The 134,560-nt window shown below is 37.0% G+C and overlaps 13 protein-coding genes and 2 long non-coding RNA genes across 25 annotated transcripts; 5 read left to right on the plus strand and 10 right to left on the minus strand.

Annotated features, from left to right (window-relative positions):
* The first annotated feature begins 1,383 nt into the window (after nt 1-1,383).
* LOC125478380 (disease resistance protein RPV1-like) lies at nt 1,384-5,900 on the plus strand. The gene is made up of 5 exons (XM_048586543.1): nt 1,384-2,003; nt 2,257-3,355; nt 3,446-3,464; nt 5,352-5,632; nt 5,758-5,900. Exons 1-4 carry the CDS (start codon nt 1,492-1,494, stop codon nt 5,507-5,509), a joined length of 1,788 nt encoding a protein of 595 aa, XP_048442500.1. The 5' UTR covers nt 1,384-1,491; the 3' UTR covers nt 5,510-5,632; nt 5,758-5,900.
* LOC125478395 lies at nt 3,753-4,582 on the minus strand. The gene is made up of 2 exons (XR_007259222.1): nt 4,286-4,582; nt 3,753-4,129 (listed from the first exon to the last, which is right to left on the minus strand). It is a non-coding gene; the product is annotated as an uncharacterized LOC125478395 (long non-coding RNA).
* On the plus strand, nt 5,591-7,812 carry LOC125478335 (disease resistance protein RPP2B-like). The gene is made up of 4 exons (XM_048586479.1): nt 5,591-5,632; nt 5,758-6,600; nt 6,693-7,374; nt 7,483-7,812. The coding sequence occupies exons 1-4, from the start codon at nt 5,591-5,593 to the stop codon at nt 7,653-7,655; spliced, it is 1,740 nt and encodes a 579-aa protein (XP_048442436.1). The 3' UTR covers nt 7,656-7,812.
* Nucleotides 7,813-7,920: 108 nt separating this feature from the next.
* Nucleotides 7,921-13,588, minus strand: LOC108867553. Of its 9 annotated transcripts, none has more exons than XR_007259207.1 (12): nt 13,240-13,588; nt 12,870-12,994; nt 12,224-12,316; nt 12,076-12,142; nt 11,826-11,925; nt 11,074-11,176; nt 10,872-10,967; nt 10,678-10,710; nt 10,065-10,182; nt 8,965-9,067; nt 8,763-8,858; nt 7,921-8,624 (listed from the first exon to the last, which is right to left on the minus strand). It is a non-coding gene; the product is annotated as an uncharacterized LOC108867553 (long non-coding RNA). The 9 variants fall into 9 exon arrangements; XR_007259206.1 differs by having other exon boundaries at nt 7,921-8,090; nt 8,592-8,624; nt 12,076-12,316; nt 13,240-13,587; XR_007259205.1 differs by having other exon boundaries at nt 7,921-8,336; nt 8,592-8,624; nt 12,076-12,316; nt 13,240-13,587.
* Nucleotides 13,589-16,687: 3,099 nt separating this feature from the next.
* Nucleotides 16,688-21,640, plus strand: LOC103951716 (malate dehydrogenase [NADP], chloroplastic). Its single transcript, XM_009363163.3, has 14 exons — nt 16,688-16,982; nt 17,098-17,194; nt 17,738-17,824; nt 18,337-18,421; nt 19,325-19,506; nt 19,589-19,659; nt 19,762-19,852; nt 19,955-20,029; nt 20,113-20,214; nt 20,307-20,429; nt 20,802-20,870; nt 20,954-21,022; nt 21,157-21,210; nt 21,290-21,640. Exons 1-14 carry the CDS (start codon nt 16,819-16,821, stop codon nt 21,341-21,343), a joined length of 1,323 nt encoding a protein of 440 aa, XP_009361438.2. The 5' UTR covers nt 16,688-16,818; the 3' UTR covers nt 21,344-21,640.
* A 190-nt stretch (nt 21,641-21,830) lies between these two features.
* LOC103951717 (NAC domain-containing protein 78) lies at nt 21,831-26,576 on the minus strand. Of its 2 annotated transcripts, XM_048586551.1 has the most exons (7): nt 26,329-26,576; nt 25,924-26,201; nt 25,599-25,826; nt 22,905-23,474; nt 22,787-22,823; nt 22,670-22,747; nt 21,831-22,467 (listed from the first exon to the last, which is right to left on the minus strand). In XM_048586551.1, exons 1-7 carry the CDS (start codon nt 26,492-26,494, stop codon nt 22,055-22,057), a joined length of 1,770 nt encoding a protein of 589 aa, XP_048442508.1. In that variant the 5' UTR covers nt 26,495-26,576; the 3' UTR covers nt 21,831-22,054. The 2 variants fall into 2 exon arrangements, with proteins under 2 accessions (XP_048442508.1, XP_009361439.2); XM_009363164.3 differs by having other exon boundaries at nt 22,670-22,823.
* Nucleotides 26,577-30,227: 3,651 nt separating this feature from the next.
* On the minus strand, nt 30,228-36,267 carry LOC103951718 (NAC domain containing protein 50). The gene is made up of 4 exons (XM_009363165.3): nt 35,996-36,267; nt 35,472-35,755; nt 34,405-35,175; nt 30,228-31,145 (listed from the first exon to the last, which is right to left on the minus strand). Exons 1-4 carry the CDS (start codon nt 36,237-36,239, stop codon nt 30,501-30,503), a joined length of 1,944 nt encoding a protein of 647 aa, XP_009361440.2. The 5' UTR covers nt 36,240-36,267; the 3' UTR covers nt 30,228-30,500.
* Nucleotides 36,268-42,387: 6,120 nt separating this feature from the next.
* On the minus strand, nt 42,388-49,369 carry LOC125478336 (cell division cycle protein 48-like). Its single transcript, XM_048586480.1, has 5 exons — nt 49,037-49,369; nt 43,541-43,726; nt 43,230-43,451; nt 42,921-43,096; nt 42,388-42,764 (listed from the first exon to the last, which is right to left on the minus strand). The coding sequence occupies exons 1-4, from the start codon at nt 49,367-49,369 to the stop codon at nt 43,001-43,003; spliced, it is 837 nt and encodes a 278-aa protein (XP_048442437.1). The 3' UTR covers nt 42,388-42,764; nt 42,921-43,000.
* Nucleotides 49,370-56,635: 7,266 nt separating this feature from the next.
* Nucleotides 56,636-58,502, minus strand: LOC125478337 (cell division cycle protein 48 homolog). Its single transcript, XM_048586481.1, has 5 exons — nt 58,488-58,502; nt 57,788-57,973; nt 57,477-57,698; nt 57,168-57,343; nt 56,636-57,012 (listed from the first exon to the last, which is right to left on the minus strand). The coding sequence occupies exons 1-4, from the start codon at nt 58,500-58,502 to the stop codon at nt 57,248-57,250; spliced, it is 519 nt and encodes a 172-aa protein (XP_048442438.1). The 3' UTR covers nt 56,636-57,012; nt 57,168-57,247.
* Nucleotides 58,339-67,897, minus strand: LOC103951719 (pyruvate kinase 1, cytosolic). Its single transcript, XM_009363166.3, has 16 exons — nt 67,700-67,897; nt 67,093-67,189; nt 66,680-66,777; nt 66,359-66,514; nt 65,497-65,574; nt 64,659-64,790; nt 63,914-63,994; nt 63,594-63,665; nt 63,252-63,341; nt 62,640-62,784; nt 62,304-62,392; nt 60,837-60,932; nt 60,605-60,672; nt 59,881-59,980; nt 59,100-59,159; nt 58,339-58,751 (listed from the first exon to the last, which is right to left on the minus strand). The coding sequence occupies exons 1-16, from the start codon at nt 67,766-67,768 to the stop codon at nt 58,599-58,601; spliced, it is 1,584 nt and encodes a 527-aa protein (XP_009361441.2). The 5' UTR covers nt 67,769-67,897; the 3' UTR covers nt 58,339-58,598.
* Nucleotides 67,898-77,802: 9,905 nt separating this feature from the next.
* On the minus strand, nt 77,803-87,480 carry LOC103951722 (pyruvate kinase 1, cytosolic). Its single transcript, XM_048586067.1, has 16 exons — nt 87,272-87,480; nt 86,662-86,758; nt 86,248-86,345; nt 85,850-86,005; nt 84,967-85,044; nt 84,177-84,308; nt 83,444-83,524; nt 83,124-83,195; nt 82,780-82,869; nt 82,160-82,304; nt 81,820-81,908; nt 80,145-80,240; nt 79,925-79,992; nt 79,210-79,309; nt 78,504-78,563; nt 77,803-78,155 (listed from the first exon to the last, which is right to left on the minus strand). Exons 1-16 carry the CDS (start codon nt 87,338-87,340, stop codon nt 78,003-78,005), a joined length of 1,584 nt encoding a protein of 527 aa, XP_048442024.1. The 5' UTR covers nt 87,341-87,480; the 3' UTR covers nt 77,803-78,002.
* Nucleotides 87,481-88,921: 1,441 nt separating this feature from the next.
* Nucleotides 88,922-91,616, plus strand: LOC103951720. Its single transcript, XM_009363167.3, has 2 exons — nt 88,922-89,339; nt 91,400-91,616. The coding sequence occupies exons 1-2, from the start codon at nt 89,046-89,048 to the stop codon at nt 91,511-91,513; spliced, it is 408 nt and encodes a 135-aa protein (XP_009361442.2). The 5' UTR covers nt 88,922-89,045; the 3' UTR covers nt 91,514-91,616.
* A 1,142-nt stretch (nt 91,617-92,758) lies between these two features.
* LOC103951725 (replication factor C subunit 1) lies at nt 92,759-105,042 on the plus strand. Of its 2 annotated transcripts, none has more exons than XM_048585997.1 (22): nt 92,759-93,194; nt 93,377-93,472; nt 93,755-94,222; nt 94,312-94,379; nt 94,563-94,638; nt 94,723-94,784; nt 94,867-95,015; nt 96,460-96,626; nt 96,745-96,933; nt 97,079-97,194; nt 97,652-97,859; nt 98,558-98,611; nt 99,088-99,257; nt 100,584-100,674; nt 101,479-101,660; nt 101,749-101,788; nt 102,262-102,386; nt 103,206-103,278; nt 103,390-103,482; nt 103,569-103,815; nt 104,454-104,507; nt 104,629-105,042. In XM_048585997.1, exons 1-22 carry the CDS (start codon nt 93,192-93,194, stop codon nt 104,775-104,777), a joined length of 2,880 nt encoding a protein of 959 aa, XP_048441954.1. In that variant the 5' UTR covers nt 92,759-93,191; the 3' UTR covers nt 104,778-105,042. The 2 variants fall into 2 exon arrangements, with proteins under 2 accessions (XP_048441954.1, XP_009361449.2); XM_009363174.3 differs by having other exon boundaries at nt 92,763-93,194; nt 104,451-104,507.
* An 849-nt stretch (nt 105,043-105,891) lies between these two features.
* On the minus strand, nt 105,892-118,009 carry LOC103951724 (phosphatidylinositol-3-phosphatase myotubularin-1). Its single transcript, XM_048586210.1, has 20 exons — nt 117,706-118,009; nt 117,497-117,577; nt 117,203-117,277; nt 115,998-116,069; nt 114,975-115,044; nt 114,564-114,613; nt 113,482-113,765; nt 113,288-113,361; nt 113,094-113,157; nt 112,793-112,858; nt 111,928-112,027; nt 111,721-111,831; nt 110,754-110,923; nt 110,571-110,655; nt 109,846-110,061; nt 108,721-108,780; nt 108,496-108,560; nt 108,066-108,345; nt 106,484-107,301; nt 105,892-106,353 (listed from the first exon to the last, which is right to left on the minus strand). Exons 1-19 carry the CDS (start codon nt 117,748-117,750, stop codon nt 106,783-106,785), a joined length of 2,487 nt encoding a protein of 828 aa, XP_048442167.1. The 5' UTR covers nt 117,751-118,009; the 3' UTR covers nt 105,892-106,353; nt 106,484-106,782.
* A 5,680-nt stretch (nt 118,010-123,689) lies between these two features.
* On the minus strand, nt 123,690-126,927 carry LOC103951723. Its single transcript, XM_009363169.3, has 2 exons — nt 126,740-126,927; nt 123,690-125,575 (listed from the first exon to the last, which is right to left on the minus strand). Exon 2 carries the CDS (start codon nt 125,505-125,507, stop codon nt 123,690-123,692), a length of 1,818 nt encoding a protein of 605 aa, XP_009361444.2. The 5' UTR covers nt 125,508-125,575; nt 126,740-126,927.
* Nucleotides 126,928-134,560: the final 7,633 nt, after the last annotated feature.

Genomic DNA, 134,560 nt, shown 5'->3' on the forward strand with positions numbered 1-134,560 from the left:
TAGCAATAATATGGTTCAAATTCGCATTTGGCAAGAATCAAACTTAAGACCTCTCACTTACAAGTGAAGATGAATACTATTAGATTGTAGTATAAAATATCATTATTCATCCACTTTTAAATAATGAATAATCAAGAAAAACATTGCACGGGGTCCCCCTCTCGTCATTGGAATTGGATCCTCTCCTGAGCTTGGGCTCAGGAGCCTCCTGACCAACACACAAAGGCCGTTGGATTTTGATCCAACAACTATAATTATTACAACTTTTAGAGGATTTCCTATTTGTAGTCGTTAGATTAGAATCCAACAACCCTTGTGTGTTGGTCAGAAGGCTTCTAAGCCCAAGCTTAGGAGATGATCCAATTCCCTCGTCACTTACCACTAGTGACCATCACTTCCCTGAGCAAAAGACATCTTTCCAATTGCTTGACCAAAACAAGCATTGACTTGGTTGTCTATCCATCAATAACAGGTCCACATCTCAACCCAAATTTAATGACGTCAAAGGAGAGGGGAAAATGAGAAGGAAACTCCAGAGGGTAGAGAAAAGGAAAGGAAGAAAAGGAGAAAAGGAGAAGGGAAAAGTAGGAAAGAAGGAAAAAGGAGAAGGAAGCTTAGGAGAGTAAAGGAAGAGAGGGAAAAGCATAAAAACAAAAAATAAAAAAGGAAAGTCGTCTTCATCATTATGTCTACTAACGGAAAATAGCAAAATGCTCCCAACTTCCCTTGTTTCTTACATTGTAAATTGTATTTCGTACAATGAGAAATTAGTATTCTTATCCTGAGAACGTAGACATGACTTGCCAAATCTCGTAACTATACCACAAATGTATAACTACATAACAATTCAATTAACCATCTTAAGTTTGACCATACATGTACCTAAATTCAGGTTTTTCTAAATTTTCCTTAAGAAACTACCTGAATATTAAAAGTGCCACATTATTATGCGGTTCTATCAAGTTTTAATTTTTGTCTAATTACCTCATCATCTTTAGGACAATCAATCTTGTAATTGAATATATAAACCTTCGAGATGGTGATATTGGAAACAATAGTTGGTGGGTTGATTGGTAGAAATGGTTCCAACAATTCAAGGACGATAAATGAATATGGAGCAACAAACAAGAAATGAGTATACAACAACGATCAAAATGTGTTGTATTTTATCACAAAAAATCTTTGTGCAACTAGAAGTGCATTTTATCACAAAAAAGGTGAGCAACGATCAATATAATTGTAATTTAGAAAATCACATATAAAACAAGATGTAATCTTTTCTTATTCTTTTCATCTCTATCACTAGTGGCCGACCATGACTTAAACAAATACTTTTTGGGTCAATGCATGGGAATGACCCATTTTATAATTGTTTGTTAATTTTCCTGGAAGGAGATAAGAATGACCTAATTAAATATCTCCCCTGCTCACAGACATTTGCATTGCACCTAACAAAGACCAGGTTTTTTGTGTCTCCACCGATCCACATCAATGGCTCTTGTGAGAACAACTCAAGGAACATCCTCCAATTCCAACACTCGTCGGGGTTATCATTACGACGTGTTCTTGAGCTTTAGAGGTGAAGACACTCGCAAGACGTTTACCGACCACCTCTACACAGTTTTGATCAGCGCAGGATATCGCACATTTCGAGACGACGATGAACTCGAGACGGGAGAAGATATCAAGTCAGGACTGAAGCAAGCAATCCAAATGTCCCGAACTTCTGTCATTGTGTTTTCGAAAGATTACGCGTCATCCAGATGGTGCCTTAACGAGCTTGTCGAGATCGTTGACCACAAGAGGACTAGCTCGGACCATGTGGTTGCACCGGTCTTCTACGATGTTGATCCATCCCATGTGAGGAAGCAGACAGGAAGCATTGCCGAGGCATTTGCTAGACACCGGAAAACTGAACCCCCCGACATGATGGAGAGATGGAGGAAGGCACTTGCAGAGGTTGCAGATCTAGCTGGGAAGGTTTTACAAAATCAAGCTTATGGGTAACTTTCATTTTCTTCTTTTGTCTTCTCTTTGTTGTTGTTGTTGACCTGCCCAATAAAATAACAAAATATTGATTTACTCAACACAAATATTCATATGACTCCAGGCAAATTGCTCCAGTAAGAATCCCATTTAAGGTCAATTAATATAATTTTCTCTTGTGAATTCCATGATGATCAGACTTCGTATAATTGATTGATATCGAGTGCACGACATTTTGATTCATCTTTAATTTTATTTGCAAATTCTTAGGTACGAGTCAAAGTTTATCAAGGATATTGTTAAAGTGATTCGTGATAAGCTAAGTCGCACACACTTGAGCATTGAATCAAAACTGGTTGGAATCCATTCTCGAGTCGAACACATCAATTTATGGTTACAAGATCCATCACATGATGTTGGTGTACTTGTTGTTTATGGGCTGCCTGGAATAGGGAAGACAACCATTGCAAAATGTGTTTACAATTCAAACTTTGAAAGTTTTGAAGGAAGCAGCTATGTTGAAAGTATCAGAGAAACTGCAAGTCATCCAGACGGCTTAGTTCGAATACAAAAGCAAATTCTTTGTGATATTTTAGACGGGAAAAAAGAGAAAATACACAATGTTAGTGAGGGAATAATTAAGATTGGAAGAGCCATAAGCTCGAGAAGAGTTCTTCTTGTTCTTGATGATGTGGACCATATGGACCAATTTGATGCAGTACTCGGAATGAAAGATCAGTTTTATCCTGGAAGTAAAATAATCATAACAACCAGGCGTAAAAGCTTGCTAAAGGCACATGACGGTATTACGGTGCATGAAGTTGGACCTTTGGGTTTCGATGAATCATTGGAGCTCTTAAGCCAGCATGCTTTTGGCCAGGATCATCCCCTTGAAGGTTATGAGAAATATTCTGAGGAAGTCGTACAACACAGTGGAAGACTTCCATTAGCTCTCAAAGTTTTGGGTTCTTCTCTTTTCAGGGAACCTAAACGTGTATGGAAAAGTACAGTGGAGAAGTTAAAAGTTATTCCAAATGGTGAAATCATGAATAAATTGAGAATAAGCTACGACTCTTTACAAGATGACCATAACCAGAAATTATTCCTCCATATTGCTTGTTTCTTTATTGGAAAGGATGAAGATTACATTGTCAGAATACTAGATGGATGTGATTTCAAGACAATCTGTGGCATTCAAAATCTCATTGATCGGTGCTTGGTGACAATTGATAGGGACAACAAGTTGTCTATGCATGACATGATTCGTGACATGGGACGAGAAATTGTTCGCCAAGAATCATATGAGCCTGAGAATCGTAGTAGATTGTGGCGCTCTGAGGATTCTTTCGAAGTATTGAGAGAAAAGAATGTAAGAAATGTTCATTGTATGTGTGTGTGTGTGTGTGTTTCTTTTTCTCTTGTGCTAATTAACCAATTGTTTTTCCGATTTCTTTTATAGGGTACGCAAGCAATTGAAGGTAGGGCTGGGCACGGGCCGGGCCGGGCCCAAATTTGGAAGAACCGGACCTACCCGTTTTAAAATGTAACGGGCCGGGCCGGGCCGGGTGTAGGGATTTTAAGTTTGGGAACCGGACCTAACCCGGCCCGTATCAAACGGGCCGGTTCGGGACGGGTCCACGGGTCCAATAACTTTTATTTATTTATTTTTTTTAAATCTGGTTATGGGCATACTAAGATTGAAGCAGAATGAGGTGTGGTTCCAGTGCTGACGAAAAGGAAGAAGCTTGTAGAACCAAATAGCAGAATGAGGTTATGTGCTAAAGTAGAATTGCTTATACGGTTCATAAAAACTGAAATAGAACGAGCAAATATTCGACAGACCCTGATGAGTACTGCATTGTTGCGCCGGATACTGATGAGTACTGCATTCATTGGCAATTGCCTTGGCGAGAAGGGTTTTCCCACAGCCAGGTGGTCCATAAAAGAGAACGCCTTTAGAAGGTGACATCCCAAATTTCTCAAACATCTCAACCATATAAACTTTTTGTGTTCAGTAAAAGTCCACCTGTATAACAAACTGTTGTCCGGAGACGCTCTTTCCATACTCATTGAGTAATGCCTCTGTTGCAAAAAGTACTCCTCTTCCCGTTGCTGCATCTCTTCCTAGTGATCCACCAATATCCTGATTAACAAAAAAAAAAAAATTACAGAATGTTACGCAATAAAAACAAACAAAATTTGTAGCACAGGTATGAACTATTGCAAGACAAGACTGCCATGAATCGAATAAAGGAGGACAATTTAACTGAAGTAACTTTTTTTATTATGATTTACTTACAATAGGCTTTCCAGTCACTACTGCAGGTGAGTAGCCATGAAACTTTTGAGTACTCATCTAGTATCCATGCCATGGTCTGTTTAAACCAAAAAAAAAAAAAGGAAAAAGATTGAGAGAAAAAAATGCTAAAATTCAGTCCAATGGCATCCCACGAAACATTAGGTACGTCCACAACCTGTAAACCAAGAAAACAAGTTATCATTCTCAAGTCCAAAGATATTCTAACTCTCTGAATAGCAACTTCTAAAAAACAAGTAAAGCTTGCTACCCCAAAACTTCAAAAAAAAAAAAAAAAAGTTAAAACTTACAGTTTCGCGCAAGGCAGAAGGATTTGTAGAGGACAGTGCGGTCTGGAAGTGTTCATTCGTCACAGCCATCGAATTCAACACCTCAGCATCAATCGTATCGTCTTCCAAGTCAATAACGTCCATTTTTTCACGGATGCACTGGAGCGCAGCCTCTGTGGAGAGAGCGGCAAGATCTGCACCAACAAAACCATGGGTATCTTTTGCAACTCGTTCGAGATCAACCTGTAATAGTAGCAAAACACCAAGTAATTAACATAATTTATCGCAATGCAGGATAAACGATATGAAAATTTGAGGATAGAAGATCTTACATCATCTGAGAGAATGAGTAGCAGGGTGCGTGTGCTTGTCTGTGTGTGTGGCTTGCTTGTGGCTGGCCGGAGTCGTGTCGGAGAAGGTGGACGGAGGAGCGGCGCCGCGAATTTGAGAAAGGGTTGGAGTGTTGGAGAGATTGAGATTTGAGACTGAACACTGAAGTCTGAAACTGATTTGGAAACCTAGGTTACAAATTAACGGTTCAGATTGAATGATAGGTTATCATTCAATCTCAACCGTTGATTATAATATGAAACGGGCCGGTCCGGGGCCCCGTTTTTCTAAGGTGTAGGAACCGGCCCGCCCCGTAAATAACCATGCCCCGGCCCTCCCCGCCCCGTTTGTTCCCAAAAAAAAAGGGACCCGGCCCGTACCCGCCCCGAACCTACACTACCCGCCCCTACCCGCGGTTCCTTTACCCGTTTGCCCACCCCTAATTGAAGGTCTTATGTTGGACATGCATGAACTGCTTACAAACAGCCCTATAAACTCAAACGAGAATGTCTTGGAAACCAATTCATTTGCAAGGATGCACAAACTGAAACTACTCTGTCTTAGACATGTACGACTGGATGGATGTTATGTAGAACTTCCGACATGATTAAGATGGTTGTGCTGGCTCGAATTTCCTTTGGATTCAATTCTTGTTGATTTTTCTTTGGAGAAATTGGTAGTTCTTGAAATGCCATATAGCAACTTGAGACAACTCTGCAAAAGAGCAAACGTATGTTACCCTACGCTTTTCAACCTATTTTCCTTCTTTCTTTAGGTTTTAATTCTTTAATTAATTTCATATGTTGGAATCAACTCCTAGTTATTTTTTTGTTTTTTATTTTTCTTTGTTTCTAGTTTCTTCCTTCGTTGAAGATCCTTGACGTCAGCCATTCCCATGGCCTTACTGAAATCATTGACTTCTCACTTTGCCCCAAACTAGAGGAATTGATTCTTGTGGATTGCACCAGCCTGATTGATGTTCATGAATCCATTGGAAACCTGGAGAGACTCGTGTACTTGAATATGAGGGATTGCAAGAATCTTAGGATGCTTCCGAAGAACATGTGCATGCTTAAATCACTTGAAACACTCATTTTATCTGGTTGCTCAAATCTTGATGAGTTTCCAGTGGAGATGATGAAGGAGATGGAGTCTCTAGAGGTTCTTGCAACAGATGGAATTCCATTAAGGCTAGAAAGAAGTTCAACTATCTTGAGTTCTTTTCCATGCTCTTTGGTAAAGTTAAGTCTGAAGGGGTGCAATCTTTCTGACGATGTCTTTCCTACGGATTTAAGTAATCTATCCTACTTGCGAAGCCTACATTTAGATGGGAATCCAATTTGCAGTATGCCAGTTTTCATCAAAGGTTTGAGAAGGCTCGATCATCTATCTTTCTGGGATTGTAATAGGCTTGAATCGCTTGTGGGGTTGCCAAAAGTACACCAATATACAAGTATAGAAGGATGCATATCATTAAGAAAAATAAAATATCTTCACCATGAGCAACGGTCTGAAAGGTACTATGTGGGTGGCAACCACAATCTAGTTGAGTGGGAGCATAGATACAAGATAGAGCCTATTGATAGAGTTGATGTGGAAATAATCAAACTTTTGGGCTTGTGCAACTTGGAATCCATGCCAGCTGTTCGAATGCATAATCCACACACAATCGTTGATCAAAAAGTGGTCCCCGTCCAGGTGCGCCTCTCTTTCTCTCTCTCATAAGTCTTAAATATATAATGGGAAAGAAACGACTGAGTAATGTTGTGATGATTATGGCAAATACATAGGGACTGTATCAATATGGTATATTCAGCACATTTTTTGCTGGGAATGAGGTTCCAGGCCGGTTCAGTTATCAAAGTACCAAGTCCTCCATATCTTTTATAGTCCCTTCACTACTTGCTAGTCACAGAATTCGAGGCTTGAACATCTTTGCTACCTATGCAAACGAGGGGAATTATAATGATCTATCGCCCATATATCAACCAATACTGACTAAAGTGAGTAACAAGAGCAAGGGTCTGAAGTGGATCTATCGCCCAGATTTCTATGGAATTCCAGGAGAGGGAGAAGATATGATATGGTTGAGCCATTGGAAGATGGAGAACGAAACAATATTACAATGTGGAGATCAAGTGGTGGTTTCTGTAGTGGCCGATGAGTTGTTTATAAAGGAGTTTGGTGTCGAGCTTGTGCAAGAACACCAGAATAATATAATGACAAGTACCCAACACAACACCAAATCAGATCCTAATTATCCATATGTCATCGGTGGAGATTTGTCCAAGTGGGAGCATATACCAGGAATATACTTCCTTGGTTACCGTAAAGACTATGTTGAACAGACTATGAAATCTCCGCGGAGTATTTTATATCGCCTCATCATGGACACTGATAAAGAAGACATTGGTATGTTTCCGCGGACATTTTTAAATCGCCTCATCATGGAAAGTGATGAAGAAGACACAGGTATGCTATGTCGTTGTATTGCAATGAATTATACTCCATCCAAACACTTCCAAGTTCGTCTGTATTCAATTCAAAATCATAAATTTTATGTTATTTGTATGTTTTCAGACAAAGAAGAAGGGCAGGAGGATGAACCTGATTACACAATTGGAAGGACGAGGGATGCCAATAACAATTGCGGCCTCAAAGGCTGGAAGGTGCTCCTTACAGCTGCCGGCTTATTTTTCACGCTTGCCCTAGTAGTTCGGTCCTCCATCTCCCAGAAAAAGAAGCAACAGTAGTCCACAAACGATCCATGAGTTTGTAATTTTACTTGACACAGACATCTTTGGATTCCCTCCTTGTTTTCAAGATGTTTTCTGCCTTTAAAAACTTCGGGTTCAAAGCTAAGCGCTTAACCACTTGAGATATAAAGGCCCCCAGCAATTAGATATCGAAGTTCAAATTTGTTCAACATCACCAAATATTGCACAGCTCAAATGTGTTCAACATCATCACATACTGAAATATATCTAGCATTAGAGATGCTATTTTGGCACCATGGAAAGCAAAAAAATCCTATTTGCTTATAAATGTCAAAGTTACAGAGTTTAATTGTCATTTACAACAAAATCATGCCTCTTAAAGACAGATAATCAAATAGTGCAAAATTGAGGCTTCCACTCCACAGTTGCAGCGTTATTAGGGTCAGGAAGCATTAGGAGGAACAGCTGTCACTGAGGCAGATAATCAAATAGTGCAAAATTAGAATAAAAAAACAATAGAAGTTCAGGATTGATGAGGTTCCAAGCCCACTACAAGCTGCTGAGACAATGCAGTGTCATTGACTTCAATAGACGCAGATACGGATTGTTTGAATGAAACTTCCCTCATGACGTAGATACAGAAGAGTCCAAATTGTTTGAAAATCATTAAAGTTAATGGCGCATGAAGAGTACTGAAACACTCACAGCCCTCGCACACTGGTTGCACATCGGGGCCATCCAAAAAGAAAATTGAGGCAAACACCACAAACAACCCAAAATTTGCTCAAACGCCGTATCAAATTAATTATAAACAGCATCCATCCCAACAATGAACTTGTACCTCATTTGGGAGTTAAAATAGCACATGGGAAAATTGTAAATTCCATGGGACATTTAATTCCAATGAATTTATAAATGGGTCCTCAGATTAGTATAGAATTATAGTTAACCACAATTATATGCAATCAGTACCTTTCCCTTTGCAGTGTTCTCTCCCACAGGAACCTGCACATCAATAACTCGTGTTTAAATTACTAAATGTTAAAAATATGAAGCACAAATGTATCTGAGCATGCGCGTGAGACCTTGGGAACTCTGAAATTTTCATTTTTTTCAATTTAGATATAAGAGTTAATGTCTTACAGTGCCAAATACAGCAACTGCTAATTTCCACATCTGCATCTGCCCAACCATTCTGGTTGGGTCTTTTATATAATAAGCAACTTGTTCACTAATATTCTGCAATTGGAAAAAGAAAAATGAATTCCTAGTGATATCTGGCAAAGCATGGCACAAGTTAGTCATAGGGAAAGGCATGTTTACAAGTTCAATTATAGAACCAGACCTGATTAAAAGCATGCGGCTCGCTTTTAATATCAGCAGTGCCTGTGGTCACCTCCGTCTTCCTCTGCCATTTGTCTATCAATTTGTTTCTGAAAGTAGCTATTCTACAAGATACAACATGACAGGCCTTAGTTAGACCAAGTAACCCGCATGGAAATGCACATACTAATGAAAAGTTGAACATAGTAGAATAAATTCCTAAAATTCATGCAAGAAAAGTTATCGGAGCATGAAAGAATTTATACAGAACTACCCAAGAGTATACTTCAAGATGTTTTCAAGATGTTTTCTGCCTTTAAAAACTTCGGGTTCAAAGCTAAGCGCTTAACCGCTTGAGATATAAAAACCCCTAGCAATTAGATATCGAAGTTCAAATATGTTCAACATCATCAAATATTGCATAGCTCAAACGTGTTCAACATCATCAAATACTGAAATACATCCAGCATTAGCGATGCTATTTCGGCACTGTGGAAAGCAAAAACATTTTATTTGCTTATAAATGTCAAAGTTACAGATCTTAATTGTCATTTACAACAAAATCATGCTTCTCAAGGACTCGACTCCCATTGAAAAATTGTGTAAATAAGTATAACAGATACAAGATTGAATACTATATCAAATAAATAAACAGCAGACAATTGCATCGCTACTACACTACGGAGCTGGTTTCTGCTTCTTCAACCTGAATTATTAGGGTCAGGAAGCATTAGGAGGAACATCTGTCTCTGAGGCAGATAATCAAATAGTGCAAAATTAGAATAAAAAAACAATAGAAGTTCAGGATTGATGAGGTTCCGAGCCCACTATAAGCTGCCGAGACAATGCAGTGTCATTGACTTCAATAGAAGCAGATACAGATTGTTTGAATGAAACTTCCCTCATGAGTCCAAATTGTTTGAAAATCATTAACGAGGATACCGGGCATCACATGGGAGGATAAAATCATTAAGAATTTCAAAAGCCACAACTTTTAAATGCAATCTGATTGCATGTGTTTTGAACTACATGAAATATTATACATTGGGTAAACAGTATTAGTATATCACATTCAAATGCAATCATTCATGTATGAAGTATGAGATGCCCTGATAGTTTTACCAGAAGATGATGGGTCAATTGTCTCAAAAAATTATTTCAGTAATGTCTGGTATAACTCAGAGTCATCCAAAACTTCGGGGTCACCATCAGCTTGTGCACCAGCATCAGATTGTGTCACCTATCGAAGTGAAAGAATAAAATTACTCAATTTGTGCAGATGGAAATATAACTTTTTATAACACATCAACAAGGTAATTAAAGCGGACCCCACAGGCTGCACATCGAAGTGGCAAACAAATCAAAATTTTAAATAAAAGATAGTATTAAAGTTAATGGCGAATAAAGAGTACTGAAACAATCACAGCCCTCGCACACTGGTTGCATGATTTATTCTTATAGCAATAAAAGGCACAAATTCGTCAAGTCACATCGGGGCCATCCAAGAAGAAAATTGAAGCAAACATCACAAACAACCCAAAATTTGCTCAAACGTCGTATCAAATTAATTATAAACAGCATCCATCCAAAACAATGAATTTGTACGTCATTTGGGAGTTAAAATAGCACATGGGAAAATTGTAAATTCCATGGGACATTTAATTCCAATGAATTTATAAATGGGTCCTCAGATTAGCATAGAATATAGTTAACCACAATTATATGCAATCAGTACCTTTCCTTTTGCAGTGTTCTCCCCCACAGGAGCCTGCACATCAATAACTCATGTTTAAATTACTAAATGTTAAAAACCAATCTTGTTATGATGTTAAAAATATGAAGCACAAATGTATCTGAGCATGCGCGTGAGACCTTGGGAACTCTGAAATTTTCATTTTTTCAATTTAGATATAAGAGTTAATGTCTTACAGTGCCAAATACAGCAACTGCTAATTTCCACATCTGCATCTGCCCAACCATTCTGCTTGGGTCTTTTATACAAGAAGCAACGTGCTCACTAATATTCTGCAATTGGAAAAAGAAAAATGAATTCTTAGTGATATCTGGCAAAGCATGGCACAAGTCAGTCATAGGGAAAGGCATGTTTACAAGTTCAATTATTGAACCAGACCTGATTAAAAGCATGCGGCTCGCTTTTAATATCAGCAGCGCCTGTGGTCACCTCCGTCTTCCTCTGCCATTTGTCTATCAATTTGCTTCTGAAAGTAGCTATTCTATAAGATACAACATGACAGGCCTTAGTTAGACCAAGTAACCCTCATGGAAATGCACACACTAATGAAAAGTTCAACCTAGTAGAATAAATTCCTAAAATTTATGCAAGAGAAGTTATCGGAGCATGAAAGAATTTATACAGAACTACCCGAGAGTATACTTAAAGTTAACATACGGCAACATAGATTTTTACAAGTATAATGTACAAATGAATTTCTTGGTTCTCTGCCGGCCCCTTTAGATAACAAACTAATTTAATTTAGTACCTAATGGAATTTAAAGGTCAGAAAACTATCGTCTGGTACATTTCATATTGAACAGTTGAGACAAACTTAATAACATAATAGCCTGATGTATTAACTGATAAGAACTATGTATTGAAATATAACAAAAGTTAGACACTAAGGTATTGAAATACGGCAATAATAGTAAGGTACCTGAATCCACCATTTACAAGAATTTTAGACAGTAAAACAACAAAATTCCAAAGTTCTTTTTGCTGCTCCAAATGGATCAGCGTAGTATGGCATGAACAATAATGTTAAACAATATTTCAGTTTTATAGATAGGCTTCAATATAACAAGAGCATATCTAAATAGTAGAATATGATTCTTCTTTTCAGAATATCCAAATTATGATCTGAGTACCTCGACAGCAACTAAGAAATTGGTGACCAATCCTCATCACCATTACCATCACGATCAATGTTCTTAGATGACTGTGACTTCTTAGATTGTCCAGATTTACCTACAGAACAGGATATGTATTAGGAGAAGCAATACATGAACATATGCAGTACGTAGTTAATGAGAATGCAAACAGTACACACTAGGACAGCCAATTAGACCATGGTAGCCCAAAAGCCAATTTTTTTTGCTTAATCAGGCTAAGGCTTACATGAGATCAAGCAGGAAAGATTTGTGCTGACATCCTTGGGCAGATTTGAAATCCGGCTTCATCTTGGCTATCCTCAGATAAGAAAACAAGACTCAACTGATTTACCTTCTATGCCAACATTATGCTTTTGACAACAACAATTACCTACCTCTAGAGCGGTTATTTAATTGATGTTTCCTTGAAAGCTGTAATCAAAATCACAAAGTGTGTAATTTTTGTTGATCTACTCTGAACTTCCCACCTAATACGCGTAAACCATCACATATTTGGACTGGCTTGTTTTCAGTAACTAATCATTAAAATTCTAAATAAGAAAAACTTCCAACTATTTCTAAAAAAGAACATTTCAGACTCCAGTTAATTTAGGCAGGACAGAGGAGATAAAGATGAGTATTTTCTTCCTTGACCAACCAAATAATGAATGAGAAGGAATTTCTCCCCTTCTTTTTCCCCTCCTTGCAGACTACACACGCCATTCAGAAAGGAAGAAATCTCATTCGTGCATTGTCAACTCGATAGCAATCCACATATTTAATTCCTCTTGTAGCCAAATCTTCTAACCCAACCCAACCCAAATTATATGCAGTTTATTTAATAATGCAATCATCTTCCAAGAATAAGGTCCAAATATGTACCCTTCCATCCTGGATGTCTATATTTCTATCGAATGGAACAATTTGCAATAACACTATGTTTACTAGTACTTAACAATTAACATAAATACTTACACCAACAACAACAACAATAAAAGATTGGCACAGAAAGCATAGGTCCGTAAAACGCGTAGTACTTACCACATGCAATGAATGACACCCTCAGAAGCTGATGCTTCTAGGTTATCATATACGTAACCGCAAACTTGGTTTCTTCAAGGAGAATGAAGCGAAGTTCCTCCTCGAAAGAGGAAGGAGCGGAAGGGCTTCGGTATCGGTAAAGAAAGAAAGAAAAGGTGGATAAAAGTAAAGGTGGATAAAAACTTAGAATTCAACAAAGATTGTGTAAAGCAATAAAGCTCAGTTCATGTGGATTTTGGGGGAAAAAAAGGTCCGAAACTTAACAATCAAGATTAGGGGAAACAATTAAAATGTAAAATTAACAACAATTAAACAAATTAACAAACTGTAAACCCACCAAAAAAAGACCCGAAAAAAAAAAGCAACTGACCTTAAAACAAAGAACAAACAGACAGAACAGAAAGATGAATCCCCAAAATGAGAGAAAATGAAACAAATAAGGTAGTAAACAGAGAGATGAATCCCCCAAAACCTGACCTAACGTACTAAAAAATTCAAAAATCTAAGCTAACAGTAAAGAATCCCATTAAAAAAAGGAACTTATCAGTTGCCTCTGTTGATGACCCCTACCCCTCTCCTGAAATCCTGACGACCCATATGGTTTTCTCTGACCATCCTCACTCTCCCACTTGTGAAATCCATCTGCAGCAACAGCGCTGAGACCCCTACCCCTCCCCCTCGCTCTTTCTCCCTCTCCCTCTCCCTCTCTCAGCCTCCAACCCCGAAACCCTCATTGAATGACAACAAATGCAAACCTACCAGCTACCCCCTAATTCTCTCAAAACCGAGAGGACAAAATTGCCCTTCCAAATACACCATCCCCACCATCGGATTGTAATCTTTGATGGGCAGAACTGTAATTAAATCATTGAGAGCCTGACTGAGGGCCGGGCTTCTTACCGAAAACCAACAGAAGGCTCATGAAGAGTAAGAGAGAGCCCAAACCCCAGCCCAACACAGATTCGGTGGCAGCATTGTGTAAATAAAGCAAAATCAAGGGGCAACAATTTGACTGTAGCTTAGCTACAGTCAAATTACTTCTTGAACTTAAGATGCAGCTGGGAAAGTAGGCCGCTCTAGCCATTTTCGAACTTGGTTGCTGCGAAAAGAGTACACTGCTCTAATCAACTTAGCTAAGACTTAATCCGCTAAACAAGATATTGATCATTTAGTTTTCCAGATTGTCATGGCATTCGTCTGCAATTTGTATCCATAACCACCATAACCAAGTAGTTTTCAGGTTTCAACTAGCATTATAAATTTAAGGGAGATGTTAAAAAGTCGTTGCAATCTTCTATATAGAAATTGTTTAATCTTGCGTAATGAATCGATAACAATACCTTTGTAACCAACTTAAACTATGAATATTTTGTATTCCTTGTTTTCTTTTTGGGAACAAACAATATGATAGTTTACTCTAAATTATAGCAAGTGTAAAAAGTTTGAGCTCTAGAAGCAGTGAGTTAAGGAAGAGAAGGACATCATCCAATAAGGCAATCCACTGCTCGTTTGTATATATAAGAGCTTAAGCACTAAACAGTTAGTACTAATATATTAATTCAATTGACATTTAACATAACAAGAATATTTCGTCACAGGGGAGGACTTTCCCTCAAAAAGAGACCCTTTTTGGATCTCTCCCTCCAAAGCCCAAGGATCAAGTGATCTAGGCTTTTGAAATTTGATCCAACGGCTAATAATTATTATAGCTTTTAAATTTTTTTACTAACTTCTCTGTTTTTAACCGTTGAATCAAATTTTAAGGCCCCGGATCACTTCATCATTGAGCTTTGGAGGAAGAGATCTGGAGAAGATCTTTTTCCCTTCCCCTCTAATCCTATGATCTTCGGTCCTAGTACTTCTTTCCTTTATAGCCAAGACTTGGGACCCTTTTTTTAAGGGACCAGTTGATGGCTTTTCCACAACAATTCACTTTTTTCAGTGATTGAAAAGACTCATAGAGGCATTTTAGCCTCTCACTGACCACCATGGTGCAATTCACCAACCCCAAATAAGGATGGACAAAATACCTGCGGGTATGAGTAACCGCGGTTACGGGCCCATTTAAAATTCATGATTATTGTTATGAGTAACCATTTAAATAACGGGTAATGTTAGGGAGATCAAAATTTAAACAAAATTTGCAAACTAAATGATGTGTCACCAATAGGAAATAACCACGTTAATCAACAGTTAAGTAATAATTCAATCAGTAGCAACCACATCATTTGATAACCAGACAACTTTAAATATAGTTGCTAATCCGGATTTTTATGAAGAAAAAAAAAAAACAAGACATATAGAGATTGATTGTTAGTTTATTACAAATAGTGAAAAATTGTTGGATCGTTACAAAGTACGTTGCTCAACCGAACCAAATAGCAGATTTGTTCACAAAAGCATAGGGAAAGGATTCTTTCTCAGTTATATTATACAAATTGGGAGTTTTTGATATTCACTCTCACTAGAAAGAAAGTATTGAGACGTCAATTACATTCTATGCAATTAAGAGTCAGATTGTCATCCAAATTCTGACTAATTAATTTTTTTTAAATTTTTTTTACACACCAACCATGTGTGGATTTTTCCTATTACTATTATTATTAGCCATTAATTGTGAAATGCATGGCTGTAGAATCTCATGGATTTTATCTCTTTACTTGTAAGTGAAGGTTTTAAGTTCGAATTTCATAGATGATAAATTCGATACCAAATTAAATTGCGTATTGTGTGACTAATGTAAAATATATCGTTGTACTCAAAACAAAACAAAAAGAAAAAACAAAATTATGGAACCTATGGTGTGGTGTTGTCTTGTCTTGGTGCGGTGTGGGATGTCGAAAACACAAGCAACAAAAGTAGTGGTGGTACCGAAACAGAGAGAGACCCCTTTGGGTTTCTGCGCCCTTTTTCCATTCTTTTGGGTCCAATTGTGCACTTTACGTTCATGAAATTCCGACCACAAACTAAATTAACGAAATATCAAGCCCAATAAAATAAAGCCTTAAGAGGAAATAAGTCTATCACTCATTGCCCGAGCTAGTTAGCTATTGCAATGCTATCGTAGGAGCCATATTACTAGTTGATGCCAAAATCTTGGACATTGGATGTTGGATACGACTCATGTCCAAATACTTGTATTCAATCTCTAATGTCTCAACGAAGCTGAGTTGTCACAAAAGTTTGATGATGGAGGTTTCGCTTGTTCATACTCACTATGTTTTGTGTGAAACCAATATGGCGAGTACAAACAAGCCGAACATTCATCATCAAACTTTTGATATCTTCAACCAGTGAAAGAATACGCTAAAGTCATGGTTTATCTCTATTGAAGTAGGTTTATTAAAACTTGAAAATATTTGTAAGACCTAAGCGTTTAGCTCAAACTAATCCAGATTTCAATCCTAAATTAAATTTTTGCTTCAATCACATAAGTAATAGCAAAAAGGATTCTTGTTATTCCATTTGTGTCGAATAATAAAACTAACTGCAGCTTGTCCTAAATTATAGACGCAACCATCAAAATTTAATGAAAGCAACTACAAGTAATTCTTTAAGGACTTGCTACAGTACTTACAAATACTTAGTGCCATTACAATTATGATCATGAATGCTTATCGAATATCATTGCAGCAAATCCAAAATCTAATTTTCAAATGAAGATAGTACCAAGTACGTGTTGGTATCACTTATAAAATTTAAGAAAGAAAACAGATAATTTCTTATGGATGAGGGAATATTGACAAGTGTCATTTACATGGCCTTAGACTAATATTTCAAAATCCGTCTTTTCCTACACGCTCTCTCTCTTCCTACCTTCATCTCCCTCCCTCTCTTCCCCTCCCTCCAAGCCAATCTCTGTCTCTGTCTTCAAACAGACCTTCTCTTCAAAACCCCTTTTCCCATCTCTCTCCCTCTCGTCTTTTGTCTCTGCTACCACGCCTACACCATGGCAGTAGCTGAGCTATCAACACCTTCATACACCAAGACCCACCTTTTTCAATTATCCCAGCTCTCACCCTTATCGACCCATCTCCACTTTCACCGTCGTGTCGCCTTTCGGCCGCTCCCTCACACTCGAAATGCCAGAATCTGTTGCTCTGTTGCACCCAAGTAAGCTTTAATATCTTTACATATCTCCACCATTTCTTTTTCTCTTTTCTTTTTTTTTGGGTTTTTGTTTTGTTTTGTTTTGTGGTAGTAGTAATTTTCTTGTTCCTGATGTCAGTCAAGTTCAAGCTCCAGCAGCTCCAGCGCAAACCGAAGACCCGAAGAACAAGCCTGAGTGCTTCGGCGTGTTCTGCCTCACCTATGATCTCCAAGCTGTAACCTTTCTTCGTTTTGTTATCTGGGTTTATGTTGATTCTGTGAACTTTGGTATAGATTTGTGGGGTTTTCACCTTGTCTTAGTAGGGAAACTCTGGAGCTTCAGTTTATCATATAAGTGTACATATGGTGTCTGTCAATTTGTCTGGTCGAGCTGTTCTAGTATATTTAGACTTTCATTACCAAAAGTAGAATGTTCTCTGTTCTGTTGAGTAGTTACTGCATAAGACTCATTTGTTATGTACTGTAATCTATGTTTTACAATTTTGTTGCATAAATAGTGAATCAGACAAAAACCGTCGATTTTGGGGTTTTTTTTTTTTTTTTTCTGTTTGTTGCTGGTGAAAGACTTTCTGCTGAAGATACATGCAGTTTTAAAGTATCCAAACTGGGCTTGTAATGTTTGTTTGTGTGTGTGTGTCTGAGAGAGTGAGAGTGAGAGAGAGAGAGAGAGAGAGAGAGCATATCTGATTATTGACCTGCAGTTGCTTTTCCTTTGCAATGAATTAAGTAATGTATCTAATAAGGTCCAAAATTCACAGGAAGAAGAGACAAAATCATGGAAGAAATTAATTAATATTGCAGTCTCAGGTGCAGCTGGGATGATATCTAATCATCTACTATTTAAAGTAAGTCTTTCTTGCATCCTAAACCTCTTGCACTTTGTCCTTTTCATTAATGGTGGCTTTGCTTTTTGGAACTTATTGACTAGCAATTACCTATTTTGTTAAATTGTTAATACTTTCAAAACATTATATTTCTATACCTGTAATTAGGAGTTCTATTCCCATTGGGTCCTGCAACCATCCAGTCCCTGCCTACATGTTATCTTAGTCTTAGACTACGGTCTTTCCGATAACCTGCAACAATCTAAACCATATCAGGTTAAACTGGAAAATAGAGCTTGTAGAGACATGTAGTACTCTCAACTGACAAGAAACTGGATTATGCTTTAATTTGCTGAGCATGTAGAAATTCATGCAATTGTGGGATGGCGCCTTTACTTGATATGCTACAGTGTGTGAGCATAAAAGAGAGAAAAAACATATTCTAACCCTCTCTAGTTTTTAGAATATAATCGCATTTTTGTTATTAGAATTTAACAAGTTCAACATTTTCAACATGCTTTCTTACTGTCCAGCTTGCGTCAGGCGAGGTTTTTGGGCCAGACCAACCTATTGCGTTGAAACTATTGGGATCTGAAAGGTCCTTCCAAGCTCTTGAAGGTATGGTTCTGACATAGACATAATTTAGTGTAGATTTACATACAGTTGCAGTCCAAAGCAGCATTTTCATATCGCCTACACAAATAATATAATTAGTAAACAAATCTTTGTGACCCTTAATATTGATTTCTACTGGTAATAGTTATTTATTCATACAAATCAAGTAATCGCATTGTTGACTTCCTAATTATCTGATAACTAGAAGGATTAAGTTAAGTTGGTCGGCAAAATCTGAGATTCCCCAGTTTCTTAATAGTTGTTGAGAATGAATCCAACATTGATGAGAGGAGGGACCTTGCATGTGCTTGTATGTGGTTGGGCGACTCCCCATATTGCCAATTGGTTTTATTATGGAACCTCAACGGCCACACATGCTCCACTTCACCCAAGTTGTGTTGCCCACGTGTTAGGCTTGAAAATTTGTCACATGTGAGGGGGCGTGTTGAGAATGAATCCCACATTGATGAGAGGATGGACCTTGCATGTGCTTATAAGTGGTTGGGCTACTCCCCATATTGCTAGTTGGTTTTATGGTGGAACCTCAACTTTCTTCAATACTACTGTTCCCTATGTTTAAAAGAGGAACTGAACAATGTCAATTGTCGTCTGTCTCACTTGAGGAAGAAGGTTCAGCATCCAGATATCGTGGACAGGATACATTGCAGATTATATTTTATCACCGTCAGATACAATGTTACCTCTAGTTGTGGGTGTGCCTGTGTTTCTGCAGTGTTATTAGGGCAGTTAGCTAGAATTACAGTGGAAGAAAAGTTAATTAGTGAATGATGTATCTATTGGAGTTGCACAAGTTTTGAATTCAATAACTTAATGTGTTCACCAAAAGTGAAGCCTTCTAAGTTATGTATATGTGCGGCTCATTAAGAGAACAGTTTCTGTGTTCAGGAGTTGCTATGGAATTGGAGGATTCTCTTTTTCCGTTGTTGCGGGAGGTGAGCATTGGCATTGATCCATATGAGGTTTTCCAAGATGCAGAATGGGCTCTTTTAATAGGAGCAAAGCCTCGAGGTCCTGGAATGGAAAGAGCAGACTTGTTGGATCTGAATGGGCAGATTTTTGTCGAGCAGGTTCTGTTAGATTTTATATGATATCACTATCACACATTGGCTCAATAGTTTCTGATCATATATGTTTTGTTTCAAAAATCAGGGAAAAGCTCTTAATGCTGTTGCATCACATAACGTCAAAGTGATTGTAGTTGGAAACCCTTGTAACACAAAGTTAGTAATTGTCTTCCTTGTCTTTTCAATTTTTTGGGATGGAAGGATGCACAGGTTGCGGAGATATGCCCATCACTTTTACTTATATTCTTCCTGATGCAGTGCACTCATCTGTTTGAAAAATGCTCCAAACATACCTGCAAAGAATTTTCATGCTTTAACACGGCTGGATGAAAATAGAGCAAAATGTCAGGTACATATACCTCGCAAACATTAGTAGAATAGACAATAATCAATATTAGGTCATGACCAAAAGGAATAATCATTTAACATAGTTGGCTTATGATCTATTCAGCTAGCCCTCAAAGCAGGTGTCTTCTATGATAAAGTGTCAAACGTGACCATCTGGGGAAACCACTCAACCACCCAGGTCATTTAATCATTCTCTTTTACAAGCGTGGATTATTTTCAGTAGCTTCTCGTTTTGAAGAAGATTTGCATAATTCTTATCAGGTGCCAGACTTCTTAAATGCTAGAATTAATGGCTTGCCGGTCAAAGAGGTCATCAAGGATCACAAATGGTTAGAGGAAGAATTTACCGAACTTATCCAGAAGGTAAGACCGAACGTATATTTCCATAATCCAACATTGTCTAAAACCATATCTGCTCCTCATTTTTAATTACTGAAGACGTATCCAATTCACAGAGAGGAGGTGTGCTCATCAAGAAATGGGGAAGATCGTCAGCTGCATCAACTGCCATGTCAATTGCAGATGCCATAAAGTCTTTGGTTACTCCTACCCCAGAGGGCGATTGGTTTTCATCTGCAGTAAGTTTGTGTTTGTTTGATATGATGCACGTTATGTAAGCCTATATATACTGTCTGTCTTCTGTAACAACCAGACCATCTTGAGAATCCATATGATCAGAACTCCATTAGTTTCGATGGAGAAACATTTGACTTTGATGCCCAACTCTCTGAGAAACAAAAGGAATTAAGTAGAATTTTCTCTGTGTTTCCTTCTCTAGTTTTTGGTTGCCACTGAAAGTCTCTGCATATTATTGCATGCATATAAAACGCCCCAGATCAATATTAAACTGAACATCATAAATGCGAATGTTAAGTTATTCTGCATTGATTCAACGCCACAAAAGTTCATGATGAGTTGCTCTTCGTCCCTTGTGTACCATCCCATTGCAGGTTTACACAAATGGAAATCCCTATGGTATAGCAGAGGATTTAGTATTCAGTATGCCATGCAGATCTAAAGTAAGTCTATACAAGAGATTTTCCTATCCTTGTGTTTATGTTTGTGATATAGGCACTTCTAATAAGTTATTCACAACCTCCAGGGAGACGGCGACTATGAACTTGTAAAGGACATACAATTTGATGACTATCTTCGCAAGCGAATAAAAAGGGTATACATTGTTGACTGGATTGAAGTACTATACTGGCACGAAAATTAGTAGTGTATTGTAGGCATTGACTGAACTAGTGTGGACTTTGTAGTAGTTTTGGACTACTTGTCTCATTTGACGTGATAATCTTTCAGAGCGAAGCTGAGTTACTAGCTGAGAAAAGATGCGTCGCTCACCTTACTGGGCAGGTACGTTTTTCATTCTTACACTATTGCTACCTGTTGACACCGCTCGCGCATCTTAATCTCCATGTTCATTCTTTTCCAGGGTATCGCTGTGTGTGATTTACCCGAGGATACTATGCTTCCTGGAGAGATGTAAACCTCAGCAGACAAGTTCCACGTCTCGAGAACTTTTACGAAGGATACGATACCACATAGAGCACATGAGGCAAATAATGGAGCATCATTTATGTAGTAAGAGCATGAAAATAAACCAGAGGGAGTAATGTAAAAGTCATTAAATTTTGAGGTTTCTGCTGTGCAGCCTAGATCCTGAACATTTACGTCTAAATTTATATTTGTGTTTGAGTTGCAAATAACCGTAATCCTGAACATTTACCTCAATTGCTCTCTGATTCTTATCTCCTTGATTAAAAAAAATGTGCATTATCTGTCACATACGAAGTTACACAAGTTTCAAACAGGTCTTCGCGGTTCCAGCAGATCAAACTCGACCCTACACAAGTTAGTAAACCCATGCAAGCATTTCTGCTGAATTTTCAGGTTGACAGCAAGGCAAGCAAGAACTGTCTGAAAATCGACCCTTTCAATTACAACGAAATTGTATATAGAACGAAATAAGGTAGTGAAACAAAAATTCAGTTTTACATTCATTCAGTATGTAGCTATTCAAAATATAACACGCTTTACGGTATCTTAAAACGGTTTGCGTAAATAATTAGTTCTGCAGTCAGTGTAACAATTAACTAAAATATCGAGTCTGCAAGAACATGCATCTTCTCCTATTCACTAGGGGAAGTTTACTACAACATCCTGAGATAGGCTCGACACCACCATTACTGTCGAAGCATCACCTGGTACAGATGTAGCTCCCGATTTTGAAACTCATAGAAAGAAACAGAACCCAGAGAAACATAAACAAAAACCATCCCCGCATCACCACACATCCCGTCTTTCCAGAGAGTGAGCCACCGACCGGCACCAGATTGCCAGAGTTTCCGTCATTCTGCGACAGCTGAACAGAAAACACAAGGTTGACCACCCCATCCTTTCCAAAGGACCAGTCCATCCTGTTGTCACTTGAAGTTATGTCTCTAATTCTAATCATGGCTGCAGTAACATGAACCGAACTGGAAGACGATGCACCAGAATTTAACCGAAGCATTGCTTCTTTAGCAGGGAACTCTGAAGCAAATGCAGGTGGAGCAGGTATGCTGCCCAACATCATGTGACTCGCCTTTTTGATGAAGGGATAGTTACCATCTGCACCACCATAATCGCACACAACCCAGAAGGTGAGGAAAACATGACCAGTGATGGAAAACAAAAATTATTAAATATCATGTAAAAAACCTAAACCTCCGGTACTCCTTATAATGATAGGTACACATTAAGAGAATCTAAAGGATAAGTTACCAAAAAGGGTATGATAGTGCATTTAATAGCTGAAATTAAGATACTATACCTGATTCAAACTTGCACTCAGGCATTTTCTTTGACAAAGATGCATCATCAGTATCCTCTGGTTGTACAAGATGTTCGCCTCCCATTGGTTGTGGCTCTGGTTGTACAAGATGATCGCCTCCCATTGGTTGTAGCTCAGTTTCACCATTCAGAAGCTGATATACAACAGTTTATTAATTGAAAGATGCTACTTAAAATCCTGAAATACAAAAGGAAAATGAAACTTGAGAATGTACCTTCTGGTCAGATGGACCTTGGTCAGGAACATAGCCACAAGAATCAAAATCAATATACTGAGAGATGTCATCATTGGCATCAAAGTATGTAAGGTACTCATCAAGCATGTCAAAGCCTGCAGTTGACTCGACTGGATTTGAAAGATCATTAGTTTCAAGGAACAGCCCATCACCAAATGGCTTATTCTCAGTAGCATCCAAATATGGTTCATTAAGTGAATAATTGACGACAGATGGATTTGCACCATCGCTTGGTTCAAGAAAGCATTCATCTTTGACTGGTTTTGCATCAGCCTCATAGTGCTCTGTCAAGTCAACAAACTTCAAGTCCTCGGGATTTTGTGAGGTTATATATTCATTTTTGACTGGGTTCCCAACCGTCTCATAATGCTCTGGGTATCCAAAGAACATCTGGTGTTCGCAGTATTTCAAAGTTTCCCCAGTGCCCATCACAGCCTTTGTATCATCTTCAACAAAGTCCCCATAATGCTCAATGTAGTTGCTCGTCTCCCCATGATAGAAGTTCAAAGGAGTTGGTGCACTTTCAGACAGAATTCCTGTGTCAAGATTCTGGGAAAAGAAAGTATTTATAAATGTACAGTATCCAAGCATGGCTTAGCTGAATCATGTGAAAAACTTTAGAAGAAACTGACGGAAAATGAAGGCCCCTGGCATCTCATATATGTGTTTTATATACCCAAGCAATCTACATACTATTATTTATGAAAACCCTCTTGTCAACCAAAGAGGATAAATGTCAATTATGCCCTCTTTAAACTAAATAGTTGAATAATACGTATGAATATAGTAATTTAGTCACACCAATATCTTATCTCTAACACACCTTAACTCTCTCTGTCCCAACCTTAATTTTCTATCTACACTAGTTTTTCCAAATTAAAATGATTAAGATGCCCTAGACCAGATGGAAAAAGGATGCAGATGTTTTCCATTTCTAATTTCCAGTCACATAAAGGTTCAGATGTGAAGATTAATCATCAAAATATCATGCGTAATGCATTATTCTAGAACACAATGATCTTTTCAATCTCACTACTACGGCATCATATCAGTTCCTTCAATTTGAAGATGCTTCTTGTGGCACCGGCCAGGACCAAGAATGTTTCGAAATCCATCAAATAATACCTATTGTCTTATTCTACAATCTGGTCCTAATTTGAATTTGTCCCCGTTAGCAGATCAGATCTAAGAACTAGTTAACGGTATCACGTGACAAGAACAAACAAAAATTACAGCGTAGTTTGAACTTACAATACAAGGGACATCTAAATGGTTAGAAGACGTAGCATCAAAGATCAACAAATCCCAAGGTCAGATTGCAACAATTCGGGGTTGAGGTAAAGGGTGACAGAGCATGAGAGAGAGAGGACACAAAGAAATATCATCCAGATCCATTTTAAAAGGACACCAAGATTCTGCCAACTTTCAGAAAATTGTACACTGTAAAAAATTACCAACACATTAAGGTATGGCAATTATGAATGATATCAATGCAACATTAACTTGTAATACTGCATTTATAGTTCATTTGATGGAAAGTTCTGCTGAGTGAACATTATTTGTTTCAGTATTCTAGGTTAGACAGTTACACACCTTAATGATGCTCTTTGAATAATAATTGAAACGTAAAAGAATTCCTGATATACATACTTAAAATGCAATAAATGGTTTCACAAATACATAAGCCCAGTTCAACAGAGAAAAAACTGTTTGTAACAGAAAAGGCAGAAAACTGCACTCCAGAGATATTTAGGGAACTATTATTAACACTCCAAAAATCTCATTCTAAACTCCCCACAAGTGTATTTTTCTTTCTAATTATAGAAAGTTCGGAGTGCAAAATGAGATTTTTGGAGTGCCAATAACAATTCCCTAAATTTAAGAATGCAAATAAAATTTTAAGAAACAATGCAAAGCTGGCAAAACTTACATAAAGTCTCGCCAAGTTTCAACCTTAAGGGGGAGACCATTTTCATAAGTTAAAAGAAAAGATAACCAAAATTCTGATAAGAAAAAGAAGATTGGAAAGCTAATGAGGTAGTTGTTCTGAACACACTGCTATCCAGAACAAAAGAAGAGCAGCAATATAAGCAAAAATAAGAACAAAAATCTTATTAGAGTAACTATAGAGGCTGTATTAGTTATTCTTCTGAATAAGTGGTGAAATTTAAATAAGTGATCCCGGAGTACAAAGCTTCAAATATTTTTAACAGGAACCGATGTATAAATTCAAATAAGATACTCCCATATTAGTAACATACACAAATACTCTTTGTTGTTTCCTTTCATCTCATTATAATCATTTCTTTATGAAAAAAATAAAAAAAACCACTAAGCTCCTAAAGCAAGGGCATAACAAGTCCATTTGCTGACATTGGGTTACTTATATATGTACAGCTACAACAGAGACCTTTCAGCATAGTCATGTACAGGATAGCCAGATCAAGTTAAAATCATTTGCCCGACCAACTAGGAGCCCTCAGCCATACTTAAGCTCCAATAGCTGGACACAGTCAAAATATCTACTTTTGATTTATCATAGCACATCCAGGGGTTTCCCACAACTGGGGAAGTTATCTTTAAATTCAATAAATTCCGGCCAAATCTACCCATTTCAGACAATTTGAATTCGCCTACAAAACACGAAATGAAAAGGGTGAATGAATAAAGAACCTGATCAAGGTCAAATGCTTCAACATATGCCCCATTGTTGACATCCATTGCTTCATTATCTGGCTCTTCGCTGACTGCCACTACATTAGCAGCCGCCTCTTCCCCAGGTACACAAGTCACGTCATCATCGTCCCATTCCTCCTCCATAACCGGGGCGCCGTACTTCTCCCCATTCTTCGGTCCCGTGCCACTCTTCTGGAATATCCTACAAAGCACATACGGATCCTTCTGTACCCATCCGCCACGACAAACCCAACAATCAATTCCAATTCCATAACATCACAAAATGCCAACAGAACAATAGCAACGTCAACAAAAATCCAACCTGTTGAATTCCAGCTTTTTCCAATTCCTCGTTGGAAAGGCGATACTCATGCATAACCCAATTGGTTCTTGCACCGGTGGGGGCTCGCCCGCTATGGAAAACCAGCGTCTTCTTCATCCCAACATCCCGGGAATTATGTTTAATGGGGCGATCCTTACCCGTAGTCTTCCAGTACCCTTTTTCAGTAGCCCGATTCGTCCTCGACGAATTTCCATACTTCTTATCCAGAAAACTGAAAAAGTACCACTCCAAGTCCCTAGTCTTCAGCTTCGACTTGCCTAATAAACCAGAAAACGAAAACCCAACAAAAATAAAACACAAATATAACCGCAATCAACGATATGATTCACGTATGTATACATATGTATGTATTGAAAAGCATAAGAAAAGGTAAGGATTTTTTACCAGGGAGGTCCCAAGGCTCGGTCTTGTAGATATCGATGACCGATATGGGGTCAAATCGGAAGTTCTTGCCGGAGACCTTACGCTTCAGATAGTACCAAACTAGTTCTTCATCGGTTGGGTGGAATCGGAACCCAGGAGCGAGTGAATTCTCTTTGCCGCGGGCCATGAATTAATCAAATCCAGCACACAAAAAAAAAAATGAGAATCTTTCTTTAGGGCTTCGAAACAGAAAGGAATCGAAAGAACTGAGAATTTGGAATCGGGAATTGGAAATTAGGTTAGATTAGGGTTTGGATTGTAACGAAATCGGAGAGCTGAATAGTCATTGGGTAGGTGTGCCAAGTACGATCCAGTTCGTCGTTTCGGTAAATATATAGCGTCGTTAGCCTCACCGAAAACTTCTCCGCGAAGAAATGGAGGTGATTTTTTTGGGTCACAGGTGGGTAGTTTTATGCCGCTTTACAGACATCGCAAGGGTAACTCATGTGGGATGCTGCACAGGTGCCACGTGGCGTGGGTGATGATATGGGCTGATGTAATTGCGTCCGTCAAGTTACTTGGAACGACACCAGATTAACGTACGAAGAAATATAAATCTGTACGAAAAAATTAATTGAAATTTCTTTTTCTCTCCGTTCACCTCTTAAAGAATTTCCATGTCTTTGGTTCTTCTTAAAAATAAATTTGAACTGCATTATTGTTAATTCACTGAGAGATTTAATCCACTCCTTCCCTCTTGAAAAAATTTAAATAGGAGGTGGAAAAGAAATACCAACTTTTTAGGAGGTATTGGGATAAAGAAATATTCTGGTTCATACCAAAACATATATATATATATATATATATATATATATATTAATACATTTTAATCTACTCCAGTTAGCCAACAAAAAATAATATTACATCTCTTTAAAATAATTTTTTGAGCAAGTGATCTTTTACCACAATGGTGGAAAAAAAGTTGAGTTCTTGCATGATGACTTGGTTTGAGTTCATCTGTGGCTAATTTAACATCTAATCTAACAAAATCTATTGTTTGACAAAAAAAAAATATTTGAAAGAAAGATGATTTAAACTTAGATACAAGAGCGTGAGTACACTACTTTAGTCAACTGAATTAATTCACATATGCCATATATACTAATTATTTAAAAGAAATTTATTTCTGATAAGTGGTGGATTGCCTTAGCGAATATGATCTACCTCTGCGACCTCCCCTCTTCCTTTTCTCTTGTTTAGAGTAATAATGTCGCATGTAACAAAAATTATTACTAATAATATATTAATTAAAAATAGTAAATATACCTAGATAAATTATAAAACAATCTTGAGGACAAACTCACATTTGGTATAACCAATTTTAAAATACACGTTGAATTACTTTCGTAGAATCTTACACATAATAATTTCTGAAATTCATTCAATTAACTCATTCTTCATGTGTGCTTCGTGTGATCAAATATTAAAATGCTTAACACATTATTTCTGATGCTCCACGCACATCGTGTGTTGTCGAATTTCTAACATTTTACCAAATTAAATGTATGACGCATTGTTTGTGATGCTCCACACATATCGTGTGCTATCGAGTTTCTAACATTATATGCACCAACCTCAACCTCTAACTTCCATTTTTTAATAAATTTGATGAAATAATTTATTGGGTTGTTTTCCTTTCAAATTAACATCATTTACAACTGTGCGGTATAAACTATTAAAGTGTCTAATATTTAGTTATGACGAGTTGCGTACAAGGAGATACATGTTTCATGAGATATATACTTAATTTATTAGAAGAGCATTGTAGTGTGTCGTTGTATGTAGATATATTTTTGTGTTTATGCAAAGATAATGAAACGTGTAATGTAATTATAAACAATTAGATACCTTTAGTTTTCAAAAAAAAAAAAAAAACAACAACAATTAGATACCTTTATTTTCTTTGATATTTTGCTACTCAACCTTGCTTATTTACCTTATCTTTGTAGATCACAGTGTTAGGGCTCGTTGGTGCTTTTAAAATGACTAAAAGCATTTCTAGTAAAATTGACTTTGGTCTGCAAAATGACTTTAAGTGCTTTTTGGAGGAAGCACCATATATGTGCTTCTTGCAGTAAGCACTTCGAGTGCTTTTCCATGACTTATTTGAATTTTTACTAAGGATTGATTTTTAAAACATTTTTATCAAAAGCGTTTTTCAATTATCTTAAAAGTATTTTCAAACGAGCCCTTAGACAACAGGGCAATATGCCTTGTAGAAGAGAGCTTAGGTGCTCCTTATCGTTTAGTTTAATTTGATGCTTAATTTGTGTATGAACTAGTGTTTAATTATTAGGAAAACTAATGAAAATGGCTTGAAAATTTTGAGTTTTAACGATAATGACAAAATAAAGGGTAAAGTGAATAGTACTAGGTTTGACTTTTTAATGTAAAAATACGATTTTTTGTTAAAGTGAACAGTACCGTAAGCTTTTCGTAACTCCTATTATTATTTCAAAGTGTTACTTTACTAATTCTTTGATGTATTTAAAAAATCAATGTTCAATTGTTTACTGGGGTGTGTTGCTCTTGATCCGCGCGTTATATTTATAAAAAGTTTCTACAAAAATGTACAGACAGTAACATAACCTAAAAACAAGAAGAAAAAGAAAACTCTTAAGGGGTGTTGTACGTGGAGTTTGACGAACTTGACTCGACTTTAAAATCCAAATGTATTCTATATAAATTTTTAAGGAGTCAATAAAAGTTAATGTATTAAATACAAACTTTTCATGACTTCTGAAAAATCTATGAAAATTTGGTAGTATTCAATTATAATTTTTTTGTGAGTCTACAAAAATCAGATGTATTCAAAATTTCATTTATTTTAAAAGATTTTAAAAAGTCATGGATTTTGATGGACTTTGAGTGCTTTTATAGTTATTTTTGTCATAGCAAATCAAGCCTCTCCCCATCAGATTCTAATGGATTTTATTTTTCTTTCTCTATTCTTTGGTGAGATATTTCACCACTACTATAATGCAACGACTACATTTATCACCACTTTCACCATCGTTATCACCACTTTCACCATCATGTCGCCACCACCACCTACACCATCATGACCATCACCTATGCCACCATCATCACCACCCCATCACCACCTCCCCCATCCTTACTCCTCTACCACCCCAACACCACCCTGCCACCACAATCATCTCGTGACACTTCCACCACCTTTGTTGCTACCACCACTTCATAAGATCATGATTGCCATTTCAATAATGAAGACATATAAATAATAATGCTTATTAATAAATTGGTGATTAAAAAGTTCATGAATATCGATAAAATTTTAAAAAAAATCTAGCATCAAACTGTCTAGAATCCTGCGAAAGTATCATTTAACTCCTTTCTTTTCTGCCAAAGTACATAAATTAAAATCTATAGAATTATATGAAGTTTATAATAATCCGTAAAAGTCCACCATATATGTGAAAGTCTGTAAATTTAAAAACTCAACAAAAGTCCATATAAATCTTGATACACAACACCACCCCCTTTAAACTAAGGAACATCGAACATTGGTATGATTCTTACTAAAAATGGTTCCGATGCGTAATTTTTTGTCATCGAAATTGAGTTTTTCATTGCTGCATAAAACAGAGTACAAGGAGCTTGTGGGAGCTAGATGGGGGTCTGTAAAATAACCTCCAAGAATGAAGGAGAAAGAGCGCCTATACCATCCTGCTCAACAGTTACAATCAATTATCATTCTCCAAATCACTTTCAATGAAGGGAGATAACCAAAGTGGTTCCCTGAAACTGATGCATTTCCTTACTAGTCCTCTGGGAATTGCAGTCCCAGCATTCAAGTAACCACTGTCTAAGCAATTACTTTGGTTAACTAACAAAGGCAATAAGCTCGAAAATTATAATAATTAGGGTCTAAAACTGCCGATTTCGATGACAGGTACAACACAGTTCAGCTTGCTACACGTACAGCAAGCTTCCTACACGGTTACAACATCGTTCGATTAACAACAGAGACAGCTCTTACCCTAACAGAGAAAACATAGACAGCTCTTACTCTAATAGAGAAAACATACTCACTATAGATAGTTCGACGAGGCCCCTAAGGGGCCGATAACTCATACAATGAACACCAAGGAGTACATACCACTACGAATCCACTAGGCGACTCGGACCTTCTTCAAATCCTCGTTCTCCTTGTTTAGGAGATCAATTCGGGCTTGAAGAATGTTGATCATGGCTTGGGCACTCATCATTTCAAACTTCAATGTCTCCCTCTCAATTGAGATTTTGTGGATCTCAGTTTGCAAAGTCTCTATGTATTTCAAGCAGCTGGTAGGCACAGAAGATTCCATCAAAGCAGCATTGAGTTCAGGAGGAGGTGCTGGGGTAGTATCTTTGGGTTCAAGGGATTCTAACAGCTGATACTCCACCAGTGCAGACAGAAAATTTCTGGTAGTCGTCATCGATGCCTCAGTTGACGCTGTTGTTGTTGTAGACGAGCAAGGGTCATGTGTCATCCCACTTGAAATCTCAGAAGCATTTGAATGGTTAGAATTTGAGTCGTTATGCCGCCTTCTTTTATACTGGCGTAGTTGCCCAGGTTGTCGATTAAACAAAGTTAGCAAGGGTTGTGCATCATCTGGACCTGGTGACGGAAAGTCATCTAATCTCTCTTCTCTATTAACCACACATGTCATAGGATAATCGTCAGTTTTCTCCGTCTTGCATGGTGGTAAAACAGTTTGATTCTCTGCTGGAAGTTCAGGAACAACAACAATAGCCTTGCTGATTGCCTGAGTATCCTGAAATGCGCAACCAGGATAAAGCAAATTGTGGATATAAGGAGAATGGAAAATACAAAGAAAAAATGAAAGAAGCTACGACAGGCAATCTAAAGTATTGAATATGATGAACTAAGACAATATAAATGGGAATGTCTCAAACAGGCCAGGTTGGTTGTTCACAATATACCATGATATCAACTTTGAATTTTTACAGTAGCACGTCACTGTCTACGTCTTTAAGTGTATATTCACTTACATAAGTTCCATGACATGTGGTTGATATTATGCATACAAAACATAGCAACAATGATAATAGACATGCAGTTGATAGTATGCATACAAAACGTAGCAACAATCATAATAACATGTAAATCAAAATCTAAATTGCACCACCATGGATAGTTTCAGCATATATTTAGAATTAAAACCTCGAGTATGAAAATAAGAAATTGAGATATTTATAATGATTCACGAGTCAAGAAATACAGTTACAATCCCCAACACAAAGACCGATGCTGAAGCCTACGCTAATAAAAGAACAACTTTTTTGGCAATGATAAAAAGAAGGCCTTAGATGTATGGTCAGGTAGTTTGGTTCTATGAAAGGCGTGTGCGTCTTTCATTTCAGATTTTTTGAATCCATGGTTTCAATATACAAAATGGTCAAAAAGAGTCATCTGTAGCACCAGTGCCAGAAAGTAGCACTACGAACAAGTAGCTTTTTAATTTCAAATTTATGTATCTTGGTTTCATTTTAGCTAGAATTTAAAGAGTGATTGTGATTTATATTATCCCGAGATTTCTAGGTGTTACAAACATATGTATGGCAGATCACAAATATACAGCAGGTCAACAGACTATGCAATAAAACAAAACTCAAGGCACATTTAACTACCATGTGGTAAAATCTACCTTTTAATAATTTACTTTCTTTTTAAGCAGTTCTATCTGTTATTTTTATCCACAAGATAACTCTTGCATGTAACAACTATCAATTAATACTAGCAAAACAGCCATACTAAAACCCAAACGTAAAGCATTGGTGGGGGGATAATGGCGAACTTCATTAGAAGACTGAGAACCATGTCACTCATTCAAATTAATATCAGGATTCTGGAGTATAATGAAATCCTGATGTTTCTACTCATTACAAGGGGCTAATGACAACCATTAAAATATTCTTTTAAACTCCAGAAGGATCTATAAATTAACCTGAACAACGCCTATAGCTCTGCAAATCTCCGTAATAAAAAGAAAAGGAGAGCACAAATAATGGAAACACTGTCGTCATGATTTGCCTAATTCAGTTTCATAATTTTTCTATAGGGTTTTGTTATTATCCAGATCCTAGGCTTTTCTTCAGGTCTAGCTCTCCCCTAGTTTAACCATTTTTCTTATGCAAAACACAACTCTTTTTTTTTTTTTTTTGGAAGAACAGAAAAACATAGACTGGCAAGTCGAGTATATATAAAGGGGGTGAGAAGGGAGAGAGAGCCAGTTAAACTAGTAGAACAGTGACCTAAATAATCACCTGGTTAAGTTCCTTTCTGTACCATTCATAAGTTGACCTCGGTGTTAACAATAACAATTGTTTGACATAACAAGAAAATCTTAGGAACTGCAAAACTTGAATGTTTACTATTTAACCTACTTAGGAATCAAGAAGGTAAATTGTTTTGCAAAAGCCTCGTATATCCCCCACTTATGGTAAAAGATCATTAACAAACATATCATGACAACCAACAAAATCCACTTTCATCACATTTGAACCTAAATCATTGTTACCATTTGGATGCTTCAAGACTTCTCCTTTACCACCTGGTCTTTCAAACAGTTCAAACATACTTCAATCCATGTCACTATAATCGTTTTTATCACCTTAAGCAAGAAAAATTGTCAACTTTCTTGTAAAACCTTATCTCACATTTCAACAATTGAATACCTTATCTCAAACTTCAATAAATGAACCTTCCAATTGTGCAGATGCTCTCTACAGACCAAGCAACATCACTGCTCTTTATCCTAACTCTCATAAAATACAACAAAACAAACAGGTGCTTAGCTTCTTTCTCAAGGTACTTCATCAGGGCTTATCAAAACTTTGAGAAACAGGTACTTTATGTGGCGCCTTATCACATGAGCCACTGATCTACGACAAAACCTTGATAACAAAGAAAGGTTCTTTATCATATAATATCAACTATTCCACCGTCTGATATCTTTTTCTCAAGGTAATTTATCCCTAATCTCAAAAATCATCCTATGCAACCCCAAGAGTGTCCACCATGTTTTCTATGAATCCTCAGAGACGCCAGTTTTAGGCCACATGTTAATAGAACAGAATGATTCTCCGAGCCACATGTTCACTGAAGCACAATTCATTTATAGCCTAGAGGAAAAATGTCAAGGTCAAACAGTTTAAAACAGTACTGGATTATTAGACTGTACAATATAATAGAAAACCTCTATTGCATAATTGTAAGACGTTCTCAGAGACAACATGTCCTAATCTAAAATCAAGGACAAAGAAGACACACCATCCTTTCAAAAGTACCTTTTCATTATAATGTCATCCACCAGTCAATGCAGACCTCCTTTCACACAGGGAAGGCTCCTTAAATTGTCTTTCAAAGGTTGATTTCAAAAATTATGTATACTTTTAGTTTATAAGCATATCATGATGACACCTATAAAATAGTAATGCACATATGATAGAGATACAGAGGGTCATATGCTATCATCCAAAATATATAGTCACTAATTTGTGCAGACCTCTTCAAAGAACGAAAGAGTATATGGAAGAAAAAGAAAATGGTTTGAATTAGAAAATTCCAACCCACCAGAATATTGAAAGTTAAGTTGGTGTCAGTGAGTTCAGTCCACAAAACAAAAACAATGAAAACTCACATGTCCAAGAATACGGTATACAAACTTGCCGTTGGTGCATATTGGATGTTATGTGAGGAATCCTTACTTTATTATTTCTCGTGATTCATCAGATATTTGTTAATACCTAGAGATGATGAATTACCCCGAATGCCTCAATAATGGACCTTAAGGTGCATGCTTCACTAGTTTGCTTGGATCCTTTGATTAGGTTATTCTAAAAAAATGTTGTCGTATAATGGGACACAGTCATCACGATATTAACTAATAAGAAAGTGGGGAAACCATTATTTGCATTATGGATGAGCAAATCCAGCCTACATGATAATAAAGAACAAAACTTTATATGAATAGATTTAAGAATATAGATAAATAAACTGAAAGCACAAACCTGCTCAATATTATTTTCTGCACTGGGCACACTGTGACCATTTCCTGCAGTACAAGTTTCATGACAGTCACCTTCATTAGTGGTTCCATTGTCATCTACTACAATTATAGCACCATGACCAATTCCTTCAACAATATTTCCTTCGACAGAAACGCCATGACCATTTTCTTCGACAGAAGTGTGATGACCACTTCCTTCGACAGAAGTGCCATGACCATTACGTTCGACGGAAGTGCCACGACCACATCCTTCGATAGAAGTGCTGCGACCACTCCCTTTGACAGAAGTTCCATGACCAGTTCCTTCAACGGAAGTTCCATGAGCAATTCCTTCCATGGAAGTTCCATGACCATTTCCTTCAACAGAAGTTCCACGACCATTTTCTCCATTATATGCAGCTTGACCATTTCCTCCAATACATACAGCATGCCCATTTCCTCCAATATGTGCGGTATGTCCATTTCCTCCAGTATATGCAGCATGTCCATTTCCTCTAATGTATGCAGCAAGTCCATTTTGTTCACTACGAGCAGCATGTACCTTTTGTTCACTACAATCAGCATAATCATTTTGTTCACTACATGCAGCATGACCATTTCCTACCACAAATGCATCACGACTAACTACAGCTACAGTCCGGGTCTCTTGTCCAGGAACCAAAGTTAACTTATCATCATCGTCCCACTCCTCCTCAACAAAAGGCGCATACCGATGCCCATTTGGTGGTCCTATATTGCTTTTGTGAAATACTCGACATAGCACAAACGCATCCTCCAGCAGCCAAAGCAAATGGGAAACAACAAAAATAATAAATCAGTCTCCAGATGATTGCAAAACCCAACACTTAAAAATGTTAGTCCGATGCTTTCGTAAATGTAGATAATGATCTCAGTATTTCACATTATTGTAACACACTAAACCAAGTTAGGTAGTTCACCAAAATCAACTATTCGGCTCATATGCGAAAACTTTCCGCAATGATCAAACAAAAAATAGCATAAGTGCAAAACCAGCATTTCTCTCATTTCCTAGTGATTAGCTCATCAAACATAAGTGCAAAACCTCACCTGAATGGCGCCGAGCCCAGCCTTCTCAAAAACTTCATCAACAAGTCTGTACTCATGCATAACCCAATTGGTCCTTTTCCCATCTGGAGCTCGGCCGCTATGGAACACCAAGGTTTTCTTCATCCCCACGACAAAATCGTTGTGCTTGACGGCCCGGTCATTTCCGGTGGCCTTCCAGTACCCTTGGTTGGTAGCCCTATTCATCCTTGCCCCATTTCCGTACTTCCTATCCAATGCACTGAAAAAGTAGTACTCCTGGTCCCTGCTCTTCAAGCTCGACTTGTCTAAAAAGACCCATTTAAAATTAGACAAAATCACAACCCCTAATCTTAAAAAGCCCAAAATTATCCAGCGTTATCTCAGCCGAAAAATCAGGCACATACATCATACGGCGAGTTACCTTATAAAATACATTAAGGAAAGAAAAAAAAAAAACCACAAAAATACAAAATTTTCACAAAAATTAAGAAACCCAACCACAAAAAATGAAGGAAAATTGAGAAATCGGAGGTGTGGGTATTTACCAGCGAGGTCCCAGGGCTCACTCTTGTAGATGTCGACCTCGGAGATCGCGTTAAATTTGAAGGGTTTGCGACAGACCTTGCGCTTGAGGTAGTAAATGACGAGTTCCTCGTCTGTTGGGTGGAACCTGAAGCCGGGAGCGAGGGCAGTCGGGGCCGGTGGCAGTGTCGGCGGCACTAAGGGGGCGGCTACGGCGACGTCGGCGGCGGCTGATGCTATTATCTGAAGGTCCGCTTCTCGACCCATGAGTCCGAAAAGCTGAGAGAAGGGGAGAGATTGTGTGATTGATAGGAAGGAGTCTTCTGGAGATTTGGTGGAGGGAAAAAGCAAAGGTAGGGGCTTGATTGGTGGTGAAGAAATGATGGGAATGCCTTAGATTACAAGAAACTGTTTTCTTTTTTCGATTTAATTTTTATTGTGATCTGCTGCTGCTGTTGCTGTTGCTGTTGCCTGTTGGTGCTGTTCCTTTTATTTGTGTCATGCTTTTGCCTTCGGGGTTTGGGTGGAGTGAGAAATGGGAGAAAATGAAGCCTACTTATACCGCAAGCACCGCAGGTTGGAAATATCAGCATAATAATAAAAGTCATATAAATATTATTCCACTCTTTTTAATTATTTTTCATTTTCATTTATTTTGTTTTGTTTTGGAGCGTGAAAGGGAAAAGTTTTAAGAATTTGGGATATTTTTCCAAGTTTGAGCCTACTTTTTTTTTAAAATATTAAATTAAATCGGATTCATACGAAGCTCTTAGGGTTAGCCAAAGTGGTCAGAGTGAGAGTGAGGGAAATGGGTTATGACTAGAATTTCGAAAACAAACACATTCTTATAAGTGAGAACTAGTGAGATTCGAAAGAATATTATTATTTGTTTTAATTTATTTAGAAATTAATATAATAGTGAAAATCGGTATTGTGCAATTTACGTTATTTTACGCTAATAATAATAGACGTTTAAACCATTAAAATCAGATAATGATTTTTTATTATCGAAAATCAAATAATAGTGGGAGGAATGCATGGTTGTGGAAAGGACGTTTGCAGTCCCCTCCCTCCAATCTAACCCAACTTCGCCTCGCTCGCCGACGTCTGCCGGCTCAATAAGAGAATGAGGGAGCTAATCTGCTTGCTTGTGCAGGCGATGACTGCTTTGGCCAAGGCGCGCCAAAAGAGCCTCGTTTATGCTTAGTTTTAATTTATATATACTGACCTCAATCATATGAAATATACAACATATATTTTTGAACAATATTTGTCTACTCAAAGATGAGTAGAAATTCCTACTCAAAATTTTTCAAAATTGTTCGTTGTCAATTTTATAGAAATTCGTATTTATAATCAAAATCGTTCATATTATAAATTACCCTATAAATATCACCTAAGCAAAAAATCATTTAAAACTAAGGTCGTTTAGTCATCAAACTATTTAAAAACAAATGAATGGTATTGGAAAAAGCATTACGAATCGTCTATGTATTTGCTACAATAGGTTAACTAAACGACCTTAATTTTACTTTATTTTTTTTTGTAGAGATGATCTTTACAATGTGATTTATAGTATGAACTGTTTTGATCATAAACACAAAACTATGTAATTAAAACACTAAGAATTTTAAGTAAGAATTCATATTCATCCTTCAGTTGCCAAATACTATTCTATATTTTTCTTCTTATGTCTTAGAAGAAAACTACAACACAAACTCTTAAAAGTCAGCATAACTAGACAAGTCAATAATGTCATGTGAATTAAGTGTCACAACAAATTTAGTAACAATTCATAAATATCTATATGGATGCCAAATAAATATTTCTATATATGAAAATTTAATGCTATAATTGATTTTAAATTTTAATTGTAAAAGCTAAAAAATTGTGTGCTTTATTTTTATTTTTTAAAACAAACGATAATATCTACATTAAGCCATATAATGAGTCTGCTATAATAATGTGGTTCAACTTTACCTTTGGCGAGAATTAAACCTAAGATGTCTCACTTACAAATGAAGATGAATACTATTAGACCGTATTACTAAGTAGCAGTCACTGTATTTTAAATTGACAAATTCTACCTTAATTTTTTCTAACTTTGTTTTTCAAATGAATAACTCAAATTTTTTTGACATTTTTCTTTGCAATGTAATTAGGGTAGAAAAAGCTGAGACTTAAAAGCGACGCAACTAGATAGTCACCGTTTTTAAGGAAAAAAAAAAAAAAAAAAGCCATCCACGATACTCGTCCATTTGGCACCAGATACCTTCATAGAAATCTGTGTCAGTTACACAAGACCTTGTGCACATATTCAAAGTTGAAAAAAAAAAAAAAAAGAAACCATTTCAGATTTTCAAAGAATTAGTTCTTAATCATCCTCGTAAATTAAAAGAATTAATTCTTACTCAAATTATGGTAAGGAATCTAACACTTTAATCCTTATATGGAAACTAATCCAAAATATAAAATGGTCAAAAGTTGCTGGATATGCTCTGAAAGATGCATGTATGCTAATTAATTGTCAAATTAATTTACATGTTTTACCAAAAAAAAAAATAAATAAATATCCTCTAAACAATGAATTTATTAAATAGCAGAATCCAAAGCTAGAAGGAACACCTGGATTGTCCAATTTATCATATTACGCATAAAAATGGATAGTGTTATTTACACACTTCATTTTACATTTTACACATTTTTGTTAATTTATTATCATTGATCTTCGTCAATTCATTATATCTGATTGGTAGAAATTGAACAAAATGTGTGAAAAGTAAGAATTAGTGCCTAGATAACATGACCATATTTTTTACGTAAAAGTAAAAAAAAAAGTATTTTTACTAATTAAATTTTCCAAGGGAGCAGAAAATTAAAAAATGGTACAAAAAAAATTAATTTATTGAAAAAGATAGAGTGAAGCAGACGTTATCATGATTTACTTCGCCTACAAGGCAAGTAAAAGCTTGACCAACTTTAGTCAATGCAGCTGCAGAATAATAATAACCCTAATTGGGTGTTGGAATTTCCATGTTTCCAACTACAAATTAAAGCCATCATTTTTTAAATATAATTACAACCCTAATTGGGTCTAGGCAATGAAGTGAATATTTGTTTTCATTTTCTTTTTCTTTTTTATTTTCTTTTTTTTTTTTGAACTTTTTGTTTTTGGGGTTTTTTTGGGCCATGAGACTAATTGGGCCTTGGCCTTGCACAACCACTGTGATGTTTTTGGTTTTTTTACTGTTTATTTAAAAAAAAAAAACAAAGAGTTTTACATTGAATTGTTTTGAAAGTTATTTTGGATTCTCGCGATATCATTATCAAGAGCATCTGTTAGGTTGTAGGAGATGACAACGATATTAGTTTTTGAGCTTTTAACTGGGCCATGGATAAGCCCTTTAGCTTCTTGTCCTAGTTATCACGATTTTCATCATTTTAATTGGTATCTATATGCAAGTGGTGAATTGTTCTGAATATAATCTTTCTCTTCAACATGCTACATCCTAATTTCAAAAGGAATGACTTGAAAACTTTGAGTTTTAATTAAAATGACAAAAAGGTGTTATAAGTAAATAGTACCAGGAGTAACTTTTTATAGTAAAAATGTCATTTTTCGTTAAAGTGAACAGTACCGAAAGTGTTTCGTTAAAACTCTCGATTTCAAATCGTCCTTCCTCCCCTTAGTGTAAATTGTGTAAAATATCGTTTGTATTGGGAAAAAAAGGTCCCTTGGTCCCTTCTAGTTCACAATGAGATCAGTTAGTAACTGGAATATTGCCAAGATTCATAGTTTAGTTTCTCCAATGCTTATTGGTGTTATTGAAAATGTCTCTTTGCCCATAAATTCCAGAAAATACTTCTTTATTTAGGGTCTGAATCTGACTGGTAAGTTTACAATTAAGTCTGCAACTCCAACCATCTATAAGAATTCAAATTCTTTTGAGAGTTCCCCTTGTAGGAATTGATCTTAGAGAAGTAGATAAAGCTTGGAAGCTCTGTTTTCCAACTAAGGTTAAAATCTTTGTGTGGCTTCTTCAGCGGAAGTAGACATCATTTTATGCGCTGGTTGATAGGTTACCGCTTTGTCGAAGGGGGGTTCTAAATTAGGATCTATGATCCTTCTTAAAGTTATTAACAATGCTATTTCCATTCCTTAGCATTGTCACACCTTGGTGGACTATATCAAGAAGATTGCTTGCCTATGATATTTTCTTTCGTCATATTTATCGGGAAGCCAACTGCGTAGTGGACGAGTTGGTGGATGTGAGATACTCTTCTTTTAGTAAGCTTATTTGAATGCACACCCTTCCTAATGAGGTGGGATCATCATGACTGTGATACGATTTTAGTGTAGGTTGCCTAAGAGGCTTCTCCTTGTAATTTATACTTTTGTGTAAAAAAAGTACAAAAGAAAATTGAAAATCCAGCTGAAATAATAAATTCAAGGTGCATTTAGATATGAGTCTAAAAAATCAACATGGTTATTAGGTTAAGTGTAGTATTATCTTTTCTCCAGTTTTATTTATTAAAATATTTGAATTTCATGCATCTTCTAGGCTTCTAGCCCATTAAATTTAAATTTATTTAATATCTTATAATAAAAACCTAATATACTACCACCAATCTATTTGCAGAATATACGATCCTAACTCAAGTAACAAATATATGAATGTATATTATACCTATAAGCGTCGTATGAAACCCAACTAAAAAGGACAAAAAATAATATACCTATAATTAAGATACATTAATTTGTGATACATATCGATTATAAAAAAGAATTTGTATGTAGGTAGTTAAATACAATTGACCTATAATATAGGTTAATTATAATAACTAAAAATAAAATCTATAAATGGAGTTTAGGGTAGGAAGAAGAACAAATAAATTTTTTTTTTAAAGACATAACTAGAAATAAATTCAATTTTTATAATAAATCTTATCTTAAAAAGAAATACTTATTGATAATAAAATAGTACTAACGTAGACTTCTTTTAATAAAATGGACTATTTCTAATATTGACTAAAAAAATGAACTTATATCAACTTTTTCCTAAATTCAATTTGTGAATCCATCTGGACGCAATATTGAGTAAAAATAAGTCAAATATTAACGACGTACCCATAAACTTATTGGCGTATCGATCACATGCTGGAAATTAATCATTTTAATAATTATGATGGTGTATATTGTTTTAGAGCATGCCCAAGAAAAAAATTGTTCTGCAGTTTGTAATTTTGTTTTTTACATAAAATATTACTAGCCCCTTGCACACACTATAGGCTAGTTTGGAGTTGCTATTTTCTCTTTTTTTTTTTTTTTTACAGCAGCTTCTTAGAAAAGTTGAAGCTAAAATTTTGTTTGATCAAAGAAGAACAAGTGTTTTTTTTTTTTTTTTTGGGGAAGATTATGAGTCTAAAACAGCAGAAACAGAAGTAGATATAATCATGCTTCTTAAAAAAAGGTCATTTTCATAGGAGGCGGGTGAACAGTAACATTTAATGAAACTTTCATATTGATAAATACTATCCCGTCTTTTTTTTTTTTTTTTTTTTTGCTAAAAGCAATTTTAGCACTATAGTTTACCAAATACTTATCTGTTTTTTTTTCACTTATGTTTATTCTCACAAAGCAATGAACAAGTTTTGAAAAAAAGTACAATTCCAAACTAACTCTACGTAATGTGCGATTGACATTTTGCAGTTTTGTTATTTATAATTTTTTTTTTTTTTAAAGCTGCAAGAAACTAATAAAAATAATCACCCCAAATTCAATGTTCACCACGAAAGTTCAGTTACTATTTTGTTATTTTCAAATTAAATATTTTTTCTTTGAAAATCTTAATTAGAAAAAAATTATTTTAAATATTTTAAAATCTGTGTCTGCTGATTTTATATATATATATATATATATATATATATGAGATAAGTGCACAAATTAGTGCCAATTTTTAAACTCTTATTTTTCTTAGTTTTTGGGTATAAAAATTGGAGGTGGTTTTCATTTTCCAATGCGTAGTCTTTGCCCCAAACGCAAGTCACATCTTTCACCATAAAGTAAACTTAATTTAAAGGAATTATTGTTGACTTTGTCGTCGGGGCGCTTCTTCTTTAGCTACTTCTAGGGCTGGGCACGGGCCGGGCCGGGCCCAAATTTGGAAGAACCGGACCTACCCGTTTTAAAATGTAACGGGCCGGGCCGGGCCGGGTGTAGGGATTTTAAGTTTGGGAACCGGACCTAACCCGGCCCGTATCAAACGGGCCGGTTCGGGACGGGTCCACGGGTCCAATAACTTTTATTTATTTATTTTTTTTAAATCTGGTTATGGGCATACTAAGATTGAAGCAGAATGAGGTGTGGTTCCAGTGCTGACGAAAAGGAAGAAGCTTGTAGAACCAAATAGCAGAATGAGGTTATGTGCTAAAGTAGAATTGCTTATACGGTTCATAAAAACTGAAATAGAACGAGCAAATATTCGACAGACCCTGATGAGTACTGCATTGTTGCGCCGGATACTGATGAGTACTGCATTCATTGGCAATTGCCTTGGCGAGAAGGGTTTTCCCACAGCCAGGTGGTCCATAAAAGAGAACGCCTTTAGAAGGTGACATCCCAAATTTCTCAAACATCTCAACCATATAAACTTTTTGTGTTCAGTAAAAGTCCACCTGTATAACAAACTGTTGTCCGGAGACGCTCTTTCCATACTCATTGAGTAATGCCTCTGTTGCAAAAAGTACTCCTCTTCCCGTTGCTGCATCTCTTCCTAGTGATCCACCAATATCCTGATTAACAAAAAAAAAAAAATTACAGAATGTTACGCAATAAAAACAAACAAAATTTGTAGCACAGGTATGAACTATTGCAAGACAAGACTGCCATGAATCGAATAAAGGAGGACAATTTAACTGAAGTAACTTTTTTTATTATGATTTACTTACAATAGGCTTTCCAGTCACTACTGCAGGTGAGTAGCCATGAAACTTTTGAGTACTCATCTAGTATCCATGCCATGGTCTGTTTAAACCAAAAAAAAAAAAAAGGAAAAAGATTGAGAGAAAAAAATGCTAAAATTCAGTCCAATGGCATCCCACGAAACATTAGGTACGTCCACAACCTGTAAACCAAGAAAACAAGTTATCATTCTCAAGTCCAAAGATATTCTAACTCTCTGAATAGCAACTTCTAAAAAACAAGTAAAGCTTGCTACCCCAAAACTTCAAAAAAAAAAAAAAAAAGTTAAAACTTACAGTTTCGCGCAAGGCAGAAGGATTTGTAGAGGACAGTGCGGTCTGGAAGTGTTCATTCGTCACAGCCATCGAATTCAACACCTCAGCATCAATCGTATCGTCTTCCAAGTCAATAACGTCCATTTTTTCACGGATGCACTGGAGCGCAGCCTCTGTGGAGAGAGCGGCAAGATCTGCACCAACAAAACCATGGGTATCTTTTGCAACTCGTTCGAGATCAACCTGTAATAGTAGCAAAACACCAAGTAATTAACATAATTTATCGCAATGCAGGATAAACGATATGAAAATTTGAGGATAGAAGATCTTACATCATCTGAGAGAATGAGTAGCAGGGTGCGTGTGCTTGTCTGTGTGTGTGGCTTGCTTGTGGCTGGCCGGAGTCGTGTCGGAGAAGGTGGACGGAGGAGCGGCGCCGCGAATTTGAGAAAGGGTTGGAGTGTTGGAGAGATTGAGATTTGAGACTGAACACTGAAGTCTGAAACTGATTTGGAAACCTAGGTTACAAATTAACGGTTCAGATTGAATGATAGGTTATCATTCAATCTCAACCGTTGATTATAATATGAAACGGGCCGGTCCGGGGCCCCGTTTTTCTAAGGTGTAGGAACCGGCCCGCCCCGTAAATAACCATGCCCCGGCCCTCCCCGCCCCGTTTGTTCCCAAAAAAAAAGGGACCCGGCCCGTACCCGCCCCGAACCTACACTACCCGCCCCTACCCGCGGTTCCTTTACCCGTTTGCCCACCCCTAGCTACTTCCGCTCCCACAACCCTAATCTTTTTATTTTTTTATCTAGAAATAATCATTGTTGGTAAATAGTTCAGCTATCCAGTCAGTCAACGACCTGACTTGACGAGATAAAGCTCACTATCTTTTTTTTTTTGAACTGTGCTCACCATCTTCGGACTTTGGTGAAAGACAACCTCGTGGACCCCACCCTCAACTTCATCTCGTCCACATGCCGGTAATCCTTGCCAGACTAGAGCTTCGACGAGTGTGTATACTTGCAGTCTTTTCTTTGTTCCCAAATACAGTTTGGTATACTAAATGTATAATATAAGTGTGTGTATGTTAAAATTATTGTTTTTTTTTTTTTAACAAACGATATTATCCATCTTAAGGGGGTAGGAGAGTGACTTAAACCTCACAATGGGTTAGCAATAATGCAGTTTTATTCGTTTTTAGCAAGAATCGAATCTAAAACTTCTCACTTGCTAATAAAGAAGAATATCATAAAGTACCATGTGATGTGGAAGTTACAGTTTTGAACTAAAGTAAATAATAAAAAATATAATACATACCTTAAGTGGTGATTTGTTGTAGTGTTACAAGTTGTTAGGTCTTGGGTTTCAAATGTAATTGAAGACATTTTGAAAACATTTTTAGGTGGCTGGAAGAGCTGGTTGTCTGGTTGCCGGAATATTGGTCAGTTGCTTGGTCATCAATTGCCGGAAATTTTTCCAACCAATCACCGAAAAGTCTCGTCGGAATAGTTGTTGGTCGCCCGAAAATTTGGTAAGGTTGAGTGGAAAACATGTACAATTTAAATATGGGGAACTTTAACGAAAAGCTCATGGTATTGTTCACTTTAATGAAAAACCATAATTTTACACTGAAAAGTCAATCTTGGTACCATTCATTTTACCCTTTATTTTGTCTTTATCATTAAAACTCAAAGTTTTCAAGTCATTTTCATTAGTTTTCCTTCAAATATAGGGTTATTCTCAGTTTACTACCCTAAAGTTTAATGGTTTTCAACATATGTAAGATCCCACATCGACCAACGGAGAGGGGGTGATGTGCCTTATATGTACATGCCTACCTCCATATAGCACGAGGCCTTTTGGGAATTCACTGGCTTCGGGTTCCATCGGAACTCCGAAGTTAAGCGAGTTCAAGCGAGATCGGTCCCAAGATAGGTGACCTACTAGGAAGTTCTTGTGAGTTCCCAGAAATAAAACCATGAGGGAATGGTAAGCCCAAAGCAGACAATATCGTGACAGTGGAGCTGATTTAGGATGTGACAGAATGGTATCAGAGCCACTCTGCCGTTGTGTGCGGATGTGCCGGCGAGGACGCCGGGTTTCCCTAAATGGGGTGGATTGTAAGATCCCACATCAACCAATGGAGAGGGGTTGATGTGCCTTATATGTACATGTTCCCCTCCTTATAACACAAGGCTTTTTGGCGACTCATTGGCTTCGGGTTCCATCGGAACTCCGAAGTTAAGTGAGTTCGGGCAAGAGCATTCCCAGAATGGGTGACCCTAGGGGTGGTTCGGTATGGGATACCATACCGAAACTAGTATCCCGAATCCCAAACCGAAATTTTTCGGGACGGGAATTTGAAGACCAATCCCAAACCAAATTTTCGGGAATCCCAAATTTCGGGAATCCCGAAATATTTTCGGGATTTTGGGACAAATCGGGAATCCCAAATTAAAATATGAAATTATGAATTCTTCTTCAAATATATAATTCAAGAACACATTTATGAACTAGGAATTTCATTTCATTCACACTACCATTTAATTGAACATTGGCATGCTTGACTCTTTTTATCATAGTCAAAATTCAAATTAATTAAACTCTTTTTGCAATCTGTTAAGAGACAAAATAATCAAGCCTTCTGAAATCATCAGCCATGGCAGCAGCAATAATAAAATTCACATGAATATCAAATAGAACATGAAAAATATGCAAGATGTAGGGCATTCTAGGTTGCTGAGCATGAATTAGAAACTACTAGCATCAATTATAAAAGAATAATATATATATATGTATAAATATATATAATAATTAATATTATATATTTTCGGTTTGGTATGGGATTCCCGAAATATCGAGAAGCCAATCCCGAATCCCATACCGAAATTTTGGGATTGGTTCGGGATAGCATCCCGAAAATTTCGGGAATTTCGGTTTGGGAAATTTTTGGTTTGGGATCGGGATTTTTTCGGTTCGGTTCGGGATTTTCGGGAATTTTTTCCACCCCTAGGTGACCCACTGGGAAGTTCTCGTGTGAGTTCCCAGAAACAAAACCGTGAGGGCGTGGCCTAAAACGAATAATATTGTGCTACGACAGAGCCGGTCTGGGATGTGACAACATATCTTAGAGTGGTACATAAAGTCATAATCTTGGGACACTTTCATACATTCGTTAAGGTTGCTGTTAAATCAACCGTTAACTAATGATATGGCGCCCAAGTGGACAATGACTGAGCGCCACGTGGATATTAATAAACTAAAAATAAAAAAATAAAAAGAATATTAAGAAAAACCCCTAAAAATACACTCTAATCTACAGCCACCCTTTCAATCCCCATCCAAAAATCCTACAATCCACTCTCACCATTAGCCACCCTCCAATCCAACCCCATCACTACCCCTGCTTACTTGAACCAAACTTCCTATCGTCATCGGGTCCTGAGAATCACTCAAACTCTCTCATCTACAACCTCTCAGTCCTCAAAGAATGAACCATAACATCAATGGGTTTTGCTCAGCGCTGAACCCTCCCTTCCTTCAACTTCGACTTCTTCGGTATGCGAATTCGAAGTTGATTTCCTCCCTTCTCTCTTCTAAATAGGACTTCGACTTCGATTTCCTCAGCGGCAACATAACCTACTCCTGCTGCTCTACGAATTCGAAGTCTTTTGTGTTTTTATTCTATGTTTGACGAAATTGAAGTCGAATTCAAACGGGTCGGAAAGATTTTGGGGATTAAGGATTTCATGTTGGGTTTGCTTAATTTTTTTTTTTTTTTTTAAACTCAAAAGATTTTGCGAGTTAGGGTTTTTGCAAAGGGTGGAGGAGAGAGAATGGAGGGGTGGTGAAGAGGGTGGAGGAAAGGGAGATGGGACGGGTATAGAGGGTTTGCCAGGCACAGAGGAGAGAAGGGAAGAGGGGGTTGGATGGGAGCGACGGTGGCGATGGGATTGGATTAAAGGGTGGTTGGCAATGAGGGTTGTTTGCTTTTTCACTTTTAACTGTTCCCATTCTAAATTTTGAATTTTGAAATTTTGGTATTTTGTTTTTGAATTTTTAGTTTTCCTTAATGATATATGGTGCCCAGTCATTGTTCATATGGGCACCACATCATCAGTTAACGGGAGACTTAACAGCCATACTAACGGATGTATGAGACTGTCCCAAAATTAACACTTTAGGTATGACGCTAGGACTAAAAAAACTTCATGTACTAAATGTTGAAAACCACAAAATTTGAGGGTAGTAAATTGAGATTTATCCTTAAATATAATAGCATTTCTAAAAGAAATTTGGTTGACTTTTTCGTTGGTAATTAAACTAAAAATATGGTATTTTGTCTAAATTTTTTTTTCTTAGAGAAGGTATTTAATATAAAAAGCCCATTTTCCATTTTTTGTTGTTGTTATTAACACAAAAAAATTACCTTGCACTCCAAACATATAAAAATATAAAAGAAAATATAGTTGAAGTGAGTACACAACGACATTTTTAGAGTACTATTAACAACACCCTTCATCTCTTTTCATGGTCATTCATCCTTACCACATAGATTAGATATTAAGTGTTGGATTTAAAATATTAAAACCGCATTGATTAATTCTTCTTCCTTAATATTGGTGTAGCGTAATTTGGGTCACTACTTATCCCATGAGGTATGTAAGATGAGAGGAAACTCTTGTCTAATAAAAGGAATTCCCACCCTCACTTTTGAGAGAGTCTCTTCATCCAAACCCTAGCCACTTTACCCTTTCAAGGCAACAAACATCTTGTCTTTTACAATGTAACCTACATTTACATAGTAGAGATGGAAACTACACCAATGTGGACATAGCCCCATCTTAGGATGAGCCACGAAACAATACATCATTGTATTTTTGTGTGTTTGTGTGATTTGCAGTCGAATTTAAGTTGGTCCAAGATTAATTTAATTTTGTGCATCAACCATATCAAATCCAAAGGTAAATGAGCATATATTCTTTACTCACCAAATGACCTAGTATACATTTTCTGTAATGTAAAAAAATCACTTTAACCAAAAATAAAAAAACTGCAAATCATCTATGAAATAAAGCAATTTGGCACTTGATAGACTATTAAAACTGATGCTTTGACAACAACAAAAACAAAGCATTTTCCCACCAAGTGTGGTCGGCTATATGAATCCTAGAACATTATTGCGCTCGGTTCTGTGTCACGTCTTCTGATAGATCCAAGTACTCTAAATCTTTTCTTAGAGTCTCTTTCAAAGTCCTTCTAAGTCTTCATCTACCCTTTTCAACCCTGAACCTATGTCCCGTAATCGCATCTTATAACTGGAGTGTCAGTAGGCTTTCGTTTCACATGCCTAAACCACTGTAACCGATTTTCACTCATCCTTCCTTCAATTTCGGTTACTTCTACTTTACCTCGGGTAACCTCATTCCTAATCTTATCATTTCTCGTGTGCCCACACATCCAACGAAGCATAATGTAAAACCTCGTACCGCATGGATTGAACTTTATGCCAACACAAATTTGATCCATGAAGTTTATGATCCATATGGATTAAAGATTATGAATTGATTACTCAAATGACCTTAACCAGTATTTTAGACACTAAGAGTGATCATTTATCTTCATGAAGGCAAAGATAAATTGATATTTGGTCCAGAAGTACCACATCTTAGTGAAGTATATGCCTTATTGTATTCATCACAATACATTGAATGAAATAGAGCTTATTTATTGATATCTCTGATAAATTACAGACATGTACATACATATAAGTTAAACAAACAAATAGGAGCGAGTCTTCACAAAGGTTGCTCATATAAAACCTCAGTACTAATTAGAACCCTAGAAGGGGGAAGCATTAAAGATGGAACATGTGACGCCTCAGTACTTGGCATAACTTCAGGAAGAAGATGCAGAAGAGGTTGATTATTTGGTGCACCAGTACTTGGTAAAACTCTAGAAGACGAAGGCAATTGGTGTCTTTGGAATAAAGCCACAAACTTTTGATGGTTACTTTGAATCCAATTTTCGGATTCCTGCAGCTGGTCAAGCTTTCTTTTCATGCTCGTTGAATAATTATTTGCAAACATGTGCAACTCTCTATTTTCGAACTTGAACACTCTGATCTCTTGTCTAAGACTTGCCACATCAGCCATCAATGATTCGACTTGATGAGTTCGAGTAAGTAGACGTTGGCCCATATTGGATACCAAGCATGCACACTAAACACTGAAAGCCAGAGACTCTTAAACAACCAATTCGTCGGACCGTTTTGAGAGTATCTTGTTATCCTTGGGGGTGAGAAAATTCCTAACTACCACTATAGAGGTTATGTTATTCCTCATCATAGAGTCCCCAACTATAAGAGGACCATTAACGAATAAGAAGGATAGGTGCCATATGTTGTCTTGAGAGACATGTTTGCATCCTCCACAACATTTAAATAAAAAATGACGATCATATGGGTAAGCCATTTTTTGAAATGATGAAGGAAAATGAAGTAAGATAGATTGAAATCTCAGAAGTGCCAAAAGGGACATTTCTACTGGCAGCAATTATCTGAGTGTGCTTTTGAACATAATTGATGTCTCTATAAAAAGAAGAGGCAGCATGACCACTTGTTTAAAGATCAAAGAGACACCGATATCCGAATTATAAAAATCGGATTTTCTGGAATAAAATTTGTTGTTACTTTTTAGACGAAATCTCAGCTTTTTGGATATCATGGGAAACTTTGTCACATATTTCTAACAAAGTTGAAATGCGTAGATTTTACTTTTCCAATTACACCGTTGCTAACAAGCGTAAAGGAACAATAAATAAGAGGCAACGTGGCCACTTGTTTGAAGGTCGAAGTGACGCTGCTCTTCGAATTTCAAAAGCCAGATTTTATGGAATATAGCTCGTTGTCACTTTTTAGGCGAAATCTTATCTTTTGGATATCATGGGCAACTTTGTGAAAGATTTATAACAAAGTTGAAACACGTGAATTTTACTATTCTAATTACACCATTGCTAATAAGCGTAAAGGAACAACAAAGAAGAGGCAGCGTGGCCACTTGTTTGAAGAACGAAGCGACACCGTTCTTTCCAATTTCAAAAGCCGAATTTATGGAATATAGTTCATTGACACTTTTTAGACACAATCTCAGCTTTTTGGATATCACGGGCAACTTTGTCAAAGGTTTTTGTGTGACATCCCGTCCCGGAAGTATCGAACCGTACATGTAAATTTACCGTTTTACCCCTAGATTGTCTTACTACGTTTTGGTGTTTTGTGTGGTGTGGACATGTGTTGGACCACACACACACACATCCACATTTGCTTTCCTCTCTCTCTCTCTCTCCCTCTGACTTTCCTCTCTCTCTCCCCCGAGCCCTTATCCTTCTTCTTCCTCTTCCTTAAACTTGTACGGACACACACACATCCACCATATTACACACAGATCGAGGAAACCAGGGGTGTAGTTGTGATCGTGGGGTCGAGGGGAGCACGGTGGTACCATTTTCAGGTAGGGAAACCACCATTTTCACGTTGATTCGAGGTTTTCCATTTTGAACATTGTTCATGCAAACTTAATCTAGCTTGTTTTTGGACTTTTGAAGCTTGTAGTTGTGTTTGTGAGGTTCCCAGGAGCTTGGGAGTGCTTCGTTGGACAAGTTTGGACGTCGGGAAAGCTTGGTTCGAAGTTGGCCGAGTTTTGGAAACTTGGACAGGTATTTTCTCGTAGTTTTAGGCCTTAAAACTTGTAGGATCGTGTTCTACTAGTCCTAAGGGTCAAAATGGTGCAAAAATCATGAAAAACAGTTGAAAAACGAGTGAGTTATGGCGAGTTGCAGGTTTCCGGCGACGGCGACAGCGCCGGCGAGGGGGGTTGGCCGGAGAAGACAGGGGAATATTCCGTTAGGGTTTAACGGAATATTCCTAACGGACAGTAACGGCGTCAGTCAAGGTTAACGGAATATTCCGTCAGATTCCAGGGAATATTCCTGACGGCGTCACTTGACGCCGTCAGCGTGCAGGTCACGTGGCCGCGCGTGGGGGCGCGTGGACCCGTGTCTGTGCTGGCGCGTGGGGGCGCGTGACGTGTCCAAAAATTATTTTAAAAATATGGTTGTGATCGTGAGGTTGTGTAGATCACGTTGGTATATTCATTTGTCCATTTTGAGCAATGTATGAGAAGTTATTTTGAACGGACGGTTATGTGCTTTAAAGTTAACGTTTTTATAGTTAATTCGCATATAGGTGACATGTATCCCGAGGACGAGCGTGCACATTTGAGACAGGGGGGCTACGACCCTTCTACATACCAGTGAGTGGGCTTTTGTTTTCCGTATATACCTATATACATGTTATTTCCCAGAAATTAGTATAAATGCCTTGTTTTACGCCATTAATTTTATATGATTGATGATTATGCATGATTAGTAGCATATAAGTTGGTTTATATATTTATTCTTACGTCATTTACATATATGTTGGTGCTGTGGCGGCCTAGGTAAGTGCCAGGTAAGCGTTGTTTACATTCGCATTAAATAGTGATTCGAAGTGCTTAGAGAGCTCGTAACCTGCACCCCCGGTGTTAGTGCTCCCGCCCAGAGTAGGGCACAGTCCTTCACGTGTTGTTCACCTCCCGCACCACACGCTCAGCTTGAATCCAAGTTAGGTGCACAGTCCTGTCGTACAGACCACTATAGGTGGTTCCGACTCGTAGGTGACCCGCGATTATTCGCACAGCCTTCACATGATCGTAGCACTAGAGCGTTTATATGTATTGCACCCAGGCTTGTCGTACAGACCACTATAGGTGGTTCCGACTCGTGGGCAGGTTTAGTGATTGAGTTGTGATTTGAGCTCTAGATTCAGCCGTACAGGTCACTTAGGGGACTCCGGCTGCCAAATTATTATGCTATCGATGTTATATATATATACCTGAGCACTTGCATGTTATTATGAGGCTTTGAGCATGACGGCATACAATTGAGCATGTTGGCATACCCTTGAGCATACTTGGCATATTTATACTTACGTATATATGTTTATTTTTCTGGGAAGTGTACAGGTTTTACGGCGAGGGGTTATAATATGTGTTATGAAATGGTTTTCTAAGAGATTTGTTTTGCCCACTCACGCTTTTTTTTTTGCGCTCCTCCAGGTTCTAGTAGCTTAGCGGGTTGGTGGTTTTCCCGGAGGACGTCCCGGCATTCTGACAGATACTCACCTACGTAGGGTCACCTTCGGGTGTACTTTGATTATATTGTTTCTTTTGGACTGCTGTAAGCCTTAGGCTCTGAATTCAGTGTCTTAATTACGATAGCACATATTCTATCACTCTATAATTGCTAGTTTTTAAATTATTCGCACTTTTATATTACTGTTTTAGCTTCCGCACTGTGCACATGGCTACGTCACTTCCACGTGACGGCCAGCATGCCCTGATCTCGGTCGGGGTGTGTCATTTTGACAAAGTTGAAATGTGTGAATTTTACTGTTCCAATTGCACCGTTGCTAACAAGTGTACAGGAAAAGCAAAGAAGAGGCAACGTGGCCACTTGTTCGAAGATCGAAGTGACACCGCTCTTCGAATTTCAAAAGCCGAATTTTATGGAATATAGTTCGTTGTCACTTTTCAAACAAAATGTCAGCTTTTTTGGATATCACAGGCAACTTTGTCAAAAAATTCTTAACAAAGTTGAAACAAGTGAATTTTACTATTCCAATTACACCGTTGCTAACAACCGTAAAGGAACAACAAAGAAGAGGCAACATGGCCACTTGTTCGAAGATCGAAGCAACACCGCTATTTGAATTTCAAGAGCCGGATTTTATGGAATATATTTCGTTGTCACTTTTCAAATATAATCTCAGCTTTTTAGATATCACGAGCAACTTTGTCAAAGATTTCTGACAAAGTTGAAAAACATGAATTTATTGGTTTTAATTACACCGTTGCTAACAAGCGTAAAAGAACAGCAAAGAAGAGGCAGCGTGGCCACATGTTCTAAGATCGAAGTGACACCAATCTTCATATTTCAAAAGCTGGTTTTTATGGAATATAGTTCGTTGTCACTTTTCAGACATAATCTTAGATTTTTGGATATCGTGGGCAACTTTGTCAAAGATTTCTAACAATGTTGAAATGCGTGAATTTTATTGTTCCAATTGCACCATTGCAAACAAGTGTAAAGGAACAGCAAAGAAGAGGCAACATGGCCACTTGTTTGAAGATTGAAGCGACACCGTTCTTCGAATTTCAAAAGCCGAATTTTATGGAATATGGTTCGTTGTACTTTTCAGACGAAATCTCAGCTTTTTGGATATCACGAGCAACTTTGTCAAAGATTTCTGACAAAGTTGAAACGCGTGAATTTTACTGTTTCAATTGCATAGTTGCTAACAAGTGTAAAGGAACAACAAAGAAGAGGCAACGTGGCCACTTGTTCGAAGATCGAGGCGACACCGCTCTTCGAATTTCAAAAGCCTGATTTTATGGAATATAGTTTGCTGTCACTTTTTAGATACAATCTCATCTTTTTGGATATCACAGGCAATTTTGTCAAACATTTCTAACAAAGTTGAAGTGCGTGAATTTCACTATAATAATTACACTACCGTTGCTGACAAAAGTAAAAGAATAACACCACAACTTGCTATTAGGCAATCCCTATATAAGTCGATTTATGTCCTCCATGACAAGACAGATCTGCAAGAATGCCTAACTCTTTTCTCTTCTCTCAGAGAATGCATCTTTAACAAAACATCTTCAAATGCTTTGCTTTTCTTTTTTTTTCCAAGAATACCTTTTCAACCAAGTCCATCAAAATGCTCAACTTATTTCCTCAGCAAGAAAATAGTTTTGATCCATAAGTTTTACATCAGCATCAAAATCTTCTACCATTTTCTTTAAGAGCAAAAGTATCTCATATCATCAGGGTCAAAATCAAAAGTATCTCATATCATGCATTTTCCTTGTCCTTTTTCTTTGTCCTTGTTCTTACTTGCAAGACAAGGAGAAAGAGAGCAATCAGTCGGAACCTGGAATCAAACTTCTGATCTGGAATTGATTGCCTGTAACCCCTTTTCCCTCATTACTTGCCTTGCATTGCACACGAGTACTCATTTTCAACTGTTGTAGGTCACAAATTTCCTCAGCAAATACAACAGTTGATATGATGTTGGCTCTTTACACTGAAGCTGCCAAATACGGATGAGTCACTGATTGATGTTTTGAAGAATCATTCAAAGGCAAGATAAAATGATACATCATCTTGGGAGAAACCATCGGCCTGAATGATTTGAAATCAGAGGGAGTTACTCATCAGGAGGAGCATCCAAAACATATCAAGATTTTAACGATTCAATCGAAGATTTGTAATTTTAACGATTCAATTGAAGATTTGTAACCATCAAAGGGAGAATGTTGTAATATAATATATAGAAAATCCTCCAAAGAATGTCTCTTGGGATCTTATCATATGCTTTTTCCGAATCTATAAAGACCATGTGCAAATCCTTTTTCATTACTATATCTTTCCATCTATCGTCGTAAAAGATAAATTGCCTCCATGGTTGAACAACTAAGTGTAGAGGAACTACAATAAAGCCTTTTCTTACTAAGTAGGGTCGGCTACATGAATTCTAGAATGACATTGTGCTCGATTTTTTGTTACGTCTTCTGTTAGGTCCAAGTATCTTAAGTTTTTTCTTAGAATCTCTTCCAAGGTCTTCATGTACCTCTTCGTCCCTCAACCCCTATTTCGTAATCGCATCTTCTAACCGGAGTATCAGTAAGCCTCCGTTTCACATGTCCAAACAACTGTAACCGATTTTCACTCATCTTTCCTTCAATTTCGGCTACTCATACTTTATCTCAGATATCCTCATTCCTAATCTTATCTTTTCTCGTGTGCCCACACATTCAACGAAGCATTCTCATCTCCGCTACACCTATTTTATGTACGTGTCGATGCTTCACTGCCCAACATTTCGTGCCATAAAGCATTGCTGGCCTTATTGTCGTCCTATAGAATTTTTCAGTGAGCTTCAATGGCATACAACGGTCACACAACACGCCGGATGCACTCTTCCACTTCATTCATCTAGCCTGTATTCTATGGTTGAAGTCTTTATCCAACTCTCCGTTCTTTTGCAAGATAGATCCTAGGTAGCGAAAGTTGTCACTCTTTGGTACTTCCTGATCTCCAATCCTTACCCCTAACTCATTTGAGCATCCGTTTGCACTGAACTTGCACTCCATATACTTTGTCTTTGACCGACTTAGACGAAAATCTTTAGATGCCAACACTTTTCTCCAAAGGTTAAGCTTCACATTTACTCCTTCCTGAGTTTCATCTATCAACACTATATCGTCTGCGAAAAGCATACACCAAGGAATATTATCTTGAATATGCCTTGTTAACTCATCCATTACCAATGCAAAAAGTAAGGACTTTAAGATGAGCCTTGATGTAACCCTACAGTTATGGGGAAGGTTTCGTTTTGTCATTCCTGAGTTCTTACGACAACCATTGCTCCATCATACATATTTTTTATAGCTTGGATATATGCTACATGTACTCCTTTCTTCTCTAAAATCCTTTAAAGAATGTCTTTTGGGACCTTATTATACGCTTTTTCCAAATCTATAAAGACTATGTGCAAATCCTTTTTCCTATCTCTATATATTTCCTTCAATCTTCGTAAGAGATAGATTGTTTCTATGATTGGTTGTCCGAGATCCGTGTCTCTTGCCTCAGTCTATGCTCAATTACTTTCTCCAAGAGCTTCATTGTGTGACTTATTAACTTAATACCACTATAGTTCATGCAATTTTGTACGTCGCCTTTATTCTTGTAGATAGGCACCAAAGTGCTATTTCGCTACCCATTTGACATCTTCTTCGTTTTCAAAATCCTATTGAAAAGGTTTGTGAGCCATACTTTACTTGTCTCTCCCAAGACTTTCCACACTTCGATCGATATATCATCTACAAAAACCAGTTTTTAAGGGTAAAAAAAATAAACAGTGGGTGTGTATAATGAAGGAAATGGAAATGACATTGAATGTTAATTCAAATATGTTTTTATAAAACTACTTAGTACTACAGTTTAGTAGTATTCATCTTCACCTGTAAGTAGGGCTGGGCACGGGCCGGGCCGGGCCCAAATTTGGAAGAACCGGACCTACCCGTTTTAAAATGTAACGGGCCGGGCCGGGCCGGGTGTAGGGATTTTAAGTTTGGGAACCGGACCTAACCCGGCCCGTATCAAACGGGCCGGTTCGGGACGGGTCCACGGGTCCAATAACTTTTATTTATTTATTTTTTTTAAATCTGGTTATGGGCATACTAAGATTGAAGCAGAATGAGGTGTGGTTCCAGTGCTGACGAAAAGGAAGAAGCTTGTAGAACCAAATAGCAGAATGAGGTTATGTGCTAAAGTAGAATTGCTTATACGGTTCATAAAAACTGAAATAGAACGAGCAAATATTCGACAGACCCTGATGAGTACTGCATTGTTGCGCCGGATACTGATGAGTACTGCATTCATTGGCAATTGCCTTGGCGAGAAGGGTTTTCCCACAGCCAGGTGGTCCATAAAAGAGAACGCCTTTAGAAGGTGACATCCCAAATTTCTCAAACATCTCAACCATATAAACTTTTTGTGTTCAGTAAAAGTCCACCTGTATAACAAACTGTTGTCCGGAGACGCTCTTTCCATACTCATTGAGTAATGCCTCTGTTGCAAAAAGTACTCCTCTTCCCGTTGCTGCATCTCTTCCTAGTGATCCACCAATATCCTGATTAACAAAAAAAAAAAATTACAGAATGTTACGCAATAAAAACAAACAAAATTTGTAGCACAGGTATGAACTATTGCAAGACAAGACTGCCATGAATCGAATAAAGGAGGACAATTTAACTGAAGTAACTTTTTTTATTATGATTTACTTACAATAGGCTTTCCAGTCACTACTGCAGGTGAGTAGCCATGAAACTTTTGAGTACTCATCTAGTATCCATGCCATGGTCTGTTTAAACCAAAAAAAAAAAAAAGGAAAAAGATTGAGAGAAAAAAATGCTAAAATTCAGTCCAATGGCATCCCACGAAACATTAGGTACGTCCACAACCTGTAAACCAAGAAAACAAGTTATCATTCTCAAGTCCAAAGATATTCTAACTCTCTGAATAGCAACTTCTAAAAAACAAGTAAAGCTTGCTACCCCAAAACTTCAAAAAAAAAAAAAAAAAGTTAAAACTTACAGTTTCGCGCAAGGCAGAAGGATTTGTAGAGGACAGTGCGGTCTGGAAGTGTTCATTCGTCACAGCCATCGAATTCAACACCTCAGCATCAATCGTATCGTCTTCCAAGTCAATAACGTCCATTTTTTCACGGATGCACTGGAGCGCAGCCTCTGTGGAGAGAGCGGCAAGATCTGCACCAACAAAACCATGGGTATCTTTTGCAACTCGTTCGAGATCAACCTGTAATAGTAGCAAAACACCAAGTAATTAACATAATTTATCGCAATGCAGGATAAACGATATGAAAATTTGAGGATAGAAGATCTTACATCATCTGAGAGAATGAGTAGCAGGGTGCGTGTGCTTGTCTGTGTGTGTGGCTTGCTTGTGGCTGGCCGGAGTCGTGTCGGAGAAGGTGGACGGAGGAGCGGCGCCGCGAATTTGAGAAAGGGTTGGAGTGTTGGAGAGATTGAGATTTGAGACTGAACACTGAAGTCTGAAACTGATTTGGAAACCTAGGTTACAAATTAACGGTTCAGATTGAATGATAGGTTATCATTCAATCTCAACCGTTGATTATAATATGAAACGGGCCGGTCCGGGGCCCCGTTTTTCTAAGGTGTAGGAACCGGCCCGCCCCGTAAATAACCATGCCCCGGCCCTCCCCGCCCCGTTTGTTCCCAAAAAAAAAGGGACCCGGCCCGTACCCGCCCCGAACCTACACTACCCGCCCCTACCCGCGGTTCCTTTACCCGTTTGCCCACCCCTACCTGTAAGTGAGAGGTCTTAGATTCAATTTTAACCAAAAACGAATTTGAATCATATTATTACTAGCAAATTGTGAGGCTTAACTCACTCCCTTAGTATCATTTATTCCAAAAAAAAAAAAAATCTTTATAAGAAAATACAACGAGATAGTTCTCTGTTTGGGTACGATAGATGGAGGAGCTACAACTTACAGTAATTTCCCTTATAAAGTTTTAAGGTACTTCAACTACAAACACAGAAATTCAATCCAGGGTTTCTTACAAGTAACACGTACATTTGCATATTTTCCAGAAAGAGGGCACGGTACCGGCCATGGAGAACTTACAAGTAAAACTCGTTAACATATACGCAAAAGAAGTTGCAATTTTTATATCAATCTTCAAGCTCCATGATCTTGATCACAGAAGTATCGCCAATTTTTTGGCAAATGACCACACGATCATGTGATTTTACGACACCAATGGCCTTGCCATGGTCCAAAGCGATTTTAAGAATTGACTCATTTGTTGCACCGGTAGTTTCAGCCTGCAGGGGAGAAAGGGAAGATAAGAAAAAGAAACGTCTCAGTCTGATACAACGGGTAGTGAAGCATGCAAAAGAATATGCATCATGTGATGAACTGAAGTTAATCCACGTCTATAACCAACTCGGGTCCCTAAATGCAGCCTCCCCTTCTCCTTTCCTACCATTTTCAGAGATCTACTTATCTAGAATTTCGAAAAACTTCCGACTATATTCATTAGGGCAGCATTCAAGGTGAACGGGAAACCCAAATCAATCAATTTTAACGAAAGGAAAGATCTGGGAAACCATGTGATTATTATATGCATTATGCATAGCTTTCGCCAATGCAATCAACAAGATATATCTTACTGGATGTCGAGGATCTGCTAGCATGGGAAAAAGGCCTCTAACAATGAGTGATTGCCTTGCCTGCCAGATATTCATCATAAGAAAAGGAGAGCTTGTGAGCATCAAATTCAGTTGGAGACTCTAGATCATAACGAAATAATATGATTGTCTGCTAATCATTCTTCTCATTTGCAAATCTTGGGTTCATAAGAGAGATATTAAAGTTAGAGCATCCAACCCAAAATCAATTGGCACCCGGCGTAGACCCCATTTGTTTCCCTTTGTGATGCTAATTACCTACTTAACTCAGTAGTTAGAGTTGTTTTCATACGGCAGGAGTCATTGGTTCAAATCCAAAAGTAATTAGAACTTTACCAGAGTCAATGGTACCTATTAAGTTTTTCCACTCATCTTCCTTAATATTTATATTTTTATCGTTTTTGTTTCATTAGAACTTTATTCCATTTGATTGTAATTGATTCTTATTCAATCGGCAGGAACAAAATTAGGGACGAATAAGCAAAATAAGGTGTATAAACAGAATCAAGATATCAAGATGTGCGTGTGTTGGCATCCAACTCCAAATCAATTGGGAATAAGTGGGGTGGCTCAAGATATTATCTACCGTCAAGCATGTTTGAGTGCGACAAAGGAAGAAATAAAACATTCAACAAAGCAATTGCTCCAGCATTTGTCCCAACTGGATAAAACAATTAGTAGAGACATTCTAGCATCTAGCAGAAACTAGGAAAAATAAACTTGCTAGTGCATAAAAATAAAGATAATCAGTTCAATAACAAACCTCAAAAGCACCAGAAAATGTCCATCGGAGTTGATTTGTCTTGACCCGAGGTATGACAACAGAAAGCACAGGCATTGTTGGTCTGTACTTTGCAATCAACCTACACTAATGCCCAAATATCAGAACCGGTATATGCACGAGTGAACATAACAATTACAAAATATTTGTATCTAACATCATAAACCATCAAAGAAAAACTTAATTTTTATGTTTTACAATTAAAGTACATCTGATCTAACTGAATTTCAATCAGGAAACTAAAATCTTACATAAAACCAAGTAACATTAGCCTAACCCATTTCCTACAGGCCAGTTTGATAACCATTTTTAGTTTCTTGTATTCACTTTTTGTGCTTGAGATATGAGGAAAACATATGGGGGAAAAGGAGGGAAGATGAAGAAGGGTGATGGAAGAAAGGGGAGGAAATAAAGAATAAATGAAAACAAGATCTTGAAAGTGAAAGCAACTTAAAATAGGTTTTGGGTTTTGAATTTTACTTTTCAACATTTTGTGTGCCTTTCCTTTTCCTTAAACATTCCTTCAACATTTCTTCGACCATCCTTCCTCAACTATTCTATATCCCTCATTTGTCCCATGTATTTCCCCTCTTAACTCTAACACAAAAATGAGAACTAAAAACTAGCAAAATGGTAATCAAACGGGCCCCAAGCATTTAATTTTATAAATACCATGAAGAGAGAATAAGAGATAAGAGAGAATCACCTTGCAGCTCTTCCAGATGTAGTGAAGCAAATAATTACAGAGGCCTTCACCTTGATGGCTGCACGTACCTAGGATAAGATAAATTATATTATAATATTTTCCTGTTGTAGCAAAATAAAAGGCATCCTTCATACATGATTCTGTTAGCAGCATCTCTTCAGGGAACAGGCCAACGGTACAATAAAAAGAAAGAGAAAAAACAAAATGGAAAATACTGAAAGCACAAAACTACCGCAGAGGAAGCAATAGATTCCAAGTGGGTCATTGGTTCTCCAACATATTTGACAGCCCTCTTAAAATACAAATCTTGATTAAAAACTTTCTCCGCCTGTCGACAGTAATTTGATAAAAGAAAATTTCCATTATTACAAGATATAAAAGAACTGTTATAATAAATGTGGAAATGAACTCAGAACTTTCCCTTGTCATTGTACTTTAATTTATAATATTTTTTGATAAACCATTCTTACGAAACATGCATCCTAATTATAAGAACAAAGAATTGTCCCACTCCCACCCTCCAAAACTGACTGACCACAAAACAAAAGGATCACACATTCTAATATGAGTCGTATGACTATAGCCAAGACCAACGAATCACTCTTTTAAGTACTACAATTCCACCAGAATATGTTGATGCAGAATCATATTTCCTGTTTTATTTTATTTTCTTGTTTTCTTTCTTTCCTGTTGCTATCAGCGTTGGGATTACTCTCCGAATTGTAGTAGGGCTAGGTTATTATAAATAAGTGCTTCGTAATATTTTCCCTGAGTAATCTTCTTCTAAATTCTCCTCGACATATCTCTTTTTGTCTTCTAAATTCTAATTCTAAATTATGGTATTTGGTTCTACATCAATTATACTCCTAGCCCTTAGCTTTAGGAATGGGTAGCGTCTACACTAGAAACCATCAAATTCTAGATCAGAAACGATAAAACCACAGAACATAAACAATGCTCAGTGTGCTAATATAAATCAGTAGAACCAGAAAACCAAAGCTGAAATATTAAGAATTCTCAGAGAGAAGACTGAAAAAAATATAGAGGAATGGTCCCATATAAGAATAATGGGAGTTTCTAAAATGCACATCAACATATGGCAAACACACCCTCAGAAATGAGAAAACTAATAGGATGGAAAAACAATGCTACTTCCACACTAGCTTTGGAGGTGTACGTCTATAAAAGTCTCTACTGTTGTAGGACAATGACAAGGGAAACGAAGAAAACAGATATATGGGCTCACTCCAACCTTTAGCACTGCACCAAAGGTGCATTTTAATCACTCTGATAGAGAAATTAGAAAACTTTTGGCATCACAATCAGAAGATCGCAAGAACTTCTTTCACCGTAAACGTTCAAAGCTCACAAAGTAACTCATGTATAGAACCATTGGCACATGAATCATTGAAAAGACTCAAATTATAACACTTAAATGGTAGCAGATATATTCATGATGCCTCATGTGATATATGATTCCAAACCAAGGATCCTGAAATACATGTGCCAAATGCATTTATTGTATAATAGGTATAAATAATCTGAATCAAGTGGTTTTTAGTAATTGAATGGGCTTATTTATTATAATTTGAATCCAGCTCTGCCATCATCTGGAGAACACAGGGATGCAACAGCTGAAATTTTTCTCGCTTTTTCAGAAGAGAGAGAGAGCTTTATTACAATACAGAAATGGAGTTACCTCAGAGCAAATCTTTCCAACAGTGGAGATCGTCTCAACAGGGTACAAACCGCGCAGGGTCTCTGCACCTAGAAGAATTGCATCACTTCCTGCACAAATAGAACTGAAAAGCGGGTAAATAAGTGCACAGGTCGTACTTGTACATCCTATGATAACATTAACTTGTTACTTGTTTAATAACGCTCAAGCAACAGGAGTATTACAATACGAATGATATTTACTAGCACTAACAGAGCAACAATCCATGCAATGACATGGACATTAAAGAATGAGATGGTGGAACCCGCCAAAGGTAACAGAAAGGAGCATATTTCATGTCAAAAGACAGAAGTTTACCATCCAGTACAGCGTTGGCAACATCAGTTGCTTCAGCACGAGTAGGTCTTAGGTTGTCGGTCATACTGTCCACAACCCGAGTCACCACTGCTGGCTTTCCAGCCATGTTGCACTTGTAAACAGCAGCCTTTTGAAATAAAAATACCTGGAAGATCAAAGTAGCGTCTTACCAGAATATTCAAGCCTCATTATAAAAAATACCCTCCAACTAAAAGTATATAGATACACATCCATCGAAGCATGGAAATTGGAAACACACACACACTAAAAGAACATTTGGTTCCCAATCCTCATCACTGTAAGTACCCCCCAGCTTTCAGGTCACCATCAGAGGAAATCAACATTTGATAAGCCACTATTTAATTCTTCCTCCAAAATAATAGTCCACATCATAACAGAATATAACTTGTGCAGGTATACCCAACATATAACAAACCATGGATGCGATATACATACAATATGCCGATGACGCCACATACAAGACATGGTTCTCACTTAAGCCATACCAATATGGTATATCAGGTAGACTGTTTGACAATGACTTACTCATTACTTTTGTGGCCGTGTGCAGTTGATGTAAATACATAAAAGAACATGACTACCAAAATCTACCTTCTCTGGTGGGAGATCTATCCCCAGATTTCCACGAGAGAGGATAATACCATCAGCTTCTTGCAAAATTTCATCAAAATGATTTAACCCCTACAAAAATAGAAGAGAACCTGTAAGCTAATTCAAATCCAAGCATAAGTATGACATTTGGAAATCTGATCAGTCACACATGATCCTTTCTGCCAAGAATATTCCTTACCACCATTACTGCCTAAATACTGACTACTAAGGGCTCTCCACAAATGTGGAGCCCACATGTCAAGGTGGTAACCATAGCCATAATCCAAGCTGATGGTGACAATATAGTAAATTTTGTTTTTTGTTCTTTTCAAAGAAACTCACCTCTACATTTTCAATTTTTGCAAAAATCTGAGTTTGGTTGAGGTCGCCTAACTTTGAAAGAAACTCACGGGCCTGCATAACAAGAACGGCCTATTAAAATAGAATAATAATACTTCCTAAAAAAGAAAAGAATAATAAGGAAAGGGTACTTAGTTTCTCCTTATATTATCAAAAGCAGAAGGAAACATAATAATATTACCCAGAGAATTAAGCCCTAAATACGTGTGTACCACATGATAAAGTAGGGATGAACAGGGAGAAAAATTATAATTCACATAACACAGGAACAGACAGGAAATCCTGTCATGAACAGTCCTTACGTGGCGAACATCTTCAGCATGACGCGTATATGATAATGATAGGAAGTCGATGGTGTTACGAACACCCCAAGTGCTTATGACCTGATAAATTATTAAAATATTAAAACACATTAAATAAGCAATTCACGTAAGAATAAGATCTCCTTTTATAAAAAGTGATTTTTTTTATACAGTTTCCTCCAAATTGATTTTAATGAGTTAAAGATTACCTCCGAATTCATTTTAATGAATTCAACATTACCTCATGTACCTTCTAATTCACTATCAATAAAATTAGAAGGTACACAAGCCATCATTCAGCAACGATGAGTGAAGACACTCAAGGAATGAATCCAGAAAATGAAGAAAGACAAACGAAATTGACAAAGTCCATCTCCTCCAAGGTACAGCCTCAAAACGAAACACAAACCAGAGTCAGGATTAACTATACTGACTGTTGCCTCTCTAGAATACTTTGACAAAAATGTCCAAAAAGAGTTAAAAACTAATCCTACCCCAAAGAAGAAGAGGAAAACCGAGTGTTTCTTACCAACCAAACAATCCACAAACCCACACCACTCTAAACACATCTGATAACCACGTTCAGAATTTCCTTATGAATTGCAACGCTAAACTTAATGATAGAAGGACAAATTGTAATCCACAAGTTAATGAATCCATGGAGAAGCAGACAATTCAATTTTCAGGGTGGTTGGTGGATCTAATTATGTTAGTATCTAGTACTGTGACTTCAAAAGAAACTAACCTCCTTATCTTTATCGTTAAGTGTAGGCAGATCAATACGAATCTGAGAGACATGCAAAGTATACAATGACCCTGCCAAGGTAGCAGAATTCTTTATGAGACAAACCACATCTTCACCATTCACCTCAGTGACCTGCATTGTAAAAGAAAACATTACAACAACAGGTGAATCATTCTTTTTCCTGAGAATATTATATAAAAAGAATGCAGAGGGTACTCTTCAACAGACATCTGCCAACCGAACAGATGGAGGCTAACCGAATGGATGGAGGCTCATAATAAATCTCATGGAAGCAATCGACATATAATAAGGCCCATGGGACCATATTGCAGGTAGCAAATTTACAGTTCCTAGAGGTTTTATTTACATTAAAGTTTTCAAGACCCAGGCCACTCATCAAATAGATAACTTCTGATGATCCCCTATAAATATCATGTATGCAAACAATAGTGGACCTTGAGAGACTACAGGTTCCACTGCCAAAGGTTGTATCAAATTTATAGCATTCAGTTTTAGCTTTAGTCTGCTACCAGAGCTTCACCTAATTCCCAATGTATGTCTAAATTGTTCTATTAATTTAAAATTTTAAAGTTGAATGTCAGCATTCCTTATCTCTCAGAATCTGGTCCCACTCTTGCTTTTTTACAAGATTTCTTTGGAACAGTGAGAAGAGTAACGAATAAAGTGGCTATTACCTTGTTTTCACTTCTAACTGAGTGACAAGGAATACATATCTGACTAGGCAAGGAGTTGAAATTAACATGCCTAATTTTGATTCTGAAACCAACTATACTACTACCAACTTCATATGGAACTCATATCTCTTATATTTCCTTACCTCCAGCCACACAGAAGTAGTTTCACTTCCCGTAAAGAGGTATTGACCAATAAAAATTGTATCTCCCTTCTTCACTGCCTGCAAAGATCAAATTTAACTTAACTCATTGCAGCAATGCCAACATAATGTGAGACATGTTGTAAGATAAATATACAGAACTAAATATAGTTCTTACATGCTTCCAAAAATCAAGAGGAGGAAGTCAATATCAAACTATATGAACTGGTTTCTCTAAGACACCATTCCTGAACCTACAAGAGATGAATTGGTTCCTCCAAAATCTCTGACATGATATGATATGGATGACTTAAACTTCTTTGTCTATATGTACAAGAATTCTACACCAGAAGTAAAGCATCTAAAATGCAGCAAAAGTTCAAGAACTGAAAGAAACAGAAGAACCAGCACAAAATCACATAAGTTCGAAATGGTTTAGTCATTTCATTTTTGTCAAATAAGTAGACGCACACAGTGTTATGATATAGAAAATCATCGTTATAATCATCAAATGGCTAAGTTATAACCCATTTGATTATTTTGTCGAAAATTACCCTTGAATGAGATGCATGTGTGTTGGTGGGATTGGGGGTTGGTTAGACTGAAAAACACGAACAAACAATGCATCAAAAGCCCCGTCCCTCATTGATGTCAGAATAAGTCAGTCTCTTTCCAGGTTAGCTGAGTTTGGTAAGTGCAAAAACAGTTACTTCATAGTTCGTCTTCACTCAGAGAAATAGATTGGCACGGCAAAGTTCATCGCTGTAGATCCAATAGAACCAAGGATTCTAACATAGCAAGATATTTGTCTTTCACAGAGATAAGCCAGAAAATATTCAGAAAGACATCTTTCAATCATACATACCTTTGCCAGGCCACTAAAATTTACGGGTAGTAGATTTGAGGTGGCCTCTTGGTCTTGATCGGGTGTTAGGACAACCAGGGTATCTTCCTGAAGAGATATGGGATGCTCACTTTTATTCACTACCTGCAACTCTGGACCCACTGTGTCTAGCATTACCTGAAAAAAAGAAGATTAATAAACCAACTTGTAAGCGTACACATCCAAAGGGAGGTAAGTCAAAAAGTAAGTAAACCTATATCAAGCCTTTACAAGTTAGGATCATTATATACAGTTAAATAATTTAGAGACAAAATGCAGAGCTCGTAAGAATAGCATGCTTACTGCACACAGTTTATTGGTACTCTTCATTGCAACCTTCAGGTTTCCCAATGTCTCTTGGTGATACTGAGCATCGCCCCATGAAAAATCAAACCGTGCCACTATATATACATGGAGGGTGTGAAAGGAATTATTTACTTCAATTAGTAAAATCAATGGCATGTAAAATTCAAAAAGAGAATTCAAATTGAACAGACGCAAAATAGATAAAGTATTTACCAGAAGCAAAACAACCACACAGTATTATCTTCACAGTGAATAAATTATACCGCCAAAACGGAGGTACATTCTCAGACGGTGTTTATTATCCTTTTACTAAAGTATTATAGATGAAGGGAGATAGCAAAAATAAGAAGCTGGCAACTCATAATCAGACAGATGAATAATGAAAATTAAGCATAGCAGGTGAGTAATACCAGACATTCCTGCCTTCAAGCAACCGGAGATTGTCTCAACCGATCGCGATTTTGGACCAAGCGTTCCCACGATCCTTGTCATTGCCGGGAAGAATGTCTGCAAGTTTAGAATTCATCAAAGTTAGTCACGCATTCAAGTTCTTTCAAATCCCTACGGCCACATATTCACCTAATAACCCACGGAAATTCAGAGAATATTTCGGAAACAATAATATCCTGTTTGATTGCTAAGTAAAGATTTCTCTGATAAGAAATATCACACGCTCCTGATTATCACAATTTCTCATACAACAAACACATGATAAGAATTAAGATGCAAGAAGGAAATACAGATTCCATCCAAACCCACAAACACAGAGAGTTGATTTATACTTGCTACAATTTAATTTTAAGAAACAGCCAAATATGCAGTACAAAGAGGAAATCCAGGCCTTGTTTGTTTTCCATCCAATCCTTCACTTTCTCGGGAAATAAACACACTGCAACTTCGTTACTTGCTGAAGAAACAAAAGCAAATAATTGGCTCTCTCTCTCTTCTCAATCAGTAACTGAAATTAACTAACTAATTCAAAGAAACGGAAGAGTTAGAGCGATCGGAATTACTCACAGGCTTGGAAGGCTCGAGAATCGAAGCCATCCTGATCGGCTCTTCCAGAAACAAGTGAGTCGAATGCATTTTGTCCGCCGACGAAGAAGAAGAAGAAGACGAGCAACAGCAACTGCAACTGCAACTGCTTGTGGAAAATGTTCCGTTGAGCAAGTGCCAGAAATTTTGATTAGCTTCTTTTGTACGCTTGCTGAAATCTTCAGTTTTAAATTTATTATTTTAACTCGAGTTTTTTGTGCGGAGCTTCCTACTGTACTGGACTGTACTTACCTGTTTATGAGCAGTAATCGGTTAATTACGGCGTCAAATAGTGACAAATGAAATAAGCTTGTTGGTTGCCCACGCGTCAGTTTAACAGGAGGACAGACTGGATTGAGTGCTTCATTCGTCAAGCCTTTGTCTCTAGTTTGTGAGATTGCTACCGTTAAATCCATTTGCATGTCATCTCAATTCTCATATTCTAATCGTTTATCGTATATAGTATGATTAAAAAATATTAAAAAAATTATTTAAAATTAACCACAAACAATATCTAATGAAAGCTAATGAACTGATAGTAAGCGAGAATTTTCAGATTTCTCGGTTAAATGACAGAATCTCTTGGCCCACATTAATTCTGTTTTGTTGCATTATTTTTGGTTCCTTATGTGAAAGATTAGTACTTTAGTTTATGGGTAGTATCATTGACAGTTAAATTAAGTTATACTCATGTTTTTGTCTTAGTTGTGATCAATTGGTATAATAGGAAACTCTCTATCATGATAATGTATACCGGTGTTTATTTTTTTTATTTTTTCTAATAGAGGATTAATTGGTAACTTTTTCACAACAGTTCATCTTTTTGGGAGTCGGCAAGACACACAGAAGCATTTTAACATCTCCTGACCATCATCGTGCAATTTGCCGACGCCAGTAAATCGAACTCAAGATTTATAGTGTGGAATACGGACCTAGAATTCATCCACAACTATTGAACCACACTATGGTGGTTGTATTATGATGTTTATTGAGTTGTCAAGAGGTCTATGAAGGTGATTATGAACTACCTGCTTGCTTTCTATTGAAATCAAATTAAATGTGAGATTAGAATTTTATTTTTTTATTTTATTTTCTTTTTGTGAACAAATTTATTTTATTTTCTTTGTAGCCTTGTATACAATGCAAGTTTTAAATATAAAATTTCTTTATTAATTTAAATCGCCTTTCATATTCGGATTTTTCACCCATCCAGGATTCGGGACGTAATAGACAAGAACTAATAAACGTAATTGGATTAACATTGTTATATTTGATTATCCAGATAATGGATGCATAGACGAATATCAAAATCATACGTTTTAAACTTCTATTTATTTAAGAAAAAATTATTATTATAAATAGTGTTGCTTTTTTTTTTAACCCCCTCAAAACACCACATCAATACTTTTAATTTGGCCAAATTTTTTTCATGATTCTTGTAGTGATACCTTACTTTTAAATACACCTCTGTGGTGAAAAAGCTATTAATTTGTAATATAGTACAAATTGGATTTTTCCTTATTCTTCTGTCATTTGTAGGGCCAAAATTGTTATTTTTGTTTTTATTGATTCTATCAACCAATCATAAAACGTCATATGGACATAAAAAATTTATTTTTAAAACTTTTAGAGCTACAATAAAAGAATAAATAAGCAATAAAATTAAAAAGTTTATATTATCAGGCTTTCTCATTTCAAGAGAGCTAAGAGTCCAAATTCAAGATTTAAAAAATCACAAAGTACCTCACAGCGTTTAGGTTATAATATAAGTTATTATGCAAACATTGAATTTAGTTTCATTTTAAGAAGAACAGTGGTGGACGAGATGGCTAGAGTTATGTGAGAGGGGAGGGGTTGAAGGTGGTGGGTAGTCACTGTGGCTGTGGCTAATAAGGATAGGGATTGGGGAGGGATTTTTTTTTTCCTTCTATTTTTGTTGATTATAAAAAAGTGGAATTACAAAAATGAAAAGAAAAAAGAATGGAATAACCTTTTTACCCCTGCATGTGGATTATATTTTGACAGAAATTTTAATTTGGACTATGATTGATAACGAACTTTACCATAGGGTTAAGATTAACACTTTTTTCACCACAAGTGTCGATTTAAAGGTAGCGTCTCACCACAGAGATGAAGAAAAAAATTTAGCCTATTAATTTTTAATTTTTAAATTTAGATGAGGATGGAGGACCTTCTGGAGTAAGAAAAAGAGAGAAAATATAATAAAAGTGGCGTGTCCAACATCTCATGAACATCGCCACTTTGCTCATTTTCTCCGCCGTTTACACTCCAAATCCACATTCAAAATCGCCCCTTCTCTCCCAAAAATGGCAAAAAACACAGAGATTGTAATCAAAGAAGACAATCCAAAAGGACCCAAAAACTTGTTTTCACTTTGCCCCAAGTTCAAGCTTCAACTCCCCTTCCTGAACCAAGAACCAGAAGCGACAAGCGTCGTTGTTGCAGAGGAGCCAAGGAAACCAGAAGAAGGAACTAAAAGTAAGACGCCGAAGCCGGTCGTTGTGAGCTTCTTGAAAGCACAAGTGGTGGCTCCTCCGAAGAGCCCATAACAAAGACTTCTAATTCTATTGTACTCTGGCAGGCATGGCTTTTTTACTCTGGTTTATTTTATTCTATTGATTTTTTTACATGAAATTTGCTAATTTGTTGTATATGAAATATGGGTTTTCATTCATGATTGTATGTGAGTTGGTTTCTTGCATTCTCTTATTTGAACCTGGAATTTTTCTTAATGAAACTTGAATTTAATAAGAAGAAAAAAAGGGTTTGAATTTTCGATTACCACAAACATAAATTGGATAAGAACGGGATTGAGTGTAGGAGTTTAACTTCATAAAAGGTTTTTCGGGTGTATGCAACTTTCGATTCACAACCCTTTATCAAAGTTTCAGTTGCTGCACCAAGAAAGGGTAAAGGAAGTCTGATGAAGGGTTTTTAGTTTTGTTTGTACACTACCTACAATCATCCTATTGTTTGTTTGTTCTCACGGTTGTTTTTTTTTTTTCACGAAACACAAATGTATAGTAATTATTGACATGATGATGGTCTGGTGAGGCTTAGAGATTACAACTACTTACTTGTGAGATAGAGGCCCTTATATGTGTTTAACTGGTTAAACAGATGTAGCTTAGTGAATGGGTATGGCATTTTGAAGGAGGGCTACTATTGCAAGGTGAAGAGATCATTTTACATAGCAGTGGATTGATTCCAACTTGTGTTCTTTATCTTAAGGGACTCCGAAAAGGATTTCAAAAGACTAAAGTGGATTTTCTTTTGAAGATTGGTGACAACACAATCATCTCCACATGAATAACGATCATTTTAGCTCAGTTGGTTGTGAAGATTGGTGAAGGCCATAATTGGAAGAAAAGCTCTTCAAGTGAGATCGGAGGCTTGAATGAGAGCAATCTTTCTGCTATAATCATCAGCCCTTCAAAAGAATTTAAAGATGCATTTAAGTCTGGGTTTTGGGCGGAAATCATGAGGTGGGCAAAGGTGTTTCTCATTCGGCTACGGCGGGTGAGACCCAACCCCACCTCACTAATGAATCTCCTATGTTGTAACTATCGAGGGATTAGGAACCCCCAACAAGTTTAGGCGATGCAAAACATTGTGCGGCTAAAAGATCCTAACTTGGTCTTTCTTTGTGAAACCAAGTGTTCGGTTAACTCTTTGTAAGTTCTCAAAGTCCAGCTTGGGTTTGATTGTTTTTTTGGTGTTAACGCCCTAGGTCAATCTGGAGGGCTATGTTTTTTGTGGAAAAAATGAGTGCAATGTCTGGATTCTCTCCAAGTCCAAATCTCACATTGATTCTGAAATTGGAGGCATTGGGGACTCTAAATATTGGCGATTTACAGGTTTTTAAGGGAATTCGGTGCAAACTAATCGACAACACTCGTGGAATCTCTTACGCCAAATTTCCTCTGCCACGTCTATTCCGTGGGTGGTTGGTGGAGATTTCAACGAACTCCTCCACTATGGGGAAAAGGTTAGAGGTGCTACTCGATCCATTGGTCAAATGCTGAATTTCAAGGAGGCAGTGAGTGATTGTAATCTCCGGGACCTGGGGTTTATTGGCAATCCCTTCACTTGGGTCACTGCCAGGAATGGTGGAATTAAGGAGAGATTGGACCGCTTACTTGCTACTAACTCTTTGAATGATGCTTGCCCAAACTTTGAGGTTCGTCATAACTCAGACCATGTTCCAATTCTCCTCACTACCAAGTGCAGCCTAGTTACTCTGCGGTCCATATCTCATTCTTTTCAATTTGAGGAGTACTGGACTCACCATCCAGAGTGTGCGGAGGTGATTCGTTCGGTGTAGAATCGCGATATAATTGGATACCCTATGTTTGAAATGGTTGAAAAGATTAAGGCTACTAGCAACATGCAACTTTCAAAGCTTGCCAAGTTGAATTGAGTAAGGTCCGCTTTAAATTACATTCTATTGATTGCCAGCCTTTTTCGAATTCCACTATTGTAAAAAGACAGGTTCTTGTTTAGCAACTTGACTCTTTTTTGGCCTAAGAGGAAACCTATTGGAGACAAAGGTCCAAGACCGGTTGGATGCGTGCTGGTGATTGGAATACCAAATTCTTCCATCGGAGGGTTTATGTTCGTAGGAGCAAGAATTGTATTGCCGGTTTAAGGGGCATCAATGGTGTATGGTATGATAATGATATGGGAATAGTGTGACTAAGGACATGAATAATTCATTGATGCGGGATTTTGGGCCTGAGGAAATCAAAACAACTATCTTCTAAATGCAACCATCTACTTTTTCTGGTCTTGATGGTCTCCCTCCCCTGTTCTTTAAAAAATTATGGGCTATTGTCGGAGATGATGTGACACGTGCGATCCTTTCTTTCCCCAATTCCGGTAACTTCCTTAAGGAAGTGAATTATACCTTCATTACTCTCATTCCGAAGGTGAAGACCCCAGAGGATGACTCAGCTTTGGCTTGTTAGCCTCTGCAATGTACTATTCAGGATAGTTTCCAAGGTAATTGCGAACTGCCTCAAGCCATTACTCCATCATGTGATCTCCCATCACCAGAGCGCATTTGTCCTAGGCCAACATATTTCGGACAACATAATTCTGCCTATGGAGTTATCTCACTTTATTTTCAAGTGTCGCAGGGGCAAAAAGGTTTCTTATCCTGGAAACTTGACATGAGCAAAGCTTATGATCGAATTGAGGGGGGTTATTTGAGGAATGTTCTTCTCCGACTCAGTTTCTGCCATAAGGGGATCGATCTGATTATGACTTGTATCTCGACGATTTTTTACACTTTTCTAGTTAATGGCATTCCAAAAGGATATCTTCACCAGTCGAGAGGCTTGAAGCAAGGAGACCCGATGTCCCTATACATGTTCCTCTTTTGTGCTGAAGGTCTTTTAGCTCTGATTGCCAAAAAAGAACGTGAAAGACTCATCCAAGGTATTTCTATTCGTTCAATGGCTCCCCACATTATTTGCGGATGATAGCTTCTTGTTCGCAAAAGCTACCATGGATGAGTGCCACCAAATTTTTCTTCTTCTCCGTAGCTACGAAGTCGCCTTAGGCCAAATGATTAATCTACACAAGAGTGAAGTCTCCCTTAGCATAAATGTAAAGAGAAACACGCATGACTCTATAACCTCCAAACTTGGTGTAACTCGAGTGGTGAGACATGACAAATACTTGGGTCTCCCAACGTTTGTAGGGTGAAATAGGGGACAATGTTTTAATTTTATCAAAGAACGCCTCTGGAAGCGTCTCCAAAGTTGGAAATGAAAATTCTTAAGCTCGACAGGTCGAGAAATCCTTGTCAAGGTGGTTACTCAGGCAATCTTTCTTTACGCCATGAGTTTTCTTTTACCTAAATATTTTGTGATGAACTTAATGGTCTAGTTGTACAGTTCTGGTGGAATGAATCCGACGATGGCAGGAAGATCCATTGATTGGCTTGGGACAAGCTGTGTCTTCCCAAGTATGATAAGGGTCTAAGCTTCAGGAATTTACATGCTTTCAATCTTTGGATGCTTGCCAAACAAGGTTGGAAGCTGTCAACTGAACCTAACTCTTTGGTGACACAAGTCCTTCGCGTCAAATATTTTCCCTCTTCCCTTTTTTTTTTTCCAAGCAAAGGTTAAGCCTAGTGACTCATTTGTTTGGAGAAGCTTATGTGCTAGTCGAGAGATGCTCACTAGGGGATCGAGATGGTGGGTAGGCTCCGAAGAAAAGATTAAAATTTGGGATGACAAATAAATTCCTTTGTCGTCATCATTTCATATTTTCTCCCCCAAGCCTCATGTCTGCCCTATTTCTCTAGTTAGTGATCTCATTGATATGGAAGGGAAATGCTGGAGAACCAATGTCATAAGGACTTGATTTTCAGATTTGGAGGCCGAACTCATTCTCTCTATTCCCATTAACCATCGTCTACTGGAAGATAGACTCATTTGGCACTTTGACAAAAAAGGTTTATTTTCTGTGAAAAACGCCTATCATGCGGCACTTGACTTGGTTTTTGGCAGGATCAATCGAGCTTTCTCCTCAAGTTTGTCTTGACTTTTCCTTGCTTTGGAAGAGGATTTGGGGAGCCAAAGTTCTGCCGAAAGTTTGAATGAACGCGTGGTGCCTCTGCAAGGACATTGTCCCAACGAAATCCAATCTGGTAAAGCATCGCATAACCTTTGACTTTCTATGTGTACTCTGTGGCAGTGTTGGTGAATCAGGAGTCCATATTCTTTGTGACTGCCATTTTGCAGCTTGTGTGTGGAGTTTCTCTCCTCTGGGCCTTCTACCTTGTGGCCCCTCATTCTCCTCAGCCTGTGATTGGATGATGTATCTCTTTCCCAAACTTGACAAGCATAATTTTGATTTAATTATGATGCTTTCTTTTGTTATTTGGAGCGCTATGAATACTATGCTTTAGTTAGGTAAATGTGATCCCTTAACATCGTGGTTTCTCACACCATCTCCTGGTGGCAAAACTTCCAACTTGCCTCCACTCTTACTTCCGCTACTAACTACTCTTCAGACTTATCAACCATGAAGTGGGTGAAGCCTAGGCCTGGTTTTTTGAAACTTAATGTAGATAGAGCTTAGAATGCGAACTGTCACATTGATGGTGTATTTGCGGTTTTCCGAGACACTGCGGGCAATTTTGTAGCAGGCTTAGCTAAGTTTTTCCCTCACTTTCATTCTCCTCTCTTTGCTGAGGCTTTGGTGGTCAAGGAAGGTTTTGCCTTGACGTCTTGATGGTGTATGTGCAATTTTCCGAGACACTGCAGGCAATTTTGTAGCAGGCTTAGCTAAGTTTTTCCCTCACGTTCCTTATTCTCTCTTTGCTGAGGCTTTGGCGATCAGGAAAGGTCTTGCCTTGACGTCTTCCAGGGGGTCTTCACAATATAGTTATTGAGAGTGATTCACTCTAGATCACCCAATCTTTCCGATCTTCTTCATCAGACCTTTCTCCTATTAGTCTCATCATCGAGGACTCTAGAGAGCTTTCCATACGGATCACTGGAGTTTGTTTTACCCATATAAAACGTCAAGCAAATGAAGTTGCTCGTCGACTTGCCCGTTTCAGTCTTTCGTCCAGTAGCCCTTCTATGTGGTTTGAGGAACCACCAGACTTCATTTTAGATGTTTTATTCGCAAATTGTAATTCTGAGCAGTGACTGCTCCCTTTTTGTAATCCTCTTTCCCTTATCAATATATCTCTCTATCGCCTTTGATTAAAAAAAAAAAAAAAAAAGTTTGTTAGGTCTTAGTTTTCAAACACAATTGAAGGCACTTTGAAAACATTTTTAAGCTGGATAGAAGAGCTGGTCGCTTGGTTGCCGGATTGGTCGATCGGCTGGTCACCAGTTGCCGAAAAGTCTCACCAGAATAATTGTTGGTTGCCCAAAAATTTGGTAAGGTCGAGTGGAAAACATGTATACTTGAAATATAATAGCATTTCTAAAAGAAATTTGGTTGACTTTTTCGTTGGTACCTAAACTAAAAATATAGTATTTATCGAAATTTGCCCTTAGAAAAAGTATTTAATATAAAAAGCCCATTTTGTTTTTTGGTGTTGTTATTAACACTCCAAAAAATCATTTGCACTCCAAACATACAAAAATATAAGAGAACATATAGTTGAAATGAAGACACACTGACATTTTTGAAGTACCAATAACACCCTTCATCTATTTTAATGGTCATTTATCCTTACTACTTAGACTTGATATTAAGGGTTGGAATTAAAATATTAAAACCGCATCCATTTATTCTTCATCCTTGATATTTGGTGTACCATAATTTGGATCACTACTTAACTCACAAAGTATGTAAGACTAGAGGAAACCTTTGTCCTATAAAAAAAATCCTAACCCTCACTTTAAGGAGAACCTCTCCTTTTAAACCTTAGCCACTTTACCCTTTCAAAGGCAGCAAACCTTGTCTTTTACAATGCAACCTACATTTACATAGTGGAACGGAAACTAAACCAATGTGGACATAGCCCCATCTCAAGATGAACCATGATACATTAGGGGTAGGCAAACGGGCCTTAGGCCCGCGGGGCGAGCCGGTTGCACGCAGTTCGGGGCAGGTCTAAAATTTGTAAAGACAAAACGGGGCGAGGTGGGGCAGGTTCACAAAATTATTGGGGCAGGGCGAGTGTAAAAGCCTTAGGAAACAGGGCCCCGTTTGGACCTCCTTCTCCTAATTTTCACAAAATTATCAGAAATCCCGAGTCTAAGAATCAGTCCCTTCCTCGACTCCCTCGACGACTCGACCTCGACTCCAACTCTCAAATCTCAATCGTCTTCTCCAGCCTTACCTCACAGAAATCACCCAGCCCATCATCACTGTCGCGAGTCGCGACCAACACAACGGCACCACCCATCTAGCCATAGCCATAGCCACCACAACATCGCTGCCCTTAGAAACTCAGCCTAGAGAGAGAATAGATAGAGAGCAAGAGAGAGAAGGCAAAAATGGCATCATTGCTGAAATCTTTGGTGGATCCAAGGAAAAACTGGTTCGCCCACCAGCATATGAAGGTTGTCTCCTAAAGCATCCGCCATTATGCTACACTTCCTCTTTCACAAACCCTAGCTTCTTTCTCTCTCTCTATATGTATATGTGTATGTATAGACTGATTTGATTATATTAGATTTGAACTATGCTAAATTGGTGATGAAAATTTAAGGCTTTGATACGACGATCACTACTACGATTTGGACATCAAGGGAGGTTCTGAGTCGTCTGCCGAGGGAGATTATGGACGCTCGTAACCACCACTGAATACTTCCCCAAGCATCTTCAGGTGCCTAGTCGATCTTCACAACAAAAAAAAAATCAAACGACCCATGAACCCAGCCCGAATCGACCCGTTTCAACTGGGTCAAGTTAGGTCCGATTCCTGTGTTGAAATATGTTCTCCCCGGCCCGTTTCTTTTATACTCGGGTCTGATCTGATCCCTTCAAAATTAGGCCCGGCCCAACCTGTGCCCAGCCCTATGATACATCATTGTGTTTTTGTGCGTTTTTGTGATTTGTAGTTGAAACTAAGTTGGTCCAAGATTAATTTAATTTTGCGCATCAACCATATCAAATCGAAAGGTAAATGAGCATGTATTCTTTAGTCACCAAATGACCTCGAGAATATTTTTTGTAATGTAAAAATAATCACTTTAAAAAAACTACAAATCATCTATGAAATAAAGCAATTTGGCGCTTAATAAACTATTAAAACTGATGCGAGTATAATAACCAGTTTTTAAGCTTGAAAAAAAATAAACCGTGGGTGTGTATAATGAAGGAAATGGAAATGACATTGAAATGTTATTTCAAATATCTTTTATAAGAGCTGCTTAGTACTACGGTTTAGTGATATTCATCTTCACTTATAAGTGAGAGATCTTAGATTCGATTTTAACCAAAGACGAATTTGAACCACATTATTGCTAACTGATTGTGAGACTTAACTCACTCCCTCACCCTTGTAGATAATATCGTTTATTTAAAAAATATATATATATTTATAAGAAAATACAACGAGATAGTTCTGTGTTGGGTAGGAAAGATGGAGGAGCAACAACTTACAGTAATTTCCCTTAAAAAGTCTTAAGGTACTTCAACTACAAACTCAGAAATTCAATCCAGGGTTTCTTACAAGTAACACGTACCTTTGCTTAATTTCCGGAAAGAGGGCACGGTACAGGCCATGGAGAACTTACAAGTAAAACTCGTAAACATATACACGAAGGAAGTTGCAATTTTTATATCAATCTTCAAGCTCCATGATCTTGATCACAGAAGTATCGCCAATTTTTTGGCAAATGACCACACGGTCATGTGATTTGACGACACCAGTGGCCTTGCCATGGTCCAAAGCGATTTTAAGAATCGACTCATTTGTTGCATCCGTAGTTTCAGCCTGCAGGGGAGAAAGGGCAGATAAGAAAAAGAAACGTCTCAGTCTTATCCAATGGGTAGTGAAGCATGCAAAAGAATATGTATCATGTGATGAACTGAAGTTAATCCACGTCTATAACCGACTCGAGTCCCTAAATGTAGCCTCCCCTTCTCCTTTCCTACCATTTTCAGAGATCTACTTATCTAGAATTTCGAAAAACTTCCAACTATATTCATTAGGGCAGCATTCAAGGTGAACGGGAAACCCAAATCAATCAATTTTAACGAAAGGAAAGATCTGGGAAACCATGTGAGTATTATATGCATTATGCATAGCTTTCTCCAATGCAATCAACAGGATATATCTTACTGGATGTCGAGGATCTGCTAGCATGGGAAAAATGCCTCTAACAATGAGTGATTGCCTTGCCTGCCAGATATTCATCACAAGAAAAAGATGGATATTATGAGCATCAAATTCAGTTGGAGAATGTAAATCATAAAGAATAGCATGATTGTCTGCTAATCATTCTTCTCAATTTCAAATCTTGAGTTTATAAGCGATATATGTTAAAGTTAGAGCATCCAAACCAAAATCAATTGGCACTCGGCATATAGACTGTAGAGGTTCAAGATATCAAGATATGTGTGTGTGTGTGTGTGTGTGTCTATGGTCATCACAGAACAGAATTCCGGATGCAGGATTTCTATTTTCAATTGGAAACGTATGGAGTCAAACATGTGGATCAGTTAATATTAGGTAACGTGGAGCAAGTATGGCTGTTGGGCCTGACATGCAGATGCATTGTCCGCTCTGATACCATCATAACTAGAGCATCCAACCGAAAACCAATTGGGAATAAGTGGGGCGGCTCAAGATATGATCTACTTTCATGCATGTTTGAGTGGGACAAAGGAAGAAAGAAAACATTCAACAAAGTAACTGCTCCAGGATTATGTCCCAACTGGATAAAACCATTAGTAGACAAATTCTAGCATCTAGCTTCCTACTTGGAAAAATACACTTGCTAGTGCATAAAAAGTTAGAACCAAAGATCATCAGTTCAGTAAGAAACCTCAAAAGCACCAGAAAATGTCCATCGGAGTTGATTTGTCTTGACCCGAGGAATGACAACAGAAAGCACGGGCATTGTTGGTCTGTACTTTGCAATCAACCTACACTTATGCCCAAATAACAAAACCGGTATATACACAAGAGTGAACATAACAACTGCAAAAATATTTGTATCTAACATCGTAAACCATCTAAGAAAAACTTATTTTTATGTTTTACAATTAAAGTACATCTAACTGAACTTCAATCAGGAAACTAAAATTTTACATAAAACCAAGAAACATTAGCCTTACCCACTTCCTAAGGGCCAGTTTGATAACCATTTTTTGTTTCTTGTTTTCACTTTTTGTGCTTGAGATATGAGGAAAGTATATGGGGGAAAAGGAGGGAAGATGAAGTAGGGTGATGGAAGAAAGGGGAGGAAATAAAGAATAAATGAAAACAAAATCTTGAAAGTGAAATCAACTTAAAATAGTTTTTGGGTTTTGAATTTTACTTTTCAACATTTTGTGTGCCTTTCCTTAAACATTCCTTCAACATTTCTTCCACCATCCTTCCTCAACTATTCTATATCCCTCATTTGTCCCATGTATTTCCCCTCTATCTCTAACACAAAAATAAGAACTGAAAACTAGCAAAATGGTAATCAAACAGGCCCTAAGCATTTGATTTTATAAATACACATGAAGAGAGACGAAGAGATAAGAGAGAATCACCTTGCAGCTCTTCCAGATGTAGTGAAGCAAATAATTACAGAGGCCTTCACCTTGATGGCCGCACGTACCTAGGAAAGATAAATTATATTATAATATTTTCCAGTTGTAGCAAAATAAAAGGCCTCCTTCATACATGATTCTGTTAGCAGGGAACAGGCCAATGGTACAATAAAAAGAAAGAGAAAAAACAAAATGGAAAATACAGAAAGCACAAAACTACCGCAGAGGAAGCAATAGATTCCAAGTGGGTCATTGGTTCTCCAACATTTTTGACAGCCCTCTTAAAATACAAATCTTGATTGAAAACTTTCTCCGCCTGTCAACAGTAATTTGATAAAAGAAAATTTCCATTATTACAAGATATAAAAGAACTGTTATAATAAATGTGGGAATGAACTCAGAACTTTCCCTTGTCATTGTACTTTAATTTATAATATTTTTTTGATAAACCATTCCTATGAAACATGCATCCTAATAATAAGAACAAAGAATTGTCCCACTCCCACCCTCCAAAACTGACTCACCACAAAACAAAAGGATCACACATTCTAATATGAGTCATGTGACTATAGCCAAGACCAATGAATCACTCTTTAAGTATCAAGAAAGAGACAATGTTTTGAAATAATAGCCAGACTAACAAAACACATATTTCTATAGCCACTTCGAACAGTTGAAGCTCAAATGAGAGAGAGTGAACAGAATAGCCATGAACATTTTCCAATTTATTAATATTATATACAATTAATACTACAATTCCACCGGAATATGTTGATGCAGAATCATATTTCCTGTTTTATTTTATTTTCTTGTTTTCTTTCTTTCCTGTTGCCATCAGGGTTGGGATTACTCTCCTAATTGTCGTAGGGCTAGGTTATTATAAATATGTGCTTTGTAAGTAATTCAAATTAGACAGACTTGATTGATTGATTAAACAAATATTTTCCCTAAGTAATCTTCTCCTAAATTCTCCTCAACATCTCTCTTTTTGTCTTCTAAATTCTAATTCTAAATTCTGGTATTGGTTCTACATCAAATATACTCCCAGCCCTTAGCTTTAGGAATGGGTAGCGTCTATGCTAGAAACCATCAAATTCTAGTTAAGAAACGATAAGACCACAGAACATAAACAATGCTCAGTGTGCTAATATAAGTCAGTTCTGAATCTTCAGAGAACCACAAAACCAAAGCTGAAATATTAAGAATTCTCAGAAAGAGGAGTGAAAAAAAATATAAAGGAATGGTCCGATATAAGAATAATGGGGGTTTCTAAAATGCACATCAACATATGGCAAACATACCCTCGGAAATGAGAAAAGTAATAGGATGGAAAAACAATGCTACTTCAACATTAGCTTTGGAGGTGCACGTCCATAAAAGTCTCTACTGTTGTAGGACAATCACAAGAGAAATGAAGAAAACAGATATATGGGCTCACTCCAACCTTCGGCACTGCACCACAGGTGTATTTTAATCACTCCAAAAGAGAAATTAGAAAACTTTTGGCATCACAGTCAGAAGATCGCAAGAACTCCTTTCACCATAAACTTTCAAAGCTCACAAAGTAACTCATGTATAGAACCATTGGCACATGAATCATTGAAAAGACCCAAATTAAAACACTTAAATGGCAGCAGATATATTCATGATGCCTCATGTGATATAAGATTCCAAACCAAGGATCCTAAAATACATGTGCCAAATGCATTTATTGTATAATAGGTATAAATAATCTGAATCATGTGGTTTTTAGTAATTGAATGGGCTTATTTATTATAATTTGAATCCGGCTCTGCCATCATCTAGAAAACACAGGGATGCAGCAGCTGAAAGATTTCTCGCTTTTTCAGGAGAGAGAGAGATAGAGCTTTATTGCAATACAGAAATGGAGTTACCTCAGAGCAAATTTTTCCAACAATGGAGATCGTCTCAACAGGGTACAAACCGCGCAGCGTCTCTGCACCTAGAAGAATTGCATCACTTCCTGCACAAATAGAATTGAAAAGTGGGTAAATAAGTGCACAGGTCGTACTTGTACATCCTATGATAACATTAACTTGTTACTTGTTTAATAATGCTCAAGCAACAGGAGTATTCCAATACTAATGATATTTACTAAGACTAACAGAGCAACAATCCATGCAATGACATGGACATGAAAGAATAAATGAGATGGTGGAACCCACCAAAGGTAACAGAAAGGAGCACATTTCATGTCAAAAGACAGAAGTTTACCATCCAGTACAGCATTGGCAACATCAGTTGCTTCAGCACGAGTAGGTCTTAGGTTGTCGGTCATGCTGTCCACAACCCGAGTCACCACTGCTGGCTTTCCAGCCATGTTGCACTTGTAAACAGCAGCCTTTTGAAATAAAAATACCTGGAAGATCAAAGTAGGGTCTTTACCAGAATATTCAAGCCTCATTATAAAAAATAACCTCCAACTAATAGTATATAGATACACATCCATCGAAGCATGGAAATTGGATAAACACACACGCACACACTAAAAAAACATTTGGTTCCCAATCCTCTTTACTGTAAGTACCCCCCAGCTTTCAGGTCACCATCAGAGGAAATCGACATTTGATAAGTCACTATTTAATTCTTCCTCCAAAATAATAGTCCACATCATAACAGAAAATAAGTTGTGCAGGTATACCCCAACATATAACAAACCATGGAGGCGATATACATATAATATGCTGATGACGCCACATACAAGACATGGTTCTCACTTAAGTCATACCAATACAGTATATCAGGTAGACTGTTTGACAATGACTTACTCATTACTTTTGTGGCCATGTGCAGTTGATGTAAATACATAAAAGAACATGACTACCAAAGTGTACCTTCTCTGGTGGCAGATCTATCCCCAGAATTCCACGAGAGACGATAATACCATCAGCTTCTTGCAAAATTTCATCAAAATGATTTAACCCCTACAAAAATAGAAGAGAACCTGTAAGCTAATTCAAATCCAAGCACAAGTATGACATTTGGAAATCTGATCAGTCACACATGATCCTTTCTGCCAAGAATATTCCTTACTACCATTACTGCCTAAATACTGACTACTGAGGGCTCTTCACAAATGTGGAGCCCACATGTCAAGGTGGCAACCATATCCATAATCCAAGCTGACATTGATAATATTAGTAAATTTTGTTTTTTTGTTCTTTTCAAAGAAACGCACCTCTATATTTTCAATTTTTGCAAAAATCTGAGTTTGGTTGAGGTCACCTAACTTTGAAAGAAACATCCGGGCCTGCATAACAAGAACGGCCTATTAAAACAGAATAATAATACTTCCTCAAAAAGAAAAGAATAATAAGGAAAGGGTACTTAGTTTCTCCTTATATTATCAAAAGTAGATGGAAACATAATAATATTACCCAGGGAATTAAGCCTTAAATATGAGTCAACCACATCATAAAGTAGGGATGAACAGGGAGAAAAATTATAATTCACATAACACCAGAACAGACAAGAAATCCTGTCATGAACAGTCCTTACGTGGCGAACATCTTCAGCATGACGCGTATATGATAATGAGAGGAAGTCAATGGTGTTACGAACACCCCAAGTGCTTATGATCTGATAAATCATTAAAATATTAAAACACATTAAATAAGCAATTCATGTAAGAATAAGATCTCCTTTGATAAAAAGTGATTTTTTCATAATAGTTTCCTCCAAATTGATTTTAATGAGTTAAAGATTATCTCCAAATTCATTTTAATGAATTCAACATTACCTCATGTACCTTCTAATTCACTATCAATAAAATTAGACGGTACAGAAGCCATCATTCAGCAACAATGAGTGAAGACACTCAAGGAATGAATCCAGAAAATGAAGAAAGACAAACAAACTTGACAAAGTCCATCCCCTCCAAGGTACAGCATCAAAACAAAACACAAACCTCAGTCAAGATTAACTATACTGACTGTTACCTCTGTACAATACTTTGACAAAAATGTCCAAAAAGAGTTAAAAACTAATCCTACCCCAAAAGAAGAAGAAGAAGAAAACCAAGTGTTTCTTACCAACCAAACAATCCAAAAACTGACACCACTCTAAACACATCTGATAACCGTGTTCAGAATTTCCTTCTGAATTGCAACACTAAACTTAATGATAGAAGGACAAATTGTAATCCATGCAGAAGTAGACAATTCAATTTTCAGGGTGGTTGGTGGCTCTAATTATGTTAGTATCTAGTTCCGTGACTTCAAAAGAAACTAACCTCCTTATCTTTATCGGTAAGTGTAGGCAGATCAATACGAATCTGAGAGACATTCAAAGTATACAATGACCCTGCCAAGGTAGCAGAATTCTTTATGAGACAAACCACATCTTCACCATTCACCTCAGTGACCTGCATTGTAAAAGAAAACGTTACAACAACATGTGAATCATTCTTTTTCCTGAGAATATTATATAAAAAGAATGCAGAGGGTACTCTTCAAGAGACTGATCCAACCGAACGGATGGAGGCTCATAATAAATCTAATGGATGTGACCATACCGCAGGTAGCAAATTTAGAGTTCCTAGAGGTTTTATTTACATTAAAGTTTTCAGGACCCAGGTCACTCATCAAATAGATAACTTCTGATGATCCCCTATAAATATCATGTATGCAAACAATAGTCGACCTTGAGAGACCACAGGTTCCACTGCCAAAGGTTGTATCAAATATATAGCATTCAGTCTGCTACCAGAGCTTCACCTAATTCCCAATGTATGTCTAAATTGTTCTATTAATTTAAAATTTTAAAGTTGAATGTCATCATTCCTTATCTCTCAGAAGTCAGAATCTGGTCCCACTCTTGCTTTTTTTACAAGATTTCTTTGGAACAGTTAGAAGAGTAACAAATAAAGTGGCTATTACCTTGTTTTCACTTCTAACCGAGTGACTAGGAATACATATCTGACTAGGCAAGGAGTTGAAAATAACATGCTTAATTTTGATTCTGAAACCAACTATACTACTACCAACTTCCTAATGGAACTCATATCTCTTATATTTCCTTACCTCCAGCCACACAGAAGTAGTTTCACTTCCCGTAAAGAGGTATTGACCAATAAAAATTGTATCTCCCTTCTTCACTGCCTGCAAAGACCAAATTTAACTTAACTCATTGCAGCAATGCCAACATAATGTGAGACATGTTGTAAGATAAATATACAGAACTAAATTAAGTTCTTACATGCTTCCAAAAATCAAGAGGAGGAAGTCAATATCAAACTATATGAACTGGTTTCTCTAAGACACCATTCCTGAACCTACAAGAGATGAATTGGTTCCTCCAAAATCTCGTGATATGATATGATATGGATGAGTTGAACTTCTTTGTCTATATGTACAAGAATTCTACACCAGAAGTAAAGCATCTAAAATACAGCAAAAGTTCAAGAACTGAAAGAAACAGAAGAAACAGCACAAAATCACATAAGTTTGAAATGGTTTAGTCATTTCATTTTTGTCAAAAAAGTAGACGCACACAGTGTTTTGATAAACATAGAAAATCATCGTTATAATCATCAAATGGCTAAGTTATTCCCCATTTGATCATTTTGTCGAATAATTACCCTTGAATGCGATGCAAGTGTGTGGGTGGGAGTGGGGATTGGTTAGACTGAAAAACACGACTGCTCATTGGAAAAACAAACAATGCCTCAAAAGCCCCGTCCCTCATTGATGTCAGAATAAGTCAGTCTCTTTCCAGGTTAGCTGAGTTTGGTAAGTGCAAAAACAGTTACTTCATAGTTCGTCTTCACTCAGAGAAATAGATTGGCACGGCAAAGTTCATCGCTGTAGATCCAATAGAACCAAGGATTCTAACATAGCAAGATATCTGTCTTTCATAGAGATAAGCCAGAAAATATTCAGAATGACATCTTTCAATCATACATACCTTTGCCAGGCCCCTAAAATTTACGGGTAGTAGATTTGAGGTGGCCTCTTGGTCTTGATCAGGTGTTAGGACAACCAGGGTATCTTCCTGAAGAGATATGGGATGCTCACTTTTATTCACTACCTGCAACTCTGGACCCACTGTGTCTAGCATTACCTGAAAAATAGAAGATTAATAAACCAGCTTGTAAGCGTACATATCCAAACGGAGGTAAGTCAAAAAGTTAGTAAATCTATATCAAGCCTTTACAAGTTAAGGTGATTTAGTGAAAGGAACATAACAAATTAAATAATGCAGACACAAAAGCACAGTTAATTAAAAGTTGAATTTTAGGATCATTATATACAGTTAAATAATTTAGAGACAAAATGCAGAGCTCATAAGAATAGCATGCTTACTGCACACAGTTTATTGGTACTCTTCATTGCAACCTTCAGGTTTCCCAACGTCTCTTGGTGAAACTGAGCATCGCCCCATGAAAAATCAAACCGTGCCACTATATATACATGGAGGGTGTGAAAGGAATTATATACTTCAATCAGTAAAATCACGGCATATAAAATTCAAAAAGGGAATTCAAATTGAACAGACGGAAAATAGATAAAGGATTTACCAGAAGCAAAACAACCACACAGTATTATCTTCACAGTGAAGAAATTGTACCGCCAAAACAGAGGTACATAAGCTCAGACGGTGTTTCTTATCCTTTTACTAAAGTATTATAGATGAAGGGAGATGGCAAAAATAAGAAGCTGGCAACTCATAATCAGACAGATGCACAATGAAAATTATGCATAGCAGGTGAGCAATACCAGACATTCCTGCCTTCAAGCAACCGGAGATTGTCTCAACCGATCGTGATTTTGGACCAAGCGTTCCCACGATCCTTGTCATTGCCGGAAAGAATGTCTGCAAGTTCAGAATTCATCAAAGTTAGTCACGCATTCAAGTTCTTTCAAATCACTACGGCCACATATTCACCTAATAACCCACGGAAATTCAGAGAATATTTCTGAAACAATAATATCCTGTTTGATTGCTAAGTAAATATTTCTCTAATAAGAAATATCACACCCTCCTGATGATCACATTTTCTCAGAAACCAAACACATGATAAGAATTAAGATGCTAGAAGGAAATACAGACTCCATCCAAACCCACAAACACAGAGAGTTGATCTATACTTGCTACAGTTTAATTTTAAGAAACAGCCAAACAAGTAGTACAAAGAGGAAATCCAGGCATTGTTTGTTTTCCATCCAATCCTTCACTTTCTCGGGAAACAAACACACTGCAACTTGGTTACTTGCTGAAGAAACAAAAGCAAATAATTGGCTATTTCTCTCTTTTCTCAATCGGAAACTGAAAATTAACTAACAATTTCAAAGAAACGGAAGAGTTAAAGTGATCGGAATTACTCACAGGCTTGGAAGGCTCGAGGATCGAAGCCATCCTGATCGGCTCTTCCAGAAGCAAGTGAGACGAATGCATTTTCGCCGCCGACGAAGAAGAAGATGAAGAAGAAGAAGACGAAGAAGAAGAAGACGAAGAAGATTAGCAACAACAACTGCAACTGCTTGTGGAAAATGTTCTGTTGAGAAAGTGCGATCAGAGAGCGTGAGATTTTGATCAGCTTCTTTTGTACGCTCATTTTTAAATTATTATTTTGACTCTGATTTTTTTATGCTCAGCTTCTACTGTACTGTACTGTACTTGTTTACGAGCAGTAATTAGTTAATTACGGCGTCAATTAGTAAAAAATCAAATACGGTTGTTGGCTGGAGAGCCCACGCGTCAGTTTGATAGGAGGACAGACTGGATCGCGTGCTCCATTCGTCAAGCCTTTGTCTCTTGTTTGTGAGATTGCTACAGGTTAAATTCCACTTGAATCCTATGTTTGCATTTTAATCGTTTATTGGTTATCGTATAATTAGAAAGCACTGAATTTTTTTTATTTAAGATTAACCATAAAAAGTATCTAATAAAGGCTGATGAACATATAATATGCCATAATTCTTAGAATTCTTAGTTAAATGACAGAATCTCTTGGTTGATTTTGTTTTGTTGCATTATTTTGGGTTTCTTATGTGAACGATTAGTACTTTAGTTTATGGGCAGTATCATTGACAGTTAGTGTTGTCGTTCATTTTTTAGATTGTTAAATTAAGTTGGACTCATGTTTTTGTCTTAGTTGTGATACAACCAATTAGCATAATAGAAAACTCTCAATCATGATAATGTATCACGGTGTTTTTTTTTTAAATTTTTTCTAAAAGAAGACTAGTTGGTAACTTTGAGAGCCAGCAAGATCACAAAAACATTTCAGCTTCATCTGGTCATCATCGTGCAATTTACCAGCGGAAGAAAATCAAACCCAAGACGTGTTGTATGAAATACGAATTTAGAATTTATCTACAACTGTTAGACCACTCTATGATGGTTGTATCACCGTGTTTATTGAGTTGTCACGAGATCTATGAAGGTGATTGTGAACTACATGCTTTCTATTGAAATCAAACTAAATGTGAGACTAGAAGTTTATTTATTTATTTTCTTTTCTTTTTTTGGACAAATTTATTTTATTTTATTTTCTTTGTAGCCTTGTTAGAATACGAGTTTTAAATATAATTTTTTTTATTAATTTAATTCGCCTTCTAAATTCAAGTTTTTCATCCATCCCGGATTCGAGGCGTAATAAAAAAGAACCAGTAAACGCAATTGGGTTAACATTATTATATTCAATTATCCAGATAATGAATGGATAGACGAATATCAAAATCATATGTTTTAAACTTTTATTTATTTAAGAAAAATATAATTATTATAAATAGTGTTGCTGTTTTTTTTTTGGAACTTTAACGAAAATTTTTTGATACGATTTACTTTAATAAAAAAATCATATTTTTACATTAAAAAATTAATTTAATACTATTTATTTTATCATTTATTTTGTTTTTATCGTAAAAATTTAAAGTTTTCAAATGCTTTTTATTAATTTTTTTTTTACCTTTCTCAAAACACCACATTAATAATTTTAATTTTTAAATTTAGACGAGGATGGAGGACCTTCTGGAGTAAGAAAAAGAGAGAGGGAGAAAATATAAGAAAAGCGGCGTTTTCAACATCTCATTCTGCTCGCTTTATCCGCCGTTTGCACTCCAAACCCACATTCAGAATCGCCCTTTCTCTCCCAAAAATGGCAGAAAACACAGAGATTGTAAACAAAGAAGACGACCCAAAAGGACCCAAAAACTTGTTTTCACTCTTCCCCAAGTTCAAGCTTCAACTCCCCTTCCTGAAGCAAGAACCAGAAGCGGCAAGCGTCGTTGTTGCAGAGGAGCCAAGGAAACCAGAAGAAGGAACTGAAAGTAAGACGCCGAAGCCGGTCGTTCTGAGCTTCCCGAAAGCGCAAGTGGTGGCTCCTCCGCCTGTGGCGGTTGAGTGCGAAGAGCCCATAACTAAGACTTCCAATCCTATTATACTCTGGCAGGCATGGCTTTTTTACTCTGGTTTATTTTATTTTGTTCATTTTTTTACATGAAATTTTGCTAATTTGTTGTATATGAAATCTGGGTTTTCATTCATGATTGTATGTGAGTTGGTTTCTTGCATCCTCGTATTTGAACTTGGAATTTTTCGTGATGAAACTTGAATTTAACATGAAGAAAAAATATGGATACGTCTTGATTTATGCTGGTCGTTTGAAATTTTGATTACCAGAAACATAAATTGGATAGGAACGGGACTGAGTGTAGGAGTTTAGCTTCATAAAAACGGTTTTTCGGGTGTATGCAACTTTCGATTCACAACCCTTTATCAAAGTTTGCATTGCTGCACCAAGAAAGGGTGAAGGAAGTGTGATGAAGGGTTTTTAGTTTTGTTTGTACACTGCCTACAATCATCCTGTTGTTTGTTTGTTCTCACGGTTTTTTCTCGAAACACAAATGTGTAGTAATTACTGACATGATGATGGTCTGGTGAGGCCTAGAGATTACAACTACTTGTGAGATAGAGGTCTTTATATGTGTTTAACTGGTTAAGCAGATGTAGCTTAGTGAATGGGTGGGCATTTTGAAGGAGGGCTACTATTGCAAGGTGAAGAGATCATTTTACATAGCATTGGATTGATTCCAGCTTGTGCTCTTTATCTTGAGGGACTCCGAAAAGGATTTCAAAAGATTAACGTGGATTTTCTTTTGAAGATTGGTGACGACACAGTCATCTCCACATGAATAATGATCACTTTAGCTCAGTGGTTGTGAGACCCTGTATTTTTTAGTCCAAAAATAACGTATTTTATTGTCATAGTGAATCCTACCAAATATATATCTTATAAGTTCTAGACGTTTGGTTTTGAGATCGCAGTCAATTCAAAACCAATTTGAAACCAGTGTGCTTTCCACCTATTCTTTTATATCTTTAGTTATTAGAGTGTGCTAGTTGGAAGTGCATATTAAGCACTCTAGTGCTTACCATTGGAAGCTATAACTTAGACATGGCTTGAGGTAGTTTTATGTCCATCTATAGTGATAATTAGGAAATGAATGAGCTGCTTGTAAGCAGTCTTGCAGCTGGACGCAGCAAGTGGGATTTCAAGGTGTTTATCATGCAATTGACACCACTTGCAGGAATAAACTTGGCCTTTACGATTTCGGATTGGGTGGTTATCTCTTGCCACTTTATCAACCAATCACTGGGTCCGCGGCGTGACTGTGCTCAAAGTGTCTTGTTTCTCTTGGTATGGTTGGAAAATATGAGTGGGGAAAGTTGTCATGGAGATTTAGGTGGGCAGTTTAATATGATGCAGATATAAGTTGACTAAATCCACGTGATGGCTAATAGGTGAGATAACAATAGCAGTCATTAACTCTATAGTACTGGTGGATTGAGATATTTTACCAAGATCTTGAATGATTGACTTGTGTTGATTGTTGAACTGGCATTTCAATGTCGTATCAAACGCAAGTAAATAAGTCGTGGTCGACTATTCTGCTTATAAGGCAGTAAGACTTGGAACATCAGTTTGGTAGGGATTTGATAATTGTGAGCATTGCTGAATCTTTACATCTAAAAGCTTCCACTAGTTGTAATGTTTTTCAAATTTTGCACCGATGGTTAAGATGCATATTTCATTGTTGTATCAAGAAAAACCATTCATATTTTGTTTTACACAGAAGCAGAGAGCAATTGTATGTTCATGATTCATAAACATACAACTTACACACACACTTGTGAGACTTTGCTATGTGTCGGTGTTGATCTTTTATGTTTGAAGATATGACTCCAATTTGTTCTAATCGGTCCATTGAGGAGAGGCATGAACTTGGTAGCTACAAATCTGTGTCTTCTTGATAAAAACTACTCGGATTAGCAAAAACATAGTTACGACTTTGTTGTTTTCTCCACAAGCTTGTACTTTAGTTCAGATTTTGATAGCATGGTGTTCACCATCAATTAGGCAGAAAATGTGTTGGCTTTCTGTCCATTTTTTCTCTCATGAACCAGTGACTTCCCGTCGTGTTTTAATTATGTTACTTTGCCTACTTTCAGCTTTCTGCACTTGGAGGGTATCTGGTTTTGAGGTGGCTTTGGGCAAGATGGCAGGAAAGAAGGGATAAAAAGGACGGGTCTTCGGACGACGGACGGTCTAATGCTGATGAATAGTTTTTTCATATGTTGACCACGCTTGAAATATGGAACATAGAAACTACAAGTTACTTTCTGGATTCCTTGAGTGTGTTTAGTAAAGAAAGTGTTTTCTCTTTCACTTTCCAGTCTTGATTTCGTTACGACTTATAAGATTTACTGCTAGTTATTCGATCCGTTCATTGTTTTCTGGGATGTGGTTTTACGTTCACACAACTTCTGCATTGCCTTGTGAATTAAAGTGAAAGAACAATTTAAACGTTTGGGACTTTCATTGCCTTGGCACACCGCCACGGTGACGTTCCATGCCAATGATTAAATCATGAAGCAAGTTTTACCAAAGTACAATCATGAAGCAAACTTTCCCCCAGTAACGGTTGAATCATAATGTCCCCTTAACGTTATTTGGGGAGCAGTGATGGTAAACCCTGTAAAGTGCATGTAATAGCTAGTTGACGTCAGCCTGCTTTTCCTGGACCGTTGGATGTACTCGGGTGCCTGATTTTATACATAAAAAACTGCGTGTGTGTGATAAAACATGCAACCCGCAACACCCGATTGCATCAACCCAGTTATCCCAGCAACTTTTCTCAGGCTGGGCCCATGGACAATTTTGGCCCGTTCTATTTTTGACGGCCGAATATGGCAAGCCCGGTAGGATTGGGCTACTGAACTTTTTTTTTTTTTTTTAAGTTTCCATGTAGCCCTTCATTGGAGATGGGTTTTGATTTTTAATATGCTTATCTAATGTCTATTTGTTTGTTATATGAAAAGAAAAAGATTATGTATTAAAAACAAAGATTAAATTAAAATATTTTTTTAGATTGACATGACCCTCTATCTTTTGGTATCTGACAATAAAACTCAATAGAAATGATATTAGAATTTGTTTATTATAAAAAAATTTATCAATATATTTGTTAAGTAGATGAATTGATTTTGATTAAAATACTTTTAAAAAGGTGATCAGATAATTTAACAAAAATATAGATAGATTTTCATACAATAACTAAAAATAATTTATAATGGACAAACTTTAAAAACTCTTCTATCAATTTTTGTTAGAGACCAACATGTAAATTTCAAAACCATTTGCTAAAAAGTCTAAATCAAAACTGAAAAATAAAAAAAATGTTCTGGAAGAAGGGTTATAAAATATAAGTGTCCTAATAATGATAATTCAGGGCAAAAAAAAAAAAAATGATAAATACAAAATATTTACAGAAAATAAAATAAACCCAAAAATAAAATAACTTAAATACAGCAGGAAAAGAAGAAAGCAGCGATTGAAATCCAGTGAACTTGATTTTCTTTCTCAGCAACCAAACAAGAGGTAACAGGCGTGGGATCGCGAGGGGGAGTGCAGGCAGCGAGAGTGAAGGGAGGCACAGTGCAGCAAGAGAGAGAGGAATCACGAGGAAGGAGGGACGACGCAATCCTACCTCTTGAGGCGGAGGAGGGGTTTGAGATACAGTTTAATTAATCCCTCGTTTTCTTAAGACCCTTGTAAAATTACCCAAACAGGGTATTCAAGAATCCCACCATTTTGTCAAGACTCCCTTTTAAACCCTTACACAAACACAAACACACCCTAAAAACCCAAGGCAAAGACCTCTTCAAGTTTCCGTGTGGGTTTGATTTCTGAGATAATTTAGTGTCCTTGATACTGCATTGTAGCTTAACCAAAGCTTCAGACATGGTAACTTCAGATTACTAATTTTTTTTTTTTATTTTTTCATGCTAAACTTTCCTCCAAATTGCATTTTCTAGGGTTTAAAGATTTGACGGTTGATTATTCTTCTTGCCCTTCATAAGCTGATGATGAAATCTTTTTTTTTTTTTTTGTCTGGCGTTTGTTTATTTGGATGAATCAAATCCCAGGCAGATATTAGGAAGTGGTTTATGAAGTCGCACGACAAGGGAAACACCAAGAAACCGGAGGCGACCGTTTCACAGAAGACTGAGCCTAAAGAACCAGTAGGTTCATTGCATTTTACGTTTGTTTCAATGTTCTTTTTTAACAACATGAAATTCATACTATTGCTCGGTTTTGCTGAGAAAATTGTATGAAAAGGAGGATTATTTTCTTAGTCATATTGTGTGTATTTTGAGGGTGATTCTTGGCGCAACAGAAAGGTTGCTTCTTTGTGGCCAAAAGATCACGGGTTTGAGTCATGGAAACAGGGGAATTGTGAAACTATATTAATCATAATAAGGTTTCCATTTTGTTCTTTAATTCTGATATCTGTGATAAACCAGGTGCAAGGAGGTCAAGAAAATTCTGGTAGGAGGAAAACGAGCAAGTATTTCCCCACAGATAAGCCAAAAGATGAAAAAGGAACAACTGAAGTTTCAGCCAAAAGAAAGCCTCACAAGGATCCTGATGAATCTGTTAAACCTTCACCTGCAAAAAAAGCTCACAAAGTTGATGATGACGATGATGACGATTTTGTCTCTCCTAATTCGAAGAAGAAATCAGTTGATGCTACTCCTAGTAAGAAATTGAAGAGCACATCTGGCACGGGAATCCCACGGAAGGTTACGGCTATTGATGAAGGTGGCGATGAAGATGAAAAGGTTGCCGAATCATCCCTCAAGCCGGCTGGTAGGGGTCGTGGTGGAAGAGGTGCTTCGGCAGCACCAGCTGGTGGAAGAGGCAGGGGTGCTGGACGAGGCGGATTTATGAATTTTGGAGAAAGGAAAGATCCTCCACACAAAGGAGAAAAGGTTTAATGTTTTGGAATATGTGGAATTGATTATTAAAATTATTGTATTATTCTTGATGTTACCGATTAGTCCATGTTTGCATGTCTCAGGAAGTTCCTGAAGGTGCTCCCAATTGTTTAGCTGGCTTGACTTTTGTAATTAGTGGTACACTTGACAGGTATTTATTGTAATATATTTGTGACATTCACATGCTTGTCAGGATTGTGTAGGTATTATGGTTTCAAGTATAGTGTTTGTCTGGCAGCATGAGTTTCTTCTTCCCTATTTTCTTTGGTAGATTTCAATAAATGTTTGTTTTCCATTCATTCTAATATTGAAGTTTAAACTTTACTACTTACAGTTTGGAAAGAGAAGAAGCAGAGGATTTAATTAAACGTCATGGCGGTCGTATTACTGGATCTGTCAGCAAGAAAACGGTTTGTTGATGTTTCTATCTTGTATTCCCTTCCCTTCAATTTACATACCAGTGCTAACATTTGATTAACATGGTCTATTTGCAGAATTATCTTTTATGCGATGAAGATATTGAGGGAAGGAAATCCTCCAAAGCCAAAGAACTTGGGTTGCTGTCTTAAACCGAACTAGATTTTTCATATTTCCTATATTTGCTTTATTTTTATCTAAATAATAATTGTATTTTGTAGTACGGCTTTTCTTACCGAGGATGGATTGTTTGGTATGATTCGGGCGTCTATTGGTGCTAAAGTACCTGTACAAGAAGCAAAGAAATCTGTGGATGATGCTGCAGCAGCATCTTTGCACAGTAAAAGCCCTAAGAAAGTAACATTGAAGAGTATGTCCCAGTTCATTAAGTAATTTGGGTGTGTTGTTCTAATTGCAGATATATAATTTGGTTTTTGGTTTGGCTGGGTTTACTCAATAATTTGGGTGTGTATGATAGCTCGAGTCTCAATAGTTTGTTGCTTGATTGAAACTTGCTTTTCATTCTGATTTATCTTTTTTCTCTGTCAAACTTTGTAATATATGTATTCGTTGTGTTCTTGCATTGTCCTCATTATACATTTAGGCCATTGAATTATGTAGATGTTTAGTTGCTTCTCTCCCTCTATTTAATTATGTAGATGTTTATTTGCTTGTCTCCCTCTCTCATGCTTGCTTGTGGTGCCCAATTAGGTTAATTCTTATGCAATATAATCCGATTCAAGGGATTGAATTTGTACTTCTCTTCAAGGGTTTGCTCTATAATCTAAATATATGAAAAGGGTCAAGGGTGTCTTATTTCTCAATTATCTTGTGTCCATAGTGTTTATACATATTTTTGCACAGATAGCATATAAGGGCAATAGTACCGTTCATTGTTGTGGTGAATAATTTGATCATGTATTTTGCACTCTCTTCTTCTGTACACAATTGGGAACAGATGTGGTCCTTTAGTTTGGCTAATTCTGGTGATTTGTGGCACTGTGGTTCTTTGTTGTCTGAATGCTTTTTGGGAAGGAAAATGAAAAATAACTTTGGAACCTTGTGGCGGCGTGCCATCTTGCATCCGCTTGGGTGGTGTGTGAAGGAATGAATATGTGAAGTTTTGGTGATAGAAAAAAAAAGTTGTGCTACACCTTTAGATATAATTCATTTATGGCGTCTCGTTGGGACACCCAGAACTTTAATGATGTCTCTATTACTTTGCTACAATTGATTGCCCTGCTGTTTTGGACTATTTTTTTTTTCTTTGTTTTGTGTAGTTTATCTTTTATTTACCTGGTTTTTAATAATCTTCCTGATGGCTCCTGATCCATCTTTTTCTGTACTGCCTTCATCTCGTTCTGCTATTTGAGTGGTTATTATCTGTTCTTTGTCAGACTATGTTCATAGGGTAGTACGAAGTGTTCCAAACTACAGATGGTATCAGTATGATTAACTTATTTTCTGTTACATTTTTTTTATTTGCTAACTGGGACCATGTATCCAAAGTTTTCTGCTCTCAGTGTTACTTGGGAATAAAACTTACATTTTTAAGTTTTAGTTGTTATCTATTCTTCAGAATCAACTTTATGTTTTGTGATGTGATGTTTTTGCTTATTTTTCCTTCCTATTTGTCTCGATTTTCAAAAGTGTTTAAATTATTGTGCACTCTTTATGACATGGAGACCAAAGGTAATGTTTTTCTTGTTATATGGATTTTGAGGCTAATTAAGCAGCTGCGTCTTATTTGAAAAACAAAAGTAGTTGCATCATTATTGGATTTTTCTTATAAAATTGGCGTGTGACTGTTCCAGAAGATTGCACCGGAAGCTCGTTGGCATCAAGTGCATCTAGCAAACAGTTGCAGTCAGATGCCTCCCTTGCTAGGCGTAAGAAGCAAACTACCGAGCATTCTACTTTTACTTGGACAGAAAAATATAGGCCAAAGGTTCCAAACGACATTATTGGCAATCAATCACTGGTATGTTGGTCATTGTTTTGCCACCATTGCATGTGCTGTTGAATCGTTGTCTGCACATGCATCTCTCTGGGAAGCAGAAGTAAAGCTCGATACAGATGATGTAATGTCTAATCTGCAGGTAAAGCAGCTTCATGATTGGTTGTCACATTGGAATGAGCAATTTCTTGATACTGGAGATAAGAAAAAAGGAAAAAACCCAACCAATTCTGGTGCAAAAAAGGCTGTACTTTTAAGTGGAACACCTGGTATAGGGAAAACGACGTCTGCAAAGTTAGTCAGTCAGATGCTTGGTTTCCAGGCAATTGAGGTGTCATACTTTAACCAATAAGCAGAACTATGACAGAATTTGAATATTGCTGAATTATGTTACTGAATGCTATATTCTGTTCTCTCCTGCTAAATTTGAATTTTGCAGAACTAAAAGATAATTTGAATATTGCTGAATTGTTTAGGTAAATGCTAGTGACAGTCGTGGGAAAGCTGATTCAAAGATTGAAAAGGGAATTGGTGGAAGCAATGCAAATTCAATTAAAGAGCTTGTCAGTAACAAGGCCCTGAGCATGGATGGGTTGGTTTTACTCTCCCTCTCTCTCTCAACAATGGCTTCACTACAGTATTTCGTCCTAATCGCACTTTTTGAGTCCCATTTTTCTCCTCACCGTCAAGTTCGTAAAAAATTCCTTAGCTGCTGATGTGGCTCAAGTGAGATTCTTAAGGAGAGGGAAATTTAAAAAATTAATGAGAGAGGGTGGGGATGGGGGTTGGTGAGGGTGCGCAGGGAGGAAGGGGTACAAGGAGTAGGATTGGCAGTGAAATCTGTTGGAATTTGGGGAAGGGTTGGATGGGGGTTTGGCAGAGAGGGGGATCCTGACTGATTTCGCGGTTAAGTGGGATTAGAGACATCTTTCAAGGGGGAACACAGTAATTAAGCCTAATCTATAGTATATATTATTTGGGGTGCATTTACACATAAGATGTGCCTGTTAGAATTATTTTCTCTAGTTGATGCTTAGTTAAATTTGCAGATCAAAGCATCCAAAAACTGTGCTGATTATGGATGAGGTTGATGGGATGTCTGCTGGAGATCGGGGAGGAGTTGCTGATCTTATTGCTAGCATAAAGATTTCAAAAATTCCTATTATCTGCATTTGTAATGATCGTTACAGTCAGAAACTAAAAAGTCTTGTGAACTACTGTTTGCTTCTCAGTTTTCGCAAACCTACCAAGCAACAGGTCTCCTTCCACCTCCCTAAATTGTTTGTACCCATGTATATTTGAGTATTTGGAAGAATATCCATATTGTTTCTTCTAGTCAATTGCACATTTAGTTATTCGTTCTGAATCATGCCTTATTGTTGAAGTTCTTTTTTCTTCTTTTTTTTTGGTTTGCTACGTTGATGCAATGTTATGTTTTCAGACATACAAATTGACATTTGTGATGAAAATTGAAATTGTTTATGCTGGTTATGATGCGGGAGCATTTTTGCTTACCACCATAACTATGGTGTATGCTCACCATACACCTGATCATCTAACACATGTCCTTTCACTTGACTAATATTTTTTTTTTTAAAGAATTTTACAACATGCTTCTATAGTATAAGCTTATAATGTTTGTTGGACTGTGGTGTTGAGTGCTACAAAAATTTCTTGTTACCAAATATAAATTTTGATCGTTAAACAAGTGGGTTGACATTGTAGTTTGGTGGGGCAGGAAGGGGAAGATTAATTTTCATCTATAAAACTCTGCAATAGTGATTTCCATTTGCAAGATTTTGTTTTTGATGGATAAGGAAATTGCATTTGAGATTTTGTCAAGTGATTTTTATTTTGGAACTTCAGACTTTTTGACACTTATATTTGACATACCTTTGAAGAATAATAAGGTTGCTGCCACTATGCTGTTATTAAATTTTGTTTATGGTTTGTAGATGGCAAAGAGGTTGATGCAAGTTGCAAATGCTGAAGGCCTTCAAGTTAATGAGGTAAATGCTTTACAACTCTGAGTGCATTTTTTTCCCATGGTGATGTTAGTATACTTTTTGGTGTTTTCATATACTATAGTGCTACAAAAGCTTCCATTCACCAAAATATCATGTGGGATACAATTCTGCTGTTGTAACACAACATATTGTAGAATTTTAATTTTTTTTTTCTCCCCATGTTAATTTAGTTTAGAAAAGTTTTATATGGTTCTTTACAGTGTAGTTGTTTTTCCATTTTCTCTTTTCCCCCCCTACCATTTTTCTTGTAATTGTTCTTTTTCTTCCCTGGGATGAGATGTTGTTAGGACCAAACTCAGTTTAGGTATTGGTTCTTTTTTTTTTTTTTTAGTGCTAACCTTCATAATCATTTTTTATTATGGTTTTACATGTGATCAGGCACCGCGCTTCTCCGGTTTCCGGCATGTGTCTAAAGATTCTTTTTCCCCCTTGTTGATTAATTTTCTATTCATTGTCAGATTGCTCTTGAGGAACTTGCAGAAAAAGTTAATGGAGACATGCGAATGGCAGTTAACCAATTGCAATATATGAGCCTCTCAATGTCTGTCATTAAATATGATGATGTACGGCAGCGTTTATTAAGCAGTTCAAAGGATGAAGATATTTCACCATTCACAGCTGTTGACAAGTATGGCAGCAAAGATCTCTTTTTGGCTCGGGTTCTCTGCATCTTGTTGTCTTTTGAATCTTTGATATGTTTGTCTCTTATTCATTTGCATTTTCTGAACTTGGTTTCTTGATTGATAATTTGAGGTTGTTTGAACCATGTTTTTAACTTCACTGCTTTGCTCTCAATTATACTTATACTTTTGCTTTTAATAGGATGCCATGGACAAGCTATTTACTGAGAGAGAAATAGAGAAACTAACCTACCATCCACAAATCAGAACAACTTACTGCTCTGAACCAAATCTCTTTTAAAAAAAATAATATTATTTATGAGAAAAGAAGTTTTCCATCTACCATACAAAAAGAATACAAACACATTGCATAAGTTTAAATAATTATAGCCCTTAAATCTGCCAAAAATATAGTATTTCTATAAACACAGAAGAGAGCCAGTTTCTCGACCCTTTGCCTTAAGGATTAGTCAGTTCTATTTCTCGATGGGGGGTAATGGAACTGTGCAACATTTTTGACCCTTTTCTCAGATTTGGAATTCAAAACCTCCTCCGAAAGTCAAAGTTCTTGGCTATTGGGAAGGCCAACTCCTGTTACCAACACCTGTTATCAAGTTCAAAGGCGAAGGCCTTTTATTTGCATTTCTCCCCATTGGTACATCTTGTGTAAAACTGAGGAGTGTTAATCATGTTTTTCTCCATTGTTCTTACCTAACACAGTTGTGGTGGAAATTGTTCCTGGAAGTTAGAGCAAGTTGGGTTATTCCAAAGGGTTGTTTCGAGCTTCTAAGCACCAAGTTCGAGGCTTTAGGAAAGGGGAGGAAAGCCAAAGCTTTGCGGGGCAGTTTTTTGAAACATTTGGTTGGAGCGTTGTAGAAGAGTTTATGAGGATTATAATGGAGTGGGGTAGAACTATGGGTAGAGTAAGATACTGGGCATCAGTTTCTAATGAGTTCAGTTATTCTCTTTCTAAAAAAAATTTGGTTTAGCTTTAGTTTTAGTTACTTGTAAATAGATTTTCTTGAGAGGTCTTAAGCTAGTTTTACTAGATGGTGGATTTCTTATCCACTTTTTTGTAATTCATGTTATTGTTTTAATAAAATTTTATCGTTTCTAAAAAAAATTGATTGTCCAAAACCTCAATTTATCCCACAGAACCTATACTGTCACACAATTCACAAAATGTCACATTTTCCCACAAAACTCCACTGTTACGATGCTCAAAACCTTACTTTATCCAATATAACCTTTTGACATTTATTGTATGACCAGATACGGTATTTTTATTTCTCTTTACCATGTGCGCGATGCCGGCTTGTCTTTTATGCTTGCAGGCTGTTTGGTTTTAATGCTGGAAAGCTGCGAATGGATGAGCGAGTTGACCTGAGTATGAGTGATCCTGACCTAGTCCCTCTACTAATCCAGGTTCTTTCTTTGCTAGCACACTTGCTTTTTGGCTGGCATATACTGGATAAAAAATGCTATAACAAACAGTGCAATGCTTTAGTTTGTTTCACATAGGTTAATTGTAAAGAAAGGACAGTAACATCAGGAGTGGAATTTTTATAGTAAAAATATGACTGTATGAAGCTTCATCTGGTAATGCTTTTCGGTGGGAGATGGTATTAATGAGGGCCAGAATTTTGAAGGGACACTTACCTAGTAGGAGCATTATTTCTGAGAAATATAAGTTTTTGAAATTTCTTTGATGTTTTTTGAACTGGCATCAATATGAAGAACTTGTTTTACATTTGTAGCTTGACTCTGACCAAAAATAAAAGAGAAAAATAGAAAGAGGAATATCTGTCTCATGAGATATAATTTTGAATATTTTGTAATTTGGTACAATAACAATTAAGTAGGAAGAAAAGATGGAAAATTTGACTTCAAAGTTATCAGATTCTCCCTCTCATCTCCCTCTATCTCTCTTCCCATGAGGCTTACACGTCTCCTACAACTTTTCAAATCGTGTTGGTTGATTTAAGATCTTAGTGCCGCTTGTTCTCATGCAAATGACTAGAATCAGAATGTTATTCTACTTATTTTCTTTTGGTTACTTTGATTCTTGATGGACTTGGATGAAAGTTGCATTCACTTGAATCTACTTATGCTTCTGCACTCATCAAATTTTAAAAACTGCACGCTATTCTTTTTTTTCCAAATGATCATATTTGTAGCCAAAAGTTTAAATATTCTAATACATTAGTTCCATTTTTCAATTTCTGGTAGGAAAATTATATCAACTATAGGCCAAGTGCAGCTGTTAAAGATGATAGTGGTATTAAACGTATGAACTTGATTGCCCGTGCCGCTGAGTCTATTGGCAATGGAGATATTTTCAATGTACAGATTAGGAAATATCGGCAATGGCAGCTTTCCCAAAGTGCTTCTCTTTCATCCTCTATAATTCCGTATGTTTCTTCACATCAGCTGAGATAATTTCTTTATGAATTTATACATAATTTCTGATTCGTGGTATTATTTTATATCTATAACCAGTGCTGCGTTGTTGCGGGGGCAAAGAGAGACACTTGAGCAGGTAATTTATTTCCTTTTCCTTGCAAGTTTATAAATTCAAAGAGCGTTAACTGGTCCTCTCTTTGGCCTTGAAAATGTGTTCATTCTGTGTGCTCTAGCGATGCACATATTGTTGCAGCCTTCATATAAATGGTTCTATAATGGTCTTTTCTGTGTTATTCACATTTTATTTATACAGCTTTCCTATGATCACGTTACATCTATAAAGCTACACAGAGGGGTGCGCATAATATTAGGATCTTTTGTTGACTTGTGTATAGTATTGTAAAGAATCTGAAAAAAAAAAAAAAAAAAAAAAAAAAAGACTAAATTAATCCATTTCTTCACTTCATAAATATTTTTGTTGGGTTATATGTCTTCCTAGTGGGATAAGGCTTGGTGGTTGTTGTTGTATATCTTCCTAGTGTTTTCAAATATGCATGTTATATGCATCAAGGTTTATGCTTATCGCCACAAGTTGACCTTATTGTGCAGGGAGAAAGGAATTTTAATAGATTTGGAGGGTGGCTGGGAAAGAACTCAACATTAGGAAAGAATCGTAGGCTCTTGGAAGATTTGCATGTCCATCTTCTTGCTTCTCGTGAATCTAGTTCGGGGAGGTAGTTTCCGTTCTATGTTTGAATTTTTGGTCGGTAACCTAATGCATTTGAGTTTTGCAATGGCTTATGCCACCATACAGCCTCGTGTGGCGTCAAGGATTGGATTGGATGGGAGAAGTCACTAGATTCAGCGTGTTGAAGCAAGAAATTGATTCAACTTTCAAAAAGCTTCCATGTTGAAGGTAGAAGATGGATTAGTCATGAAGGAAACATGAAGGAAACTTATCCTTGTCAATCCTTCATAAATCCATCTTTTACTTTAAACTTGGACAAACTTTGGAAGTGACTTCCGTTTCTTCATTCAGCAATCCAATCCCAGACACCAAACAAGGCCATAATGCTCAACGTTATTGACTTATATAAGGATTGAAAATAATATACAAGTATGCAACCAATGGTGTTTATATGGAGCCCTAGAACTTTAGATCCATGTGGAAAGTTGTAAGCTTATATTTTCTTGTGTGTGCATGGCCATGGTATCCTTGCCAAGGAAACTTCAACTGTATATATTTGTTTAGGAGTTTAGTGGTTACTTTTATTTTTCCTTCTGTTTTCAGTCCTACTGTTGCATTTTAACTGGAAAATTTTGGAAATTTCCAATTGTTGAATTATGTTCGATATATTTAATTGGATTCCTGATATTTTATCATGTAGTTGTGACAAAAAAGAAATAAAAAGTTCGTCATGCCAAGGTTTTTATTAGTGAATGTGTACATTCAAGACCACTACCCCTCCCTCCCTTCCTCTCTCTACCACTTTTATTTGTCTGATTTTGTGTACCTTGGAGTCTTCTTAATTTCTTGTTTGTAAATTGGTTAGGGAAACAGTGCGAGTTGAATACCTTTCTCTTCTTCTGAAACGATTGACCACGCCTCTCCGTGAACTGCCTAAGGTTGGAGATAATCTATTCTAGTATATGAAGATATACATTAATTGCAAAATATGTAAAACAGTTGTGTTGATGATCAGTTGTAAATCCATCTTCTATGTTACACAATATCAGGATGAAGCAGTGCAGGAAGTTGTGGAGTTCATGAACACTTACTCCATTAGTCAGGATGACTTTGATACTATTGTGGAGTTATCCAAATATCAGGTAACGCTTGGTGCAGGCATGGTGGTTGCTGTTGCTATACTGCTCCAAAATTTTCAAATTTTTCTCATCGCTATGCTATATATCAGGGGCATCCAAATCCGCTAGATGGCATAGTGCCTGCTGTAAAAGCAGCTCTGACAAAAGCATACAAAGAAGGAAGCAAAACAAGGATGGTACGAGCTGCAGATTTTGTCACTATTCCTGGAATGAAAAAGGCCCCTAAGAAGCGGATTGCTGCGCTTTTAGAACCATCTGATGATGCAATTGGAGAGAACATTGATGATACTTTGGTTCAGAGTGAAGATGAAAATTCGTCAGATACAGAGGACTTGGGTAAGTTTTTCATTCATCATTTTGCTGCTCCTTTTCTCTTTTATAGATAATTCTTTTTGGTGGGCCTACTTTAGTTTTCGGAAAGTTTTCATAACCATAAATGGCCATTTTGTTCTGCAGTATATTTTGTGAAAAGGTGTTGCCTTAAGATGTTTCTGGAACAGAAAGCTCTATCATTATTATGCTGTAAAATAAAAATGGTGTATGCTAACATGTTGTACTTCATAAGAAATGGAGGGCATGTTCCATGCTATCTGGGTTTTCCAAATTGCAGAAAGTAGAGGAAATGAATTACAGGGAATGCTTTAAAAATGTTCTTTCGTGACCTGTTGATATATTATTGCCTCTGAGTGTGCATCTCTGTAGAATATTGAAATAATGTTCTAGGATTTTGCTCTGTTTCTTGTAAAGAAACTTGACACCGCCAGAAATGGTTTGTTTTAGAGTTAATGACACTGTAATTCTCTTATATATTGCCGGAAGGACCTTACTCAGAAAAAAGTTTTAGTTATGCCATTAGGGTTGTAAATGGAACGAAAAATTACGCGAGCTAGTTTGCTTCTGGACTCTAACCATTCTGGTTGGTACCATCTGACTTATTTGTGATCACTTAGTGATTTTTTTCTGTGTGTTAGAAGGTTCAGCTGTTGGTGAGAAGCTGCAAAAGGAACTGCAAAGTTTGAACACAAAAGGTAACTGGTGCATCCTACATGGATGCGACTAAATTTGAAAGCTCGCATATTCAGGCTATTTAAATGTACCAGTACAATTCGTTCCAGAGTGCATGATTTTTGCGTTCCTCATACCGTGCAGGAGTGCAAGTACAATTCGATTTGAAGGGTGCGCCAAATACAAGTGCAAAGAAGACACCAGCTGGCAGGGGTAGAGGTGGTTCTGCTGCTGCTGCCAGCGAGAAAAGGGGCGGCCGAGGTTCAGGTGCTGGTGCCAAGAGAAAGAGATGAAGGGGGATGAAAGAAGAGATGGAACTTTTCCTTGCAGTGTTGGCAGGTTTTATAAGCGGATGAAAATAGATATTTCCTCCGTACACAAATAATTTTTGTAGGTGAGGTGAGGAATGGTAAGATCTGCAGTTTGAGTGTTTAATTTACAAGGTTGATGTTGATGCTATTAGTAATTTCCAGATTTTTTTTCGACTGCAACAGCATCTTTTAGAAATGTGGTAGATGCGGGCTAGTCAAGTTGACTGGAGCAGCGTATTCCTCTTCAGGCAAGCTCGAATTGCTCTCTACGTAGTTTAGTTTAAATTAAGTACCAGTTTGGTACAGCTTAAATAAAAAATAAAAGCACTGACCGTAAAAAGCTGGGGAAATTTTATGTTTGGTAAAACGGGTAAGCAACTATTTTTCAGAGTTTTGGCTAAAAAAAAAGTTGAAAACCCGAAGCAGCAAGAAGCTTTAGGGCTGATTTGGTATTGCTGTGCTTTGAAAAAAAAATGATTCTGCTGTGCTGTGAGAATAAGCGACTGTGAAATAAAGCAGCAGAGTGTTTGGTAAACTTTTTTGTAAAAGTGTTTTTGAAAAGAAAAAAAACAGTATTATAGTGTTTGGTAAACTTTTATGTAAAATAGATGTGAAAAAAAGTCGATTTTTCAAAGTTAGGTTTTGCAGCTTCTTGTTTTTAGCTTTTTTTCACCTAAAACTGTGAAAAAAAACTGAATGTTTACCAAACACAAAAACAGCTCTCAGCTTTTTTTTATACCAGTTTTTTTTCAGAATCCTCTCAGTACCAAACCAGATCTTAAAAAACCAGCTTATAACTTCAACAGGCTGGTGAACAGTGTTGATCAATGAATTTTTCAAAATTTCGGACGAGCTCTCATTTCTCTTTCATCGTTCAGACATGAAATTAGTTGGACAGAGAGCATCCATCATAAAGAGCACGGAGCGCCTCCAGGTCGTGATTCATGAACGACGAGTGGTTTCGCTCCTCCGTCAGCCCTAAATCCCTAATTCTCAGGGCTCGCCGATCTCTCTGTTCGTTGTCAGAAGGCGTGAAATTCATAAATCTTCCAATTCCGTTTTCAAACTCTTAGCTGTAAATTTATGTATCTATGGTTTTGAATAGGGAAATTCCTTCTATTTATGAGAATTAGGGCACAAATTTTGAGCTTGAAATACAGGGTGGTTGTGTACGGTTGAGCTTGAAAATTCTTGGAGACTGCTGATGACGGATTCACCGTCGTGGGATTCGCCGGAAGGGGGCGGCTTCTCCATGGTTGACAAGTTGAGGATGAGGTGTTCGATTGCCTTTCACAGTTTAGTTGTCTACTTATTTATAACAGGATAAATCGGATATCTTAATTTGGTTGCTACAGGTACTTTACTATGGTAATGACCAACCATTGGTATGCTCTTTACAGGTATCTTAATTGTTTTCGTCTGTGGAGTAAGCAATCGCCTGTTTGCAAGCAGTTCTGTGTTTTACAGATAACCGGCTTTCTGCAACGCTCACCTGTCGCGCCTCAACGATTGTTTTGGAGTTCACGAGCTACGGTTCTGTTCTGGAATTGAGCGAATACTGGACAAAAACAATGTAACAGTACATAAATCGCATCGAAAACTAACCTCGTTTAGGAGATTAATTGCAACCTTTACAGTTAACCCATACGAGCATCAAACAAAAATGTAATGAGAAGTAGACGACTGACCCACTATATAGACACCAGATCTTGCACCATTCCGGTTTTTCCTTTCGCCGCTACAAGGACCGATAGAAACGGTCCTCTGCTGACTTTACATCCTCTGTACAATACATCTCGAGACCCATCTTCAATTATCGGGTCCGTCCTTCGTCGTTCTTCGTGTTCGCTTTCTGGCATGCTACAAATAATCTTGGAACTATGCTAAAAGAAACTTTGAACTCTAATGGGAATTTCCACAGGGATAACGCTGCGGGAGTAGTGAGTTTGGATTGGTACCTCCAAGAAAGCTCCAAATTTATATGGTATTATTTCGGCTGGAAATAGCTATCATAAATAGAAAGTTTATCAAATGCCTCGTAGTTAGCCTTTACTCCGAGAAACTGGCTACCCAACTGAGCACAACCAGCATGTGGCCACCGGCAGCCCCCATCTCGCATGCCTAACGGGCATAACGTTTCACATACTCGGCCAATTGGGTTGATGGAAGCATCGTCATCTGCCATAACTGTGATTGAAAAAGAGAGGTCTGATTTCTCATCCCGCTGCATGGTGCCATCCGCTTCTCTTTTAAAATAATAAGGTAATTTCTGCGAAGATGCAAATTGGCTGCTTTCGATGTCAACGGCGCAATCTCCACTGTTTGAAAAGTGGACCTTGCATCCCAGTGACTGGACAGCTCGCTTTATGGCGTCACTTTCCCTGCTTGCCCTCTTGGCCATCTGCCTAGCCGAGCTGCTAACTTGCTTCTCATTTTGCAATTCTGCAGTTAATGATTCCATTAAGGTGGCGATTTCTTTAGCTTTCCTTTCTGCCATTTCTTTTTCCTGTAAGGAGTTTTTGACATAACCAACGTAAAATGTTATTATTCAAGTCACATAAGCGAATGTAATATGCCATTTAAGTTTGGGAAACAAAAGATCAGAGATGTAAGCAACATAAACCACCATCTTCCACAAACATATTAAGCTTGTCAATAAGCAAAAAATTATCGAATATACCAACCCCTCGTTGTATCCTTATTTAATGGGGTCAGCGTGAATTAGGGGTGGTAATACAACTAGCCAACACAACTTGCAACCAAAAACAGAAACAAGCAGTTGTTTTCTTTTGGTTGGCCTTAAAAGGACCTGCTTGACACGAGTACGTATTATACTCAGGTTTATTTACCAAATAATTGAACTACAATCCAAGCAATAAATAGCAACCTACGGTATAAAGTTTTGGCTGACACCGTGAGCAATAGCAACTGAATAGAGATTATAAATAAAAGATTAAACACAAACGTTTCAAATTGTTTTTTTGTTTTCATATCCTAATCCACTTTGTATGCATTCTTGCTCCAGTTTAGCTAGGATCTTGATTCAGTTGGTTTTTCAGTTTTCCTAGAGACCAAAAAGGGCCTTATTCTCGAGTTTCTAGTACATGAAAATATTAGACAACCTAAAAGACAACGTAACCAACATGATGCATTTGTGAGCTGTAGGGCAAGATCAAGAACTCGCCCTCTTGACAAAAACAGGTTAAAAAGAAAAAAGCTAGAGAGACGATTCAGAGGAAAGATTTAGAAGCCAGAAGTAAGTATTATTACCTTTTGTAGTTCAGAGAACTTGACATCCATTTGCCTAAATTGAGCTTCAACCCCTCCAACTTGAGCCTCTAAGGGACAAGCCCAACGAAGATGGAATTGGGGCCAAAGAGTTGGTGCTAAAGCTGCTGCTGGAGGTAACAGTGGACCATCGTGTTTCAAGGGATCATAAAAGTAGTTATAGTGCACATGAGAACTTCCCTGCGAAGCACGTAAATCAGCAAAATATGCCCACATGCATCCACAAGCATCGGGTACACCACATTGCTGCCTCTCCCTTTCACTGAAATACATGAGCAATCAGGAAGAAGTATTGAATAATAGTTTACATCGAAGTTTCTGGGTCAACTATTCAATCAAATTGAGCACAATTTTCCATGAGCCACTTGTTTTTCCAGAGGAGATGCGAAACATGCTATATCAAATTTCTTACCTATTACATAAGAAGTTTCCAAAGCGACACGATAGAACAGAGTCCAATAGATCCACCAGAAATGCCTAGATCACAAAATAGAGGAAAATTTAATGAACTATTGTTACCTGACCCAAAGAAACATTAGAAAAACAAATAAAGTTGTTTGGTGACAAATTGAACTGCATTTGTGAGCAGTTTCATCAAAAAGAGAAATGAGTGCACTTATGAAAGAAGGATACATACCGAAGAAAACTCAAAAGCAAAAGGATACATCCGTAACAATTGTGAAACACAATCAACCCACTGCATCAGAAAAGCCTAGGATTAGTGACTTACACTGTGGAAGGAAAAAAAAACAGTTCTGCTGCAATTGCTCTCAATTGCAATCTCAGACCATTCCTCAAAATTAAACACTTGGCATCATTTCAGGTGGAAAGGACAAACTTGACAGAAAATTGGAAGTTGACTAGAGTGAACCACTGCCGAAGTCGAATTCAACAGAGAAGTAATGAAATTTGACCGAAAATTGGAAGTTGACTGGATACATTCAAGGATACAATTTGGATCTTTTTGCAACTTCCCTTAAAAAATGGGGTCAGAAAGATTGACTATTTTTGAAAAGGCCAAAAGTTACAAATGGTCCTTGTGGTTTATGAGAACTATTACTTTAACAACTACCTTGGTTCCAATTGTGTCAATTTTCCCTTACGATTTATTTAAAAAACCAATTTTGGTCAATTGTTCAGTTTTCGTCAATTCATATAACTTCACGTTCACATGCAAGAGCATTATAATTTTTCTGTATACAATCTCACTTGATAAGTTGGTATCTGAAACAACTTTTTGGGTAAACTAGAGACTTGAAACAAAGATTTTTTTGGGTTTATGTGGAGTGAAACCATCGTGGTTCCAGATGATTATGTGGGATTGGATATAAAAATACTATAATGCCCATATACATGACCCACATGTGGTTTCCAAGTTACACAAAATGATGAAAGTTGAACATTTAACTAAAATTTGTTTAGAAGTAAATCACATGAGAAAAATTGCTTAAACCACAAGAACCTATTTTGACATTTGTATTTTCAAAAAGGTCGGGGCAATGGAATTTTCAAAAAAAAAAAAAAGTTTAAACAACCAAAACGCTTTCCCTGTCCCTGGTTCGACAAATAAAGATTTGTGATTGAGGAAGATGAAGATGATGAAGCCAACATGAGACTTGATTTTATTGTGTTCTACTTGTGTGGATCAATTGATATATGTTAATATGATGAATGAGTTCCTTTTGGGTTTAGATTCTACAAGTACAAGAATAGTGAGTTGAAATTTAACGCAGTAATAATGTACCAAAATAACAATGTGTACCTGCAGAAATATGGGAGAATAGTCATTTGAATTCTGTGCATGAGAAGTAGGCGCTTGAGACACTGATGAATGGCGACTGGGTGATGACTGGAGAACTGGAGCAGAGGCCTGCCTTGTCAGTTCAGAAGGCGTGTTGCCACTTCCCGTTACAGCTGGCATGCCAACTCGATCTGCAAAGGGGTGACCAAATGCTAACCAATCTTTCTCAATCAGTGCCTGCATCAAAGCACATAATTAAGTTTTATATTGAGTTCAAAATAAAAAATGCAAACTCTGTAATATTTTTAAATATCTACTTACAATATACACCCTAGGTTTCGGGAATCTTTAAAAAAGGAACGCAACGTTTCAATTTTTGAAACATTACCATATTAAAACTTAAACAGTTCAAGTCATTCTTGTGTCTAAGCAAAATCAAGCGAGAAACAAAAAAATATGTCTGAGTGTGGCCTGATTGCCTTCTACAAATGGGCCCCTCACCTATTACATAAAGAATTATAAGAGTCCTAGACAGTTAGACACAAGGACGACAACCCCACAGAACAAAAGAAGAAATGCAATAGACACTCCAGCGTCAAAACTGCAGAAGAATGGCCCACAGAACAAAAGAAGGAATGCACCTTGTAACATAAATGAGTTTATCTTATAGGGGTTTTTACCCATGAAATCTAAGAAAAACTAGCATCATAAATCAGGGCATTTTTCCAAGTATGTCCAGCAAATACCTGAAACCCAGTTAAAGTCCGATAGTATGGATCAAGCAACAAATTGGCAAGTGAAATCAGCTGAGTGGTTCTGTCCCATCCATCACTTAACAAAAGAATTGCAAATTAGAGGTTAAAACATCAAAAATGGAAAAACTGAACCATCATGCCAGTTTGATGAAGTACAGGTATAGTAGACCTTACCTACAATGTACAAGCACTGATGCCGACTCCAAAGCAACACGAGCAGCAATCCAAGCAGAACCAGCCAAGACACTTTGAACATGTATTAACCAACCACTGTCCCCCAGTGTTGACACTTGAGCAGACATACTGCTTAGGTTACCTCCACCCCACGTCCATCCACCATGTCTCTGTTAATATTAAAAAGTATAAAACGTGTATTCTTCTCTCCCACATCAAACACAACAGTTTTCATTTATTAAATTGAGAAAAAAAGGCCATAACAAACTTGATCTTCCCTTCCTCTTTTCCTCTTTTTTTTTCATTGTAAATACTTTCAACAATATTAATATTTAATAAAATATTTTCTTCTCAAACGACAAATATTCACATTTTAACCATGCTTCTTAGCAAGCCTCAAGATCAGTTAACAAAGACACTTTGGACACATGGGCCCACAGGTTCACAACCTTTGAGATCACCAAACTTCCATTCACTTTCAGAAATAATCCAGCTACTTTTGGAATTGAAACCTTTGTATATAAATAACTCCCCTTTGGTGACAACTAAAAACCATACATGTTGCAGAGTTTAAAAATCTTACTTCTAAGGAATAAATATATAGCCTTCACTTGTAGACCTGAGGCTTTATAGATCAGAGTGGCGCCTTTTAGTTTTCATTCATGCAATGTTAGACCGTTTTTGCTCTGTTTCCGCGTAGACAACATGTGCCCTGTGTAGTAATGTTCACTTTTATTCATGGAAGTATTTTTCTAGTACTACACACACACATATTGCGCTCTCACATCCTGACTCTACCAACCACTAAGAGTAACTTTTATCTTTGAACAAAAAAACATGCAGCTATTATCAATAAATACAGCATACTGTATAGCCATCAGAATAAAAAAAAATATTAAAAAAATAATTAGAACCACAATTTAACACGGATAAAGAACCCAGATATTCATAAGATAGCTAGACTAACCAAGAAAGATGACCTTCCATCCGATGAAGCACCATGAGCGTTTAAATAGTCTCTGAGTCTGGCAAAGCTCTCTCTCATTGCATGTATGTTGTCTATCCCAAAGAAAACTATCTGATAAACCCCAAAAGAAAAGAAATAGGAAGTTACATAATTATGATATTACACAGCCAAAGATGCATAAATAAAAAATCCAAAAGTTAGAGATACCTCAGATTGAGAATAATGTGAAGATGACTCAGAGCCACCTCCCATAGCACCATTAGCTAGAGCATTTTTTCGAGGCCTTGCATCGGCTATATATAACTTCCTGGAAATCAATCATTTCAGAAGATATAAATGTTCTGGAACGATATAACCTAACTAAATTATCAGAAAAATGATTAACACAACATCCACTTGTTAAACCGTAAACTATCATAAGCATAAAAAAAATTTGGAATAAGAAATAAATGACAAGAGTAAGCATCAAGGACATAGACTGTTTAACCACCTATTAAAGGGAATATTCTTTTTTTTTTACTGTTATTATAATTATTATTAGGGTTAACTACATTTTACACCATCAAGGTTTGAGATGATTTTTAAAATGGACCGTTAGGTTTCAATTTTCTCACATTGCCCCATAGGTTTTGAAATTGTATCAATTTACACCTTTCCTGGATATTTGAACGTCTAAATATCCATTAAGTTGATGAGTTTTTTAGTCAATATGATGCAAATGTGGCTTACATGTCATAGCAATTACGGGTTTCATGTTCACCATGCCATCAGTTTAATTATGATTCAAATAATTCATTAGACAAAAGGTATAAATTGACACAATTTCAAAACGTTAGGGGGGCAATGTGAGAAAATTGAAACCTCGTGGCCCATTTTGAAAATCACCCCAAACATGGAGGGTGTGCAATGTAATTAGCCCTTATTATTAACACTTCTTAATGCTTGTTGTATTGAACCATTGACCCATTAGCAATACTAGGTCATTAATAAATAGATGCAACAAAAATAACTGACTGAAAAAATAACACAGATAAAAGTACAAAGCAACAAGTTGAACAAAACTATCACTTACCTCCGTTTAACTGTTGTACCAGCAAGTTGAGTGCAAAGTGCAGCAACAATCTTTTCATCTGTGTTACTGCAGACAAATCAACACATGTGGATATGTGGATCATCACCAATTGCATAACAAATCATGCAAAAAATATGATAATATATAGGTGCTCTAAATTCCAAGAATTAAAAGTAAACCAACTAAATATGTATGATATCTTTTCCTTTTCAGGGTGTTCTCTTGACAGTCATGTATATCTACTCTCTGTGTGTGTGCAATATGAGAGGAGATTTCATTTTCAAAAGATGGATTATATTACCTCCTCATATTCATCATGAGACCAACTAAGGGTTGGGATGACCGTGCAAGAACTGCTCCCGTTTCTGTAAGTTGTCAAAGTTATTAGGACACAAGTATGAGTAGTATAACCAAAGGAGCAGCAAAAGGACTTATTTTTGGTGAAAATGAGAAAACGGATTTGACTTGATGGCAACAAAGAGACTTATTGCATACTTGGATGACACCATGTAACTACAGGCAAGCGACCTCTTGCTCGGAAGTTGGAAGCTTGAAGCACTTCTTCATCACTAGCGTCAGCAACCATGAAATAATTATTAGTTGCATAGTTCTAAAGTCAATGCAGTAAGACTCATTAAACCTGAAAAGCGTAAGGCAGAAGTATGAAATGATGGATCTTAAACTCTTACGTTATGGATTTTGGAACCATCAAGGCAAATGGATAACTCTGGCACATGATATAGCTGGAATTTATACTACTTATCCTCCACAAATCATTAGAAAATGTGAATGACCCATCTTCAATCATATTCATAGATGCACGTGAGGACCCTTTCCCAAGAAGCCGAAGATACTCATTCAGTAACCGCACCTTTGGGTTGGTGTTACCAAATTTGGAAGGTCCAGAAACAAAAGCATAAAGATCCCACAGACTTGTTGGCTTTGTACACCTTGATAATGCATCAAATATTGCCTGCAAGTTTTTTGTTTTGTTTTAAATACCCATGTTAGACAGCTGTTCACAACTTTAAATGCAAGAAGCAACAAAATGAATTCACCATGATATTGAAAACCTTTTATGCTTCGAGACACACCAGCGAGATTCGTCAAGGTTATAGGCATAAAGTATAGACACAAGAAAGCAAGTATGTAAATCACTTGTTCTCTCAAGTTATTATTGTATAGTACTATATACATAATACTTTATTCTACACATGTGGTCCAGACGTGCTGCTCCCCCTGTGCAGCTACTAATAACAATAATGAAATTGGTTTAGCTGTTGTGGTTGCAGCTTTAGCTGCATTTATTTCCATCGAAGTATTGATGAGACTACCCAACATACAACTCGACTTCTGCTCTGTTTTGTGAGAGCTGAAGCTAAACCCTCACTTTTCATGACATGGTGAAAGGATAGTCCACCCCCGGTGTCGACTGTTGGCATTCACTTCTAACCATAATTTTAAGATTGGTTTCACCTATAATAAACTGCAAGTGTTCTTTATTTATGATGACTAGACTACTATCAGTTAAACATTCAATGAAATGAAGAGCATTCAAGGATATTATGAGTGCAATTTGTCCTAAAAAAGAAAAGTGTGGTCATAAATTGACGAAATTGGTTTTTGCGAGCGATGTTCAGTTTTGTCACAACATTTGCAAAACTATAGATAGCCTTTCATCATAATATTAAGATACAAAACCTTTAAAAGATATATACTGGAGTGAACCACAATGCAAAAGTATTGAGAAGTATTCACAATAATAATTTACCTCCCTTGTTTCAGGACGAAACCCAAAGACAATGGTCCTCATGTCTTTACCTGCAAAGTATAAATATTTGGATGGAAATGTGAACAAGAACTGTTTGAGAAAATAAAAGCAGACAATGGGGAGAATTTTAGCCTGTATAAAACCATCAATATTTAGCAGCACTAAGCCAGATAAGCATGTTATTGCAATGACGACCCATACTTTAGTAGCCTTGAGGATTTCTATATGGCTTAGTAAACATTTCCAAGAATCTATAAACTACTATTGAAATCGCAACTGGACTGAATTAGTTAAGATCTAACACAGAATCCACACGTCTCTTCCTAAATCAATCGTTGAATGATACCAAATCTGACATGATAAGGAAAAGAATTCATATACATTTACATAAGTACTTCATACAAGTCTTACCAATGACCTGAAGAAGCTGTCTTGATGGAGTCTTTTCGGATTGACAAGGGGTTGGCTGATTCTTTACAACCTAAAAAGTCAAATAAATACAATGAACTGGCTATTTCCACATCCAAAAGAAAAACACTAACTGGTGAAAAACAATATTGAAAAATTAATACTAGCAGACATTTATAAATTTGTCATTCTTGTTGGGTCCATTCAACCATCTAGATTAGACTCGAGAGAAGCAAACCAAGGAAACTTAATCTGTCTTAAAGCTCTGTCATCTCTCAAAACATGGCAAAGAGTGAATTTATTCTCTCAAAAGAAAAATGTGAAGAGGACTACAGAAATAAATGGTGTAAAAAGAAAGAGACCATGCACCAAAATGGGCAGATCACTGATGTATTGTTGGTAGATCACCTGAGAAGTGGAATAACGAATTGGGAAAGCATGAAGGATATGACCTGATGGAGGTGGAAAGGACTTGAACGAGGAGAGCTTTTATTTTAAAATTGTAATCAAATATTTCATGTCGACACATGTTATGTTTACTTACTTGGAATGGGGGAAGTCATGAAGAGGAAGGGAAAGAAGGCATGAGTATGGGATCAACTAGGCCCCCTAGTTGTTATGATTCCTGATTTTTCTAGTATTTTACAAATTTTAACGTGAAACCCACTTTTTATTTTATTTTATATGAGTTAGTTAACTCATGGAAGTCATAATTTGAATAATTCCAATACCCATGTTTAGTAAATGCATGAAAGTCAAGAACCGGAATGATTTTTCCATGTAAGTAACAAGCTCACAATTCTTTGTAATAATAAATATGAAAACACTCTACTCACGATAAAAATATGTGACCAGGCATCTCGGTAAACTCTCCTCAATTAATTTCATCTCTACATCTTTCAAAGATGCAAGACTCGTAGAAAGATTATAGATACAAATGTATTTGAGATTCGAGCACCACAAACGAGTTTATCACAAGAATTGTTTGTCAACAATAAAAGTGTATACATGGAGATTAGAACTTACAATTTCGGTGAACTTCTCAATTGTTGCCAACGGTATCGTGCCAAGTGCAATAACATTCCTAGTTCCCTCACTCTTGAAAAACAAAAGTAAGAATATCAAATTAGCTATTCTGGGGATAAATTAGGACACACACAACACCAACACTATCACCATCATCAAATTACAGACGATTAAATATGTTACCATGTGTTTTACATTCCTCAAACCGCGAACAATTTATGTGCCAAAAATTTCAGTAGCAGTAACATAAACAAGCAGAAAATCTAACAAATGCAACATCCACTGCAAGACCTTTTCTTTATCTTTTATTCACAAATCTTGGAAGGTTTTTCTCCTCCATTGTTTTGCTTTTCAATTCTACCATCGCCTTCTTCCTTCTCATCCTACACACCAATTGCACAGATACTCACCCAAGTCTGCCCAACGTGTAAATTCCAGACCTTATATATAACAGCGTCTGCACCGACATATCTAATTTTAAGCTCCCCCAAGCCCATCTGTTTCAAAGTCACTCTTCTAAGATAACTCACTGTAGATTGCCACATTACTCACATTACTAACTGTTGGGTTTTTTCCAGCCCATGATAAGTTGTCCTACGTCTATAAGGAATTATAGTCTTAGAGGATTAAATTGTTTTCCCAATTGGAGTTAGTTTCTCAATTGGAGAAGGATTCATAACTAGATTCCAATTAGGATTAGTAATCCTTATTGAAGAAGACCCTTATTATGTCTATATAAAGGGGCTATTGTACTAGTTTTGAGAAGGGAGCAAAACAATAAATTGCATACCACTAAAGGGATTAGAGTGAGAGAATATTGTAAAGTGTGTGCGAGAGAAAAGAAAAGAGACAGTGTATTTCTTGTTCTTGTTCTTTCAGGTTTTTCGTCAATTCCTAGTTCTAGAGATTTCGCAAGATTATTGGTTGTACTCATTATTGATATAATGAAAGATTGTTGTTGCTGTCCTGTGGACGTAGGCACATATTGCCGAACCACGCAAATTCTTGGTGTTATTTATCTTGGTTATTTGTTTTCGATTTCCGGAGTTTGTTCTATTTTTCTCATTCTTAAACGCGATTTCTCAACACTAACATGAACTACGTTGTTACCAAAATTACTCCTCTTCAAACATGAACTTTACTCGAGCCATGCATAAAACGAACAGAATGAAACTTTAGAATGAAATTCACGGCACATCACATACCAGGAATAGAAGACGAAAATTGGTCACTATCAAAGTGCCTGCCTTATCCGTATTAACAAGAACAACTCCAGACCCCTAAAAGTTAACTTCAAATATCAGAAAACTTTGCAAGCATGCCATTAGTTAATACAGAAAACGCCACATTACATCAATCTTTGATTTGTTCGTCCTTGTAGTTAATTACAAAGAAAATCCTCCACAGCTAAAGCATAATGAACCGAGAATTCGAAAATATTAAACTATTAGTATAAGAAAAATCACTATTTCTGCTTATTATTCAAGAATTCAATGTACCTCAACTTGGACTTGCTCGGCTTCAAGCAAGCACTCCAATTTCACATGCGAAACGGGCCGAAAAACGGACCGCGAAACCGGCTGCAAAACAAAATTTGAACAGAAATCGAAGATTAAGAGCAAAGGCCGCAGTGACGGAAGAACAAAATTTGAATAAAATCGAAAACTTATAGATAAAGAACTCTAGGAGTGGAGGTAGAAGAGACGACCTCAATGGTCCAGTCGAGGGCGTCCCAGCTGCCGGTGGCCTCCATCTTCTCGGACTCGGAAGAGTCCCTGAAAGTCGTCGACTCCCCGAAAGACGCCGATCGACCTGAGCTGTGCTACGGTGCTGCCATGCCGCGAAACGACGCCGTCTGTCTGACCTTTGACAAGATAATAGGAGAGATAGAGAGGTGAGGTTTTGTCGTGGTTGTTTTGTTGGTTGTTTGTTGTTGGTGAATGAATCGGCAGGACGGGAGGGGAGACCGGGAGAGGGCTTTACCTGCCTTTCAAAGGAATAGGCGGTTCGCACGCGATCTATTTTATTAAATTATTATTTTATTTATTATTTTCGTGTGCGGACCACGCCTTCTGAATTTTAGAGGAATGTTATTTCTATCGAATTTTTATATTACATTTTCATATCACCATGATATTTGATATGAACAGTTATATCATTTGAATTAATTAAAATTTTAAATTTAGTTTATTATTTAATAAACTAATAATTAATAAAAACTAATTAATTAAATGATGATTGTAGTATTCGAGGAATCTCTCTCCTTCATTTTCTTGGATTTTGTAAATTTTTCAAATGATGTGGCTATTCATATTAGATGTCACCTAAAATGGTATAAAAACATAGTATAAATATTATTATTCTGAATTTTAATTTACCAAAACAGGTGAGCCCAAACAACAATACAAAAAGTAATAAAGCATATGAGGGCAAACGAAGGACACGTTCTCTCTAGCCATTTTAAAAACAAAAATAAGAAATGTTCACATAAACAAGTATGGGCTATGCTAGTGTTAGTTATGAATAGGCCGATCATGTATTATCGCACATAAAGGCCCTAAAAATAAACATTAATAAGTAAATATGCTTGAACAACTGGCAGTCCTCCTTTCTCATATTTATCAAGAGGAGGTCAATCATCCACGTGATTAACCAAAACAAAAATCGCAATGTAGTTTTTGAATCCACACAAGCAAGAAATAACAAAATAGAAACTGCAATGCAATTTTTGAATCCACACAAAATAGAAGCTACAATTTCGTTTCTTTTGCGCGAGAGTGATTCTAAGTGGTTGATATTAGTATATTAGTAAGGGTCAAAAACATCACTTCACATTCAATTATAGAAGTTTTGGAGCTTTTTCATTGACGCCTAATTAATTAAAATATTTAATTAACTTTATTTTTAAGTCGAGTCATAATATTAGTGGGTTAAATAGTTAGTTATTAACAGTGTTCTAAAAATCGGCCTAGGCGGCGCCTAGGTGTTAGGCGACAGTCAGCCGCCACGATTAACCTATAATCGAAAGGAAAATCAGGAAAGGGATTAAGCGGGCGCCGAGACAGTCCGGGCAGCGCTTGGATGGCCTAGGCGGTTTTGGTGTTTCACTTCCTTTTTCTGTTTTCAAAGTGAGGAAGGAGGAATGCAGAGCACTGTCTGTGTTCTGGGTTTTGAGTTCCAACGAAAAAAGACGAGAGGAAAAAGAAGAAGAGAGAAAATTGAGTTTATCTGTCTTCAATTCTCACCTCACGTGACCATCCCTTTCCCACTATCAAGTCTCACTTTTTCATATTTAATATATTTTAAACTATTGTCCAATTAAAATGGCACACCTAGTATCCTATTTGCTTGTATACGTATAAAGGAGGGGACATCAAGCATCTTAAAAACTGAATGTTATCAATGGTGCCCCACCTCCCTCCCTTCTATACATCTCAGTTTCCACACTCCTTTTTTTTATGTAATTGTTTTAAATTGTTGATTAAATACTTTTTTTTTTGTCAAATATTTTGTTTTCAAAATTAAATGATTTCTAAACATATATTTGACATCCTTATTCCCCCTTTAAATGCATTATAAAGTGTATTCTTTTACTTCTATTTTTGCATTTTGTTATTCTTTTATTATCCATACAAGTATAGTTTTTTCTTTAAATGTAAATAAACACTTATTTACAAGATATATAATAAATTTATATAAATCCGCCCAAACGTCCGCCTAGGCCCCGTCTAGCCGCCTTGGCACTAGGCTTATACCTGCCGTCCGATTAACGTTTAACGTTTTTTAGAACTTTAATTATTAGGGAGGAGGAGAATCGATGGTAATCCTCTTCTGATAAACCAGAAAATCCATTAACCAGGGGCGAAAAGAGAAGCCAAAGTTACGTACAAGGAAAAAAAACTTCTCTTCATGAATTTTAATTTACCAAAGCGGTGAGCCCAAACAACAATACAAAAAGTAACAAAGCATATGAGGGCAAACGAAGGACAAGTTCTCTCTAGCCATTTTATAAACAAAAATAAGAAATGTCCACACAAACAAGTGTGGGATATGCTAGTGCTAGTTATGAATAGGCTGATCATGTATTGTCGCACATAAAGGCCCTAAAAACAAACATAAATAAGTAAATATGCTTGAACAACTGACAGTCCTCCTTTCTCATATTTATCATATTTAAGAGGAGGTCAATCATTCACGTGATTAACCAAAACAAAAAGGAAGTTTTAACGAAAAGTCCGTGATACTGTTCACTTTAACGAAAAATCACATTTTTACACTAAAAAGTCAAACCTAGTACTATTCATTGTACACTTTATTTTGTCCTTAACGTTAAAACTCAAAGTTTTCAAACATTTTTCATTAGTTTTTCTAAACAAAAATCGCAATGCAATTTCTGAATCCACACGAGCAGAAAATAACAAAATAGAAACTGCAATGCAATTTTTGAATTCACACAAAATAGGAGCTGGGTCGTTTCTTCGCGCAAGAGTGATTTTAAGTGACTGATATTAGTATATTAGTAAGGGTCAAAAACATCAGTTCACATTCAATTATACAAGTTTTGGGGATTTTTCATTGACATGCGCCTAATTAATTAAAATATTTAATTAACTTTATTTTTAAGTCGAATCATAATATTAGTGGGTTAAATAGTTAGTTATTAAGTAAAACTAATGAAAAAAAGCTTAAAAACTTTAAAGTTTTAACGATGAGGATAAAATAAAGGATAAAATAAATAGTAAATGATTGACTTTTTGATGTAAAAATGTAGTTTTTCGTTAAAGTGAACAATACCGAAAGTTTTTCGTTAAAGTTCCATAATTATTAGGTAGGAAGAGAATCGATGGGAATCCTCTTCTGATAAACTGGAAAATCCATTAACCAGGGGCGAAAAGAGTCTCCAAGGTTACGTACAAGGAAAAAAATCGGGGAAAACAGCAACAAGAAGAAGAGCCGAAACGCAAAGGCTGACAGGAGGAAAACACACAAACACGCTGCTTCAACAACTAAGCTACAAATAAAACTCGAAAAGTATGCAAGTCATGTCCATCAATAGCTTCTTCTTCAACCACAGGTCCACAACCCCAAACTCAACCACCGACAAGTTAAAAAACCGACACCCCAATGCGTCTACAGCCTTTTGTGTGCGCGTATGCTTGCGCTTGTCTCTATGTATTCTGTTACTATTTCATAAAGCCAGAGAATTGCACTATCATATAACCAAATCCTTTTGGGGAAATATAACCTCAGGTCGATTTCAAGAAAATATTTGGTGTTTTGGAAATGTTCATGCTTCATTCCTCTTTGTGAATAGCTTCTCCGAGAGTAGTTGGGATCATATGGAACTGCGAGGGGTTGTGGTGGTGGAGAAATTTTTTAGTGTGTCGTGACTTGAAAAATAAAAATTCTCTCTTGCAGTGGTGGCCCTGCTGGGTTTGCGTTGGTACATATTCTAGGAGACCATTTTATTCATAAAGGTCAAATAGTAAAATAAAAATCATTTGGATTTAATTCATTAATTGTTGTAAAATTGTGAGAATGAATGCCTAGAGTGAGGAAGGCTTGAAAATGGTGATGTATTTGTTATTGTGTAATGTTTTCAAAAGTGGCAACCATGTCATTTGCTTGGTTTGGATGTTGCTCTATATAAAAAACACTCCGTTTGTGATCACAATACACACTGCAAAAGAAAAGAACTGAAAGCAATAATATCAGTATCCCTCACTTTCTCTTTTTACTTGCAATCCTTTTGTGTTATAGTTACGAAAATAAACAGTATGATATTTTGCACCTGCTTCACTCATGTCTTTAGCTTAGGTTATCTCTCTAACTTTTGTCTATTTATAACATTAATTAAAATTTTCCAAAAAAAAAAAAAAAAGTAAAATTTCCGTACCATCACCTCTATTTCAATGATACAATGTAAATACCTCTAAAGACATTACCTTATTAGACTAGAAAGTCACTTGACAATTCGTGGAAACTTGAAAAATAAAAATTCTCTCTTGCAGTGGTGACCCTGCTGGGTTTGCGTTGGTACATATTCTAGGAGACCATTTTATTCATAAAGGTCAAATAGTAAAATAAAAATGATTTGGATTTAATTCATTAATTGTTGTAAAATTGTGAGAATGAATGCCTAAAGTGAGGAGGGCTTGAAAATGGTGATGTATTTGTTATTGTGTAATGTTTTCAAAAGTGGCAATCATGTCATTTGATTGGTTTGTCATGGATGTTGCTCTATATAAAAAACACTCTATTTGTGATCACAATACACACTGCAAAAGAAAAGAACTGAAAGCAATAATATCAGTATCCCTCACTTTCTCTTTTTACTTGCAATCCTTTTGTGTTATAGTTACGAAACTAAACAGTGTGATATTTTGTATCTACTTCGCTCATGTTCCTAGCAAAAGTTATCTAACTTTTGTTTATTTATAACATTAATTAAAATTTTCCAAAAAAAAAAAAAGGTAAAATTTCCGTACCATCACCTCTATTTCAATGATACAATGTAAATACCTCTAAAGACATTACATTATTGGACTAGAACGTCCCTTGACAATAAACTTGTTTTATGAAAGTATTTTTCGGAAAAAGCCCGTTTTGTGTAAATCGTAAATTATTTGGCCATGAAATTGAATATATATTGCTTTTGGAGGTTTCAGATTTTCATTAAGAAGAAAGCATCATTATATATTGCTTGCTTGCTTAAAAAAAACAAAAGAATTTCAACGAAAAACCTGCGGTACTGTTCATTTTAACAAAAAACCACATTTTTACACTAAAAAATCAATCATGTACTATTCACGTTAACCTTTATTTTGTTCTTATCATTAAAACTCAAAATTTTTAAGCCATTTTCATTAATTTTCCTAAAAAAAAAAAAAAAAAGCATAAAACAGGACAATCAATATCCACCTAAACATATTTGTTGAGCGATCGACACGAATTAGACTGGACAAAGGATTTCATTCTCTCATCAACCGTGTAGAATCAAGTTAAAGCTGTCTCATGAAAAATACGTGATGGCCATGAGCGTTACGATCCGAGCACACCAAGTGCATGTCTGCAGCTGGTAACTTGGCCTGCAAATCTTTTGAAACCTAATTTGCAGGCACACACAGCGCTGCTATTAAGAACAGATAAAAATGCTCAAACATTTGCAATGGTTTAACACTAACCTTCCCACCCTGCCAAAACCCGCTGGTAAAACACGTTACATACTAACTAAACCACTTGCCGAAACACCCTCGGAAATCTGACCAAATCAAGACCTGGTAACACAATACATTCGCTAAACAAGGAACATGGAGAAAACCCTTTATGCTAGATATACAAACATTATTTTAAAAAAAACGTATATCTGATAAATATACACAATACACAGCTTAATTAAATATGGCAAACCATGCTGAGTGAAGCAAAAAGAATAGAGGAGCCATATTCCAGTGGCTGGAAATCTCACCAAAAGAACGAATATTTGTAAGCTCTGTCTCTACCTTTTATCTTACCAACGATGCCTTCTAATACAATCTATATTGAAAGTAGTGGCCGTCTCTCCAGGACCATGCATTGATCAATCTGTCCAGACAGCATTCCGGAATCTCATTGACTAGCCAGGTAAAAGCATTTGCTTAACATGGTTAGTCGCGGAATCAACGTGGTAGTTTCCATGATCTGGAAATCATACTACCCATCAACATCCAAAAATCCATCATACATCGTACTGCTTGCACTGTCTAATAGAACTTTTGCATTGACATCTCTGCCAAACCTCCAGACATAATTCAACCCAACAAGCAGCTCTGTAATTGTTGCTTCGATCTTTTGCTGATTTGCAAAGTAAAGGGTTTGTACCAGAAGCACATGTGTCCTGGAAACCAAGTTGCGCTGTTCAAAGCTCCTCTCAGATTGCCATCTAATCATATTATGAGCAAGAGGTGCCAACCACTCTAATATTCCTGCCATTGCCTCGTTCCACTCTCCTGCAAGAACTGTATCATAAACGGATGAACTCAAGCTCTTACTGTAAGGCTTTAGCCTGGCCCTTAATGTAGCTCTGACGCTTGCTGGCAACATATTGTACAGGTCATCTCTTGCATCAAGACCAATCAAGTGAGGAGATGCGACTAACTTCTCAATAACGATAATAACATTTGCATAGTGCAGTGCCAAGGCAGCAGCACCAAGGGTTTCAGGTGGAGCATCCAACAACCTGCCCTTGGAACTAAAGATTGATGAGCCAGGATGAATTTTGTTGCCAGAGGCTAGAACATCGCCGTTGGTATCTCTGGCTACATTGAGAATTGATGAACGAATACCATCTGAATTCGAGTAGCCGTTGGCGACAGGTGAATTGTTTGCACCTATCATGCATCCTCTGAAAGGTCCAACTTGAGTCAACCTATTCGACTTTGTATGTGGTTTCTTCCCATGATTAGGGAGTGAATGATCATGAGACTTCCACAACTTCCTGATGGTTCGATTTGTTGCAGCAATTGGGCCTGATTTTGTTGTTGACCTTCCAAGAGGGCCCGAGTAAAAGTTGACATCTCTATTCTTTCCTGAAATAGGACCAGACTTCGCAGTTGAGCCACTAAGGGGACCGGAATAGAAATTGTTCATTTTCTTTGTTTCCGAAATTGACCCTGATATGTTACGAAACCTTCCAAGAGGCCCTGAAGCAAATCTTGGAAGACCATTCTTAGATGGACGTGCTGAAGATGGCACTAGTGCAGAAACTGAATTGCTACGATTAATGTGATCAGAATTAATAATTCCAGAATCCTTGGTATGACCAGCGTCTGCCATTTGTTGAATTCCAAAGACATGCTTGATCCTACTGAACATTGTGAAGAGTGCTCTTGCCAAAAGGAGGACTATGTAATCATAAGTCCTGTTCCACAGAGAGATATCTTTCAAATTCTTCACCATTTGCCGCTTCCACACTACCTTCTTCTGAAACTCAAGCAAATTTAACCCATCTAAATCATCGGTTCCTTTCATTCTCCCCAAAGTTTGTTCAAGCTCTGTAAGCACTTCCAATTCTTCATATAAATTTGCATTTATTGAAACGAACTTCTCCATCTTCTTAGCTTTCCGTTGCATCCGCTTGAAAGAAAATTCCCATCCAAAAGGGTCATCATCATGATTTATCCAACCAGTAAACGCATTCTCGAAACTCTTCAAAGCAGGATCCGTACAATTCTTCGCAAGCCTAGCGACAGATTTTGCCACATGGAACATATTCTCAATCAATTCAGCGCATATTAATCCTACAATGAAATCGTCATCCTCTGACACAAGCTTTTTTATGCCCACTGAATTTGTGATTTCTTCTCTAAGCCTAGCAACCTGTTTATCGCTTAGAAATTGCCATAGATGGACCAGCTTAGACATCAAGCTTGCAACTTCAAAGGCCAAAACTCCAATCACTGCTTTCTCAGAACCAGCCTCATGCTTCTTTTTAGTCTTCCACAGACTGCGAAACCATGATTCTGCAACCATCTCTTCCACCTAGAAAAAGATTTTGATATATGATCTCTAAGCCGAACCCAGAATCATGTTTCTTGATCCTGTATAAAATAACCAAACTACGGTCAACTACATAAACTAAAAAAGTACATATACTAAACTGCATGCAATTTTTCTTCAATAGCCTGGACGACTACTTAGTAGTACGAGAAATGAACGGTCAAGTATTTTTTTTTTTTTTTTGAACAAATGATATTATCTACACTAAGAGTAAGAGGGAGAGGGTGAGCTTAGCCTCACAATGGACTAGCAATAATGTGGTTCAAAGTCGCCTTTGGCGAGAATCGAATCTAAGGCCTTTCACTTCCAAGCAAGTGAGTAAGAATACCACTAGACCGTAGTACTAAGCGGCATGAACAATCAGGATTGAATCGAAGAAATACTATTTTTGCTTACTTGCCAATCTAATGGATTTAAAGCCGTACTACTGGGTAGGCCCGACTATTGAGGACTTACCCCACTTCATGACATAAACTTGAATAAACAACCTACCATAAAGAAAATTACCATAATACTCTCCTAGACCGCTTGGAACTTCGACCGAAAAATCAGCTCAAGGGTTTCAATTTTACGGAAGAAACAGAACACTAGGATTTCAAGAATTTCATACATCCAAAATTCACAACAAGTCAAAAGGATAAAACTAATCTACTCAGCAAAACCGGTTCAATCAGATTTCATAAGAACAAAATCTGCTTAGCTGACGCATGAATGAAAAACCCAAAGACTTCTCTCAACTACTAATCTCAGAATTATTCACATAACAAACCAAAAATTAAAATAAATCTTTTACCAAAAATATTCAGAAGAATATTCCCCAAGGCTACACATGCAAATCACAGAAAACCTAAAAACCCAATACACCAATGAGTACAAAATTTCAAGATCCATTCATTAAAACCCCACAAAATTTCTTAGCAATATGAACAAGATTATTATTACTATTTCTACTCGCATAAATAGAGAATTCAAACAACAAAAATTAAAGCCAGATTTGCTGATTTAATTTAACAGTCTTTTTGTATAATTCTGCAAATTCACACTCACTGCAAAGTACAAAAAAAAAACAAAAACCCAGATTCAGACACTTATATTTCCCAAATTCTGAGCCCAAAATTTTAATAAAATTAAAACAAGAAAAAGGGTATGATCATATGCACACACAAAATTAAAAAAAAAAAATTAAAATACGTATTAGAACTCACCAACTATAGGAAGATGAACGACTAACCAACGTATCTCTCTAACCAAAATTTAGATATTAGAAATTACAGGAGAGAGAGAGAGAAGAAGAAGAAGAAGAAGTTAAGAAAGAGAGAGAGGAAATAGCGGGGAAGCTGCAGTGAGAAGAATTTAAGGCGCAGCCCACATGGACTGGAACAGAAGCTGCAAATGTAGAAAGAGCGAAAGCGAGTGATATAAAAGGTTACATATTATATCTTCTCTTCTCATTAGTCATCACCAATGTTGCATTTCTACCCCTCTACTCTTCATCCTTTTCACCTACCTACCCACAACTTCTTGTGTCTTGCTAAATTTGACCCTTATCTTTTACAAAATCCAATGTGGAACTCAGAGACCGAGTCTCATTCCGGTGGAGATTTCTTTATCTTGATTCGCAAGTCATCATCGAGGTAAATTTCTACTAACATTCAACAGAATCCAATAAAACAAGTCAAATATCATGATTCGTGATCAAGCCGCGAAGGTACTTATTGTCGACTATTTTAGTTATTCTAATTTATCCATGACATAACGTCAAATTTTTATCGATCGAAAACGTCGTGAAATGATTGGGTATTTCAAAATTACTCGAGGAAGATCTTAGAGACGGGGTACTACTGTGACAGAACGTTGGTGCAAGCTTTGCTTTGGAATCGATGTAAGGGTCTCAATATAATTTTGTATTTTTCTTTGGGGTATTATGTAAGAAACAATGTTGCACATTGTAAATCTGCATGTATTTTGGTTGTCATGAGATGTATAGTTTTACTAGGCGGATATTTTTCTTCGAGCAGTATCTTGGTCAGATGACATGAGACTGAAGGCTCACGTACGGTTGACCTTAGGGTTCGATGCCATGGTTGATAACTTGCATAAATTGCCGGAAGCAAAGCCTAGTAACCTACGTTTCTTAAATGTTTGTAGTCTATTAAAGACCAAAATGTCTAAAGGGGCATCAGTCCAACAACATGGATTTAAGATGATCGAGATCTTTCAAAATCTTGAGAGTTAGGAACTCCGATCAATGCAAAATTGGCCCAGAACTTTTTCCTTGCATCTCTCCGATGACTTCACCAAATTTGTAGTAAACCACAAGGTGAATAGATACAACCATACTCTCTTCCTAAGTTGGTTAACATATGTGTTGATTTTGAACAAGGTTTCAAAAGAAACAGTGCGAGCAAGATTGCGATCGTAAGGAAAAGGTTGTCAAGAAAAAGGCAAGATACTCCAAACGGGCATGCTTTCATTGCGGAAATTGGAAGAGGAAATACAAAGTGGGACATGCTTTCATTGTAGAAAGAATGACCTTTGGAAGAGGAAATTTCAACCATAGACAATGCTTTCACAGTTATCTCTTCAGCCTGGATATTGATTTAGGTGCTAGCTAACATGTCTACAATTCCTTGCAAGGATTAGTGAAGAGCAGGACACTGTGCAAGGGAGAGATGGTTATGCGAGTTGGGAACAACATGAAAATCTTTGTAAAAGCAATTGGCAGCTACTGTACACCAAAGAAATCTTAGAATCTTACTAGAATAATTATTATTTTTTACAAGGCGTGGAATATGTGCATTCCCCAATGGAGCATTGGAAGTGTTATCCTTTGTAATTCCTTTGCTAGTAACTATAAGATCATCAAACTGTGTGCGGTCATTTTCTCGTGGTGCTTATTACAGTAGTTGTCTAGCCTGCAAGGTTCAGTTCTTGTGAGTGTTAGTTTTCCTATTGATTTGTATGATGTTTCTATTGGCATGTGTGGCCTCTTGTTCATACTATACGGATTGCCGCATGGTTTTTTGCTGTTAAGATATGCAGGACCACATTGCATGTCCTATGTGATTTCTTAACTTTTCTTAAAAATCGAGTGTTAAAAACCCTCCTTTATAACAAAAAATTGATTGCAAGTAACGGATTGCCCTAATTGTTAGAACCTTCATCTTTAACCCACCAAGTTCCGGATTCAAACTCTCTCCTCTTGTTAGTATAAAATATCGCTTGTGAAAAACAAAAGATAAATTAAATGGCGTATCAAAATGAATTTGTTTGGTTGGATATCAATTAATAGATTATTTTTTTATTTATCAATTTATGGCGTACATAACTACTCTCCTAAGGTTCTCATTTGAAGACTTGTTAAGTCATTTTTTATATAAGCTCTTAGATTAATATTACGATAGATTACGCTATCAATTTAAATAATTCTTACACCCAAAACACAAGAAAGATCAATCCTCATATAAAAAAAGACTTCACAGATCTTTAAAAAAAAGGCAGCAATTAAATGACAAACTATAAATACAAGGAAGACCAAGGTCTGAAACGCAAGAACCTGAAAGTGAGAGATCCATCACAATCATTTAATGGCGACCACGCGGAAACAATCCACTTTACCCCTCTTACCCCAAGCCTTTTGTGGTTTATATGCCAAACGGGTCGGGTCACACTGTTCGGTGGGAGGGCCGACATGCAAAGCAAATTGCAAAGTCCAAGACTCCAAATGCGTCAAAATCCGTCAAATTGATCCGAACAAGGATCTGGGAATCAAGGAAGTCGACGTCACTGGGAAGCGTAGCCCAAGGTTTTCTCAGCACACCAACTCTCACTAATCACTAGGAGACGACATTATCTTCCTATCTAAGAAATTAGATCCGCTCCGAACTTTAGCATCGGAGCATAGGGACCAAGCAATTCGAGCCGCATGTTTGTGTAGAAAAGAAAACAAAGTTATTGGTATGTGTAAGGTGGGCTAATAGAAAGAGTTAATGAAAACTGTTAGATTTAATTTGTATGACCCAAATTACTTGATCCTTAAAATTTAAACACTAAGGTTCAGAACAGATTCAAATCCCTTATCCAAAACCCTAATTAAGATGCATCTTTGTTTTTCTGTATTTTTTGATGGATTGTCAATTTTGGTCACCTTTGTTTGGATCGCTAGTGTGTGAATACAACTTAATTACGTAAAGTTGATAAGATATGACTTTGTAATTCACTTTTGACTGACCAATGTGTATAATATGCCAAATTAATGGTGGTATTTTCTTTGTTTTCTAGAACTTTCATAGTGTGAAAAGGCTGACTTGATTGTATTTCTTTCTTTTTATTTTATTTTAAGAATAATGGTTTCACACACCCGTACTACTTTTCACTAGGGGTGTAATTTGGGTTGGCTCAAATTGAATATGTCCATGCAAAATTTGATTTTAAACCCGACCGAGCGAGTTAGAATGAAGTAAAAATTTGCCGAAACCCAACTTGACCTCAATTCAATTATTTACTAGGTTGAGTTGGGTTTATGCGTTGCTCGTCCATGTCAACCCAAACCAACTCAATTTCTAGTTGGATTGCTTATGTACAGATCACTAGCCACACTTCATATTATCTAAGCTATATAACCTGAACCCGAATAAACCCACGTGAACCGAACCGGACCCCACCGAATTGGGAATATTGGGTAAGGGTTGGGTTGATCATCTAACCCGCCTGATTTGCACCCTAATTCTTAGGGGTGGTTCGGTATGGGATACCATACCGAAACTAGTATCCCGAATCCCAAACCGAAATTTTTCGGGACGGGAATTTGAAGACCAATCCCAAACCAAATTTTCGGGAATCCCAAATTTCGGGAATCCCGAAATATTTTCGGGATTTTGGGACAAATCGGGAATCCCAAATTGAAATATGAAATTATGAATTGTTCTTCAAATATATAATTCAAGAACACATTTATGAACTAGGAATTTCATTTCATTCACACTACCATTTAATTGAACACTGGCATGCTTGACTCTTTTTATCATAGTCAAAATTCAAATTAATTAAACTCTTTTTGCAATCTGTTGAGAGACAAAAGAATCAAGCTTTCTGAAATCATTAGCCATGACAGCAGCAATAATAAAATCCACATGAATATCAAACAGAACATGAAAAATATGCAAGGTGTAGGGCATTCTAGGTTGCTGAGCATGAACTAGAAACTACTAGCATCAATTATAAAAGAATAATATATATATATATATATGTATGTATAAATATATATAATAATTAATATTATATATTTTCGGTTTGGTATGGGATTCCCGAAATATCGAGAAGCCAATCCCGAATCCCATACCGAAATTGTGGGATTGGTTCGGGATAGCATCCCGAAAATTTCGGGAATTTCGGTTTGGGAAATTTTTGGTTTGGGATCGGGATTTTTTTGGTTTGGTTCGGGATTTTCGGGAATTTTTTCCACCCCTACTAATTCTCCACATCCTTGTTAAATTTTGGACATTAATTTTTTTTCAATTCTTCGACCTAATGGTCGAAAATTAAAAAAAGTATGTGAAAAGTAAAAATGAGCATGAATAACACTACTTATTTTCTAATTGAGACTCTCCCAAGAACAACCAATGCTCATCCCGATACACCCAAGTATTATTCTAATAATCAAATAACACTCGAACCAAGAGAGATAACTCATAAATACTAGAGATCAACTCAAGCAACCATTGCACGAGTAATATGACTGAAACCCTCACCCACAGCTCTCTTCAAGGGGAGATTTTCTGAAATTTCTTTCCGATTTCTCTTTCTTCATTGGTTTATTTATTTGTGTCTATTAATTTATTCAATTCAAATACTACAAATCAAGAATGTAGGAAGAGAAAAAAAATATGATTTTTTTATTAGCATCCCACATAGATGATACTTTTAATATTTAATTTTTTTTTTTATTAAGATAACATTTTTTAAACATTTCAAGAAGAAACAAAAGTTAATAGAAGACATCATTTGCGTTTTTTTTTTCTGGAGTGTAAATTACAAAAATACCCAAACGCCTACAATTCTTTAATGACAAGGGCCTACAATTCTCCGGAGGGCATTGATCGAGTTCGCTTGTATCCCCAACTTGCCCAACTTGAAGCTGTAATCGAAGTCGAAAAGCAAGCCGCGATGGATTTGATTCGTGACAAGAAAAAGGGAAGAGCTTGGTTAGCATTAAAATTTTCTCTTTCTGATTCACTCTTCCTCCTCAATTCTCTCTACTGCTTCCTTGTTCCTCAGTAATATTTTGTATGCATGTATGTATGAATTTGTCTTTTTGTTTGTCTAATTGTTGAATTTGTTGCCAAATTCAAGAGCCCATTTATTGCTGGCAGACAAAGAATAGGTGAAAGGCAATTTATGCCTTTAGGCTCACATTAAAAAATGCAGGGAATTAGAAATGGGGAAGATTGCTCCATTTTTTAGAGCACAAGACGCAAACAAGCAGAAAGTAAAGGAAAAGACATGGACAACCTCATTCGAAGAGAATAATAAGAGCTCCGGCTCTCCACAGCAATCACTCCATCAACTCGAAGGACCTCCAGATTTTTCTTTTTTGGAGGTTGAATTGACTGAATTTTAAAATTTGATGTATAGGTTCTTCACATCTTCATTCCATAATAGAGAAATCGTTATTTTTTATATCGAAGGAATGATACATGCATACACAAGTTGAAGTCAATTCCCTCTTTATAAAGCACCTTAAGTGGTTAAAGAGCCTTAGTAGGAAAAAAAAAAAAAAAAAAAGCACTCTTTAACCACTTGCTCTAGATAACGGATAAATTGAACCATTCACGTGAGTTTATAGTTATGGGTTAAACTGATTATAAAAAAATGCTCAATGATTGAACTGATTATGCAAAAATGCTCGAGGATAGTTTGAACTGATTCTGTAAAAATATCGATGACTGGTTGAACTGATTATGCAAAAATGATCGACGACGGGTTAAACTGATTTTGCAAAATATCAAAGACAGTTTGAACTGATTCTGCAAAAATTGTCTATGACGGGTTGAACTGATTTTGCAAAAATGGTCGAGGACGGTTTGAACTGATTATGCAAAAAATGGTTAATGACTGATTGAATTGATTCTGAAAAAATGATCGAATATGAGTTGAATTGATTCTGCAAAAAATGGTCAATGACTGATTGAATTGATTCTGAAAAAATGATCGAATAGGAGTTGAACTGATTCTGCAAAAATGGTCGATGACGGGTTGAATTGATTCTGCAAAAATGGTCTAGTACGAGTTGAATTGATTCTACTAATAAATGATACAAATTGAGTCTCCATATAGTTTCAAAATTGATTATGAAAAAATAATCGAGGATGAGTTGATCTTAAGGCACATTTTAATTTTGTTAAAGTTGTGAGGGTTGTGTTCTATTAACAACCTTAAAGCCTTAGGGGTATGGTTAGTATTTTAAAACATTGTTTCTATATTTTTGAGCTGGGCTTTAGTTGTTTTTATGTTTTTGTCTCTCATTGACATGGTTAAAAATTAGTGGAGTTCCTTGAAATATAGTGAAAGTTTTTGTCTCTATTTATGGGTTGACATACATTTGAGCAAAAATGACAAACTTTGTATACATATAAGAAAACTAGGTGCGTGAAATTTTGGGAACCCTAGAAGTTACGTTTTGGAGAATTCCTTACTTCCATTGCATGATCAGTGGAGATCTCTTACTTGTGGCTGCTCAGCTTTCTTCTGATCTCCCAAGACAAAAACTTGTTTCTCTACGCGATCTTTCCTTTGTTTAGCCAACCGAATCTGGTGAAGGAGGTAGAAGTGTGAAAAGAGAAAGAGAGAGAAAGGAGCAAAGCGTGAAAAGCCTCTTTAAGGGTATATTCGTAACTTAAACTCTAGAGTAAAAAAAAAACCAATGATGTCATCTTCCATATGTTTTAATTTTGTCTCTCCTTGAAATGTTTTAAAAGTATTATCTTAATATAAAATTAAGTATTAAGAGTGTGACATCCCATATCGCCCAGGGAAGTGATCCTTAAATGTATATTCTCATCCCTACCTAGCACGAGGCCTTTTGGGAGCTCACTGGCTTCGGGTTCCGTAGGAACTCCGAAGTTAAGCGAGAAGAGGGCTAGAGCACTCCCAGGATGGGTGACCCTCTGGGAAGTTGCTCGTGAGTTCCCAAAAACAAAACCGTGAGGGCGTAGTTGGGGCCCAAAACGGACAATATCGTGCTACGGTGGTGGAGCGGGCCCGGGAAGTGGTGCCACCCGGGCCGGGATGTGACATTGGTATCAGAGTCTATCCCTGGCCGGAAATGTGCCGACGAGGACGTCGGGCCCCTAAGGGGGTGGATTGTGACATCTCATATCGCCCAGGGAAGTGATCCTTAAATGTATATTCCCATCCCTACCTAGCACGAGGCTTTTTGGGAGCTCACTGGCTTCGGGTTCCGTAGGAACTCCGAAGTTAAGCGAGAAGAGGGCTAGAGCACTCCCAGGATGGGTGACCCTCTGGGAAGTTGCTCGTGAGTTCCCAAAAACAAAACCGTGAGGGCGTAGTTGGGGCCCAAAGCGGACAATATCGTGCGGGCGTAGTTGGGGCCCAAAGCGGACAATATCGTGCGGGCGTAGTTGGGGCCCAAAGCGGACAATATCGTGCTACGGTGGTGGAGCGGGCCCGGGAAGTGGTGCCACCCGGGCCGGGATGTGACAAAGAGTATACTCTATGTGTAATTTTTCCTTTTATTTTATTTTATTTTAATTCTACACCCCAAATCACTTTTAAGTTTTAATATATTATTTATCTTCTTCAACTATCAAAACCCTTTCCACCCCTCATTATTGAACAAAACCCTAACTAATGAAATTACAAACATGTAGATTGAAAAAATTATTTTAAACGAATCGAACATGAAATCAATGTTTTGGAAGCTTAATATGAGGTAAGACTTCATATTTTTCATTATTTTAGTGATTTCAATGACAATGACAATTATTTAAGCTTGTTTTTGCTACGTG

The sequence above is a fragment of a genome, unplaced genomic scaffold, assembly GCF_019419815.1.
Source record: "Pyrus x bretschneideri cultivar Hongxiangsu unplaced genomic scaffold, Pyrus_bretschneideri_v1 Contig24, whole genome shotgun sequence".
Taxonomy (NCBI): domain Eukaryota; kingdom Viridiplantae; phylum Streptophyta; class Magnoliopsida; order Rosales; family Rosaceae; genus Pyrus; species Pyrus x bretschneideri.

Bases quoted from the DNA above. Each gene is read 5' to 3' on its own strand.
- LOC103951720 (XM_009363167.3), top strand. From the start codon at position 89,046: ATGGCAGAAAACACAGAGATTGTAAACAAAGAAGACGACCCAAAAGGA. The intron at 89,340-91,399 runs GCATGGCTTTTT...GCCTACTTTCAG, and splicing joins ATCCTATTATACTCTGGCAG to CTTTCTGCACTTGGAGGGTA.
- LOC103951725 (XM_009363174.3), top strand. The intron at 100,675-101,478 runs GTTCTTTCTTTG...AATTTCTGGTAG, and splicing joins TAGTCCCTCTACTAATCCAG to GAAAATTATATCAACTATAG. The intron at 103,279-103,389 runs GTTGGAGATAAT...ACACAATATCAG, and splicing joins CTCTCCGTGAACTGCCTAAG to GATGAAGCAGTGCAGGAAGT.
- LOC103951724 (XM_048586210.1), bottom strand. From the start codon at position 117,750: ATGGAGGCCACCGGCAGCTGGGACGCCCTCGACTGGACCATTGAG. The intron at 110,062-110,570 runs GTATTTGCTGGA...GCTTTGATGCAG, and splicing joins GGACTTTAACTGGGTTTCAG to GCACTGATTGAGAAAGATTG. The intron at 108,781-109,845 runs GTACACATTGTT...TTTCTGATGCAG, and splicing joins ATTCTCCCATATTTCTGCAG to TGGGTTGATTGTGTTTCACA.
- LOC125478335 (XM_048586479.1), top strand. From the start codon at position 5,591: ATGCCATATAGCAACTTGAGACAACTCTGCAAAAGAGCAAAC. The intron at 5,633-5,757 runs GTATGTTACCCT...CTTTGTTTCTAG, and splicing joins AACTCTGCAAAAGAGCAAAC to TTTCTTCCTTCGTTGAAGAT. The intron at 6,601-6,692 runs GTGCGCCTCTCT...GCAAATACATAG, and splicing joins AAAAAGTGGTCCCCGTCCAG to GGACTGTATCAATATGGTAT.
- LOC125478337 (XM_048586481.1), bottom strand. The intron at 57,699-57,787 runs GTAAGATCTTCT...CTACTATTACAG, and splicing joins TACTCATTCTCTCAGATGAT to GTTGATCTCGAACGAGTTGC. The intron at 57,344-57,476 runs GTAAGTTTTAAC...CTTGGTTTACAG, and splicing joins CTTCTGCCTTGCGCGAAACT to GTTGTGGACGTACCTAATGT.
- LOC103951719 (XM_009363166.3), bottom strand. From the start codon at position 67,768: ATGCATTCGACTCACTTGTTTCTGGAAGAGCCGATCAGGATGGCTTCG. The intron at 64,791-65,496 runs GTAAGGAAATAT...TTTACAATGCAG, and splicing joins CTACTTCTGTGTGGCTGGAG to GTCACTGAGGTGAATGGTGA. The intron at 60,673-60,836 runs GTAGTTTTGTGC...ATCTTATCCTAG, and splicing joins AATCTATTGCTTCCTCTGCG to GTACGTGCAGCCATCAAGGT.
- LOC103951722 (XM_048586067.1), bottom strand. From the start codon at position 87,340: ATGCATTCGTCTCACTTGCTTCTGGAAGAGCCGATCAGGATGGCTTCG. The intron at 84,309-84,966 runs GTAAGGAAATAT...TTTACAATGCAG, and splicing joins CTACTTCTGTGTGGCTGGAG to GTCACTGAGGTGAATGGTGA. The intron at 82,305-82,779 runs GTACACTTTGGT...TTGATCTTCCAG, and splicing joins TAGATCTGCCACCAGAGAAG to GTATTTTTATTTCAAAAGGC.
- LOC103951718 (XM_009363165.3), bottom strand. From the start codon at position 36,239: ATGGGTCGAGAAGCGGACCTTCAGATAATAGCATCAGCCGCCGCCGAC. The intron at 35,756-35,995 runs GTAAATACCCAC...GGGTCTTTTTAG, and splicing joins TGAGCCCTGGGACCTCGCTG to ACAAGTCGAGCTTGAAGAGC. The intron at 35,176-35,471 runs GTGAGGTTTTGC...TGGCTGCTGGAG, and splicing joins CTGGGCTCGGCGCCATTCAG to GATGCGTTTGTGCTATGTCG.
- LOC103951717 (XM_009363164.3), bottom strand. From the start codon at position 26,494: ATGGCCCGCGGCAAAGAGAATTCACTCGCTCCTGGGTTCCGATTCCAC. The intron at 25,827-25,923 runs GTTGGATTTTTG...GGATGGGTACAG, and splicing joins AAAAAGCTGGAATTCAACAG to AAGGATCCGTATGTGCTTTG. The intron at 22,468-22,669 runs GTATAGTATCTT...ATGGTGGTGCAG, and splicing joins TGAGTGCAAGTTTGAATCAG to ATGGTAACTATCCCTTCATC.
- LOC103951723 (XM_009363169.3), bottom strand. From the start codon at position 125,507: ATGGTTGCAGAATCATGGTTTCGCAGTCTGTGGAAGACTAAAAAGAAG.
- LOC125478336 (XM_048586480.1), bottom strand. From the start codon at position 49,369: ATGGCTGATGTGGCAAGTCTTAGACAAGAGATCAGAGTGTTCAAGTTC. The intron at 43,727-49,036 runs GTTTTATATGAG...TTTGTAACCTAG, and splicing joins GGGTTCTAATTAGTACTGAG to GTTTCCAAATCAGTTTCAGA. The intron at 43,452-43,540 runs GTAAGATCTTCT...CTACTATTACAG, and splicing joins TACTCATTCTCTCAGATGAT to GTTGATCTCGAACGAGTTGC.
- LOC125478380 (XM_048586543.1), top strand. From the start codon at position 1,492: ATGGCTCTTGTGAGAACAACTCAAGGAACATCCTCCAATTCCAACACT. The intron at 2,004-2,256 runs GTAACTTTCATT...GCAAATTCTTAG, and splicing joins TTACAAAATCAAGCTTATGG to GTACGAGTCAAAGTTTATCA.
- LOC103951716 (XM_009363163.3), top strand. From the start codon at position 16,819: ATGGCAGTAGCTGAGCTATCAACACCTTCATACACCAAGACCCACCTT. The intron at 18,422-19,324 runs GTATGGTTCTGA...TTCTGTGTTCAG, and splicing joins GTCCTTCCAAGCTCTTGAAG to GAGTTGCTATGGAATTGGAG. The intron at 20,430-20,801 runs GTAAGTTTGTGT...ATCCCATTGCAG, and splicing joins GCGATTGGTTTTCATCTGCA to GTTTACACAAATGGAAATCC.